At 39.2% G+C, this 144,179-nt stretch overlaps 6 protein-coding genes across 7 annotated transcripts; 4 read left to right on the top strand and 2 right to left on the bottom strand.

The window, feature by feature from the left end:
• The first annotated feature begins 11,124 nt into the window (after positions 1-11,124).
• LOC138881467 (uncharacterized) lies at positions 11,125-11,529 on the top strand. The gene has a single exon (XM_070161695.1). It carries the CDS (start codon positions 11,125-11,127, stop codon positions 11,527-11,529), a length of 405 nt encoding a protein of 134 aa, XP_070017796.1.
• A 35,299-nt stretch (positions 11,530-46,828) lies between these two features.
• On the bottom strand, positions 46,829-47,523 carry LOC138881466 (uncharacterized). Its single transcript, XM_070161694.1, has 2 exons — positions 47,512-47,523; positions 46,829-47,338 (listed from the first exon to the last, which is right to left on the bottom strand). Exons 1-2 carry the CDS (start codon positions 47,521-47,523, stop codon positions 46,829-46,831), a joined length of 522 nt encoding a protein of 173 aa, XP_070017795.1.
• Positions 47,524-51,059: 3,536 nt separating this feature from the next.
• On the top strand, positions 51,060-54,493 carry LOC104247737 (protein LONGIFOLIA 1-like). 2 transcript variants are annotated; one of them, XM_070162744.1, is made up of 6 exons: positions 51,060-51,579; positions 51,664-51,779; positions 51,989-52,253; positions 52,351-53,195; positions 53,741-53,846; positions 53,919-54,493. In XM_070162744.1, the coding sequence occupies exons 1-6, from the start codon at positions 51,357-51,359 to the stop codon at positions 54,419-54,421; spliced, it is 2,058 nt and encodes a 685-aa protein (XP_070018845.1). In that variant the 5' UTR covers positions 51,060-51,356; the 3' UTR covers positions 54,422-54,493. The 2 variants fall into 2 exon arrangements, with proteins under 2 accessions (XP_070018845.1, XP_009802125.1); XM_009803823.2 differs by having other exon boundaries at positions 53,741-54,493.
• A 1,828-nt stretch (positions 54,494-56,321) lies between these two features.
• LOC138881465 (uncharacterized) lies at positions 56,322-56,954 on the top strand. The gene has a single exon (XM_070161693.1). It carries the CDS (start codon positions 56,322-56,324, stop codon positions 56,952-56,954), a length of 633 nt encoding a protein of 210 aa, XP_070017794.1.
• Positions 56,955-56,990: 36 nt separating this feature from the next.
• Positions 56,991-61,186, top strand: LOC138881464 (uncharacterized). Its single transcript, XM_070161692.1, has 5 exons — positions 56,991-58,245; positions 58,390-58,601; positions 59,633-59,851; positions 60,218-60,830; positions 60,945-61,186. Exons 1-5 carry the CDS (start codon positions 56,991-56,993, stop codon positions 61,184-61,186), a joined length of 2,541 nt encoding a protein of 846 aa, XP_070017793.1.
• An 8,955-nt stretch (positions 61,187-70,141) lies between these two features.
• On the bottom strand, positions 70,142-79,723 carry LOC104247738 (uncharacterized). Its single transcript, XM_009803824.2, has 7 exons — positions 79,280-79,723; positions 79,148-79,179; positions 77,375-77,472; positions 77,209-77,291; positions 72,732-72,809; positions 72,557-72,655; positions 70,142-70,631 (listed from the first exon to the last, which is right to left on the bottom strand). Exons 1-7 carry the CDS (start codon positions 79,409-79,411, stop codon positions 70,338-70,340), a joined length of 816 nt encoding a protein of 271 aa, XP_009802126.1. The 5' UTR covers positions 79,412-79,723; the 3' UTR covers positions 70,142-70,337.
• Positions 79,724-144,179: the final 64,456 nt, after the last annotated feature.

Genomic DNA, 144,179 nt, shown 5'->3' with positions numbered 1-144,179 from the left:
GAGGTTGAAAAGCTTAGAACAATGGTTGGAAAACATACAAGGGCTAGCAGGCCAAAAGAGTGTTGCCTTCAAAGATCTATGTATGTTCCCCGATGTCCACTTGCCGCCTGGTTTCAAGACCCCCAAATTTGAAAAGTACGATGGACATGGAGATCCCATAGCCCACCTGAAAAGGTATTGCAATCAACTGAGAGGGGCAGGAAGAAATGAAAAATTGTTGATGGCTTATTTTGTGGAAAGCCTTACGGGAGTAGCCTCCGAATGGTTTATGGATCAAGACACGTCTCGCTGGTATGTCTGGGATGACATGGCACAGGCCTTTGTCAGACAGTTCCAATACAACATCGACATTCCCCCAGACCGCATGTCCCTTTCAAACCTGAAGAAGAAACCAAGTGAAAGTTTCAGGGAATATGCCATAAAATGGAGAGAGCAAGCAGCTCGAGTTAAGCCACCCATGGATGACCACGAGCTAATTACTGTCTTCCTTCAAGCGCAAGAGCCAGATTACTTTCAAAACATGGTGTCCGCAGTTGGCAAAACCTTCTCGGAAGCAATCAAAATTGGAGAAATGGTAGAGAATGGTCTTAAGACAGGCAAAATTATAAGTCAAGTTGTTCTTAAAGCCGCAACTCAGGCTGTCCGGGTTGAGTCAGATAATCTTAGCGACACAAATGAGGAGATTGAAGAAATCATGATGACATCAGGGTCTAGAAGAGGTCCCAGGAGAACATCTCGAAGGTATGAGCAGCCTCCTCAGATTTTCTATGGCTCCCCTGAGCAGTATTATCCACCTCAGGACGCTCAATACTCTGTCGCTCCACCTCAGTATGTTGTCCAGCCACCAAAACACCCCAGGAGGCGAGCACGAGCATCACAAAATCTCCAGAAGTCTCCACAAAATTTTCAGGTGCCCTATAACCCACAGCCAAGCCAGTGGTATAAAGGGGAACAAAGGTTGAAAGATAATTTTACACCAATAGGAGAGTCCTATGAAAGCTTATTTGAGAAATTAAAGAATCATGACATGATTGCACCTATTCCTCCAAATCGTGTGGACCCACGTGCAAGAAGCTTTGACCCTTCTAAAAGGTGTGAATACCATTCCAATGCCCAGGGGCACAATGTTGAAAGCTGTCGGGATTTGAAAAGAGAAATAGAAAGAATGATCCAAGAAGGGCGGATTGTGATCAATAACAGTGACATGGAGCACTCGAACCCTATCGAGAACTTGTTGACAGAGGGTGACGATGTTGAAGCGGGTAATGGTCTTGGCAGTATTGATGCAAAGCTCAGTGGCTAAGATGCCATTTTTTTTGATAAAATGGGAGGACGCTTCGTTCCTTGGTCAGCAAGAGAGAAGCTTGTGGTGGCTTATTTTGTGGTCATTTCTGTTGTTCGGATTATTAAGGTTGTAATTGGGATTTTGTCCTGTGTCAAACCTTCTTATCTTTCCATTTTGTCATAGCAGTTTGTTTAAATTTTGTCCAGTTTGTGTTAGGATTTTATGCTGGTTGTTTTGTTTGTTTTATTATTCAAACCATTTCGCCGGTAGTCTAATACAAAGCCGGTCTTTTGTTAGTTCAAGTCGTCTTTTGTTTAGTCCTTTTATCATTTCGTTCAATACCGATTCTAGGGACATGACATGCGCACACACTTTGGGCCTAGTCTTTAAAGTTAATCATAAAACCCTGGAAAGGCGATCGGACCATTTAAAGAAAATAAGGACGGTTTGAGATTATTCAGAGCTCGAGTCATGTGGAACTGGGGCAAGTGAAACACAAAGAAAAACCGTTAAAAGCAAGATTCGCCAAATTGGCATGAAGGCCGTTCCAGATAATGAGGGTGAGAGTGTCACCCAACGGTGCTTTTGAAATGACAAGGAAAAATAAAATGTTTAACATAATTGTCAAGTCCGGCACCATCAGAAGAGACTATAAATCTATGTTCAAATTGTTTTTTTTGCATTTGGCATATTTTGAAGACTGAAATGACGAAGGCATTTTGTTCTGCTACCCAAACACTTTATCCTTCGTTACCCCTTTTGAGCCTTATTTATTTTCTTTCATACCCCTCGTTCGGAATCAGTAGCAACGAAGAAAAAAAAGAGAGAGAAGGAAAGAAAACAAGAAAAAAAAAGAAAAGAAAAGAAAAGAAAAGAAAAGAAAAGAAAATTGATAACAAAGAAAAAAAAGAAAATCAAATGAAAAAGAGGAATTGGGAACTACGTTTGACCTGATTCCTCAAAGAGGATACGTAGGCGCTTCACGGCTCGGTCATAGTTTTGAAAAATGAAAAAAAAATCAATTAAAATATCCCCAAGCAAGAAACTGGGGCAAAAGTTGCGTTTGTTGTAAATAAATCTAATTCCGAAGGCTGTAATTAATAACCCAAAATTAATGCATTTTTGAGCCTTTAATACCTTTTTTCTAGCCCTATCCAAAACCCACGTTACGGTCCAAAGAAAGACCTTCTGATCAGTCTTTAAAAAATGCCAAGTCGGACAAATGAAGAGTCTTACCGGCGAACATAACATTCTGTTCCACAGCAGAAAGGACTCTAATCTCCAACAGAAAGAGTCATACCAGCAACACTCCAAATCCCCAGCTGGAGAGAGATATAAAACGAGAGAGTCTTATTGGTGAAAACCTTCACAGGCACCATAAGGCGATGAAAGCTGAGAGAAGAACCCAAAAATGAGAGAGACTTGATAGTGAAAACCCTTCGGGCACTACAAGTCGAATAAGATTGAGAATCAGAGGGGGAATCGCCAATTGAAGATCTTAAAAGATGATTGACGGCAGAGGATAGGCCACATACGCATGTCATGGCCATTAGAGTCGGTATCTGCGTTTGATAGATTTTTATTTATAGTTTCTTTTGTAAAAGAGTCATTCGTTTCCTTTGTCTTTTATTTTGTTTCTTTTATCTTTCTCCTTTCATAGAAAAATTCCCCAATAGAGTCTGTCGGGCCAGAACAAGTATGAAATGACTTCAAATATGCCATCAGCTTTTCAAGATGAGATCTGACTAGTACATCCAAATGGTATAGTCAGCAAGGAACAAGCGCGAGGCCAGTGTCAATAAAGATATCCCCAGCAAAAGGGAATTGACAAAAGGATTGACGAGCGTCAAGAGGGATATCCTTGCCAAAACCAAGGTTATAAACCTCAAAGACAAGGCCCGTGAACAAAGCAAGGAGAGCAGTGAGCATGATTCGGCGAAATCCATACTAGACTAAAAGGTCGGGGAAATGCCAGTTTCCAAGCTATGCCACAAAAGAAGAGGGATATCCCCAGCAGGAAGGGATTATCCCCAGCACATAATATCATCCCCAACAAGTCGTGGAGCACAGCGCAATGAAGGAGAAAGGGAAAGCCATCCCAGTAGGAGTATCGCAACCAACCACCATGTTTAAAACTAACAAATTTTGTTTGATTTGAAGCAGGTAACGGAAATGGCATTGATGCCAGAACTGCATGCCACAATGGATATTATCGAACTGGGGCAGAAAATTTTCCTTCCATTTAGAAAATTTTCTGGAAGTCAGGTACCCCCAGCTGATAACATTTTACCCCCAACAGGTAAGTAAATAATTTCCCAACAGTGTTATCCCTAGCAGTTGCGAGGAGTCCAACACAAGGTTGGAAAGTCGGTATCCTCAGCGGTTCCTTTCGGGGAAAGGCAAAACGACTCTCAAGGGAGGTAGTATTTGAAGGAAGAAGCTATGCAAAAAAAAAAGGAATAAAAAAAAGAATAAAAAGATAATAATGAAAAAAAGGGTAAAAAGTCATCCCCATCTAAATAATCCCCAACAGTTTCGAGGGAGGACAACACAGGTAAGAAAATAATTCAAAAAAAAAAAGAAAGCGAAGGTTTCATTAATAGGAGACGCACTTCCTAGTTTGAAATCATTAGAGTTCTACCCATAGGAGATGCATTTCCTCCTAAGTTCGTTTTAGTTTCACCCATAGGAGATGCATTTCCTCCTAAGTTTGAGTTTTACCCATAGGAGATGCATTTCCTCCTAAGATTGTTTTAGTTTCACCCCATAGGAGATGCATTTCCTCCTAAGGTTGTTTTAGTTTTACCCATAGGAGACGCATTTCCTCCTCGGTTTGTTTTAGTTTCACCCATAGGAGATGCATTTCCTCCTAAGTTTAAGTTTTACCCATAGGAGACGCATTTCCTCCTAAGTTTAAGTTTTACTTTCACCCGTAGGAGATGCATTTCCTCCTAAGATACCAAAAAACAACAAGACCTAGTCTGACGAACCTTCTCCTAGGATCAAAATCTTAGTCTGACGAATTTTTCTCCTAAGATAGAGACCTAGTCTGACGAACCTTCTCCTAGGATCAAAATCTTAGTCTGATGAATCTTTCTCCTAAGATAACAAAAAGAAAAGACCTAGTCTGATGAACCTTCTCCTAGGATCAAAATCTTAGTCTGATGAATCTTTCTCCTAAGATAACAAAAAGAAAAGACCTAGTCTGATGAACCTTCTCCTAGGATCAAAATCTTAGTCTGACGAATTTTTCTCCTAAGATAGAGACCTAGTCTGACGAACCTTCTCCTAGGATCAAAATCTTAGTCTGATGAATCTTTCTCCTAAGATATCAAAAAAACAAGACCTAGTCTGACGAACCTTCTCCTAGGATCAAAATCTTAGTCTGATGAATCTTTCTCCTAAGATACCAAAAAGAAAAGACCTAGTCTGATGAACCTTCTCCTAGGATCAAAATCTTAGTCTGACAAATTTTTCTCCTAAGATAGAGACCTAGTCTGACGAACCTTCTCCTAGGATCAAAATCTTAGTCTGACGAATCTTTCTCCTAAGATAACAAAAAGAAAAGACCTAGTCTGATGAACCTTCTCCTAGGATCAAAATCTTAGTCTGATGAATCTTTCTCCTAAGATAACAAAAAGAAAAGACCTAGTCTGATGAACCTTCTCCTAGGATCAAAATCTTAGTCTGACGAATTTTTCTCCTAAGATAGAGACCTAGTCTGACGAACCTTCTCCTAGGATCAAAATCTTAGTCCGATGAATCTTTCTCCTAAGATGCTAAAAAAACATTTTGAAAAAAAGAGTCATTTTCCTAAATCCAGGCGCCCACCTGTATAACGAGAGAAATACATTTCAGTCTTTACTTTCAAGTGTTGAAATTGGGAGCCCGCCCATAATAACAGAGGCATACATTCAGTTTTTACTTTCAAGTATTGAAATTGGGAGCCCGCCCATAATAACAGAGGCATACATTCAGTTTTTACTATCAAGTGTTGAAATTGGGAGCCCGCCCATAATAACAGAGGCATACATTTCAGTCTTTACTTTTCAGGTGTTGAAATTGGGAACTCGCCCATAATAACATAGGAATACATTCAGTCTTTACTTTCAAGTGTTGAAATTGGGAGCCCGCCCATAGAACAGAGGCATACATTCCAGTCTTTAAATTTCTTGCCAGGCGCCCACCTGTATAACGAGAGGAATACATTTCAGTCCTTACATTTCAAGCATTGAAGTTAGGCGCCCACTTGTATAACAAGGGAATACATCCTAATCTAGTGTTTAGTTCACTCTCAGCACTGCATCAGTAGCATCAGTGGGCTACGATTTTGCTAACGACTCACAAACCTTCCCAGTGCAAACTGGGTTAGGAAATTTTGTTTGTTTTGTTTGTTTTGATTGTCAGGGACCCGCCTGTAGAACGGAGTTTGTGGTATGTCAAAGATCGAAGAAGTCAGGAGTCCGCCTGTCAAAGATCAAGCAGTGACCCACTGGAAAGCAGAAGGATTACAACAGAAATCCCCAGCATTCAATCCAAGTTAGAAGCTCGCCTCAAGAACGCGAATCAATAGTCTGGGATGATCAACAGAATCTGGTCACAAAAACAAAAAAAACAAGAAAAAAAAAGAAGAAAAAAAAGAAAGAAAAGAGCCCAAAATACGGAAGTGGAGAACAGATGTGATCTGCTCAGGAACTAGCGCCTACAACTAGCAAGTATCAAGGTTCAAATCCAAAGTCTGTATGAAGCACCATTCAAGACTCAAGATCAAGTTTCAGAAGACTTAGAGATAGGAATCCTTGTAACTAGTAGCTGATAGGCTTAGTTAGTCTTTTTCAGTTTTCATTTTTGTTGTAATGACAGGACCGCGGACCGGAACCTCAACGGAACGGCACCTCGATCGGCTCTTCACCTCGGTACACTTCACTATCTCTCTCATATCCGAACTACACGTGGCCTGATTCCTGTAAAACCAAGGATATGTAGGCAGCTCAGATACCAGGGCTCGGTCACATTCCCTCCCTTTCCTTAAGTGTAGTCCGTCCAAGTAATGGTCGGGTCAAAAACACGTCTAGTCGTTCTTTGTCGGAAAACTCTTCGTGTTTCCAGTCAAAGAGGGGCAGCTGTAAGCACGTGATTTTTGACCCTCCCCGGGAATTTTTACATTCTTAGCTTAAATATTTAATTTAGGACTAATATAGCTATTTTGACTATTTTTACTTTATTTTTCTCGCAAAAGAAAAAAATTACAAAAAATATATATATAAATTTTAGTTTATGTATCCCTCATAAACTTGAAAAAATCAAAAATTGCACTTTATTTTTGTACTTTATATAATTTCGAAAATTACAAAAAATATAATTCTATTAAGGTTTTGTAGTCATTTTAATTTGGAAAAAATGCAAAAATATTACTTTATATTTTATCTTTATATAAAAACGAAAATTATAAAAAATAGTTTTATTAATATTTTGTAGCTATTTTAAATCTTGAAAAATATTAAGAAAATAATAATATAGTTTTGTTTTAAATAATTAGTCTTATTTTAGTAGCTATTTTGCTTATATAGGACTAGTTAAGCAACGTCGTGTTCCTATTTCTCAGGTCCGGGCAAAAGAATAATATTCGGGTTCAAAATACCCGGTTTTAGGCCTAATTTTCGGACCTAGCCCATAATAAACCGAGTCCACGACACGTGGGGAACCCCACCACGCGTGGGGGACATATGCCTTGAACCCCACCACGCGTGGGGCTCATTTTTCTGGGCAAACCCATTACAAAACACACGGACAAAACATTTTGAAAGGGGAGATTTTTGAAAAATTTTGAAAAAGGAACAGATTTGGAAAAAAGATGGACTGTTCCTCCGTCTTCTTCCTCAAGAAAAAGGAGCGAAAACCCTACTACTCCAAAGGCATAAACCAGTCCAAAAAACCTCCCTCGACACAGTCCAAACACCACCCCGTCTCCACCCAACTCCGTCACCATCTTGTCCGAAAACCCTCACGTCCCAAAACCACCTACTCCACCAGTCCGTCGCCTTCCCATCTCCTTCCTCCTCCGTGAATCCGCCATTGTCGCCGCTACCAGCTCCCTCCACCTCGTCCAAACCAACCAGTCCTACACCCTAAACCATCGTCAAACCTACCCAACACCACCACGACCTTCCACCTCCAGTTACCAGCCTCACCATCGACCACCGTCCAAACTACTTGCCCAACTCCGTCAACCACCAGTCTTCTCCCTCGTCGTCACTGTCACCCCAGCACCACGACCAACAGCAACAACCCATCAGCTCGTCGTCCACCACTAGCTCCCTCCGTCGACCTCGCCCAGACCACCACCAAACAGACCACCAAACAGACCATCAAACAGGCCCGTCGACCCTACTGTCGACCCACTGCTGCTGCCCAGCTCGCAGTCCCGCCACCAGCTCCCTCCATCGTCACTGCCTATACGACTACTCCATCTCCTCCAAGCTCCATCACAACCGGAGGAACGAACGCAAAACCCTAACCAAACCCTACCCCAAACCACCTGCTTCACCCGTTACAACCAACATCTCGAAAAAACCCAGCAACAGCAATAGTTCTTGGTCTGAGCTCTCTGCTTCCATCGAGGTCGTCGTTGTTCGTCGAGGTCCGTCTTGAGTTCCGTCGGGGCACTGTTTGTCATTCTAGGATTGTCAAGGTTCGAAGGTTAGTGTTCTTCGTCCTTGGTTTCATTTCATTCGTTTTGCATATTATGGTTCAAGGCAAAAAATGAGAATATTCGATATTGATGAATGTCAACAATCCAATTTTTTGTTGTTGTGTTAAAAATGTTCATTCTATGTTTAGTTACTGCATGCTTAAAGTAAATGTGAGCATATGAACGGTTTGTGTATCGTCTTTGTTAAATTGCTTTGTTTTTTTTTTTCATTATTACCATGGATATTATTACCTGTTAGAATCGTTGGTTTTTTTTGTTTAATCTCGGATGGCTTCACTAGTAGGAAATCGCAATTGTTTTAAGTTTGCCCTTAAATAGTAAAAATGTAGTAACTTTAAGCTTACCCTTTCTTTTTAAAAAAAGAATAATAAATAAATAAATAAAAATGAGACAAGCGTCGAAAAATGCACAAGCTGCGGGGCCCTCTAAATGTGTGTATTAAAATAATTAGACTTCGGGACATGCCGTTTAGCGAATTTTTACGGCCTTCCACAAAAATAACAACACGCTAGCTGCTTTAGACGCGCATTTAATAATTTATTCTCCCTAACTCGGGTGCACATTTATGTGACCCAAATCCAAATCTCAGCGGAGTTGAAATGTGTCTCTAAATCGCGGGTACATTGATTGTAACGTGGTTCGAGATGCATGTCCACGACGTTGCAAATTCTTTTAAAAAATAAAAATGAGATGAGCCTCGCCGAATAAAAATACAAATTGCGGGGCCCTCATTAAATACTTGTTTAAAATTACTTAGAATTCAGGAGGGTTGTTTAGCGAATTTCACGGCCTTCCCAAAATAATAACACGATAGTCTCTTTAGGCGCGTGTTTAATAATCTACTTTCTTAAAACTTGGGTGTGCATTTCATGCGACCCAGATCCAAATCCCAAAACATCAAGTAAAATATGTTCCGGATTGTGGGTGCATTTCATGTGACGCAGTCCAAAGACATGTTTTAAGCGATGTTCACATTCTTTTGAAATAATAATAATAAAGCGGTTAAAATTTAAAATTTGCACATTGGTTCATAATTGTATAAAATTAGATAATCAAGCCGAATATAACAGTTGAGCGACCGTTCTAGAACCACGGAACTCGGGAATGCCTAACACCTTCTCTCGGGTTAACAGAATTCCTTATCCGGATTTCTGGTACGCAGACTGTAATATGGAGTCATTCTTTTCCTCGATTCGGGATTAAAATTGGTGACTTGGGACACCCTAAATCTCCCAAGTGGCGACTCTGAAATAAATAAACCAATCCCGTTTCGATTGTCCTTTAATTGGAAAAAACTCCCTTGCGCCCTCGCGGGTGCGGAAAAAGGAGGTGTGACAGTAGTTTGCTTTGATTTTTTTTCAATTTATTTGGATTACTCCGGGGTTGTAATTCAAATTCTATGTTCCGTCCATTTGGATGTATAAACCTTGTTTAAATTTCAATAAATGCAATTTCCCTTTTTCTTCCTTCCTGATAGTTTTATTTTTGTTTTTCTTTTCTTCCTTGTACAATTCTTTTTATGCTGGCTTCAATGATATGACATGCATGAGGAATCTCCGGCCCAGTCTTAAAAGCCAATCTAATTCTGAAATAGTAATTCAAGAAATAGAGTGTGATGGTGAATCGGAATATGACGAGGATGAAGCCTTTGTAGAGATTAGTAAAGAATTAAGCCATTTTGAAGAAAAACCCAAGCCTAACTTGAGTGATACAGAAGCAATCAATTTAGGAGACCAAGATAATGTCCGGGAAACTAAAATAAGTATCCATCTTGAACCTCAACTCAGAGAGGAGATAATTAAAGCATTGTTCGAGTATAAAGATGTTTTTGCATGGTCCTATGACGACATGCCGGGTCTAAGCTCTGACTTTGTGGTTCACAAATTGCCCACTGACCCGGCATTCCCCCTATCAAGCAGAAGCTGAGGAAATTTAAAACTGATATGAGTGTGAAGATTAAGGAAGAGGTCACCAAACAGTTTGAGGCCAAGGTCATTCGGGTCACCCGGTATCCCACCTGGTTAGCCAATGTTGTGCCTGTGCCGAAAAAGGATGGCAAGACTAGGGTGTGTGTTGACTATCGAGATCTCAACAAGGCAAGTCCCAAGGATAACTTCTCATTGCCGAACATCCATATATTGATCGATAATTGTGCCAAACACGAGATTGGTTCTTTTGTGGCTTGTTATGCGGGCTACCACCAAATTTTAATGGATGAGGAGGACGCAGAAAAGACAACATTCATCACGCCATGGGGAACGTACTGCTATCGGGTCATGCCATTTGGTTTGAAAATACTGGGGTAACCTATATGAGGGCAATAACGACCATATTCCACGACATGATACACGGGGAGATCGAGGTTTATGTGGATGATGTGATTGTAAAGTCTAGAAAGCAGTCGGACCATGTCATAGATCTGAGAAAGTTTTTCCAAAGGCTTTGCAGGTACAATCTCAAGCTCAATCCTGCAAAATGCGCGTTCGGTATTTCGTTTGGAAAGTTGTTGGGATTCATAGTCAGCCACCGAGGTATTGAATTAGACCCGTCAAAGATCAAAGCTATCCAGGAATTGCCAACCCCAAAGAACAAGACTGAGGTGATGAGTCTGTTGGGAAGATTGAATTACATCAACAGGTTTATTGCTCAACTCATGACAACTTGTAAGCCTATCTTCAAATTGTTAAAGAAAGATGTTGCGGTCAAATGGACAGATGAATGTCAGGAAGCATTTGATAAGATAAAGGGGTACTTGTCAAACCCACCTGTGTTGGTCCCGCCAGAACTAGGGAGACCTTTGATTCTGTATTTGATGGTCTTGGACAATTCATTTGGTTGTGCGTTGGGTCAGCATGACATTACCGGCAAGAAGGAGCAGGCCATCTATTATCTCAGCAAGAAGTTCACATCTTACGAGGTTAAGTACACTCATCTTGAGAGGACGTGTTGCGCCCTCACTTGGGTGGCACAGAAGTTGAAGCACTATTTGTCATCTTACACTACTTACCTCATCTCTCATTTGGATCCGTTAAAGTATATCTTTCAGAAGCCTATGCCTACAGGGAGGCTCGCAAAGTGGCAGATTTTGCTCATAGAATTTGACATTGTCTACGTGACTCGGACTGTGATGAAAGCACAAGCATTGGCCGACCATTTGGCTGAGAATCCTGTGGATGAAGAATACAAACCTTTGAAGACCTATTTCCCTGATGAAGAGGTAATACACATTGATAAATTGGAACAGATTGCAAAGCCAGGATGGAAACTTTTCTTTGATGGGGCTGCTAACATGAAAGCCGTTGGGATAGGAGCGGTACTTGTTTCTGAAACAAGGCATCACTACCCTGTTACGGCTCAGATTCAGTTTTATTATACTAACAACATGGCTGAGTACGAGGCATGTATTTTAGGTTTGAGGATGGCTGTGGATATAGGTGTCCAGGAAGTCTTGGTCTTGGGCGACTCGGACATTCTGGTGCACCAGATTCAGGGAGAATGGGAAACACGAGATTTAAAACTCATACCGTACTGACAGTGCTTGTAGGATCTTTGTCAATGGTTCCAATCAATAGAGTTCAGGCATATTCCAAGGATTCACAATGAAGTCGTCGATGCTTTGGCTACTCTAGCGTCAATGTTGCACCATCCCGATAAGGCTTATATGGATCCTTTGCAGATTTAGATCCACGATCAGCATGTTTATTGTAATGTGGTGGAAGAAGAGCTTGATGGGGAGCCTTGGTTTCACGATATCAAAGAATAGATCAGGATGGGGGTGTATCCAGTACAAGCCACAGGTGATCAAAAGAGAACAATTAGGCGGTTGATAAGCGGTTTTTCTTCAGCGGAGGGGTTTTGTACAAAAGGACTCCAGACCTTGGGCTATTGAGATGCATAGATGCTAGGCAGGCTACAACTATTATGACCGAAGTACATTCTGGATTCTGTTGACCACACATGAGTGGGTACGTGTTGGCAAAGAAGATTCTCCGAGCAGGTTATTATTGGCTCACTATGGAGCGAGATTGTATCAGTTTCGTGCATAAATGTCATCAGTGCCAAGTGCATGGAGATTTGATTCATTCTCCACCATCTGAATTGCACACGATGTCTGTACCATGGCCTTTTGTTGCATGGGGCATGGATGTCATTGGGCCAATTGAGCCATCAGCATCAAATGGGCACAGGTTCATTTTGGTGGCCATAGACTACTTCACCAAGTGGGTAGAGGCTAAAACATTCAAGTTTGTAACCAAGAAGGCGGCGGTTGATTTTGTGCACTCAAATATCATTTGCCGGTTTGGGATACCAAAGGTGATCATTACAGACAATGGGGCTAATCTCAATAATCATCTGATGAAAGAGGTGTGTCAATAGTTTAAGATCACACATCGCAATTCCACCCCATATCGCCCCAAGGCGGATGGAGCAGTCGAGGCAGCCAATAATAATATAAAGAAGATACTTCGAAAAATGGTGGAGGGTTCTAGGAAGTGGCATGAAAATCTGTCGTTTGCATTGCTGGGTTATCGCACTATTGTTCGTACTTCAGTAGGGGCGACTCCTTATTTATTGGTGTATGGCACCAAAGCAGTGATACCCACAGAAGTGGAAATTCCATCCCTTCGAATTGTCGCGGAGGCTGAGATCGATGATGATGAGTGGGTCAAAACCCGCTTGGAACAATTGAGTTTGATCGACGAGAAAAGATTGACAGCAGTGTGTCATGGCCAATTGTATCAACAAAGAATGGCAAGAGCATATAATAAGAAGGTCCGTCCATGGAAGTTTGAAGTAGGTCAGCAAGTGTTAAGACATATCCTTCCACATCAGGTTGAGTCCAAAGGCAAGTTCGCTCCAAACTGGCAGAGGCCATTCATCGTAACTAGAGTGTTGTCAAATGGCGCTTTGTATTTAACAGATATAGAAGGCAAGTGTGTAGAAATGGCCATCAATTCCGATGCAGTCAAGAGATACTATGTATGATTTTCCTTGGTTAATTTATATTTGTTTGTAATTGGCATATTTTTGAAGATTTGGAATGATGAAGGCATTTTATTCTGCTATCTAAACACTTTATCCTTTGTTACCCCCTTTGAGCCTTATTTATTTTCTTTTATACCCCTCTTTCGGAATCTGTAGCAAATATCAGAAACACAAGCGTGAAAGATAAGTAAAGGAAGAAGATAAAAGGAGAAAGAAAAAGAAAAGATAAAGAAAAGAATGAAAAAAGAAAGAAAAAAATGGAAAGAGAAAGAAAAAGAAGAAGAAGAAGAAGAAGAAGAAGAAGAAGAAAAACAACAAAAAGAGAAAAGAAAGCCAAAAAAAGAAAGAAAAGAAAGAGAAAAGAGAAAATCACAACAACAAAGTAATTTCTATGACATGAACTACGTTCAACCTGATTCCTTTTAAGGATACGTAGGCAGCCTCACGGTTCGGTCCCATCGAAATAAAATTCAAAAGTCCCCAAGCAAGAAATTGGGGCAGAAGTTATGGTTGTTGCAAGAAATTTGATTCCGAAAGTTGTAAGTTTAACCCATTTGAATTGTCTTTGAGCCTTTTATACCCTTTCTTTCTAACCCTATCCAAAAGCCCGCGTTACGGTCCAAAGAAAGACCTTCCGATCAGTCTTCGAGAGATGCCAAGTCAAGCAAGTGGAGGTGATTCATATCAAGGGCAACACTCTGACCCAAAGCAGAAAATATTGAAAATGAGAGAGTCTTATTGGTAAAAACCCTCACGGGCACCATAAGGTGACGGGAGCTGAGAGAAATCAAAATGAGAGAGTCTTATTGGTGAAAACCCTCACGGGCACCGTAAGGCGAAAGTGAGTTGAGAGATGAACAAATGAGAGAGGCTTGTTGGTGAAAACCCTTCAGGGCATCGCAGGCCAAACAAGGTCAAGGTTTTGGTGAAGAAATCAGGTTATGGAAACTCCGGGGCAGCAAAGTATGGCAACTAAAAGTTGATTGGTTGGACGGATTGGGCCAATTAATCCGAAATGCATGTCATGATCATTGGTGTCAGCTGCTCCACTCAGATAGGTTTCTTTTCTTTTTCCCCTTCAGATAGTCTTCCAGTCTTGGATTTTCCTATCCTTAACTCTGAAAGTCATTCCATTTCATTTCTTTTGGGTTTATTTCTCTAAGATGTTCCTAGTGTCGGTTCTGTTTAAGCAAATAAGAAGGAATTTCAAAGCTCACTACCAGCTTCAAAATTGCAAAGCACAGTCCGGCCAGAGCATACCAAACATAGCATGATGTAAAGTGGGATAAAGTGCCAGCAAAAGTTCCATTGGCAGAATGATTTAGTAATTTTACTGGAGATGCAGAGGTTCAGTTAAAGGGGTCAGAGGTGTGAAACAACGGTTCGAGTATAGAACACTCGGGTCATCCAAAGTCATGGAGGTTTGAAAGTCAGCCGGGAAGTCAAGCGGTTCTTAGCCAGTTCAGATGGAGCCAATCAAAATAAAGCACGGCAGCGAAGGGACCTTCAGAAAAGAATGCCATCAACTAACCACCGCATTTAAACTGACAAGATTTCTCTTTGATTAAAACAGGGGCAGAAAATTTTGGTTGTTTCGGAGAAATCCTTCGCAGGGGAAAGCCAAGCACCAGACAGGTTTGACTTTTGATTTGCAGGACCCGCTTGGATAATGGGATTTAGTTTTAAGTTTTCAGGACCCTCCTAGATAATGAGATTTAATTTTTGTTATCAGGACCCTCCTGGATAATGGGATTTAATTTCAAAAATCTCATGACCCTCTGGATAATGGGATTTAATTTTAAATTTTAAGACCCTCCTGGATAATGGGATTTAGTTTTAAATTTTCAGGACCCTCCTGGATAATGGGATTTAGTTTTAAATTTTCAGGACCCGCCTGGATAATGGGATTTAGTTTTAAGTTTTTAGGGGCCTTCTGGATAATGGGATTTAATTTTAAAATTTCAGGACCCTCCTGGATAATGGAGTTTAATCTTAAAAAATTTCAGGACCCTCATGGATAATGAGACTTAGTTAAAATTCAAAATGTTCACGAGTAACAAGATCTAGCTAGGCTCTACCTTGAGGAAATATAAGTTTGGCTTTGAAGTTTTCATGCTTAGGATAAGATTCAATTTGAAATTTTAAAGACCCTCCTGAATAATGGGACTTAGTTTAAATACCTCCCTTAGATGCTAAGATTTAGCATAAGTTTCACCATTAGGAAGTTGAATTTAGCTCTGAAATTTTCACCCTTAAGATGAGATTTGATTTTAATATCAGGACCCTCCTGGATAATGGGATTTAGTTTTAGGTGTTCAGGACCCGCCTGGATAATGGAATTTAGTTTTAGGTGGTCAGGATCCGCCTGGATAATGGGATTTAGTTTTAATGTTTTAGGACCCTCCCGGATAATGGGATTTAATTTTTTGTTGTCAGGATCCTCCTGGATAATGGGATGTAGTTTAAGACTTTCTTAGATAACAAGATGTAGCAGGAGTAACACCTTTAGAAGATATGATTTAGATTTTTAAAGTCGTCATTTTACTAGGAATTTTCATGACCCTCCTGGATAATGGGATTCAACTTCAAATTCATAGAGAATATTTGGTAACATGATTCAATGCGCCCAGCATCAAACCGGGGCAGACGTTTTCTTTGTTTTTATTTATTTTGTGGTAATCAGACACCCACCTGGAGAACAAGGGAATACATTTCAAGTTCAGCAATCAGGAGCCCACCTGGAGAACAAGGGAATACATTTTTCAAGTTTAGTAATCAGGCGCCCACCTGGAGAACAAGGGAATACATTTCAAGTTCAACAATCAGGCGCCCACCTAGAGAACAAGGGAATACATTTTTTGGTAATCAGGCGCCCACCTGGAGAACAAGGGAATACATTTTTCAAGTTCAGTAATCAGGCGCCCACCTGGAGAACAAGGAAATACATTTTTCAAGTTCAGTAATCAGGCGCCCACCTGGAGAACAGGGGAATACATTTCAAGTTCAGCAATCAGGCGCCCACCTGGAGAACAAGGGAATACATTTTTTGGTAATCAGGCGCCCACCTGGAGAACAAGGGAATATATTTTTCAAGTTCAGCAATCAGGCACCCACCTGGAGAACAAGGGAATACATTTTTCATGTTCAGTAATCAGGTGCCCACCTGGAGAACAAGGGAATACATTTCAAGTTCAGCAATCAGGCGTCCACCTGGAGAACAAGGGAATACATTTTTTTTGGTAATTAGGCATCTCACCAGGAGAACAAGGGAATACATTTTTCAAGGTCAGCAATCAGGCACCCACCTGGAGAACAAGGGAATACATTTTTCAAGTTCAGCAAGTAGAAACCCGCTCGGAGAGCAAGGAATGCAGGTCAAATTTAGCAGTCAGGTGTCCACCTGGAGAAAGGGAAAACCTCTCAAAGTGTAGTTGGCAGTCAGGCGTCCACCTGGAGAAAGGAAAAGCATCTCAGATTACAATTCAAGGCGACAACAAAGGGATTCCACCGGGAGAATACAAGTCAACAAGGCAACAAGAACCGCAAGAGCAAGTTTTGAAGATATAGATAGGATTTTTGTAATGCATAGATCATAGTCTAGTCTAGCTTCTTTTTATTTTGACATGGTATAATAAGGGGGTTCAGTAAGCAGTAGCAGCAACAACAGTGAAATCACAGCTTCATGGTAGTCCCAGCTACCAAAACTTTCCGAACTACACTTACCTGATTCCTTTATAGCCAAGGATATGTAGGCAACCTCGGAAGCAGGGTGCGGTCAAATCCTTCAAAAATGCTTCCCACGGAGTATTCAAACGCCCAAAAATCGCTCGTATCCGCTCACTTTATCTTTGCACGAAAACTCTTTGTGTTTTCGGGTAAAGAGGGGCAGCTGTGAGCACGTGATTTTTGTCCTATATGAATTACTCCCATAAATTCAAAACAAAATATTTTTTCCATTTGTTTGCAATTTCATAGATTTTTGTATGTTATTGTTTGCATTTGTATGTGCATGTTTATTTTATTTAATTAATGAAAAATACAAAAACATGTTGCATTTGCATTTAGGATTTAATTTTACATTTTAGGATTAATTGACAAATTAGTTGTTTTATAAAAATGGGGAAAATCACAAAAAATAGTTTATTTTGCACTTTTAATTTTAATTTTGAATTTTGGTAATTTTTCCTTTAATTTGGTTTTTTAATTATTTGTGGTAAGTATTATTTAGAGTCAACTAATTTAATGTGGTAGGGTTAATTTGATTTGGGAATTAGTTTAGGTTTTATTTTAGTTCTAAATTTGAAAAGAAATCAAAAGGTGTTTGAAAATAAAAAGGAAATTTCAAGAGAAGTTGAATAAATAGAATTTTTGGGCCAAAATTAATGGATTTTGCTCCCAGCCCAATTGTTAATACCCAAAATCCATTCAAGCAACCCGCCCCAACCCAGCTGACCCGGTCTAGGCTCCCCCTTAAATCAAAACGATGTCGTTTCGTTAAGCTTTAATCTGAGCCTTTGATCGTTCCTAATCCAACGGACGGTAACTGGCTTCTCGTTAGTATATTAGTGTCCAAACGCACCCCCTACCCTCTCTCATCATCCCCATACACACTCAGAGAACCACTCACCGCCTTCGTCGTGAGCCGCCTACCGGAAATCGCCTCCGTCGGCGGTGCTGCCCCAATCGACCCCATTTTTACGCCATAAATTCCTCTCCTTCTCCTCTTTCCAAATCTCCAAACCCCCTCTCTCGAATCCCAGCCCAACCTCTCGAATCTTGAATAAAAAAGAACGGCTGAAACCCTAACTCATCCAATTAGCCCCAAATTTACACCCCAAACTCCCTATCCCCTTCTCTTTCAGATTATCTAAATCACTTCCTTCAAATATCACCAGAACATCTCAAATCTTAAATCTGAGTTTGACCTCCAAAGGTTCAAAGTCAATTTTTCGCCAGACCTGGCAGCATGCGCGAACATGGAGTGTAATTGTTTCCAGTTTTGAACGTTGGACTCGACAAAATTAATGTCGTTTAGTTGTTCTTGGCAAAGAACAAACGTTCGACATTAATTTGGTTAAGTCACTGGTCTCCGATAGTTTTCAAGCTCTGATTTGGTAAATTTTCCCCTCTTGTATTCTTCTTTCTTTCACTATTTTATTATCCTCCTCCGTCCCTTTTCTTTAGTCTGTTTGAAATTCATTTAGACCGTCGGAGTCCAAGTCATGTTCCGTCCTTTGTCTTGTTTTCCTTTTCTTCTTTCTCTTTGTCTTCTTTGTGAACGCCTGCTTCTCTAATTTTTTTTAGTATGTCCCTTGATCCTGTTTTGTTTGCTTAGTCCCTTTGTGTTAATAGCATGATTACTGTCTCATTTTTATCATCTATTTAATCACCTAGTTAATTAGGCCTATAACTTAGTCAATTTCTTGCTATGTGATTAAACTAATTAATTCATTCACCCTCGTCTTTGTCTGATTGCATTTTTAAAAGGTTTTTGGATTTCTTCTTTTGGGAATTTTGGTTTGTTTTTAAATTTGGGAATCTGTGCTTAAATTGAATTAGGTTCTGAAAATCAAGAGCCCAAATGGGGTTTAATTTGGATTCACAGACCCATACCAAATCTAGTTGGGTCAATTTGACCCACATTTTGAAGGGTAATTAACAGGGCTCAGAGGGTTATTTTGGGTAATTGCTAAGGGAATCTTTTGATAACTGTCTAGGAAGCTTCCTAGAAGCTGAAAAAGGCCTTACTTGGCCAGCAAGTCAGAAGTTTAGGGATTAAGCAGCAAAAATGAGAATTGGAAAGGGACTAAGGGGGTGAATATTAAAATCTGAAAGCTGCCCTACTTCCTGGCCTATAAAGGCATGCTTTCTTGCATTGAAAGGCAGGGGCTTAATAGATAAAATTCTGAAAAAATACAAACGGCTGTAAAATTACTGTTTCATTGAGTTTCCTTGGTGATATCTTAGATTTCCCACTCCTGAATTGAGTTCTAACTTATCTGAGGGCTGAATTGACTTGATTTTGAGAGTTTTAAGAACAAAAATACAGAAATACAAAACGGCTGATTTTTACTGTTTCATTGGGTCTCTTCAGTGATTTGTTTTGAATTTTATTCAATTTCTGAAACAATCCGGACTCGTCTGAGTATAAAAATGGTTTGAATCTGGTCGTCAAAGTTGGTTTAAAGCTTGCTGGGCTACTGTTTGATTGGAACTATTGTTGTTGCACCTCATTCTTGGTTGGAGTTGACTTTAATGGTTGTTTTGCTGCCTAACTGCTGTTGATCTCACCATTCCCTTGCTAAAATTCTGTATTTCTTTTGGCTATATCCAGGTATCTACTTCGAGCCTCAATATTGTGAAGTGAACTTGAAGATTGAAATGTAAAGCTGAATTCGAAGCATGGCATTTTATACTTTGTTGATTTAATGACCTTGCTCTGATTTTACATCTGAAATCTGTTTGTTGTCTTAATAGATTGAATTCTGTTCTAAGTAAATGAGTGTTATTAGTATGTTTGGCATAAGGCTATTATGAAATTTGGATCACACTTTGGCCATTTGAGTTAGTAGTTAGACTTTGGTATTGTATAATCGAACTTTAGCATGATTCTGAATTATTATGGATGCCTGGATAGCATTAGGTTTAGTTAAATTTGGTTATATGTTGTGTTCTCATTATTTTGAGTTCTAATTGAAACTTCTGTCTACGTTTAAGTTTAGTCATCAGATCTTTTTGCTAGGAAATTTATTGAGGTTGTTGTCAGTTTATTTCAAATGCTAAAGTCGAGCTTTGTTTGAGTATAAAAGGCTACAGAGTGAGTTAGAATTGGTGTTTGCATGTCAACTCCATCTTTGATTATGGTACTCACTGCTTGAAGAATGAGTTTAAGTTAGATTTCTTTTAGAAATTCAAATAACTAGCATGTTTTCTTGTGTGGATTGAATGGTGCTAAAACTAAAAGGTCTTGGTTTGAATTTCCATGAGAAATAGGCAAGTCCAGTTGTATTCGAATCCAAAATAGGCATATGATAAATCTGCAATCAAACAGTTATACTTGATAGTGTTAAAAAGTAGCTTGATATATTGATTACTAATTGATAGGGAAATCTGTTAGTTCGTAGCTAAATGTGAAAGCATCACTTGCTTTGGCCAGGGACTCGATCTGGATCTTACTCTCCGTTGATGCCTAGTTTTCCGCAAGGATTTGGGCCCACGATTGGGCTTGAGTTGGAAATCAGTTGCTTCTCTTATGTTCATGCATCCGTTCTTTCCCGCTACTGACCCACCTTTTAAGTAGTTCAATTTTTGGTCCAAAGCTTTGATAAATTTTGCCCTTTTAATTAATGAGACTTTCCAAATAGTTCGAGGTGTGCCACAATAGCCAAACACAAGGTTTATGGCCCTCAAAAGTTTAGTTTTGCACTCCCTTTAAAAAAATTGGAATCGAGGTGTGCCGTGCCAAACAAAATCTTCAATTGCACGGCCCTCATTTAAATTGGTATGCTTGCTCTTTAGAAATCGAGGCGCGCCATTTAGCAAATTTTCATGGCCCCCGCAAATTTAAAATGCGCTAGTTGCTTTAGGTGCGTATTTTAATAATATTACCTTCTTAAACTCGGGTGTGCATTTATGTGACCGAAATCCAAATCTCAACGATGTTAAAATATGTCAAAAACCACGGGTGCATTTATGTGACGTGGTTCGAGACGCGTTTTAATAACATTGCAATTTTCCTTAAAAATGAATAAAAGCGGTTAAAACTAAAATCTGCACATAGGTTCATAATTGTTTAAAATCAGATAATTAAGCCGAGTATAACAGTTAAGCGACCGTGCTAGAACCACAGAACTCGGGAATGCTTAACACCTTCTCCCGGGTTAACAGAATTCCTTACTTGGATTTCTAGTTCGAGAACTGTTAAACAGAGTCAATCTTTCCTCGATTCGGGATTTGAAACCGGTGACTTGGGACACCATAAATTATCCCAAGTGGCGACTCTGAATCTTTAAATAAAATAATCCCATTTCGATTGTCACTTTAAATTGAAAAAAACTCCCTTATACCCTCTCGAAGGTGTAGGTAAAAAAGGAAGTGTGACAGCCAGTTGGATGGTTTGACCTGGGAGAGGCTCGGTTGTTGGGTACAGATCTAGTATAGGATGCCTTGGACAAGGTCAGGATCATTCAGGATAGGCTTCGTACAGCTTAGTCCAGGCAAAAGAGTTATGTCGACCGTAAGGTTCGAGATTTGGCATTCATGGTCGGTGAGAGGGTATTGCTTCGAGTGTCACCTATGAAGGGAGTGATGAGATTTGGGAAGCAGGGTAAGCTTAGCCCTAAGTTCATTGGCCCGTTTGAGATTCTTGATCGAGTGGGAGAGGTGTCTTACAGACTTGCATTGCCACTGAGCTTATCAGCCGTGCATCCAGTGTTTCATGTGTCCATGCTTCGAAAGTATCACGGTGATCCATCCCACGTGTTAGATTTTAGCACTGTCCAGTTGGACAAGGACTTGTCCTACGATGAGGAGCCGGTAGCTATTCTAGACCGGCAGGTTCGTCAGTTGAGATCAAAGAGTTTTCCTTCTGTTCGTGTTCAGTGGAGAGGTCAGCCTGCTGAGGCATCGACCTGGGAGTCCGAGTCCGATATGCGGAGCCGCTATCCCCATTTTTTCCCCGACTCAGGTACTTCCTTCTTCTGTCCGTTCGAGGACGAACGGTTATTTTAGAGGTGGAGAATGTCCCAAAAGGTCATCACTTGCTTTAAAATTAAATTCTGAGTTTTGAGGCCTTAAAAACCTCTTTCTGTCTCACCTCAATTTACGTACGTAGTCCGGACGTATAGCCGAAAAGACATTATGTGAAAATCTATGAATAATGATGAATTTTAACTTTAAAATAAATTAAGTTGACTTCGATCAACATTTTGGGTAAACGGACTCGGATCCAAACCCGTGATTTGACGGTCCTGGAGGGTCCGTAGGAAAATATGAGACTTGGGCGTATGACCGGAATCGAATTCCGAGGTCCCAAGCCCGAGAAATGAATTTTTAAAGAAAATTATTTTCTGGAATATTTATGAGTTTTTGAAAGAGAAATGTGTTTAAAGTTTGATGGTAACGGGCTCGTATTTTGGTTCTGGAGTCCGGTACATGTCTTATATGTGATTTAAGATAAGTCTGTAAAATTTGGTAAGAAACGGACTTGAAATGACGTGAATCGGACCTTATTTGAGAAATTTGGCAAATTTGAAGTTCTTAAGTAATTTCATGATTTTGATGCTAAATTCATAATTGTTGATGTTATTTTGGTGATTTGAATGCACGAGCAAGTCCGTATGAAGTTTTTAGGTTGGTGTAAATGTTTGGTTTGGAGCCTCGAGGGCTCGGGTGAGTTTTGGATAGGCCACAGGTGGAATTTGGACTTAGGAAAATTGCAGGTTTTCAGCTGGTATGATCAGGTCTGCAGGCCTACAAATGCGAAGCCTGGCTCGCAAATGCGAGAATTCCATCGCAAATGCGAACAAAGGCCTAGGCAGGCCTGATCGCAAATGCGACCATTTGGCTCGCAAATGCGGAAGGCCCCAGTCGCAAATGCGACGCCTGCTTTGCAAATGTGAATCCCTCCGAAATAAGGGGAGGTCGCAAATGCGATATATTTCTTCGAAAATGCGAAAGTCTCAGAATTCTGAAGGGTTCGCAAGCAATTGCGACATCAGAGACCTGTAACTTCACACTTAGACGCATTTTCAACCATTTCTCATATCTTCTCAAAACATAAACTCTCTAGGGCAATTTTTCAAAGGCAAGTTCTTCTCCAAATCGATTGTAAGTGATTTCTAACTAGTTTTCTTCAATCTTTAACATCTTTTCACATGATTTCAACTCAAAATCAATGATTTTCATGGGGAAAATTGGGTGTTTTGGGTAGAACCTAGGTTTTTAAAAAATTAGGGATTTGGACCTCGATTTGAGGCCCGATTTCAAAACAAATTATATATTTGGGTTCGTGGGGGAGTGGGTAATCGGGTTTTGACCATGTAGGCCCGAGGGCAATTTTTGACTTTTTGGGTAAAACTTTGAAAAACTTATTTTCATGCATTAGCATCGATTCATTTAGCGTTTATTGATGTAATTAAGTAACTTGTGGCTAGATACGAGCGAATTAGTGGTTGAATCAATAGGTAAAGCGATAATTGAGACTTGAATTGTGTTCGTGGCATCAAGGTAAATGTTTGGTCTAACCTTAGCTTGAGGGATTAGGAGTCGTGTCTTATTTGCTACGTGTTAATTGTGGAGTACGACGTATAGGTAAGGTGACGAGTATCTATACGTCGGTGTCAAGCATGCTCGTGAGTTTTGTATTGTAATTGTTATGACTCCGTTGTGGTTTATTGCGCTTCACATGTTATTATCATTATTGTTCCCTTGCCGGGATGCTATTGTCATATTATTGTTCCCTTGCCGAGATGTTTGTTTTGATATTATTGTTCCTGATGTTGTTGAAATATTATTGTTCCCTTACCGGGATGTTGTTATATTGCTCTTATTCTCTTACCGGGATTCTTTTGTGATTGTTGTTGATTTGTAACTGGGATCGGGTGGCACGCCGTCACGGAAATATATGAAATGGGAGCGGGTTACACGCTTACAATAAGATATATGAAATGGGAGCGGGTTGCACGCCTGCAATGAGATATATGAAATGAGAGCGGGTTGCACGTTTGCAACGAGATATATGAAATGGGAGTGGGTTGCATGCCTGCAACAAGATATATGAAATGGGTGCGGGTTGCACGCCTACAACGAGATATATAAAATGGGATCGGGTTGCAAGCCTGCAACGAGATATATGAAATGGGATCGGGTTGCACGCCTGCAACAAGTTGTGAAATGAAAGTGAATTCTGCATTTGTTTTCCTTATCCTTGTTAGTAATTGGATTTTGGTTTCTTTATATTCCTCTTGATATTCTATTATTCCTCGAAGCATGTTTCCCCTCCCGTCTTTAACTGTAATTATCTATTAATTTATTTTCGATGTATATGATTTAACTGCACAGGTTTAGTTGGTAGTCTGGTCCTAGCCTCGTCACTACTTCGCCGAGGTTAGGCTAGTTACTTACCAGCACATGAGGTCGATTGTGCTACTACACTCTGCACTGTGTGCAGATACTGATACCGGAGCACTTGGACCGCAGTGAGGGTGCTGTCTTCAGTCCACACAGGCGACCCGAGGTAGTCCTGCAGACGTCCGCGGGCCTTGGCGTTACCTCCTATCTTTCCTTTATTCTGTTTCCTTTACTTATTTCAGAAACAGTGTATTCTTTTATCTTTCAGACTTTGTATGTAGTATTCTTAGAACGTTTGTGAAACTGTGACACCAGTTTTGGGTAGTCGGTGTTCAATTAGTTATATTGGATACATATTAAGATAATTCATTGCTTTTCTTTCGCTTATTGTAAATTCCGTTGTCTACACGTTATTGCTTTAAAATTGTTAAAGAATATAAAAAAGGGTAAAAAGGTAATTGGTTCAAACAGTCGGCTTGCCGAGCTCACCTTAATAGGCACCATCGCGGCTCCCGAGGGTGAAAAATCCGTGTCGTGATAAAATAATACAAAATAGGTTATAAATTTCAACAAATCTTGGCCTTTAAATATTGAAAATACTCGTGGCAACATCCTACAAGTCTATTAACCTGTAGCCGTCTAAGGTCAACCCTATCAAAGCAGCCTCACCCCTGGTACTGTTTGGATTTAAAATAATACAAAATAGGTTATAAATTTCAAGAGGATTTTGGTCTTTAAATATTAGAAACGCACGTGGCAACATCCTACAAATCTATTGAGGAAAACTGGACTGAATCCCGACCCCTCCATTCAGCTTTTCAAATGCACCTTTATTTTATTACATCTGTTCGCTTTTAAATCTAATGGTCAATATTTGCTTAACTACAACAAAACCTTTAGGCCACGGTTAAAACCCCTTAATTGTCTGCTTTATCCTTACTAGCAGCATCAATTTAGGCGAAAATCTTGCTGATCCTGCTGAGACCTATCAGCAAAAAGCAAAGATTAAATTCATGTTTATGATGTATTACTATCATTATTTTTCATGCTTATTAACTTTCGTGTCATTGAAAAGTGACATGTACCTTTGTACCATTTTAATTAAAGCATGTTGTGATCAGTTTTCATTAAGCTACATACTTTTTAAACTTCCAGTATGCACTCTTCAGTCTATCAAAGTGGTTGTGAAATTCATTATCTATACTTTATTCCCTCCGACATTTTATATAAATATTGATGGATTATAATAAGCTCCCAATATCAAAATCACATATAATCTAGACTACTAGTATAAATGGAATTTTACGGGTTATCTTCTGAAGCGTGGACAAAGCTTCTCTATTACATGAGCCTCCAATTCCATAGCAACTCAATGAAATCTCCACCACCCGCACGATCACAATATCCGAACGTTCCACGATCTTCTGCTGTGTTAGCCAAATAATATCCGAAAATAATAATTTCGTATGGATAAAATTTTCTAGGAAAAAGGCTGAAAAATTCGGTCACCTTCTCTCTCTTCTCTGGATGGAAAACCTTACGTATTTATAACACAAGTTTAAGGGTCAAAACCCATTCCCAAACAGGTTTTACTATCCACCAGAAAAATAATTCTTTTATTTCCTATTATTTAGGCACAACAGAGACCACATACTTTAATTAACAAGGCTTCCAATTATGGAATTAATTTATAATTTTCGAAGTTAATATCCACCATAATTAATTACGAATTATTTTACTAAGAATTCGTAATTACACTCCTTATTCAATTTTGAAATCCATCCATTAAATCTTATTTAATTTTCCATGTTAAGATTCAGATACTAATCAATTAAATTAAATTACTAACGATTTAATTTATTGATTATTTCTTTTAGACTTTCGCTTAACTTATTTCATGTGTCGGATACAAAATTCACCGGTCGGGTTTACTCATGAAAACTTATAAGCTTTCATAAAGGTATATCATCAATCTCTAAACCGAGACATGGATTCTATCAATTAACTATTACTTCGCCAATGTACATTATTATTATTATCCAATTTATCAGGCATATTGACCCACGAAAGAATCGCCTTTTAATAAATCAAAACAATAATAATATATACAGCTAATAATAAATATTTCAAGATGAAGAGTATAAGTACACTTAATGGCTAGAGAACTTATTTTATTAAGTCAGTATAAAATACTTATCTCTACTTGGTATGTTCAATACATACAAAATGTACTAGCACAAGAAGTTGGAATTAAACCATTCTCATATCAAGATAAATTATATTGAATCTTGTGCTACAATCATTCCTGATGGTTTGTCCAATTCCATCGTTAGATTGTGAACTCAAAGTTTATACTTATAAGAACTGATGATTTAATCTTCCGTGTATAAGCTAAACTCTATACACTAAATCATCTACTATATAAGCAAAGGACACAGACTAATATATGATCTATTTAAAACTTTAGCAAAACTGAATAAACAATTATTTCATAATAAATATTATATCTAAACCAAACTCATGGTTAATAGTATATATCCCAACAAATATGCCCTTGTTGATAGTTGGACACGTGAGTCTGGGATTATGCATAAATTGGTAAATATCGAAGTACCATATCGAAATCGAAAATTTTGGTATTTGATATTTGATATTTTGGTATTTGGTATGATATTTGATTTAACTTTTTTAAAATATTGGTATTATGTATGATATTTGTTATTAAAAAAAACTATCGAAATACCGATATTGTACCGTAATGTATACTAAGTTACACAGTATATTATTGATTATAACATAAATATTAAAGTTTACAATTTTACTTTCAGTTGTTTTTATAGTTCTCTTTAACCTTTACCATCTTTTTTCCCACTATGCGTGTCTTTCCCCATTTTTTTTAGTTGCCTACTTACGTTTTAACCTTTCTCATGTCTATATTTAGCATTTTTGGTTTTTATCTTTTTTTAATACTATATTATAATATTTTTATTTTGTATTTGTGAATATTACAATCTATAGTTTTATGCATTAGTTAATATTCGAGCCAAACAAACTAAAATTACCAAATCGAATAAACCGAAACCAATAGGAGAAAAGTCGAATCATACTGAATTTAATTAGGTGGTATTGATATAACATTTTAAGAAATCGAAAATCGAAAAAGTCAAACCAAAATATCTAAATACCACACCGTACTAACTGACGAATACCCTACATGTGACAGCTTCAGGTGCAAATCAAAGTGTTTAGATACTAATTACTATTAGATCCAACGAAGCCACTTTTATAACGATAAGGACACACCTGACTCCGACTATTAATGGACGGTACATCTAAACTATTTCGCATAGTTCACAATTAAATTTGAATATCCCTGATATACAGATATAGATATATCTGTGCACATACGTATATGTATACAATAGTAAAATTCAAAATTATTAGACGTACGAATTATGAATCGAGTAACGACAATGAGCCACCCTTCCCCATGAGACAGACATTTGTAGGGGACGCTCCCCCAACTTCCCTTCTCTATTCCCAAGTCAGATGTCTCTTTTTTTTTCTTCTGTTTTTATATTTTCACCTCTCCTTATCTTCTCATATTTCTCAAGGTTTGCTTCAATTATTCTGACTTTTGGAGAACACCTCTCAAATTTCAAATCCTACGGCTATTTTTTATTTTAATAAAATTGCTTTTTAATCAAAATAAAATACCATATTCTATTTGGCATGGTTCAATAATTCCTCTCTTTCTATGTTTAAATGGTTTTAAAATGTTCAAAAGGGTAGACCACTGAGCACATGCCCAATTCTGATCATCCATAAATCAGAGAGCTAGAGAATGCGGCCAAATTTCAAAACTAGAGAATGCAGCCAAAGATTAATAGCGGGATTAAGAAAATTTCCTAGTACCTACAACTAAATTATACTTGATTACTTTTATGGATAGTCACTTATTTTTTACTTAATTACACCAAAAGTACTAAACTATTGTAAAAAAAACACTCACTTTATCCGAATATTATAATCAGTCACCAAATATATATATATATATATAAATAAAAAAGGCCACTCAACTTTTCCCAACTATCATAGATTTTACTATTGAAGTACCACCAAAGGATGTGGTGCAGTGGATGTAACTGCTCTTCCCTTAACCAGAGGTCTCGAGTTCGAGCCTTGGGTATGGAAAAATCCTTGGTAGGGAGCGCTTCCCCCCGAATGGAGCCCTACGCGGCGCGAATCCGGATATAATCGGGTTCCAATGCGAGTACCGAACACCGAATGAGAAACCAAAAAAAACTATTGAAGTGATGTTTCTTTAACAGGATATCATATTAATCTATAATGGCTTTAGAAATAGCTTATATATGCCTGTTTGGACATTAACCAAATCGAAATCCATGTCTTAAGCTAGTGAGGAAAAGAAATAATATGTAGTCATATGTATAATGAAAAAAAAAAAGTTAAATGTTTTGTTCATAATTTTTTGATGGATTGTCGAAAGGTCTGATTGATGGGCATCACTTGCCTTGCACAAATTTTGATGATTGTTTAGACTTAAGTATAAACAGTGTCATAACTTTGGTATAAATTGTTCACATATCCTGATGGCCTATGTAGAAAACACACCAACACATTTTTGCTTCAAAATTGATCCAAATAAACTACAAATGACTCCAAATTTAATATCCAAACTTCCAGTACTAACCCCAACTACTCACATTGGTCAAATTCAACCTAAACCTTCAAAAATCAATATACTCACTTTGTCTTCTTTAACAAATATTTTTCAAGCTCAATACAACTCAATAATAACATTCTTCAATAATAACAAATATCTTGCAAGTAACAGAACTAAATTATCAAAGGATAGAAACGACTCAAGCAAAAGGTAACAATGGAATACCACAGCCTTTATTAGAATTTTGGTCAAGAAAAGTAACAGAAACAGTTCGAAGAGCGCGGGTGTGGTCCCAGCTCCCAAGCCTAAATGTATGGGCTTTTTGTTGGGAACTCACGGCCCAGTACGGCCCAGCATGTACCCACAACGAGTTGTCATAATCATCCTATAAAGGAAATTTTACCTCATATAGCAAATGTATACACTCGATTTATTATAAATCAAAATTATTATTATAAATAGAATTTAATTTATGGTGAATGTCTATATTTAGAGAGATTCTAGGGTTTATTACTTGGTGGCTAAGTCACCCTCTCCCTATAAATAGATGGTTCTATTTCATTGTAATTCATCCCAAAATCAATAAGAGTTCTCTCTCCCTACTTTTTTTTTGCAATACTCTTCTTCTTCTTTTATTGTTTCATAACACGTTATCAGCACGAGACTCAAACCAATTGAGTAGAAGATTTGGGATTGAGCATAATGATTGTCAATTATTCTATGAACTTCCTTCATGATTAAATTCTGAATTTAAGATAAGTATTTTACTTGTCTCTTTCAAATTTTTGACATTCTATAATTTGATTTTAAATACAAGCAAAGACGATAAATTTTGATTGCAACTCTAATGGGGTTTGAAAGATATTATAACCACCCAAAGTGGTAAAATTTCTATGTCTTGCCATGATCAAATTCATGTATGATTGTGGGCAAAGAATTAAAAACTCGTCCCATTGAATGCTCCATTCTCATTCTCTTTAGAGAATGTGATAGCAGTATGTGATAAGTCTGAAAGAAGACAAAATTACTGTTATGAATGTATCAATGAATGTGGACGTGGTAATAGACGAAATTATAATCGTCATCATTGAGTAATGAGAATAATAAGGATTCTCAAAATAATCCTTCACTCTGTGAAAGTAATGTTTGTCATCGATTTGACATGAGATTTTATAAAGCACATATAGATGATTATGGTCCATTCATGATGTGAATGTGACAACATCTGATTTATGAATACATATTCATTCTTGGAAGAATATGAACGTGCTAGTTGTAGTGAATATACCACACTCACCTCTAGAAGGGAGTTTGAGATAATATAAGAAAATAATGTCATTATTATGGCATAAATGATCATTGGTCACGTACCTATTGCACACACCAAAATATTTTGGTAATGCGATTATTAAAGAATAACATTAATCCAAGAAACATATCTTGCATATAATTTTGACCATAACCATAATGGTATAACTTTCTCCTTAAAAGAGGTATTCACCATATGGATGTTGATGAATATGTGCTAGTATAAAATTAATTGAGACCTCTAAAAGAGCCAATTATCACTATTTTGGAGAAACACAATTGATTACTAGTAAAGTATTGTGTTGTAGTAAGTCTCAAAGAAACTTATTCAGTTTCCAAAGTACAAACGAAAGCGGTTGATTATATTGAGACTATAAATAAAGAAAAGATTTAATATCTTCTATTACTACAACTTGTAGCGGGGTAATATGTATGTGAAAAGTTACCCACTTTATTCTCCAGTTTGTACTACACAAATAAACGAATACCACAATAAAGTGGATGTTTATTGATATAAAAACCCATATCATAATAAACTTGGAGTTTATTGATAATTGCACATGTCATGGTGTAAATCTGAACTTTATCAATATTGATAATTTATCCAGTTGGCATTTGGGTTAGCCATATCAATTTAAGTATGATGTGCAAAAATAATAGAGAATTCGCATGGGTAAATATTAAAGAACTAGAAAGTTCTTTATGAATTCTCTTACATTGCTTGTTCTTATTAATTAATAGACCAACTAAAATTGGGATTGAATCCCATAAATGCTGGAAATATCAAAGGTGAATATGGGCTCATTCACCTGCCATGTATACCACATAAGATGCATCTATGAGATAGTTACATGTGCGATTATTATTAACCCGCAACCTGGCCAGTGTTAGCGAGGTAACTTGCTCAGTAATTTAATTTCGAGCATAATTTTCAGATTTTCTATTCAAGAAAGTTCATCTTGATAAGTTGGTTTACATCACAGTTGGTTTACCAAAATAATTTATTGAGTGCCTCCACTTAATAGCTAAACTATTGCTTATGAGATCAAAGTTACCTATATCAGTTTGTATATTACATTCTCCCCTCACAAGTGGTTCGGGGTCAGGAACCAAATAATTCCATCTTATTATTGATGTGCGGTGTATATCTTGATTAACACCATGACACATAAAGATGGGCTTTCAAAGTTGAGGAATCAAGTTAGTTTTTCTAACATGAGGGGGAGACATGATAAACAGTTGAGAAAAAGTTACGTGGAATGAATTATCATTTGTATATCTAGATCCTCAAATACAATAATATGAACTTGAAGTTCATAAAACGATAATTCATCTGCAATATATTGCAAAGTATGCTAGACGTATTTGTTGACCCAAAGAAAGTAACTATATTTTCATTGCAAATGCTCATATTAAGTCTTAGAAGGACAAAGTCTATGGTACGCTTAAAGCGTATAGACAAATCGATTTCAAATAGAACTTCTTGATAAAGAAGATGAGCAAATGATCAAAGTGATCATAATAAGGAGGCAAGTGATCTAGAAGATCACATGACATAACACTTCATAAAATCTCATGAGAGATTCAGGTACCTGAATATATGAATGAAGAGATCTCTATGTTATGTCTTTATGAAAAATTATTAGAACCGATATAAAATGTTCGTCGATGACATCTATCATAGTGCTAAGTATAGATGAGGATCTTAAGTCTATCGAATATAGACACAAAATTTTTGGCCAAATAGAAGAGATGTAATTCGAATAGAATTGGTTTCATATGAAAGACAAGTATTTGGACCTGCAGTTCAAACACTTGAAAGTATAAAGTCAATAGTATGTGCAATCAGTTTTCGATATCTTATATGTCTAGCATGACATGAAAACTTGATATGCATCTAAAGTCTCTTTAAATGGCTTATTTGACTATACTTATATGACAATCCCCAAAGGATTTAAACTGCTTAAAGCATATACAATTCTTGATCTTGAAGTACTATTTCCTCAGTGCAATTTATGCACAAATGTATCTTGTTATAACTATAAGCATGATAATGTGATAGCGAGGATACCTCTATGGAGATATTGAAGAGTCATTCCACGATATTTGTGAAGACACTATATATCTATCACGACTGATGATTTCAAGGTGCAAAATATTCATTCAAGTTAATGTGGCTGATTTATTTATCAAATCTCTACCAACGATCTTTTGAAGATGGTGCACAAGATTGGAATGCAAATGCTTAAAGATGTAAATTGATGCTCTCATCAGGGGGAGTTAATGCGCATTGCACACTTTTTCCCTTACAAGGTTTTGTCCCACTGGGTTTTCCTTGTAAAGTTTTTAATGAGGCAACCAAAAGGCGTATTGTTAGATATGTGTACTCTTTTTCCTTCACTAAAAATTTTTTCCCACTGGGTTTTATTTTAGTTAGGTTTTAACGAGGCACATTATCTGTTGAATAGATATTCAGGGGGAGTGTTATAAATAGAATTTTATTTATGGTGAATGTCTATATTTAGAGAGATTCTAGGGTTTATTACTTGGTGGCTAAGTCACCCTCTCCTTATAAATAAAGGGTTCTATTTCATTATAATTTATCCCAAAGTCAATAAGAGTTCTCTCTCCCTACTTTTTTCTGCAATACTCTTCTTCTTTTATAGTTTCATAACAATTATTTTAAAATATTATTTTCTATAGCTACCTTTTATATTTTATAACAAAATAGGTATTTATGGTATATACTACCCTTGAGGCATGAAATATACTATTTATATTTTCCCTCTCTCTTTCTTTCAATTAACTGAAGATTTTCTCTCAGATTTTTTCTTCTTTCTCTCTCTTCAAGCAACACAAGCCCTAGTATTGATGACCAACGAGAAAGAAGAATCTCTCTCTTCGAGCAATTCAAGATACACGATGTAAGGCCTCATGAAATTTCTACTCAAAAAAATGAGTCATGTAGTGCCAAGTTAGGATCATGTGTTAGAAATTCATAAAGCGGTTCGGACCCTTTGGATTGATCTGTGCATTAAAAAGTTAAGAAATTATGTTTTCCAGAAAGTGTGCGATTATGCGAACCATTATGCGGTCGCATAATAGGTATGCAGACCGCATAGTCGCCGCAGAACCAATCAGTGTGTTGGTTAATTTAAGGTCAACTATGCAGCCAATTATGCGATCACATAATCAGTATGCGGGCCGCATAGTCGTCGCATAATCCCCTTGAAATTTTTGTGAGGGCAGTTCTGTAGTGCATTATGCGGCCGCAGAACAGGTATGCGGACTGCATTTCTGTCGCATACCCAGTTAGTTTGTTCAGGTTTTTGGGAGCATATTTGCGGTCCATTCTGCGGGCCGCATGTCAACTTTGCAATCGCAGATCTGAGCCGGGGCTCCAGATTTTTAAATTTTAAACCCGACCCCCTGTCGTTATATCCTATGCAATAGCTCATTTGGAGCCTATTTCCTGATACTTTTAGAGTGAGAGGGGGGGTCTAAGAGAGGGAAAATGCCTTTCATCAAAATTGCTCCACAAATCCTTGTTAAAACATTGAAGATAATCAAGAGAGGCACCCAAATCTTCATCCCAAGAGGTAAAACTTCATCACATTAGCTCTTAATTTTAAACATAGCTACAAGGGGTCATTAGTGAGGTAATTCATGGGGATAAGGGTGACTACATTGCATGCATGTGTTCTTAGAAGATAGGTGAAAATTATAAATAGAGAGACATGGGGAAAGGGCTAGTGTAATCTTCCATAAAAGGGGCATAAGACCTTAATGAACACTCAATGCTTGATAAAATGCTCAAGTGAGCTTAGATTATGATCTTTTCCTGATTATGGGTTCAATTGTGCTATATTGCTTAAATAGATTGAAGTGCGAACATTCCGGAACGTTATAGGATTAAGGAAAGCTCAGTTGAGGTATGTATGGCTAAAACCCCGCCTTTTAAAAATTGAGCTTCGCTGGTGTTTGTGTAAATACGGTAAGATTAGAGTTGAATTGTTGTATGGATTGTTGTTTCACATGAATTTGGGGTTGCAACTTTATATCGTGAAAGATGTGTCTCAATATGATAAATATATTATTCTTGATAACTTGAAAGGGTGCAAGGAATATGAATCATGTACTGAAATGCTTAGACTTTAAATTGAGATTGAAGTTGTATATGTTGTGTCCTCTAGGTGAAGTCTCATATATGCTTACAATTTCATTTGCTCTTGTGTGCGCATATTATCCTAAATTACAAATCCAACATTGAAATTGAGAATGATGTGAAATGTGGTCTAGTGCCAAATATATGACGTGATAGCCCCAAGTGCCTATGAAATGATATATGTGAAACGAAATGATTAATGCAAAGGGAACAATGCCTTGGAAAGGCGGCCTAGCCGATCGGGCCGAGATCGGACTCCGCTCAAGATAGCTGTGGTATTGCGAATGAATTCCGAAAAAAAAAGAAAAAAAAAGAAAATGAGATTGTGATTGAAGTATATGCCTCAACTGAGGCAACCTAGACGATCGGGTCGAGATCGAACTCCGCTCAATATAGCGGTGGTATTGTGAACAATGATGAATAGTGTGAAATGCCCCAAACTAAAAGCTATGGAAAAATGATGTGGATGTTGTATGATTCTTTTATTTGATAATGTGGTGATCGTTTAAAGTTTTGAGTTATACTTGTGATTTCTTATTCTTGTATGAAAGTTCTTTCTAACTAGATGGTGTTTAGTTATACATACTAGTACTATTTCATGGTACTAACGTCCCTTTTGCCGGGGGCACTACATTTTTAAATGAATGTAGGTGGCTCTTTAGCGGACAGTGCCGATCGCGCGTAGTGGAGTGTCCTCCTCTCGAAGACTTGGTGAGCCCCCTTTTCCTTTAAAGGGGTTATGTTGCACATCTTTTGTGGTAGACTTCCACTTTTGAGGTATAGCCGGGGCCTTGTTGTCAGCGTTGTCATAAGTCGTCTTTTGTATCCATAGAGGCTCCGTAGATGTTTGTGTGGGTTATGTAGGGGTATTGGATAGGTCAATGAACCATGTTGTAACCTTGTACTTGTCACACCTCCTTTTTCCGCACCCGATAGGGTACAAGGGAGTTTTTTCCAATTAAAGGACAATCGAAACGGGATTTGTTTATTTATTTCAGAGTCGCCACTTGGGAGATTTAGGGTGTCCCAAGTCACCAATTTTAATCCCGAATCGAGGAAAAGAATGACTCCATATTACAGTCTGCGTATCAGAAATCCGGATAAGGAATTCTGTTAACCCGGGAGAAGGTGTTAGGCATTCCCGAGTTCCGTGGTTCTAGCACGGTCGCTCAACTGTTATATTTGGCTTGATTATCTGATTTTATACGAATATGAACTTATGTGCAAATTTTAACTTTTAACCGCTTTTATCATTTACTGTTATTTTTGTCAAGAATTGCAACGTTGTGAAAATGTATCTCGAACCACGTTACAATCAATGTACCCGTGGTCGTCGACACACTTTGACTCCGTTGAGATTTGGATTTGGGTCACATCAATGTGCACCCGAGTTTAAGGAAATTAAATTATTAAAGGCGCGCCTAAAGCGACTAGCGTATTTATTTTGGGTAGGACCGTGGAATTTTGCTAAACGGTCCATCCCGAAATCTAAGCAATTTGAAAACAAATATTTACTGAGGGCCCCGCAATTTTGTATTTTTATTTGGCGAGACTCATCTCATTCTTATTTTTTAAAAGGAATTTGCAACGTCATGGACACGTATCTCGAACCACGTCACAATCAATGTACCCGTGATTAGAAACACATTTCGACTCCGTTGAGATTTGGATTTGAGTCACATAAATGCGCACCCGAGTTTAAGAAGGTAAGATTTATTAAGGCGCGTCCTAAAGAGTCTAACGTATTGTTATTTTAGGAAGATGCCGTGAAGGTTCATTAAACGACCAAATCCAAAGTCTAGTCAATGGTTATGTATTTTATTGAGGGCCCCGGCGATTTGTGATTTATTTGGCGAGGCTCGTCTCATTTTTATTTTAAAGGATAAACCTATAGTGACTACATTTTTCTATTAAGTTTGTCTCTAAAAATAAAAGAAAATTTCTTAATTAATTACATGCTGAAAAACGTAACTTATTAGTTATTAGTTTACGGCTAATGCGAATGGAAAATTGCGATCGAGTTTGTACAAAGAAAAACTGCTTTCATTTTTATATTCTGTTATTCGATAATACTAGAACATGAGATTGACCATAATATCAAAACAGATTAATTATTTTCCGATTAATTTAAACTAACATTATTAGATGAAGAAAGTATACATATGCAACCTCATTATTCATTAATCATTCGACTACATCTTTATAAGAAGAAAGACAAATTATATTCAACCACAAATCTAAACAGGAGGAATTCAACAGGAACAAAGCCTGATTAATATTTCATTTTTTGCTTCAAGCCGAGATTGTACAAATGTGTACCTGGAAACAGCAGTACAAGAACAAAAGAAGGAGAAGTCAGCAGCAATAATACCACAGCAACAGCAGATTCAGCAACACCGCAAACCAGTAACAACCAATAGAATAACCCAGTAACAGATTGAAAACTCAGCAATACCAAAGTGCAATCACAGTCAAAGAAGAAGAGAGAACAGATACAAGAGGCAGTAGTTTCGGATTTTTGAATAACACTTGAGAAAAGCAAACGGAAATTATTCGAGTGAAAATTCAAATTGCATTTTCTCTTTTACTCTCAAAATGTTTCAAGTCTGTCCGCTCTCAAGTGTAGAAATCTGTTTTATGTTCAACCTCAAGTATTAAAACTCTCTCCCCAAAAATCCTCTCAATCCTATTCAAGTCAAGAATGACTCTATATATAGCAAGACAAGTCTTCAATTTCCCAACCCGAAATTATTCTCCCAAGGCATGCTTTGTCCCACTTATTAATATTTTCTTTATTTTAAACTTTGTCCCCCATGCCTACATTAAATAAATACTTCCACCACAACCCATTACAATTTGTCCCCCATGCTTACATTAAATAAGTACAATATTCCCTCCCATTATAATTTGTCTTGTCCCCCATTATATTAAACAAGTACATCAAAAACCGTCTCATTATATTTTGTCCCCCATGCTTAATATAAAGAATCAAAATAATGTTCAATTACCAAATTACCCCTCCGACCTTATTGCAATTACCATTTTACCCCTGAACGGATTGCAATTTACCAAATTACCCCCATCAGCTCTAAACATTCAATTAATCATAACTCAACCAAAATATAGCTAAGATGACCAATTTCTCAACAATCTTCAACAACAAATTATATGAACACGATGAACAACACAACTCCAAATTAATGGGAATAAATCAACCATATCGGGAACCAATCCTGGTTAATTTAGACCATCAATGGATGAACAAAGAGACAACAATACAAAAAACAATATGCATGATTCAAATTAAATCAACAAATCACAAAAAAACATAAACTCACATTAAATCACTGGATTAAACATGAACTTCAAACAAAGATGAACACGAACTAAATCTATTTTTTAAACAACAAATATGACGGATTCATATGATTCAAACAACATTAATAATTTCTGGAAAATACATAACACATGAAACAAATTGAAGAAATAATTAATTAAATTTCAATTTGAATCTAACAAATATTTACCTAAACAATAATACAAATATGAAATAAACATGAAAAACAACTAATTAAACTTCCATTTTGAAATCTGAAAATTAATTTAACAAAACATATGAACATGAACAAAACAAAAAATCAAATATCTAACCATAGACATGAACAAAACAAACATTCGCCGATTTTAGATTCGAAAAATATCCAAACGAAATACGGACAAAATAAAACTCAAAAATCTACTAACCGGATCGAAACGACGAACAAACGACTATACCAACAACAAACTTGACGAGCCTCGACCAAAGCTCTAACCAACGATGACGAACACGATTAAGGAGTAACTGAAGCAGATGAAGGCAGAAGCTGGACTCGTCGATACAGCAGCGGCCATAGGGTCATCCATGGACGTCGAGCTCGACTTTGAGCTTGACGTAGAATGACGACGATGAAGCAGGAGAAACTAACGATGATGCTGCCATGGCCAGAAGATTAAACTCCCAGAAACGTGAGCAGCAGCAGTCCGTCGAGGAGGAAGACGGAGTGAAGCAGCAGCAGCTCGGAGCAGACGACGCAGTGGGGCAGCAGCTCGCGAAACAGGTTGTGGTTGTTCGAGCTGTTCGCAGTCGAAGACGAAGCAGTAATGGAGGTAGTTTGGATGGGGAAGATGAAGCAGTAAAGCTGGTCGATGCAGCAAGCAGAAGCAACTGGTGGTGACGGGTTGGTCGATGGTTAGGTGGTCATGGTCGACGAGGCTTGAAGATGCTTGTTTGGCTTTAATGGCGGATGAGGGGGGGTCATTTGAACGCGAAGGTGGTTGCATCGTTTGGTGGTTTGAATGAGGAACGAAGGAGGAGGAGCAGCAGTTGGTCGGAAGGGAGGGCAGCCATGGATGCTTGGAGAAAAAGGAGCCAAGCTTAGGGAGGCGGATGGCTTCTTTAGTTTTTAGGGTTTTTTGTCTTGTTTTTCCTTTTTTGTTTTGTGTTAGGACAAAAATGAAGAGTGGGTGTTGGGTTAATGGGTTAATACGGCGGACCGGGTCGACCCGTTCTGAAGTGAACTGGGTCATGGAGAAGATTGGGCAATTATTTGGGCCTGGGGTTTGAAAATTGAAGAAGTGGCCCAATCCGATTTTTCTTTGTATTTTGCTCTCTTTTATTTTTCTAAAACTAAATTATAAAAGTACTTAAATTATTATTAAGAACTAAATTAAGTTATAAAAGCGCAAATTAACTACCAATAATAATTAACGCACAATTAAGTAATAATTAAGCATAAAATTGTATATTTGGACATTAAATGCTAAAAATGCAAAAGATGCCTATTTTTGTAATTTTTAATTTTTGTAAAACTAATTTAATTACTAACAATTGTAGAATTAAATCCTACATGCAAAATGCGACATATTTTTGTATTTTTTATTAATTTAACAAATAAGCAAACACAGACAAATACAAATAATTATCCAAAAATATCACAAAATCTCACAAAATTGCACACCAAGGAAAATCATTTGATTTTGAATTTTTTGGGAGTAATTCTCATATAGGGCAAAAATCACGTGCTTACAGCTGCCCCTCTTTGTCCGAAGACACGAAGGGTTTTCGTGCAAAGATAAAGCGAGCGATTTTTGCCCATCTGAGTACTCCGTGTGAAGCATTTTTTAAAAAGATTTAACCGAACCTTTGCTTCAAAGGTTTCCTACATATCCCTGGCTAAAGGGGAATCAGGTTAATGTAGTTCGGGAATTTTTGGTAGCTGGGACTACCGTGGGACTGCAATGTTACTGCTGTTGCATGCTGTTATCACTGCTTACCGATCTCCTTATTACACCGTGCTTAAAATAAAACAAGAAGCTAGGCTAGACTGAAATTTGTTCTTGTTGCATGGCTTTCTTGTCGGCTTGTGCTTCCTCCGGTGCTTTTCTTCCGGGAATTTGGGAATGATACTGGCCCTTTGCTTTTCTGAATACCAGTTTTCATCATTTTGCTCGGTCCGCTAGGGACATGACTTTCTTCATCAAGTTTTTCGGCGATTCCTCTGGTGGGTACGACTCTCTTCATCAGACTTGTTATGCTGGGCATGATTTAATGTTCACCAGCTGCTTCTTTCAAGACGCGTCCTTTCTTCCTTTTGACTCATGCGCCTGAATTTGTGCTGGGACCTCTTGTTGCAACCTTCTGTTTCCCGGTGCTGGGGATTTTATTGTTTACTGCTGGGGATTCCTGTTGTAACCCTCTGTTTTATTGTCTTCTGACTTGATCTCGAAATGTATGCCTCTGTTCTATGGGCGGGCTCCCAACTTCAACACTTGAAAATTAAAGACTGAAATGTATGCCTCTGTTATCTGGGCGGGCTCCCAACTTCAACGCTTGTAATGAAAAGACTGAATGTATTCCCGCATTGTACTGGTGGGCGACCTAGAATCATGAAATGAAAAGACAGAAATGTATTCCCGCATTATACTGGTGGGCGACCTAGAACATGAATGTATTCCCGCATTTTACTGGTGGGCCACCTAGAACAGAAAGTATTCCCGCATTTTACTGGTGGGCGACCTAGAACAGAAAGTATTCCCGCATTTTACTGGCATTTTACTGGTGGGCGACCTAGAATAGAAAGTATTCCCGCATTTTACCGGTGGGCGACCTAGAACATGAATGTATTCCCGCATTTTACTGGTGGGCGACCTAGAACATGAAAGTATTCCCGCATTTTACTGGTGGGCGACCTAGAACAGAAAGTATTCCCGCATTTTACTGGTGGGCGACCAAGAACATGAATGTATTCCCGCATTTTACTGGTGGGCGACCTAGAACATGAAAGTATTCCCGCATTTTACTGGTGGGCGACCTAGAACAGAAAGTATTCCCGCATTTTACTGGTGGGCGACCTAGAACATGAATGTATTCCCGCATTTTACTGGTGGGCGACCTAGAACAGAAAGTATTCCCGCATTTTACTGGTGGGCGACCTAGAACATGAATGTATTCCCGCATTTTACTGGTGGGCGACCTAGAACAGAAAGTATTCCCGCATTTTACTGGTGGGCGACCTAGAACATGAATGTATTCCCGCATTTTACTGGTGGGCGACCTAGAACAGAAAGTATTCCCGCATTTTACTGGTGGGCGACCTAGAACATGAATGTATTCCCGCATTTTACTGGTGGGCGACCTAGAACAGAAAGTATTCCCGCATTTTACTGGTGGGCGACCTAGAACATGAATGTATTCCCGCATTTTACTGGTGGGCGACCTAGAACATGAATGTATTCCCGCATTTTACTGGTGGGCGACCTAGAACAGAAAGTATTCCCGCATTTTACTAGTGGGCGACCTAGAACAGAATGTATTCCCGCATTTTACTGGTGGGTGACCTAGAACATGAAAGTATTCCCGTATTTTACTGGTGGGCGACCTAGAACAGAAAGTATTCCCGAATTTTACTGGTGGGCGACCTAGAACATGAATGTATTCCCGCATTTTACTGGTGGGCGACCTAGAACAGAAAGTATTCCCGCATTTTACTGGTGGGCGACCTAGAACATGAAAGTATTCCCGCATTTTACTGGTGGGCGACCTAGAACAGAAAGTATTCCCGCATTTTACTGGTGGGCGACCTAGAACATGAATGTATTCCCGCATTTTACTGGTGGGCGACCTAGAACAGAAAGTATTCCCGCATTTTACTGGTGGGCGACCTAGAACATGAATGTATTCCCGCATTTTACTGGTAGGCGACCTAGAACATGAATGTATTCCCGCATTTTACTGGTGGGCGACCTAGAATAGAAAGTATTCCCGCATTATACTGGTGGGAGACCTAGAACAGAAAGTATTCCCGCGTTTTACTGGTGGGCGACCTAGAACATGAAAGTATTCCCGCATTTTACTGGTGGGCGACCTAGAACATGAATGTATTCCCGCATTATACTGGTGGGCAACCTAGAACATGAAATGAAAAGACAGAAAAGTATTCCTATGGGTAAAAGTAAACTTAGGAGGAAATGCGTCTCCTATGGGTAAAACTAAACTTAGGAGGAAATGCATCTCCTATGGGTAAAACTAAACTTAGGAGGAAATGCATCTCCTATGGGTAAAAGTAAACTTAGGAGGAAATGCATCTCCTATGGGTAAAATGAACTTAGGAAGTGCTTCTCCTATCGGTAAAACTAAACTTAGGAAGTGCGTCTCCTATTAATGAAATCTTTAACTTAGGAAGTGCGTCTCCTATGCGTGAAATCTTAATTCAGGAAGTGCGTCTCCTCTGGGTAAAATAAACTTAGGAAATGCGTCTCCTATGGGTAAAACTTAGGAAGCGTGTCTCCTATTGGCAAAACTTGACCTAGGAAGTGCGTCTCCTATTGGTAAAGGCGTGGAATGTATTCCCTTGTTATACAGGTGGGCGCCTAAAATATGAAATGGACAGACAAAAAAGTATTCCTCTCGTTATTCAGGTGGGCGCCTGGCTTCAACAACAACTTTGAAAATAAAATCCTATTTGAGGGTGGATGAACCCAACGTATCCTATTTGAGGGCGGATGAATCCCGACAAATCCTATTCGAGGGCGGATGAACCCGACATATCCTATTCGAGGGCGGATGAACCCAACGTATCCTATTCGAGGGCGGATGAACCCAACGTATCCTATTGGAGGGCGGATGAACCCGACATATCCTATTTGAGGGCGGATGAACCCGACATATCCTATTTGAGGGCGGATGAACCCAACATATCCTATTCGAGGGCGGATGAACCCAAAATATCCTATTCGAGGGCGGATGAACCCAAAATATCCCATTCGAGGGCGGATGAACCCAAAATATCCCATTCGAGGGCGGATGAACCCAAAATATCCCATTCGAGGGCGGATGAACCCAAAATATCCCATTCGAGGGCGGATGAACCCAAAATATCCCATTCGAGGGCGGATGAACCCAAAATATCCCATTCGAGGGCGGATGAACCCAAAATATCCCATTCGAGGGCGGATGAACCCAAAATATCCCATTCGAGGGCGGATGAACCCAAAATATCCCATTCGAGGGCGGATGAACCCAAAATATCCCATTCGAGGGCGGATGAACCCAAAATATCTCATTCGAGGGCGGATGAACCCAAAATATCCCATTCGAGGGCTGATGAACCCAAAATATCCTATTCGAGGGCGGATGAACCCAAAATATCCTATTCGAGGGCGGATGAACCCAAAATATCCTATTCGAGGGCGGATGAACCCAAAATATCCTACGAACTTTCTTCTCTTCTTGGCCGGAAAATCCAATCTCCAACGAACTTTCTTCTCTTCTTTTCTATTTAGTCACATACAATGATACAAATACATTGTATTCTATATAAATTCACTCAAACGCATTATATTTTTATATCAATATATTTTTTACATGTATTTTATGTATTACGAAGATCTTTGTTTTTTAATACAGCTGAATACACCTGTATTAATGCATACTGCACATTTCAGTATGCATGAATACAAGATATAAATATTGAAATACATTGAATACAAATATTAAAATAGAACAGAATACAAATAGTGAATACATTTAATTTTAAAATATGGTGAAATAAAGTAAAATACACTTAATACAAATAGAAATATAGTGAATACAACCAGTGAAATATACTGAATACAATAGTAATAACATGTATTAGAAGTAACTAAAATAATGTTAATACAAATACACTTGAATATACTGAATATAAAATATCGAATTATAATGGGTTGATAATGAGGTATGTTAGAATTGATTTTGTTGAGTTATATTAGGAGTGTATCACACTAATTGATATTATTTCTGTTATTAGACAACTAGACATACCTATTTTTAAGGTGATTTCTATTACTGTATTCATGAATACACGACGCGAATATATGTAAATACATACGTGTACAACTGGACTGCCCTGATTTTAGGCGCTTTTTGCTACTGTATTCATGAATACAGCAATGCGGATACAGCAAATATACTACAGTAACAACTGAATAATAGTTATAGGAAGTAATTATGTATATGGTAGCTATAGGAAGTTAATAGACACTAAACAATAGTAGATCTGAAAATTCCTCTCCTATAAATGGGACTAAAGTTTCAAGCGCATCGGACCATGGCCCGTGATTGTAATAGACCTAGTTTTGTTTCTGTAGAGGTCAATGTTTGCCGGAAATCTTATGAGCAAAACATACTAGGTATTTATTATAAACAAAAAATAAAATGAGTTTTTATGAGTGTTAATTATATTTCTCACGAAAATTATGTTTTCACCTACAATTGTTAGGTGTTAGTAGGGTGGCAAACGGGCGGGTTGGATTGGATATGGTCGGGTTGAAAACGAATGATGCAAAAATGGATAAATTATTCGAACCGATATATATTTAATACAGATAAAAATTTGGTTAATTGACAGATAATATGGTTATCCATATCATCTATGGCTCCTTGAGTATGATCATTTTTGGTGAAAGATATAGGCACATCTTTAAAGATAAAGAGGGATCTTCATCTCAAGCCCCTCGCCAAGAAGAAAGGAGAAAAGAAGCTTAAATCCTCAGTATTCATTAGTAATTGAATTATATCAAATGTATGGAGGTCAGCCTTGTTCAAGAGCGATGACCCTTTTTATCTATGTATTCATCGCTATCATTTAATATTATTAAAATCATCATCCTTTTCTTACATTATGGGATTTAACCATTAATATAATCGAATTTTATGTTCAACTATGCTTGTGTATTTTTATCTTATATCTCAGATCTAGGATAAATTATTTTGGCTAGGATTTGCCTCAAATATTCCTATTTAATTAGTTTAATAAAAAGGCTTAACGTTTTTTAGACAAACAATTTGGCGCCGTCTGTGGGGAATTTCTAGCCAAAATTTTACTTTCCTCTAGATCTAAAGTCAGCCAGAGTTTCACTTCCCGGTTGTCGTAGCCTCGCCCTCTCATTACAAACACCAACTCGAGAAATTTATAAAAGCTCGTGAAATAGCCGAACCAACCGAGGTCAAATCTTTGCACGAAATCAAAATTATATTTTGATATCTACACGAAAGCCATGTCTTGCTGAAGGGGTGAGTCTGGTATGTGGTGAGTGTGAGTTGTCAAAATAGGATTATGGCCACTATGCTCTAAGTACGTCCACCATCTTATTGCTATATTAACGTCAGATACCAATCTATACTTTATACACACTTCCCTCTCTCTCTTAGCAAAGAATGATAGCCTATTGTATAATTCTTTGAAATAGCAATCTTACCCTGCCTGTGTGGTGGCGGTATGACTTATGTTCCCCTTATTTTTGTGCACCTGGGACTGGATCGGACGGGGACTCAAACTCGAGATCCCAACGGGCAAATTTGTTAGTCCACAAGATTCCTAGATTCGACTAACGATGAAGCTAAACATGAGGTCGGGATCAAATCTGAAGCTAACATTCGAGTACAGGTCAAACGAGTCATACTACAGCACCCCTCTCCACTCGTCAACTAATCAAGTCGAGGTAACAAACAATTTAGTTTGGGTATAACTAGCTATTTTTCTTTGAGTGGGATAGGAACAGGAACATTCTCCCAAATACGCGAACAGAGAACAAACGCCATCAAAACAGCACTCTCCACGCCATATCATCTTGCACGCAACGGACAAGTGAAACCACGTTTCCAACAAATTGGTACTTAATGCCATAAAGGGAAAAGTCTGAATAGACTGGGACTGAGTCACCAGCTCGGAGAACATATGAATCTCTCCAGTATGCAGAAAGAACACAAGTGCGTGAAACTCATCCACGCGCTCGCCAAAGCAACTATGCGACGACATAACTAGCTAAAATCTGATCTCGCCCATACGTGATCCCGGCCTGAGCGAGACATTCATCGCCCAATTAATCAACTACCTCTCTAGGCGGAGCTATGAAGGAACTAGATAGACTGGGACTCCTCAAATGTATGTACGGACTGTACAGTAACATGTAGCCTTCTCCAATAAATGAGTAAGCAAAACAACATACAGAATTAGAATTCTTACGTAACTCCACTAAATCTACACGTCACGCCAACACAGGAAAAATAGTCGACCTAATTCAAATTCATTAAAGAGTCAGAATTGACTTCGCTCAAATTTATAGGTCAAACTCAACTTCGCTCAAATTGGAAAGTCAAAATTCGACCCCGCTCAAATTTACAAGTCAAAATTGACTTCACTCAAATTGGCAAGTCAAAATTCGACCTCGCTCGAATTTACAAGTCAAAACTGACTTCGCTCAAATTGGCAAGTCAAAATTCGACCTCGCTCGAATTAACAAGTCAAAATTGACTTCGCTAAAATTGGCAAGTTAAAATTCGACCTCGCTCGAACTAACAAGGCAAAATTGACTTCGCTCAAGTTGGCAAGTCAAAATTTGACCTCGCTCGAATTAGCAAGTCAAAATTCAACTCCTCTCGGATGGACGAGTCAAAATTCGATTTCGCTCGAATTAACATGCCGAATTCAATATCGCTCGAGTTAACAAGTCAAGTTCGACCTCGCCCGAATTAGCAGGTCAAATTCGACCCGCTCGAATAGACTACCAAAAGTTAGGGACTTATTGTGAAAAAATTCAAGAAATTCGAATAGAAAATGAAGGAAAAGCCAAATACATACAATCAAAAGACGAACCGACTATTTCATTCAAAGGAAAAAAGAAAAGATAGCGTCTTACAAAGGGCCAAAAGGGCCCCCCACCCAACTAACTAAGTACAAAAGGACAAATTAAAAGTACAATGGTTTCACTCAGCATTATCCCCATCCACGCCATCATCTCTCTCTCCGCTTGGTTCAGCGACTTTACCTCCACCATCAACCTCTCCATTAGAATGTTCATCATCAAAGGCAAGCCTGTCCTCAGCCTCATCGTCCCCATCAGCCTCCAGTGTCGCGGGGTCGTAGCCGCAGGCAACCCGGGCCTCACGCGCTTTGGCTTAAACTTATTCAAAAATGGCTTTCAGAACATTCCCCGCTGCCAACAAGCCCTTATATATATATCCCACTGAGCCTCAGCATGGATTCACATCTCGTACAAATGGCAAGGAACGGACGCGGGAGGAGTAGAAGCCAACAATTATGCCCTCTCAGCCTCGAGAGTGACAATTTGATCACCCAGGCTAGAGACATCTCTTTCAAGCCCACCAATCCGCTCATCAAGCCGTGCCTCCTTCAGAGCGGTTGTTTTCCTTTCAGTTGCCCGTTCAGACCTGAGAACGCGGATAGAATCTTCCGATGCCTCGACCCTCGCCAAGGCCGCTGCTTGGGCTTTCTCAATCATGTCCAGCTCAACCGCTTTCCTTTCTAGCTCGGTCACTTTCTTCGCCAATTCAACACTTAAACCAGCGACTCTGGTGGCACTCTGCTCAAGCTCCGCCTGCAAGGCCACCATCTTTGCCTGAAGATCAACGCACTCAGTCGTAACCCCCTTTCCCACCTCAAGCTCCTCTTCTTTAGCCCTAAGCAGCCCCTCGAGTTTGCTGCATCTGCCAATGGACTGCACCAGGTCCTCATCCTTTAACTCCAACTCCTCTCTAAGGGATTGAAGATTGCCGCCCTCCCTAAGTCGTGCATGTATCTCGCGGAACTTGTCACGATATTGACAGTACTTTGAAACTATCTTCTAGAAAATGGCAACTCGTCTCTCCACATGGCGGAGACTTTCAGTCTCCAAAATGAAGGTATGAAGAAAGAAAAGAGGACAAAGAAAAGTCAGCAAGAGTAGAAGACGTGAAACGAAGAAAGCAATAAAAAACTCACCCTCAAAGCCATTCCGGCTACGCCCTGTGATAGGCCAGCATCGCTGATCTCCTAAAGGGCCCTGTTTTCAGTAACGGAACAAAGAATAGCAAATTAGGGGACCAGACTTACTGTGTCCTCCAACAAACCTAAGTCTGGGGAAATTTCGATCACGCGGGAGGAACTATCCGTTCCAGCTTCCACCGAGTGAATCCCTCTTTAAACATTCTTATGTCCTCGGGGTCAATATCCGAACCGGACTCGTAGTCATCTACTACCATGCCCTTAGCCCTCTCACTAGCTGAAGAGGAAACATAGGCATGTTGTGAAGTCAACGGACCACTCGAAGTGATCACAACGGCCTCCGAGCTCTGCCCCCTTCCAAAGAAGCCATCTCCACGATCGGAGGAGGCACGATTTCAATGCCCAAACTAGTACCCCCATCCGGTTCAGACACCGCCAACACGAGTTCACTTTTCGAAGGCCCCTCGGTCTTAGCCACTATCCTCCGCCTCTTTAAAGGGGCATCTTCATTTTCGTCCTCCAGCGACTCGTCTACCAAATGAACTGTAGGAGCCAGAACCCCCGCCAGGGGAGAGGCAGCCGGGTGGCCAAGCCCGCGCGAAGTCGAAGTCTGAGAGACAGCGGAGGCCTGAGCAGGCTCACTTGTAGCCACGACGAGTACGGGTTTGGCTGAGATGCCCAACTGACGAAAGGCAGGTGTAGGAGCCCTCGTCCTTCTTGCTGCCCTCCGACCTATAAACAAAGAAGAGAGATAAGAAGATAGAAATGACGGTATAAAAGCCAACAATTGAAGCCAAAGGTGACTCACCGGCCGCAGGTCTATGCCCGAACCTCTCATTGAAGTGTGACCACTCGCGAATCCCTATAGTATGGGGCAAAACCTAACTCACCCAGTTGCGAATATCAACAACTAGTGAAGGAGGATCCCGTTGGGCTGCAAAGGAAGAAGAAAAACGATCAGATTACCCCAAAATAAACGACGGTCATTTTAGAAGGGAAATACTTACGAGCAAAATTCCACTCCTCGGGGAATCTGCTAGGGTTCGATACCACGTGCTTTGTCTTCACGTAGAAGAAATTTTCCCAAAAATGCCGATTAGTTTTATCGTCCATCTTCACTACTAACCCTTTGGTCCCTCGATGGAGCATATGAATCATCGTGCCCCTGTGATAACTTGGGCGAAGAGGTGAAGTACATGACGTAGAGAAATACCACGGCTGGACAACTTAGCATATTTGATAAGCATGAGGAAAAACTTGTATATGTACGGAGAGAGTTGAGCCGGGCATACATTGTAAAAGCGACAAAAATCCTCTGCCAAGGAAGGAAGAGGAAGCGCATAGCCGACAATAAATAGGTACACATAAAATGCGCAGTACCCCGGACAGTGCGTTTGGACTACATCACTACCAGCGGGAATGATTTCAATATGGGCCGGGATTTTTCACTTAGTTCTAAACGCAGTGATCGCCGCCGCATCCATTTTGGAAATGACAGGTTCAGGTTCATCCTTAGGCAGGATTTTGAAGTCTGACCTAGCCTTCCTGGAGCGTGGGATTATCTCGTCCACGGTGGAAAAAATTTCATCTTCCACCACGGCCACCCCTTCCTCATGGGGAGATGTATCTGCATCCAACGTCACAGGGTTAGAGGAAGCATTGGACATTTTTTTTGATTGTGTGTATAAGAAGTACAAAGATGAAAGTGATGAAAGTAGCAAATGATACTAAGAAGAGGAAGAAAACATAGAAGCTGAGAATTGGAAGAAGAAAAGAACTTGGGCTTCAAAGGCTCTAAAAACACAACAATTCAAATGAGGAGTGACTATCCGTATTTATAAGAACATAGGCACCCCAATCAAGAAAGCCCAAACGCCACCCAATTAATTTCGAAACGGAAGAAGCGAGGGAAACGATGTAACATATAGGGAACGTGCGCCATAATGACGCATGAAGAAAGTGTCATTTCAAACTGACGTAACAGTCATGTGCGGCTTTTGAAGCGTCACCTCGCCAATTCGCCAACAAGGTGGAATCACTCTTCGACCAACATTCTCAGATTTCTCAAAAAATGCAACTGCCTTAGTCCGCCTGCCGAGCTCGCCCAAAGGCAACCTCGACGCGCGGAGGGACTAACTGTATAGATTGAAATGTGAACAAAAGAATCTTAATTAAGGGAGGGCAACCAAGAGCCAACCAAGTCGAGGTCATGTATGGGAAGCAATACACTAACGAGTGATTCAGCTACGGTCGAGGTCGAGCACTCCATTCGGCTTGAACGACTAGTTCAACCTTTAGACATCTTTAAAGGAATATTCCACAGGATATTCCAAGAGCTTAGGTACTCCGATTAAGGACCGTTGGGTAAAGAAAGTGTTTTTGTATAAATATCATAGGAGAGAGTAACTGAAGGGGGAGGGACAAAAAACTCACATAGAGATATAGACACATCTTTAAAGATGAAGAGGGGTCTTCATCTCAAGCCCCTCGCCAAGAAAAAGGAGAAAAGAAGCTTAGATCCTCAGTATTTATCAGTAATTGAATTATATCAAATGTATGGAGGTCAGCTTTGTTCAAGAACGGTGACCCTTTTTATCTATGTATTCATCGCTATCGTTTAATATTATTGAAATCATCATCTTTTTCTTACATTATGGGATTCAACCATTATTATAATCGAATTTTATGTTCAACTATGGTTGTGTATTTTTATCTTCTATGTCAGATCTAGGATAAATTATCTTTGGCTAGGATTTGCCTCAAATATTTATATTTAATTAGTTTAATAAAAAGGCTTAATGTTTTTTAGTCAAACAATAATATTTATCTGTTTAGTCGTGGAGCCAAAAATTCTAATATGGAAATTCAAAAATCACTAAACTAAAAGATTTTTTATATAAAAAAAATTCAATAAGTTATATATATACATAAAAAAATTTAAACTTATATATATAATACAATTTTATAAGGAAAGGGATTCAATTATAACTCTTTCATTTTAATTAGCATATCACCACCATCATTGGTCTCTATCAATTGTAATTGGTAATCAAGTCATCATCACTTTTCAAAAGAGTGTTTGAGCTTCCATTAACTCCATTGAAGGGTTATTACAAATTGGATGATTGCCTTCATTCCATCATATTCTTTGGTGCTCCGAATAGTAAACTAATTATGGTCATACACAATATGCTAATTACCTTAACTATTATCCTCACTGTCAAAATTAAAGAAATTTTTTAAACATAGTAGTCAGGTGAAAATCTAACCATGGTTAGTAGGGAGAAGAATCAAAAAGTGGAGGGAATAAACAGAGTACGTCATCATGATTCAAAACAGGAAGATTCAATTTAGAGACATATATTGCAGATCCCCAATAAACAAACCCCCTCGAATTTTAAACTCTCACTATAACGGGATGAATTAATAGTGGGCACTGCATCGTCAACAGCGCCCACCCCCACCCCCCAAAACTCACCCCTCCTTAATTAGTATAAAAATCACAGTCTCCCATAGAGATAGAGAGACAGAAACGTACTCATATCGTCATATATCTCCCCATTTCACTTCCCGATAAATAAACAAGAACAAGAAAGAGACGTAGATAGAGTTGGTTTTTTTATCTGGTCTCTGCTACTGCTACTGCTCGTTTGGGAGTGAGTGTTAATAAACCAAGCTAAGAGAGGCAGAAAACTAAAGTATTCACTACTCATTTCATTTCTCTATCCTGATCAGTGACTATACTCCTCTTGAGACCGTATATACTTGCTGTCATTTTCAATATTCTGATATTTCCATTTTCCCATCAGAAATACTCAATTTGCTACCAAAAAGTGCTCAGAATGGGGAAAGAGTGGCTGTACTGGGGTACTAGTAGATCTACCAAGAATAAAGGAAGACGGTCAGAGAAAGGAGAAATCAATGAACAAGTTACTACTGCTGGTTGCATGTGTGCTGTTTTTCAAATATTTGATTTACCTCATTTTCATTTAGCAAATTTGAACCAGCAGCACCAATCTCATCCTTCTTTAACTAAAGAAGACCAAGAACCTGTTCTCCTCAAAGGTAATTTTAACGTGAAGAAAAAATCATATTAACCACTTTTTCTAAGGATTTTGAGTAGTAATTTTTAACAACATGATAATGCAGGAATTGAAGCGCCAAGAAACAGCTTGGATTTAGACGAGGAAAGGCCTGTTCTTGTGGAAAATAAATCTGTTTCAACTTCATTAATAATTTCATCAGAAGAAAATTTGAACATTCCGGTGAGTCTAAATTGTAACCGTTACTTCTCATCTCGTGTTACCAATATTTTAATAATTAATCATCTCTTTTCCCAATGTTGAGTAGAGTGAGATATTAATTAGATTGTTGTTGTTGTTTGTAAAAGTGAGTAATGATGATAATAATGATAGTGTTGGAATTAACTTTACTTCTTATTGAAAATTAATTAATTTTTGTGCAATTAATCCAGGTTGGTATTCAAATTAGAACAAGCATTGACTCTAGATCACCTAGAGTATCAACGTCAACTTCAAGAGGAAAAACAGATGATTTTTCCTCTGAATATAGCAGCTGCTCTCCTGGGCCCAAAACACCAACACTTGTTGCTAGACTTATGGGCCTTGAAAATTACTCTCCTCTTTCCAATATTTCCACTATCAATAATACTCCAACTTCAACTTCACATTGTAAGTCACTCTTGGTCCAAAAGCAAGTTCAAGGCCTTAACATTACAGGTACGGGTGTCAAACGGGCGGGTTGTACTGATAAATAGGCGGGTTACGTTGGATATATCATATTTTCATGAGCTAATTTTGTCACCCGTAATTACAGGTACTGTGTCACTGCCTGAGACACCAAGGGTATCTTCAGAGAGCAGGAGGTCAGATGTGGAATATCATCATAGGTTATCTCTTCAAATCAACAAAGAAAATATTGGTGAAGAATCTCAAGGTTCAGCTTATCAATACAATGGCAAGAAAATGGCTAGGAGAAGGAGAGATGATAAACTAAAGCAAGATGATGAGAATACAAGTCCAGGATATTATGCTAGACAAATTGTGAAGCAAGTAAAAGAGAGAGTCAGCAGGAAAGTTGGTCATGACATTACCAACACAGTTACAAGTAAAGACGATAATAATGTCGTCTTGCTTAACAGCAATAACTACGCCTCAGTTCCAAACAGTACTGTTGTGTTGCTTAGACCGACGAAAAAACCCAAGGCTCTAAACCATCTTGGAGATGATAATAGCCTAGTTAGTAAGCAATCAATTACTCCTTCTAGCTCACCAAGGTTAAGATTGTTGGAGACCAAGAACAAATTACCAGTCACAACTACATCAACTGGTAATAAAACCCAAACTTTACAGCACTCTCCTAGACTTTCATCTGCTGCTAAAATTATCACAAATCATAAATCTCAAGATTCTTTATGGGAGGAAATAAAACAGAAGCAGCAGCTGCATCAGAGAAGTAGCAAAAAAGGAAAAGGTGAGAGATATGAGAAGCCACCATTAAAAGATCCCATCTATAGAAAGAAGGAAGAACAATTCGTTCATTCTGCTGCCACAAATAAAGCAAACATCACGGACAACAAGTGCAAGAAAACTGCATTGTCAACCTTTTTTCCTCCGAAGAAAGAGCCTTCTTCTCCCCCCACTAAATTACTCATCAAAAAGGTATGAAAATAACCAGCATTTTAGTTTCTATTTTTTTTCCATATATTATTTTTAAGAGTTTCATATACTATTATTTTTGTATCACATCCCTTGATGTGGTCTTTCCTCAAATCTTGCGTGAACGTGTCGTGCACCGTACTGACCTTTTCTTTTTTAGTTTCATAAGTTCTATGTAAAATGTATTTAGACAATCATTTAAGGTAATTATAGGTAAATGTAACGATAATTTGATAAATAATAACTGATGACTTGCTATCACATATTAAAATACATGTAATAGTACAATTTTTTTACTCTATTAATGTGTATAATTTAAATCTAGCAGCACGTAACTGTTCACAATAAATGCGATTAATCAATAATATGAAAAATAAAGATAAATAAATTGTTACAAATTACAATAGGTCAAAATATATGTAGCGACAAGTGTTAAAATTCTGTAATACCATTAGGTGTATGTAAGTTAAATATCTGCTTTGAATTATGGCTGGATTATTTATCTTATGATATTTTGTGCAATAATATTTGTCTGTTGAATAAAACAGTCACAGGAATCAGATGCTTGTCCATTGAAAAGGAGCACACAATTATCTTGTAGTTCGAGCCATTCGTACAACACCACACTCCAAGAAAGCAACAAATGTACTAACGGTACTACTACTACTACTTCTAGTGTTGGACGAGAGGAATTTCAGTACATTGAAAGAATACTGAAACGTGCAGGAATTGACAAATGTACCCCAGTGTCCTTTGCCAAGTTGTACTCTCAATCTCACCCTCTTGATCCTTGTATTTTTCACCACTTAGAACTTTTTCACCCTTCCAATTTTACCGTACCAAGATCAAGTTTAAGCCAGAGGTGTAACAGAAAGCATATTTTTCAACTTGTTAACGAGCTCCTTGTTGAAATCTTGGAACCATATTACATCAAGTTGAACCCCATATGGCTAAAGAAAAGGCGATTACATCGTCAAATGAACGGGTTGGAGCTGATTAACACACTCTGCATGAGAATACAGAGTTTACCTTCAGCTAATTGCCAAGTTCTTGAAGATATTGATGCATTGATAGATAAGGATTTGCGAAAAAAAGAGCTCGGAATTAGAGGCCGTGTGTTTGAAGAAGAAGAAGAAGAAGGGGAAAGCATAGTATTAGAGATTGAACGTGATATATTTGAATCACTTGTGCATGAATCTGTGGCATGTTCGTATAGAATAATGAGGTAGCAGTTGAGTTAGAACAATTGAGTGATTGAAGTATACAAGTAGAAGTAACAATTTATATATTTTCGTTTTGCATCTCAATTTAAAATTTTTGTGCAAGTCTTTTCCCCCCCAAAGTGCAAGTCCATTTGCTTCAATCTTGCTTTACTTATGATTTATAGAATTGTCTTTCCGGATGGTAGTATCTTTCACTGCATCACATTTGCCAGAGCTAAATTTTGTTAATTCTCGTCAACAAAATACCTTGTAGTTGGAGACTGTAGCATGCTTCTAAACGAATTAGTACGCATAAGATTAACTAATGCATGTTGCTAATGTATAGATAGAATGTTTAAATTATCAAGTCACCTTTTAAAGCTAATTATAAGTAATTTTTTTAATAATAATTATAGTGTAAAGTTTATACTTATAACTTAATTAAAAAAAAAAAAAGGAGGGGAGAGAGCGGGCACTAGTGAACAGAAACAGGGTCTGTCCGTGTTCAGGTGGGTCAATCACGTGATTAGATGCCATTCGTTTGGATACGGGTCCCACTATTGTCAAATGTTTGACGAAACTGGGCTACACGTGGGGCGTAAAGTGACACTAGATTTTGGCCAACTAATTGCGCTTTCGTATAGGCTCCTCACTTGGATTCTTGTCCACCTTTTTCTACATGATTATTTTACTTTCCTTATTTTTATATAATTTTTATATAATCATTACACCTTTCTAACATTGTCATTATCATTCCACTTTTTCTATTTAATTTTCCTATTATTTCATGTAGTATTCTCTACCTTAGCTACGTAGGTGCACCTGTTCTGTAGTTTCCTTTCCACCTTGCACCACGGGGAAGCTAAAACCCAGCTACCGATTCGGTCGAAATTATAATTTTTGGTTAAGCAGTATATTTAAGTTAAGAGTGTTTACCTTAAAAATGATAATTACAATTAAATTTGATTTTGTGGTTCTAAAAATACGTAATTTATTTTAATGCTAATTGTTAAGATAGATGCTAAGTGTGAGTTAGGGGAATGAGATAAGAGCTTAAGGACAGTATGTTATGCAAACCGAATAGTTGTAAATCGGGGTCTCGGACTGGCTTAAGCTGGGCCTCGAGGTTGAGCTAATGAGCTTGATTGGGGATGATCGAGGAAGGACTAACAGTTCCAAGGGCCACAATGATGGTTCTTTGTGATCAATGATGAGTAATAAATGAGGAACAATCAATGAAACACAATAATGTAAGCAATAAATCAAAGGAAAAACAATGGAGAATATTTAAGTTAGAGAGTAGAGAATGTTCTTATTCTTGTATTGAATATCATGTGTCTTTACAAAATGACAAAGATCCTCTTTATATAGGAGGGGGAATCCCAACATAGTACATATGCATGTATTACAAAAATATGCAGCTGGTACAACTATTTAATGTCACGGTATTGTAGAGAAAGATATAACATAAGTAAGAAAGGGCAGTTTAGGAATTTCATATAGGTTAGGTTGTTAGTTACTAACCACCAATCCTAGAGTTAGTTAGCTCACTAATAACAGCTCTATCTAGTTAGTTACAATTAGATTAGTAATTTACAATTAGTAAGTATATATATATATATATATATATATATATATATATATATATATATATATATATATATATACTAGTCTATGTAAATGATCAGATGAATAAAATCATTTTCCCCTTCTCTTGGCTCATCTCATCTTCTCTCTGCTTCTTCCCTTTCTCTTATCTTCTCTACTTCATACTTTAGATTCAATCCAGAAACTATTTCATGGTATCAGAGCGGATCAAGCTAATTCAATGGCTTGAATCTCCATCCAACATCTAATTCCGCAAAATCAAAAGAAGTTCTAACTTCAGTTCCTGCTTAGAACAATTCTTGAAGAAAGCTTGATTGCTATGGCGACTAATGAACAACCAGCTGTTGTTCCCCCTGTAATTACGCCTGCAAATTCAAATCAAGGAGGGTCGCATGCAATTGATTACAATCATCCACTGTTTTTAAGCCCTTCAGATGTTAGTGGTATTCAAATTATATCTTTTCAACTAACTGGGATTGAAAACTATTCCCTATGGTTTCGATCTTTGAGAATGGCGCTATTAGGAAGGAATAAATTGTGTTTGGTGGATGGTACATGCACAAAAGAAATTTTTTCAGAAAATATGTGGAATCATTGGGAAAGAGTAAATGCTATTGTGCTTTATTGGTTGATGAATTCTGTGAGTAATGGGTTACTTGGTGGTATAATGTATGCCTCAAGTGCAAAGGCTGTGTGGGATGATTTGCATGAAAGGTTTGATAAAGTGGATGGTTCAAGATCGTACAATTTACATAAAGAAATTGCTACACTTAGTCAAGGAACATTATCTGTTTCTGCTTATTTTTCAAAACTGAAAGATTTATGGGAGGAGTTTGAAGCACTGGTTCCTGCACCTGGGTGTGACTGTCCAAAATCAAGAGAGTTTGTTGTTCACTTGCAAAAATTGAAGCTGTTTCAATTCTTGATGGGGCTAAATGATTCCTACAGCTAGGCTAGAAGTCAAATCTTGCTCATGAGTCCAATGCCAATGGTTAATCAAGCATATGCCATGGTGATTAGTGATGAAAGCCAGAAATCAGTTGCAGCAAATGCTGGCTTACTAGGAGCAAATCCTACTTCTGGAACTAGTCAATTTGATATGGCAATGTATACTAAAACTGGGGGAAATTATGAGAAAACTAGAAAAAATTTCAATCTAAACTGTGATGTGTGCAAAATGAAAGGGCATTCTAAAAAAAATTGCTATAAGGTTATAGGCTATCCTACAGAATATAGACCAAGAAAGAAGAACACAAATACACACAGTGCATATAATGTGCTATCTGATGTCAGTGTACAAGGTAATCAATTACCTAGAGGAAATTGGAATGAGAATTGTGTACAGAATTCTCAATTAACAAGCAGTACTGTGAGTGCCAATAATTCTCAGAATTTTGGTCAAATGGCAAATACACCTTGGATGGGAAATTGCACCTTCACAAAAGAGCAGTATGACCATATTGTTCAACTACTGAACAAAGACAATTCAAGTGTTGCAACACCATCAGCTAATGATGCTTCTACTACAACAACACCATCAGCTAATGCTGCAGGTATTCCTTGTGCCTTATTAGCCTCTAATAGCCTACAAGAATGGATCATAGACACAAGGACTACAAATCATATGGTAGTTGATATCGAACTATTAAATAAAGTCTCTCTAATGCAAACAAATCAGTCAAAGAAAGTACATCTACCTAATGGAGAAACTACTCAAGTTACTCATATTGGAACTAGTACCTTAACAGATCAAGATATAATAACTAATGTATTTTACATCCCTCAATTCAAATATAACCTCTTGTATGTCTCTAAATTAACTAAGGAACTGAAATACTCAGTTGCTTTCTTCCCTGATTTTTGTATATTTCAGGAACTCTTCAGTGGGAGGGTGAAAGTGATTGGTAAAAAAGACAATGGTCTATACATTCTCAGTAGACAAAAATTACCAAGAAATAATGCAATTAGTTTAAACACTAAGGAGACAAAAATCAGTAAAGCGACTAATTCAAATGATATTGAACTTTGGCATAGAAGACTTGGACATGTATCTGCTACTGTTCTCAAGAAACTATTTTCTACAAATGCACAAGATATATCTGCTAAAATATATCTATGTACTACATGTCCTTGTGCAAAGCAAACAAGGCAACCATTTCCTATCAGTAGTATAAAAACAGCTGCTAGCTTTGAATTAGTTGACATAGATGTATGGGGTCCTTACAAAATTCCTACTATGGATGGTAATATGATCTTTCTAACTGTAGTAGATGATTTCTCTAGAACGACATGGATTTTCTTGCTGAAATTGAAATCTGATGTATGTGTGATTGTACAATAATTCTTTACTTTTGTCAAAACTCAATTTGGAACTATAATTAAAACAGTGAGAACAGATAATGGTACAAAATTTGTTAACTCAGTTTGTGAGAACTTCTTTAAGAATCTAGGAGTGATTCATCAAAAGACATGTCCTTATACTCCTCAACAAAATGGAGTAGCTGAGAGTAAGCATAGACATATACTAGAACTTACTAGAGGTATCAGATTTCAAGCTAATATACCTATCAAATTCTGGGGTTATTGTGTTCTTGCTGCAGTATATATCATTAATAGGCTGCCTAGTTCTGTCATTGAAAATAAAAGTCCATATGAAAGGATGTATAATAAGAAACCTACATTACAACATCTTTATAGGCTTCAAAATTAGTTAATCAAAATGATAAGCTAATGCCTAGAGCAAAACCTGTTATACACATGGGATATGCTACAACCCAAAAGGGATATGTATTATATGATTTAGTTAATAAAAGTTTCTTTATAAGCAGAGATGTCCAGTTTAGAGAAGACATTTTCCCTTTTAGAAACAAATAAGAAAACAATAAATCTTTATTTGTCCATCAAAACATAACAGACTTACTATTACATAACACAGATCCAACAACACAAACTACAACTTCAGAAAATAATATGTATTCAAATGAACAAGAAAATAATGTTTGTCAGAAGTGATACAAGAATACACATAATATTATGAAAATACTCCCAAAGAATTTACTCAAACTAACAATCAACAAACATTAGCTACACAACAAAGAGAACAAATCTCACAACCAATAAATGTCAGAAAATCAAGAAGAGGAAAGAAACCACCTATATGGATGAAAGATTTTGTGTCATTAACTACTCAATAGAATGAACCCTATGCCATATCAAAATTCATAACCTATGATCATATAACTCCTAAGTATCAAGCCTACTTGACAACAACTTCAAATATCAGTGAACCAACTCTATACTCTGAAGAAGGACCCTAAATGGATAGATGCAATGAAAGCAGAGATTGCGGCACTACAAAATAATCATACATGGGACATAGTAACTCTGCCCACTGGTAAAATTCCTATTGGGTGCAAGCGGATTTACAAGATTAAATATAAAGCTTCTGGTTAAATAGAAAGATTTAAAGTTAGATTAGTAGCCAAAGGTTTCAGTCAAAAGGAGGGGATAGATTATCAAGAAACTTTCTGTCCAGTCATAAAAATGAAAACTGTAAGAACTATATTAGCTATAGCTGCTGCAAGACACTGGCATATACATCAAATGGATGTATATAATGCTTTCTTATAGGGAGATTTACTATATGAGATCCATATGCAACTACCCAGAGGATTCACAAGTCATGGGGAGAATAAGGTATGCAGACTTGTGAAATCTCTATATGGCTTGAAACAAGCTCCTAGACAATGGAATGCTAAACTGACAGAAGCATTAATGAAGTCTCAATTTCAGCAAAGTCGACATGATCAATCTTTATTTTTTAAGAAAATTGCAGAAGGTATCACAATGGTATTAATCTATGTAGATGATATGCTTGTGACTGGTGACTCTCTGAAACTAATAGAGGAAACAAAAACACATCTGCAACAAGCTCCTAGACAATGAAATGCTAAACTGACAGAAGCACTAATGAAGTCTCAATTTTAGCAAAGTCAACATGATCAGTCTTTATTTTTTAAGAAAACTTCAGAAGGTATCACAATGATATTAATCTATGTAGATGATATGCTTGTGACTGGTGACTCTCTGAAACTAATAGAGGAAACAAAAGCACATCTGCAACAGTTTCCTAGACAATGAAATGCTAAACTGACAGAAGCACTAATGAAGTCTCAATTTTAGCAAAGTTAACATGATCAGTCTTTATTTTTTAAGAAAACTGCAGAAGGTATCACAGTGGTATTAATCTATGTAGATGATATGCTTGTGACTGGTGACTCTCTGAAACTAATAGAGGAAACAAAAGCACATCTGCAACAGTCTTTCAAAATGAAAGATCTAAGTGAATTGAAGTACCTTCTAGGCATAAAATTTGCAAGATCAGAACAAGGGATTCTTATGCACCAGAGGAAGTATGCACTGGAACTGATTTTTGAAACAGGAGTTACAGCTGCCAAACCATCTATAACACCTCTTGACACAAATATGAAGCTTACAACTACAGAGTATGATGAACATCTAAAGAAGACCAAGTCAACTGCTCAAATGAATGAAGAACTGGCAGATCTAACTTCTTATCAAAGACTGATAGACAAACTCTTATATTTAACAATGACCAGGCTAGATATTTCATTTAGTGTTCAAACACTAAGTCCGTTCCTCCAAAGACCAAAGAAGTCCCACATGGAAGCAACTCTAAGAGTTGTCAAATACATCAAAAACAGCCCAGGACAAGGAATTCTACTTTCAAGCAAATTAAACAATACTATCTCAGCATACTGTGATGCAGATTGGGCAACTTGTCCTTTTTCAAGAAAGTCTATTTCAGGTTACCTAGTTAAGTTTGGAGACTCTCTAATATCATGAAAATTCAAGAAACAAACTACTGTTTCTAGAAGTTCCATAGAAGCTGAGTATAGAAACCTTGCAACAACTGTTGCAGAACTCATTTGGTTGATTGGTCTGTTAAAAGAAGTGGAAGTTGAGGTAAAATTACCAGTTGAAGTGTTTAGTGATAGCAAAGAATTGCAGCAAATCCTGTTTATCACGAAAGAACAAAGCACATCGAGATCGACTGTCATTTCATCAGAGAAAAAAATTGTACAAGGACTTATCAAAACAACATACATATCTACTAAGGAGCAACCAGCGGATATGCTAACCAAAGGTCTCAACAAGGCTTAGCATAAATATCTTTCTTCCAAGATAGGTGTTCTTAATGTGTTCTCAGTACCTAGCTTGAGGGGGAGTGTAGAGAAAGATATAACATAAGTAAGAAAGGGCAATTTAAGAATTTCATATAGGTTAGGTTGTTAGTTACTAACCACCAATCCTAGAGTTAGTTAGCTCATTAATAACGGCTCTATCTAGTTAGTTACAATTAGATTAGTAATTTACAATTAGTCTATATATATATATATATATATATATATATATATATACACACATATCTACACCAGCTATGTAAAAGATCAGATGAATAAAATCATTTTCCCCTTCTCTTAGCTCATCTCATCTTCTTTCTACTTCTTCCATTTCTCTTATCTTCTCTACTTCATACTTTAGATTCAATCCAGAAACTATTTCAGGTACGGACTTGTGCCACGTGCCTTTTGGGGATTTTCTGCTTGTCTAAGATAGTCACCGATTTGCACTGCCCCGAAGTCGAGCATTGGGAACCCTCGGGGTCAAACCTCGAGCTGCGCTTCGAGGCTTCTGAAGACGGGTTGTGAAATGCTATAATGATCACAAAATCAGACTCTCCGATTTTAGCCGTATACAAAGAGATTTATTAAATATATATTAAAATTTAAATTTGGAACTCAATTATTAATATTTGAAGTAATCGTTCTAAAATCAAAAACTTTAAAATTGAAATCCTAATTCTGCCTCTGTCTTGCATTGCATAAATGCAATAAGTAAAGCTACCCATAGTTTTACTTTCACTTTATACTACAATAGTTAAATTTACTTGTACTTTCAATCCTATTTAGGGGTGGCAATGGGTTGGAGCGGTTGCAGGGTGGGGTGGTTTAACCTTATGCGAGTGCGGTGCGGATTTGTCTTTGTTCGGGGCGTAACGGGTGCGATGTGCGTTGAAATAAGTTTTTGAAAATTTAATGTGGGATGGGACGGTTGTGGGTTTTTGGGGTGAAACTGCTGCGAATGTTACTCCATTTGAGGGAATATAATAGTCTGTTTGGCCAAGCTTTTTTTGGGCCAAAAGTGCTTTTTTGGCCAAAAGCACTTTTGGCCAAAAATTGAGGTGTTTGGCCAAGCTTTTTGGAAGAAAAAAAAGTGCTTTTGAGGAGAAACAGAAGCAGTTTTGGAGAAGCAGAAAAAGTAGCTTATCTCCAAAAGTACTTTTCTGAGAAGTACTTTTGAGGAAAATATACTTAGAAGCAGTTTTCAAAAGCTTGACCAAACACTAATTACTGCTCAAAAGTGCTTTTCAAATTAATTAGCCAAACACAAATTGCTTCTCATCAAAAACACTTTTTAAAAAAGTAATTTTGAGAAAAACACTTCTCAAAATAAGCTGATTTTAGAAGTTTGGCCAAAGGGGCTATAAGTCTACTAATTCCACCCTTCAATTCTTTGTGACTTTTTCTTTTGCTTTATATACATACTTCATTCTCTAAATTCTCTTTTTTTAAGAATAATTTTATTCTCTAAATTTTCGTAACCATTCTTATGAACTTCTATTTTGTGATCCATGAATCATTAACTAAGCTTTAGTTTATAAAGGGTACCCATTTACAAATATTGTTTCATTTTACTTTTGAAAAAACATTCAAAAGAAAAGACTTCTATATAATTTTATGTATTTCTAGTTCTATTTTCCCATCCCTCATTTTTTGTAGACAAATAGGAATACACTTGAGTTTTCAAAATATGTCTCGTAATTAACTTAATTAAGAACTAAGGGAAAATGCATAAGTATCCACTTGACCTATACTCGGATTTCCAATTACACACTTTTTCTTTGCGGGAATCCTATTACCCCTCTAAACTTATTTTAAATGTAATTATTTGCACCCTTAACGCCGGAAACCAAACTCTTGGCAGATGGTGACCTACACGCGCCCCCACATGTATTTTTAGTACTTTTTTATTCTTTCTTCTTTTTCTTATTTCTTATTATTCTCATTTTTTGGTTATTTCATTGTCTTTCTTTTTGTTTTGCTCACCGGCGGCATAAAATGATGGTTGTCGGAATTTCACAAACACCATTTTTTCTGGCGAATTTTTTTTTCCGGTGACAGATTTTTATCCCGATCTAAGTGTGTTTTGTTTTATATATATATAAATTTTTCTTGAAGTGTAATTTATGTGTGGGAGGAAGAGCAAAAGAAAATATAAGTTGAGAAAACTTTTTCCAGTTAAAATTTCAATACATCATTTTTTTTCCGGTGTGGGAAGGTTTTTCGATGATGAATCCCCCCCCCCCAAATCAGAGTGTATTTTGCTTTGCTTATGAATAGATCTTTTTGAGAGTTTAATTTGTGTGTGAAAAGAAAAAATGGAAGAAAAAAGGTTAGACAAAGTCGCCGGTGAATGAATATCCGCCGGAATTAGAGAAGAAACAAAAAAAAAGGAAAAGGAAAAAGACAAAGAAAAAGGAAAAGGAAAAGGAAAAGGAAAAAAAGTAAGAAAAAATGGTAAAAAAGAATAAAAAATAATCTGAAAATCATTTTTTCTTGATTCTCACTCTCCTTCCTTTGGGAGAGTGAAATACATACACTTTGCCACGTCAGCGTTAAGGGTGCAAATAATTCCATTTAAAATAAGTTTAGGGGGGGATAATAGGATTCCCGCAAAGAAAAAATGTGTAGTTGAAAATTCGGGTATAGGTCAGGGGTACTTATGTATTTTCCCAAGAAATAACTGTTGGTAAAAATAATAGATTGAATATTATATTAATATTTCTTCACCTAATGCCTTGTCACTCTAAAATATATCACATTTTACAAAAAGAAGAAATACAAAAATAGCAGCAATTCACTAAATGTCCATGACTTCTCTTTTTTTTTTTTCATTGCAATTTATGTTCTGAATCTTTTTATTCACTGCAATAATATTAAATCTTGATTTAGTTTTTTTAGATCTACAAATTCACTACAACAAAAAAGTGGCGCGATTGCGGGGCGGGGCAGTTTGAAAAATCAGAAAAATATTATGCGGTGCAAGGCAATCAGCCGCTGTCACCGACCGGGGCTCAGATCTTTAATTATAGAATAGCGTGATGGCTGTAAGAAGATCATAAATAATGTAAATAGTCTGGAATGGATTCTTTTAATCCATAGCTTAAAAGAACGCAGCAGCGAGGGACAACCCGCTCATACAGTCAGCGGGGAGGATGACACTACCGGCAAAGACCGTCTGGCGAAAACGCCGCAGGCGCGAAGCGTGGTAGGCGTTGCGGGTTGAAATTTGGGTTATGACTCAACCCGCCCCGCCCCCTTGCCACCCCTAAATTCCTATCTTACACCGTATAGGTGCATAAGTAAATTTACCCATAGTTTCACTTCCACCTAACACTGCATGTGCATTAGTTCAAATCTCATCACAAGTCCTCTGTTAAAATTCTGACTCAGAAAATCACATAACTTTCCCTGAAAAATTGGTGATCCATAAATAACTATTTAATATATGCGTTAGAGAGAATCCCTTCATTACACTCGATTTAAAGACACCTAGGAGCTCAAACTCATAAGAAAATTTCACATGACTACTAGGAAAATTGTGAAGTCTCACCCTTTGATGAGTGAAACTTCTTATCTCCTATAATTTGTGTAAACATCGATGAAATAACGTGCAACCAAACGCGTTCGCACAATAGTTTGACTTCTTACGCCGAAAAATTATTAATATCCTTCTAATACTTTTATAGTTACAATTAATAACAATAACACAACATACGATCACGGCCTTAGTTCCTAATATTCAATTATTTTAGTCATAACCTATTTTTTTCCACAAGGGTAGCAGCAACAAAGGGAATGTATATTTAGAACTTTTTTTTTTTAAATTAAGAAGTATTAAGAGGATAGGACCCTAATAACTTTTTCATACCTCATAAAATAGATATAATATAATTAAAAACAATATTAATTAGCTTTTTAATATGATTGACGGTAAATATCGTGCAACACACGTTTATAGAGACTATTTATGACTGACAGAGTGAAGTCGAATGGGTAAGCAAGAATGCTAAAAGCAGAAATGGACAATGTGCAATAATTACCTGTGTATTTGGCATGCCGGTGAATGCTATATGGAGAGAAAGAAATAAGCTAAGATTCCAAGGAGGTAAACTGATAATCAACAACATCTGCAAAGAAATAGCTATCCACATACACCTGAAGGGGGTCTCAATACAAAACTGGAAAGAAGCTCTGCAGAAGATAAACTGCTACCCTTAGTATGCTAGAGTCTTTTACTGGTTTCTTGTGTAATAGCATTAGAGTACTGGATTGTCATGTATAGTCCTAGCTTAAGAAGGAACTTCGGACTAGAGTTTATAACAAATGATGAGTAGATGGTCGACATCTACTGAATGTAATGTATATTCTTTTGATGGAATGAAATAGAAAAGTTGTTTATCAAAAAAAAATAAAAAAATAATGAATACTATCCTAATTTGTTCTATCACTAGTTTTGGGCTTTAAAAATCTTTTCAAATAATATTTTCTAGGATTGTTTAAATTGATCATGGAATATAACTATAATTCATTTAATATTATCTTGGATGTGAACACTCTCTCTCTATATATACTTTTTATTCAAATAATATATTATCAGTTATCATTTTTTTGTATAATAATTTTAAAAATATACTCAATAATTAGAAGAAATAACTAATAAAATTAAGAATATAACGAGAGAAAGAGAAAGAAAAGGTATTGGTGAAAGTTAATAATAATAATAATAATAATAATAATAATAATAATAGTAATGATTCTATAAATTTACTCTTGAAAAATAATATATTATTTTTTTTATCAATTTCTTAATCCTATTTGAGTAACTTTTCAAAAAAAAAAAAAAAATTCAAAAAAATTCTTAAGTTTTCAAGGATTATATGTGATTGCTGAAATTGAAAAAGAAGCACGATAACTTATGAATTTAAAGTGATTGAATCATAAAACTGAAATAAATTTTAAGTTGAATGTATTGACCGATGATTGAGAACTTTTATGGAGATTCATCATTTTTAGGGAATATTAACTTTCATTTTATAACTCAAACATAATATTTAATGTATTATTTATTTAAAAAAATTATTGAGATATTATATACGCGCAAAGCGCTTTGCGCGAGCCGCATATCATAAGACTAGAATTTTAATAAAAGCAAAAGCTTGTGCAAGTAAGAAGTGATATCCTGGGGTCAAGCAAGCAAGTATTTTACGTGTCAAAGAGTGGGATGCATTATCACCTTTGGGTGTTGCGACCATGTCAGTCACCAAACATGATTAAATACCCACATCACTGGCAGGTGTCATTATTCCTCATTAAACTACTGTTTATTCAAAATTTGCATTAAGAGGATCGGAAGATTAGATCTCCCCCAACCCCGCTAAACCAAATGAGTACTAAGTGGACAATTCAAATGCTCCTAATGGCATTAATACTGAGCACATGGCCAAGAGTTAAAAAAAATTATGATGTCTAATAATAACACACTAGTAAAATGTACTGATACAGATTAATAAAAGACTTGTCGGATCATAGCACGAACTGTCATCAGTGAGTTTCCATATCTTCGTCTATAGCTTTAGCATCACTTGAACTGAAGTGGTTTGGATAGTACTTATTGGACAAAGAGTTGAAAAAAATTGTACTGATTTCAATAGATTTACAGAGGAATGGAACTGTCGTAGAGCAAAAAAACATGAGGAATGGCAGCTACCACATTGGGTAACAGAGTCATTCACTGTTGCTGCTGATGGCGATAGCGTCTATTAATGTATGCTTCATGAATTGACTTCTACGCAACAGCATTGCTTTGGTAAATGCTGTTTTAAAGATCGATTGGATGAATTCGAATTTCCACACTAGAATTAGAAATATAGCTAATCTTCCTGTTCGTACCCAAATCAAGTCATCTCTCACCAATACAAAGAAATTCGTAAGGTAATATGGAAACAGGTTTGCGATGGAGTTTAATTTTTATGCGCTAACAGTATTTACTGTGTTCCCACTATCAGTTCAATAAGATCTGCAACAGAGATAACTGTTTATAGTAAGTTTATTTTAAATAGAAATAAAGTAAATAATAGTAAGCAATAACAAGTTACATATCCCGGGTATTTCATGTATTAGTTCGCCAGTTTTTAGATTAAAATAACGTTAGCACCTAAAAGCATCACCTTTCATCTATCAGCAACTCAGAGCCAATCATATTTAGCCCCTTTTTCAATTCCTCCCTCCAACTATATTATACAATTTCAAAACTCTCACTTATCTTTTGGAATAAATAGTCATATCGTTTGCTCCCACAATCTCCAATATTTGTTCTTTGTCTTTTAACTATTTATTCTCTATATCTTATGTACAAAGATATAGTAGTAGTTAACAAACGGAAATTTTAGAACTACACCAACAATTCACAGAGAATGAGACATTCTTGACAACCGCATGAAAAGAGCATACTTTTTGCCATTAATTTAGGGGGAGCTTAATAGCATTTTTGGCCAGCTGCAAAAATCAACTTATTTTGAGAAGTGTTTTTTCTCAAAAGTGCTTTTTTCAAAAGTACTTTTGGTGAGAATCAATTTGTTTTTGGCTATTTAATTTGAAAAGCATTTCTGATTAGCAATTAGTATTTGGCTAAGCTTTTAAAAACTGCTTCTAAGTATATTTTTCTCAAAAGTGTTTTTCAAAAAAATGCTTTTGGAGAGGAGCTACTTTTTTCTGTTTCTCCAAAACTTTTTATGCTTCTCCTCAAAAGCACTTTGTTATCTTCCAAAAACTTGACCAAACACTTCAACTTTGAAAAAAACACTTTTTTGAAAAAAAAAGTGCTCTTCTAGGATTGGAGAAACTTAGCCAAACAGACTATAAGAACCAGATTTAACAGCGAATTGTTCAGGTTCTGTAGAAATATATTAGGAAGCTTAAACCCTTGAACTAATACTCCACTAATTAGTTCAAAACTTCACATAAAATAATTCCACTTGTTGTGTAAAGATTCATTTGACAATCAAAATTGAAAACGAGTAAACTAATGATATGAAATGGTCCCTACCAAGACTCCAAGAACTGCAGTCAAAGGCATGCAACAGTAGACCACTGGCAAATTGCAATTATTTTGTTACTGTTCAGTCTTCATGCCCAACTTTAATGCTAATTGTCACATCAAACTGGAGTCAATAACTTGTTAGACTGCAAAGCTACCTCAGACATAATCATTATGCATCGCAGTAGAGTCATAACTAAAATGCATTTCCTATGGTCCCAAAAGGTAGCAATGGACTTGCTATAATTTAAGATAATCAGACCAGAGTCATCAGTTTACTCGCGTTATAAGTTTCCAAATCAGGCTACACAATGTCAGCAATTTTATACTCAGTAGTAAACGTCTGAGAATGCAACAATTTCCAATGTTCACCTGCTGCAAGATCATTGACTGAGAAAATAATGATTCTCCCACAATCATTTTTAAAGTATGTGCATAGTCGATTGAGAAACATTTACTAGAAATTCAAATATACAGCGACCAAACTGACGAGATAAATAAGACAACACAATTTAAATGACTACACTTGATTACCAGAGCAAACATTTAAGGGAAAAAAAGAGGACAGATGCAGGAAAAATCATAAAAGAGGAGGTATCTACTAACGAGTAATTGAGCCTAATGATGCAATTATCTGCTCCGACGAAAACTCAACAATAATCTTACATAGTAAATACACATCAAAATCAACTCAAAACAAGGCCTAACTACTTTCTTTGTGTTGAGCAAAAGTTCGTCCAATGATGCTTAAGAAGTCCACAATCCATCCAGATATTCTTTTTCCTCTTACATAAAGGAATTGCTTTAATAATTACTAACATCTAAAGGCTCTATCTAACTATCGTCTAATAAAAATCTAGTCTTTCCTGGTGCTAAGATACCTTTACAGCCTTCATTGCCACCACTACAAGCAGTTTCTCTGCCGTTAAATCTGAAATATAGGTAGAGGAAATGTCCAGCAACATAAAACTATATAAATACATATAATAATCATGAACGATGGTAATGCCTAAGAGCTTATCTTATTCATCTTGAAAACCGTCTTCCACAAAAAATGTGTTAATATTTCATGGAGAAACATAACCAAGTATTTGATGAGTCTTCAACCCCTACACAGTTCTATTACATGCATGTCTCATAATCTTTTTGCTGAATATGTGAGTAAAAGTTAATCTAAAGTAAAAACTCTGTTAAATAAAACCAGAAACTAAAACGAAGAGGAAGAAAATAAAAAGGAAGAGGTTAATTGATGATGCTTTGTAATAGAAACACAATCATGAGTTACAAGTTACAACAGAACTATTTTACCACCATCTCTCTATGTTTTAGCAGATCGCATACGTGCATATGCTCTATTGGATTCAAACTCCTATATATTACATACAACAGAGAAATTTACATATTTGACTACAAATGTATTCTTTCTGTGAGAGTATAAAATAGAATTAGTATTGTCGACATGTAAATCCCAGACTCGCCTTGCATTACGTTCACATGATATCCTGCGTCATAAATGTACCTAAAATAACTGCAGGCTACATTATATAATTCTGGGTCTTCTAAAGCACTTCAAATACTAGACTTAGACATATAGCAGTTAATTAAGCGCATTTCAAATCCAAGTGAAAGGACAATTATCACCCTAAGTGTGAGTGATACCTCTTATAACTAAAAGGCAGCATCTCTCTCACACTAACCAAACAAGATTATCCCCAAGCAAGCGCAAGGTGCATAATTCTTCAGAAATAAATTCCTCCTTCCTTCCCCTCCACCTCTTTAAAACAGCAGCAAGTCGTATCATTACAACATACACTCCTTGGGTTCTCTCTCTCTTGAAACAATTTGGAGGACATATAAAGTACACTGCTGAACTAGGTTGACAAAAACTAAAATCAATTTACACGAGAAAGATTCAGGAACTATATATTTCAATGTATTCACAAGTCATTTGAATTTCACAAAATGATATTTCACATACATGGAATAATAGAAGAGAGTAAAGAATTTTAATAGCTTGGAGTGGACTATCTACCTCATTAAAAATCAACAAGTCTCTTATTCCAATGAACTTAAACATTGAGAAAACCTGCTATCAACTTCTACCATCCACATCAAACCCAGCTCCAGTCCAACCAGGTGCTGTTGAACCCCTACCTTTAGGCACTATGCCAATTCCCTTTACTCTTCCTTGGAGGTTGATTTTCTTCTTACCTCTTGCTTCACCAAGAGAAGGCAATTGGTTTTGTCCATTTTCTGCTCCACTGCTTCTATCATTTCCTTCTTTCGATGTATTTCCAGATGATCCGCTTGACGGTTCTTGTGTATCCTTAACTGAGGAAACATCTTGAGTCATACTGCTTTGTACAGGTCCCACAGGATTTTGATCCTGAGACCACATATGGGAAAAGGCCACGGGCATTTTAGTAGAAAGTCATCTTAATTACGAAACAAAAGCAAGCATTATATAACTGCAGTGTGCCATGTTATCCATATCGTTCCAAATAAGATCCAAATGTAGAAAAAAGAGAAATACAAGAAACTCTCCAATTCATATCTGTGATGGCTTTTTTTGGATAAAGTAAGGGTACGTGACAGCTAAAAAATTCAATCAAAGAAAAATCCTTTCAATTTTTAGTTTTGGCACATGTTGTAATATTCTGTCTGGCATATATTTTGCTCACTCATATGGAAATAGCTATCTTTTCACCCAGAGAGATGGTTTGCTTCATCTTTGCAAACACAAGATGTGAGACCAAAATACCCAACATAGAGAAGCAAGGGGAAAAAGGTGATTTCTGAGAAACGGATAAGCGAATCCGCTTATAAAAAAATGGATAAGAGGATTGGCCAAAGTGGGCAATTCGGGACATTCTTTAAGCCCAAGTAGTTCGGCAAGGTGCTCAGCAATCTTAAACATCTGTTAGGGCATAGAATGTTAGAGAATAATATCATTCAGGCTCTAAACTAAAACCAAGAGTAACATTGCTGATGTTCTAAAATAAAACCATCTTACACCGATGCTAGTAGAGAATAGAATAGTTGATGTCAACCTTACAAGTGGGATAGCAAATCTACAAGCAAATGAGTGGTATATGTGGCTGAAAAGGTGGGAAAACATGGTCCTTTCGAGGATAAAATTGGCTGAGGCAATAACGCAGTCTTAGAAACCAAAAGATAGAATTCCATGGCTGCCAGCATTGCAGTGCTGAGGGTCAACATTAATAAATGAATGATGATGTTGTGAACATAACTTACCTATGAGAGGACATGTATGGGAAATTGGCATATTACATTTAGGACCCTGGCTAGAAGGAGCATGTGCACTATGTAAAGATGTGCCTACATATACAAGAAGAACAATCTATTTTCATTCAAAACCAAGTTATCCCAGGATTATAATCATGGAATTGTAACCAGGATAGATAATCTCGCCTTCTATATGGGACAGATAATTCCATGATTTTGATATAAATTCCATCCTGGTTTACCTAATACCCACAACCAAACACTGGACAAATTTAATCCCAAATTTTATACTGGGATAACCCCCCCAATCTTGTAACCATACGGCCCCTTAGTGCTATGCAAGAAATTGGTTTACTGTATTTCCTTAGTTTCTCTAGAGGATGATCTTGAACCTCCCTCCATTCTTCTTTTCCTTTTTCTTCTTTTTAGTTGTTCATTTGGTTGTTGTTCGTTACTTTGAGAGTTTGGTTTAAGATATGCAACTCTATTTTCTGGTCAATACAATTTGGGTTCATTACAGGTGACAACAAAGGACAGGAGGAGAAAGAAGGAAAGAAACGTTGAACTAACTAGAATTCCAAAATATTCCGCAAATTAAAAGGAAACAGGGTTATTTCTGTGCTGCCAGCAGAATCATGTCACGTATTCTATCCATATCCGCCAAAGTTACTGTAACTGTAAAAGTTAAAGCTGAGATAACCAAATAACGTGGTCCATGTCCCAATTGTTTCTCATCATACTATGGTTTTGCACGATAATTCTATAAGGAGTCTTATAATGAATCAGCCAGTTGGTTACTGCATAACACAACTTGTTATGCTAGATATTAGAATTGGTCAAAGACATAAACTACTTTGAAGACAGAAACTTAACAACAATATGTGTACCCCACTCTTCCATGCACAGATAAGGAATTTCTAGCAGCATAAAAAAGAGTTATCACACTGCTAACAAGTGTTGTCCACATCTAGAAAAAGAAATGGATAAAACATGCACAAACATACTGGAAACTAATCGAATTCCAAAATACACATAAAATACACAAAGATATGAAAGAATTCTTACAGGGGTGGAGGCCGTGGATGCTCTACTTGGATTCATAGCTTCCAGCCGTCTTTTCAATTCCTCCAATCTAGCAAGCTGACTGTTACTACTTTCCAGAACCTATAAAGAGAATCTCATTTGAGAAATATTCACACAATCTAAAAATGCAAAGGTAATAGTACAGAAGAAAAAGTACCAGGCTATTCAAATCCTCACAAAGCTTTTGTTTATTCGCCTCCTCGTCTTTAACAGCCTGTGATGCTGCTTCCCAAGCCTAGAAGTCATTATCAGATTTATTATAAGTAAACCACATAAGCAATGGACACTCCATTACAATTTTCTAAGAAGGACAACTAAGTAATTTTATTGTTCGCTGTCTCGCTTTAGAGCGCTTTTTTTTTTTTAAATTTCTTCCATCTTTTCTTCTGATTGTTGAAATCATATTGTAGGAGCAAAACCACATTACAAGACTAGACTGATATAGAAACTAATATAAGGACATGGTGCGATCGGAAGCCACTGCATCCCCGTAAAAAGTGACAGAATGATCCTTGTAAAGTTCATCCATTTGTTTTAATCTGATTTACTTGGGCATGACTCAGTATATACTTCTAAAAGTTACTATCAACTTCTTGTTCACACTGCTAAGAATGAAGTCGATGCTTCCTAATTCAAGGAGGAATGAAACATTGGAGTATGAAAGTCAAAGAGAAGACAAAAGATTCTCTTTACACCATCAAATAGAGATGCCTCCAACCTTTTCACAAGACAATGACTTTCGGCACACAAGAACTGAATAGCAATGGACCTAAACCAGCTAAAACGTGATTTAGTGCTAAGCTAGTATATTGGAGAAATAGTAGCTGACACAAAAAGATTTGAACTGCGGGAACAGGAGAGGTTAGGTGGTCATTGGAAGTGCTGAAAACAGTTTTTGTTTTAACGTGACAGATGGTGTCTGAAGATAGAAGAATGACGGAGATAACACTAGGGTTGTCTAGTTACTCTATTATGTAATCCAGAGATATCATATTCCATGAACATGTGTTTCACCTATCATTACTCTTCCCTGCCTCTACATTTCCTACTCATCCTAAAAATTTGTGGATCATCAGCTTTTTAATTCCTTTCCTTCATTTACTCCTTCATTCCTTTCATATCCTCCTCACTTTTCTCCTTTCCTTAGGAAATACACAAGGACTTCTAATCCCCCTAGCTACCTCCAAGACTATTGGGTGTTCTTCCATCACTCCTCCTGCTCCACAAGCTAAAACCTGCAAGGTTTTCTCTGCTAAGATCCAAGCTTTACCAAAAAGCTGCTTCTTATCCTACTTGGCAAGAAGCAATACTAGAGGAATTCCAAGATCTGAATGCAAATCAGCCCTGGGGCATGTTCTTCTTCCGCCTGGCAAGAGAACTATTCCTTGCAAGTGGTCACCAAAATCAAACAAAGATCTAATGGCTTCACCGAGAGATATAAGGCTAGACTGATTATTAGAGGTGATTCTCAGCAGGAAGGTATAGCAGATACTAAAACTTTCTCCCCAGTTGTCATCACAGCCATTTAGTGCCTGCTCATTCTTGCTGTTAAGAAAAGCTGGAATGTCTATCAGTTGGATGCTAATAATGTTTTCCTTGGGGAGACCTTCATGAGAAGGTTTATATGAAGATCTGCCCTGGTCTCACTGTTTCTCTTCCTTCTGCCACTATATTGGTTTGTATAAAAGGTCTCTCTATGGGTTAAATTGCCAAACTCTCGGAGTTATCCTATTCAGGGGCTATTCTTCTAGCAAAAATGATTCTCATTGCTCACCAAGGTGTCACAATCTTCTACTATGGTATTAGCAGTGTATGTTGTTGACATATTTCTGGTTGGTGATTGATAATGGAATGCTGACATTTAAATCCTTCTTGGATGAACAGTTCAAGATCAATGATCTAGGTGTATTTCATCACTTTCTTGGTCTTGAAGTAACTAAACTTCCTCAAAGCTATGTTGTGGATTAAGACAAATATGGCCAGGATCTTCTTTATAAGTTTAATTGTTCTAGGGTGGCCCATGTTGTGACTTCTTTGGATTCTTCTATTAAAGTGTGAGTTGACGAAGATGAGCCTCATCTTCACCTTTCTTTGTACGGAATACATGTTAGGAGGCTGAATTTTCTACAGCAAACTAGACCTGGTATCTCTCTCAGTCCAGCACCTTAATCATTTTTCAATCTATGGTGGCTCATATTCTGAGGTATCTCTTGAAAGATCCAGCTCAAGGGATTCTGCTGTTTTTACAAATTTTTCTTTAAAAGCATATTTTGATCCTAATCGGGCTGCATGCCCTATCTCCCAGAGGTCTGTTACGGGTACTTCATTACACTATATGTTTTCCCTATCTCTTGAAAGCCTAAGAAGAAATCCACTGTCAATAGCATAAGTGCAAAAGAGCGACAAGATCCACGCATCTTAAAGCGAAAAGCGTGAAGTGAATAGCATGCTTTTTCAAAGTGAAACGTACAATTTACCGAATACTAAAAATAGCAAATATATATGAATTTAGCACCCTAATAATCAATTTGTAATTAAAAAGCTAATTTCAGCATCCAGTTTACAATAATGCTGATATTAGTCCAATTTCTCAAAGTTGAGATTTTAAAGAACTAACAGCATGTTGTTTTAAGTTTACACTTCTCTAAAGCACATCACTTAAGCCATGACCCTCTGCTTCGTGCCGTTTCATCGCTTTCAGCAACGAAACAATGGCTTTTAATAACACTGGGCTGAGACCGAGTATAGAGCCTTGAGGAGTATGGTTACCAAAATTGCTTGGTTGAAGAATTGTGGGTGATCTTGGCTTGCCTATTTCTAAGGCTGTTACTAAATTTTGTGATAGTCAAGCTGCTTTGCATATTCCCAGGAACCCTGTTTTCATGAGCACATTAAACATATCGGTAACTGTCAATTTGTTGGGGACATGCACAATTCTTGGGTCATATCTCTACCTTTTGTTCCTTATGATCCACAACTAGCTGATGTGATCACTAAAGGGTCGTTTGGTTGGGAAACAAGTTATCCCAGGATTAATTATCCCGAAATTAGTTATCCCGAGATTGTTATCTCAACCTCCCATAGGGGCTAAAAATAACACTACAATTCTGGGATAACTAATCCCGAGATTAGTGATACCGCGATTTTACCCCAACCAAACGTGGGATAAACTCATCTCAAATTTAATCCCGGAATTAATCTCATCTCAAATTTAATCCCGGAATTAATTATCCCTTAATCCTCGTACCAAACGAGCCCTAGGGGGTTGTTTGGTTACAAGGATAAGGAATTATAATCCAGGGATGAAATGTGGTAATATTTTATCCCATGTTTGGTGAGATTTTTAATTTCGGGATTAGCAATCCTAGGAATGTTTATACTACAATTGTGGTATTAGTTTTATATCACACTCTATGTGGTATATCAATCTCGGGATTACTAATCCCAAGATAAACAACAAAATGACACATTTGCTCTTCTCCAAAGCTTTTCCTTCAAAGTCTTTTAAGAAACCCAAGGTTAAAGTTGAAAATAAATGTTTATCCAAGTTTATCTAGTTTAAACCAAATACATATCTTGTATTATACCTGTATATCCCATTTTTAAACATCTGCCAATAAGAGTATATCCACTAAATAATCTCGTCATTATTTAATCCCCATACTAAAATCCCTACATTGTAATCTCAGTATCACTTGTTCACAAATCCTCACCACCGATTATTATGCAAGTTGGATGGTTCCACAAGCTTAAAGGAGGGGGTCTTAGAGCTGGTGTCCATGCCCAACATGAAGAAGGCCTGACCTGAGTTTCTTATGGATGTAGCAGACTTGGTCCAATTGTTTATTTTTATCAGGGTGATGTATTTTTTTTCCAGTTATTGTTATTGTCTATTCATTGTTAATATAAGTACCGTTATTGAGGTTTGTATGGAAGGTTTGAGACCTTTTTAATACAACTTTTCACTTTCTCTCTTCTCTCTCTCTCTTTCTGACTTCTCGTCTAGGGTTTCCTTTGATTTGATCTGCGATTCTCGGAATTAAAACAATTTGACATGCCAAAGCACCATTTTTGCCTCATCCCAGACATTTCAGGAAAAGGTAAAAAAAGAACTCAGATTTCGCAAAGATTTCCTAATCCAGAAGGCACTTTTAATTAACAGTTCATGAATATTGAAGGGTGTCAAGGACAAAAAATACAACTTTTACTATTTTTTTTTCCTTTGTGTCAAAATAAAAAATGTAACACTCTTGTATTGCCCTTTTCTTTTTCTTTTTCTTTTTCTTTTTCTTTTTCTTTTTCTTTTTATATGGTGGATGACATCCTCCCTTCCCTCTTCTGTCTTTTCAACCAGACATCATGAACATTCCAATAGTGTAAATATTCCAAACCAAATAAGCTCATCTATCTAAAGCAAGATCCATGAGGTACCAGTATCTTTTAACAATTTCTTAGTGGCACATACGGATATCACATATCCAAGGAAGAGATATATGGAAAAACGAAAAGGAATGTTACTGCAAGACAAGTGCTGCGACAATGAGATGCTTAACTTCTCTTAATGGTAGAAAAGTCAGAATTGGAGTCTGTTCTATCTGTTGAGATAAAAAAACAGAAAGGGAGGTTAGACAAACCTTTCGTGCTTGCTCTTCCCTCAGCTTAGCAACACGGATTCTCTCTGTTGACATTTCTATTTTCTTTCTCATGAGTTCAAGTGCTGAAGGTGCACAGGAAGCACTTAAATCAACAATGTATCAAAAGGTAATGGTGCTCAAAGATGTAGCATTATAAGTCACAAACCTGCTTTTTTTGGCCCAGCAGTAAGCTTCATCTCCATATTCAGGTTCGTGAGTTCCCTTTCAACATCACGGATCTTGGAATAATTTTCATCAATATATCTGGAAAGATATAGCAGAATACCAGAAATTATTATGCATGTAAAACTTGGAAAGACCATCTGATGTGGAAAGCAGTCTGATGCAGGAGTCAGCCTAAATACAAGTCAATATTACACTTTACACCTCCATTTCTTCTGTAGAACTAGGCCTCCATTAAAACATTCAACTCCAAATCAATCATCTCTGACAATGTGTTCACCAGGTAAAAGAATCTACGAACATGTAGGCAAGGTGCGGGCAGGCTAGCCCAAATATCGCCGTTATCGGAAAAAGGAACTAGGACATGAACTCGACATTGGTAATACATCCAAAAATTTACGAAACAAAGATCTACAAGATGAAAAAGAGTACCCTATGCATGGAATAAATTTCCCTTGAGGAAATCTCTCCAATACTGTGTTGCTCGGACTATCCGAAAATTTTGCCGGGTGCGTGTCGGATCCTCCAAAAGTAGTGTATTTTTGGAGGATCCGACACGGGTGCGGAAGCATTTTGGAGAGTCTGTGCAACATAGCTCCAATATAATGTTTTCATATAGAGAAATGAATGACTAAACTTTTTTCCGAACTTCAATTTTATTTGAAAGATCTCTAATTTATATATTTGGTAAATCAACTTTTAGATATTCCAAAATTAAAGCTTTCTGAAAGAAAAAGTCTACTTTTTCCTTGATAATTGGTCTGCATATCACGTTATTTTTTTTGCAGATAAACCTCAATATAGTGATTTGTTTAAATAGTTTCTGTCAAAATAACAACCACCATATACACTATTTGAAACTACACAAAATAGACGTTTTATTTGTGAATTTATCCCAAGACTCTTTTCCCTAACTGTGTATAAAATTGCCCAATCGAACTCTGTGAAGTATGCTGGTCATCAGAATTCATTACTATATCCTTGTAAGCTAAATTACCTTATTTTGTCCCAATTTGAATTTTGGATAACATGGTGTCGGGCCAATTCGCTCGCTATTTTCTCCCAGTTTACTTACCCATACTCCTTTCATCAAATTCAAGTTTTATGTTCCCTGCACAATCTCTTACAGTGTACTCCTCCAAAGTGAGAGCATAGTTTGCTTCATCAACCATCCATTCTTAAAAACTTTTTACATTGTACTAATATCCGAAAATCCAGTATTAGAATGAAATAAGTCCGAAAAGAGCAGAGTATACAAAGAAATCATATCATGAATCCCTACTAGTTCAAGGGTAGTAGATTGATTGATTGACTAGCTTTTCTTTTCTTTTTCTTTTTTAAATAATGGCAGACCAACTTATGCACATCCTCGGCAATTACATCACATGAAGGTATTTTCTGCCCATCAAAGCTGAGACAGATGGGAAGAAATCATCTAACTTTTTGGTCTTCACTGGCATTTGAACTGTGATCTTCATTTTAGCTTCACTGACCGTAAGTCACACCATTTTCTGCTAAAACGCTTTATTTACCAGTATCTAATGAATAGACCAGAACTACTATCATCAGACTCCGATCAATTTGAGATTAAGTAGTATATTGATTGATTGACTAGTATCCAAAGATATAGACCTAGAGGCAGATACTTAAATAAATTTGACACAAATAACCAGTGAAGTGGGGCAGAAGCAAATAACGAGAGTTGAAAGTTTGATAAGATCCAAAAATATTAGAAAAAAGTGACAAGTCAACTTACTTTCTCAATTGAAGTTGTTCTTCTTCAATTATCTGTATCCACCAACGCGAGAATCAAACAATGCATACAGTAAAATTCCCAAAATTAATAACATATTTTGTACAAGTAAAATCAGAGAAATAAGAGAAATACCTTTTCAGTGTAAGCAATGACAGGTGATTCTCTGGCAATGCCATCGGGTCCAATCTCCGGTAATAGCACGGGTTTGACAATGGCATTGTGAGTAGCGGTATTATTAGGACTTGAATTACCGTTGGTCCCCATTGATCTGATAATTTGGTTTTCACTACAGAAAAATTGACAAGCGGCTATTTACGGAGAGTGGAGTTCTAAATAGTCGTGAAAAGGTTTGCTAAACGACGAACGTGTCGGCTACGATCTCGATTGCTTTAAATGGGATCGCGGCCGCACATGCCGTTGGCTGTGGCGGAGGCAATTACCCGGATTTTATGAATTAGTACTGGGATAATTGGCCGGAGAATAAGAAATGATGGAATATCAGTTTACCATCTACCAGCTACAGGGGCGTTCACCTTTAATTTGCGTTTAATTTTCGTTTTCACTTAAAATGAAAGTAAATCTATTATGTCAATTTTTACTAAATATATACACCAAATTATCAAATTTTCCATTTTGATTTTCATTTTTTTTGGTAATTAAACTTTTATATATACCAGAGAAAAAATATTTACAATCAAGACAGAACCCCCTTGTGGGATTATACTGGGTCGTTGTTGTTGTTGTTGTTGTTGTAGTAGTAGTGTATGAGTCAAAACCTAACCAAAGGGAATCTTGCCAATAGATGATTGCTAAGAGCTGATTAGGCTGAGGTCGTGCTCAAGATAGAAAGAACCTATTGGCGAGCTGAGTAACTGGGATCGAGGTCGAATACTCAGATCGGTCCTAACGGCTAGTTTAGTAGTAATATATTTTAGGGGAATATTTCATAGAATATGTCACGACCCCAATCCCGGTCATGATGCGCCCAACACGATGCTAGGCAAGCCCGACCAATTACCACTCACAATCCTTTCTTATTAGAATTCATTACCAATTTTCAGAAATAGATACCAATTTAATATAAGTAGAAGTCTGAAATAAAAGATTGAAATATATGGAAGGCCATAATGAAATCTCTACAAATGCCCAATGATCTGGTGTCACAAGTCTGAGCCTCTAATACAAGGTTTCAACAGCCTAATGCAGAAATATGTCCAAAATGCGGAATAGTAAAGAAAGATAGAGGGAGAAATCGGGTCTGCAGACGCCATGCAGCTACCTCGATAATTCCGATGAAAAACTGAACAGCAGGAAAGCTCGCTCTACACCTCAGGGACACCTGTACCTGCATACACGGTGCAGGGAGTAATGTGAGTACTCCGACCCAGTGAGTAATAACAATAAATAATGGCTGACGGTATAAAATCACGTAAAGGTACTAAGCAATTCTATATCAAAGTAGTAAAACCATTTAAAGAGCAAGTGGTAAAGAAAATTGAATGAAACTCTTTGAACCAGGTGAAAATAGGTAATTTGACAAGCATTAATCCAGTATAAATTCGCTCCTCGAGCATTTCTGTTCATTTACTTATTTCTTACCCTCAATACTCAATTCATATACTTCTCACAATAACCGAAATCGAAACATATATATATATATATATATATATCGCTGCGGCGTATATATACCGGTGCGGCGTACAGCCCGATCCGTATATCGCTGTGGCGCACAGCCCGATCCATAATAATAATAGTCAACTGCGCTCACTGGGAGTGTGCAGACTCCGGAGGGGCTCCTACAGCCCAAGCACTATATTGCTGCGGCGTGCAACCCGATCCATATATATATATATATATATATATATATATATATATATATTTACATATTTGCCGCGGTGCGCAGCCCGGTTCATATAAGTATTTGTTGCGGCGTGCAGCCCGATCCAATATATGTATTTGCATATTTGTTGCGGCGCGCAGCCCGGTCCATATAAGTATTTGTTGCGGCGTGCAACCCGATCCAATATATGTATTTGCTGCGGCGTGCAGCCCGATCCAATATCATATATAATATCCTCACTATTGGGTCCTCAACCCCTCTCAGTCATTATAATCACAACCTCTCGGGCACAATAATATAAGGTAGGGATCTCAGCCCACATATTTCTCTCATTTATGGTTAACATTTCATAACCCGGTTCATATCATTTTTCAACAATTAGAAACAAAGGATATGATTTTTAGCAAATAAGTGAGGAAAACCAGTCAAAAATCCCCTAAGGGTTCTATAGGTCGGCACAAGGCCCCAAACATGGCAACTAGCCCAAGTCAGGATGACAATGCATAAGTCTCAGTCAAAATGTAGTGAAAATATCAATTGGGAGGACCAAGTCACAATCCCCAGTAGTAATGAACCCCACGCTCATCCCCAGTAGTATAGAACTACGTTGTGCAAAATTCGGGGTTTCAAACCCTCAAGACATCATTTAAAATCATTACTCACCTCAAACTGGTCAAAGCTCTAGCTCGTTGTGCCCTTGCCTCTCAAATTGGCCTTCTCGCGCGTTGAATCTGACCAAAATCACAACGAACATGTCACATTATGCTAAAGAAACAATACCCAATCGAAAACAATCGAAAAATATCAAAATTCTCAAAATTGGCAAAACCCGAGCCCCGGGCCCACTTCTAGAAATTCAGAAATTTTTACATCAACGGGTTCCTTATCTCCCCACGAGTTCATACATAACAAAAGTTCTCAAATACGGCACCAAATGGTCCTCTAAATCCCCAATCAAAATTTCAAAATCCCAAGCCCTATTTCTTCCATTTTTAGCAAGAATTCAATGATTTTCTAGGTGTATTTCACAATATACATGAGTTTTAGGTCCGAAATTCTTACCTCCAAATGTTTCTCCTTGAATCCCTCTTCAATCTCCTTCAAAAAACTCTCAAAATGATCAACTACGGCTGAAAAATGGACCCAAATCGCGGACAAGAGGACTTAAAAACATTCTGCCCGGGCTTCATCGAGGTGTACCTTGCGCTGTGCAGGTTGTACATCCTCTTACCATTTTCCATGTTGTACACCTTATGTTAAAACGCCTATAACTCCTTGTGGAAATATCCAAATGACAAACGGTTTGAATATTTAAAAACTAGACTCGAAGATATTTTATTTGATAGGTTGTACACCATATAACTCTTTATATATTCCGAGATATGAGCTTCTAAAGTGCATCAGAAAATTCTGTCAAAACTGATCCACCAGCCATATTCGATTCATCATAACTTTCTGATAGAATATCCAAATCATGAATGGTTTAACTTTATGGAAACGAGAATGCAAGGGATACAACTTTTATGTTTTGCACTTTTTCTGATTCCTTATATATTTCAAGATATGAGCTTTCAAACTGTACTCCTCGCACCAGAAATTTTCTGGTGCACAGCTGAAGCTAAACAAAAATCTGCAACTTTTCCAAAGATGAAATAGTCCGTTTAACCACTCGAAACTCACCCGAGGCCACTGGGACCTCAACCAAAAGCACCAACACATCCTAAAACATCATCCAAACTTGTTCCAATCATCAAAACACTTCAATTAACACCAAAACCATCAAATTACATCGAATTCAAGCCTAAGTTCTTCTAAAACTTCCAAAACACGCATTCGATAAAAAATCCAACCAAACCACGTCCGAATGACCTGAAATTTTGCACACATATCCCAAATCACCTAACAAAGCTACAACAACTCTCGAAATTCCATTCCGACTCCCGGATAAAAATCTCGCCTATCAACCGGAAATCGCCAAAATATTAACTTCGCCAATTCAAGCCAAATTCTACACCGGACCTCCAAAATCACTTTCGATCACACTCCTAAGTCACAAATCACCTCCCGGAGCTAACTGAACCATCAGAATTCACATCCGAGCCCTCTAACTCATAAGTCAACATCCGGTTGACTTTTCAAACTTAAGCCTTCTTAAAAGAGACTAAGTGTCTCATTTCCTACCAAAATCACTCCAAATCAACTCGATCACACAAGATACGGATAACGAAGCATGAAGAAACAGAAAATGGGGAAAACGGGGTGGTAACTCATGAGACGACAGGCCAGATCGTCACATCCTCCCCAACTTAAACAAACGCTCGTCCTCGAGCGAGTCAAGAAACATACCTGAAGCCTAAAACATGTGAGGATATCTACTCCGCATCTCCCGCTCGGTCTCCTAGATAGCTTCCTCCACGGGCCGACCTGTCCACTACACTTTTACCAAAGATATATCCTTTGACCTTAATTTCCGAACCTGACGACCCAAAATAGCCACTGGCTCAACATCATAGGTCAAATCATCATCCAACTGAACCGTGCTGAAATCCAAAACATGGGACGGGTCCCCAACATACTTCCGAAGCATAGAAACATGAAATACCGGATGCACACTCGACAATATGGGTGGCAAAGCAAGCATATAAGCCACCTCCCCAATCCTCCTAAGTACCTCAAAAGGTCCAATGAATCGTGGACTCAACTTTCCGTTCTTTCCAAATCTCATAACACCCTTCATGGGCAAAACCTTCAGCAAGACCTTCTCACCAACCATGTAGGATACATCTCGAACCTTTCGGTTCGCATAAATCTTCTGGCGCGACTGTGCTGTACGAAGCCTTTCCTGAATCACCTTCACCTTCTCTAAGGCATCCTGAACCAAATCTGTCCCCAATAGCCTAGCCTCGCCGGGCTCGAACCAACCAACTGGAGATCTACACCACCTCCCATACAAAGCCTCATACGGAGCCATCTGAATACTCGACTGGTAGCTGTTGTTGTAGGCAAACTCTGCAAGCGGCAAAAACTCATCCCATGAACCTCCAAAATCGATGACACAAGCACCAAACATGTCCTCCAATATCTGAATAGTACGCTCGGACTGTCCATCCGCCTGAGGATGAAACGTTGTGCTCAACTCCACTTGAGTACCCAACTCTCTTTGAACGACTCTCCAAAACTGTGAAGTAAACTGAGTACCTCTATCTGAGATGATGGAAACTGGAACACCATGCAACCGAACAATCTTCCAGATATAAATCCCTGCTTACCGCTCTGAAGAATAGGTAGTACATACAGGAATGAAGTGCGCGGACTTGGTCAGCCGATCCACAATCACCCAAATAACATCAAATTTATTCGAAGTCCGTGGAAGTCCAACAACAAAGTCCATAGTGATCATCTCCCACTTCCACTCGGGAATAACCATCTGCTGAAGTAAGCCACCCGGTCTCTGATGCTCATATTTCACCTGTTGATAATTGAGACACCGAGCTACAAATCTCACAATATCTTTCTTCATTCTTCTCCACCAATAGTGCTGCCCCAAATCTTGATACATCTTCGCGGCACCCGGATGAATATAATACCGCGAGTCGTGGGCCTCCTCCAGAATCAATTCTCTAAGCCCATCCATATTGGGCACACAAATCCGGCCCTACATCCGCAACACACCATCATCACCGATGGTCACATCTCTGGTATCATCATGCTGAACTCTGTCCTTAAGGACAAGCAAGTGCGGATCATCATACTGGCGCTCTCTGATGTGATCATATAAGGAAGACCGAGAAACCACGCAAGCCAACATCCGACGGGGCTCCGAAATATCTAGTCTCACAAATCGATTGGCCAAAGCCTGAACATCAATTGCAAAGGGTCTCTCCCCAACCAGAATGTATGCCAAACTCCCCATACTTACTGTCTTTCGGCTCAAAGCATCGGCCACTACATTGGCCTTTCCCGGATGATACAGAATAGTAATATCATAATCCTTAAGTAACTCTAGGCATCTCCGCTGCCCCAAATTAAGATTCTTCTGCTTGAACAAATGCTGAAGACTACGATGATCCGTGAATACTTCACAAGATACGCCATACAAAAAGTGCCTCCAAATTTTCAATGCATGAACTATGGCAGCCAACTCCAAATCATGAATAGGGTAGTTCTTCTCATGGGGTTTCAACTGAAGAGAAGCATAAGCAATCACTCTACCCTCCTGCATCAATACACAACCAATCCCAACTCTCGAAGCATCACAATATACGGTGTATGAACCTGAAGCTGATGGAAAAACCAACACTGGAGCTGTGGTCAAAGCTGTCTTGAGCTTCTGAAAGCTCTCCTCACACTCGTCCGACCATACAAATGGTGCACCCTTCTGAGTCAACTTGGTCAAGGGCGATGCAATGGATGAAATCCCTGAATAAACCGGCGATAATAGCCTGCTAACCTAAGAAAGCTACGAATCTTTATGGCTGAGGATGGTCTAGGCCAACTCTGAACCGTCTCTATCTTCTTTGGATCAATCTGGATACCCTCGTTAGACACTATATGTCCCAAGAATGCCACTGAACCGAGCCAGAACTCACACTTGGAGAACTTCGCATAAAGCTTCTCCTCCCTCAATCTTTGCAACACTACACGTAAATGCTCTGCGTGCTCTTCCTGACTACGCAAGTACACCAGAATATCATCAATGAATACAATGGCGAATGAATCCAAATAAGGCTAAAATACACTGTTCATCAAATGCATGAACGCTGCTGGGGCATTGGTCAGCCTGAAAGACATGACAAGAAACTCATAGTGACCATATATAGTCCTGAAAACAGTCTTAGGAATATCTGAATCCCTGATCTTCAATTGGTGATAGCCCGAACGGAGATCAATCTTGGAGAACACACTCGCTCCCTAAAACTGATCAAATAAGTCATCAATGCGAGGCAAAGAATATTTGTTCTTCACTGTTACTTTATTCAATTGCCTGTAATCAATGCACATTCTTATTGTGCCATCTTTCTTTTTCACAAATAAAATTGGCGCACCCCAAGGTGACACACTAGGCCAAATGAACCCCTTATCTAGGAGTTCCTAAAGCTGCTCCTTCAACTCTTTCAATTCTGCTGGTGCCATACGATATGGCGGAATGGAAATGGGCTGAGTGCCCGGCACCAGGTCAATACCAAAATCAATATCCCTGTCCGGCGGCATGCCCGACAGGTCTGCAGGAAATACATTGGGAAAATCCCTCACAACTGGGACAAAATCAACACTAGGAGTCTCAGCTCCAACATCTCGCACAAAAGCTAGATATGACAGACAACCCTTCCCAACCATACGCTGTGCTTTCAAGAAAGAAATCACTCTGCTAGGAAGATAATCAGTCACACCACGCCACTCGATCCACGGTACACCCGGCATAGCCAAAGTAACTATCTTAGCATGACAGTCTGGAATAGCATGACACGGAGATAACCAATCCACACTGAAAATAACATCAAAGTCCACCATGCTGAATAGCAATAGATCAACTCGGGTCTCCAGACCCCCAATAGTCACAACACATGACTGATACACACGGTCCACAACAACAATATCGCCCACCGGGGTAGATACGTGAACAGGTAAAGAAAGAAACTCCCGGGGCGTACCCAAATAATGAGCAAAATATGAGGACACATAAGAATAGGTGGAACCAGGATCAAATAATATAGCATCTCTGTGGCAGAATAAGACAATACTTGTGATGACAGCATCTGAAGCAATGGCATCTGTCCGGCCTGGAATAGCATAGAAACAGGCCTAGCCACCACCTGATCAACCTCCCCCTCTAGGGCGACCCCTGACTGCCTGACCTTCACCCCTAGTTGGCTGGGCGGGTGGTGAAATAACTGGAGCAGAAGTCGAGGGCTGACCCATCTGCTGATACTGAACATTATGAAGTCGAGGACACTGTCTCCTCATATTCCCAAACTCTCCGCACTCATAACAACTACCCGATGCTGGAGGTAGGGACTGAAGGGAACCTCTGGCACTAGAAGGACCAGTAGAATGACCTGCCATGGAAGAACCCTGTACTGATAGAGCACGAGATGAACTCTGAGCTGGGAGGGCACTTAGTGAAGGCTGACCCTGCTGAGAACCATGATAACCATGACATGAAAATACCCCGCGATACTTTGGACGGGCCGATTGAGCGGGCCTGAAAGAACGACCTCTACCATGCTGGAACTGGCCCCTAGACGGAGCACCACTGAAACTACCAGAACCTCGAGGCCTCTTGGCCTCCCGCTCCTCTCTATCCTGACGGCGAGCCATCTCAATATCCCGAGCAATATCAACCACCTCCTCAATGAAACACCCAAAACTCTCTCTAGTCATCAAGATACAGAGATGGTAATTAAGGCCATCAACAAATTTCCTGATCCGCTCACGATCGGTCGGAACCATCCAACTAGCATGACGAGCCAACTCAGAAAACCTTGCCTCATACTGAGACATAATCATATCTTCCTGCTTTAGCCACTCAAACTGCCTATGCAGCTCCTCCCTGCGGGACTGCGGTACATACCTCTCCAAGAAAAGAGTGGAGACTCCTGCCAAGTAAGTGGCGCTGCACCAACCGGCCTACGCCTCTCATATGCCTCCCACCAAGTGAAGGCAGCCCCAGTAAATTGAAAAGTAGTAAATGCCACACCACTAGTCTCAAGTATCCCTGCTATACTGAGCATCCGCTAACACTTGTCAAGAAAACCCTGGGCATCCTCGCCCTCAACACCACTGAATGACGGAGGCTAGAGCCTGCCAAACCTCTCAAGACGGTGCTGCTCATCATCTGGCATAACTGGTACTACAAAATCCTGAGCTAGTGCAACCGGCTGAGCTGGAAGTGCCTCCGAGGTCTACAATCCCTATACCACCTGCTCAGGTGTGCGAGCGGCGGGGGTCTGGTTGCCTCCCCCGGCCTGTGAAGTAGCCGCTGCTGTGGTAGCTGAAACTGCCTGAGCTAGGCTAGTGCAAACTGTCAGGATCTGAGCCAAGGTCTCCTGTAGACCCGGAATCATAATAGGCACTACCGGGGCCTGGACTGGAACTGGGGCAGCTGGTGGATCAATAGGTGCTGCCCTCACTACCCTGCCTCTACCACGACCACGACCGCGTCTACGGCCTCTGGTGGCCTCAGTGGATGGCACTGGTGGTCGTCCACCTCGTCCAGTAGCATGAGTCTTCGCCATCTGCGAGAGAATAGGATAACAGAAGTTTAGTTCTCGGATCAACCAAAGTCGCACGACAAGAATTTCAAGAATATGAAGTTTTTCCTAAAGGTTCTGCAGCCTCTCGAGGATAAATACAGACGTCTCCGTACCGATCCACGAGACTATACTAAACCGGCTCATGACTTGCGAGACCTATGTAACCTAGGCTCTGATACCAACTTATCACGACCCCAATCCCGGTCGTGATGGCGCCCAACACAATGCTAGGAAAGCCCGACCAATTACCACTCACAGTCCCTTCTTATTAGAATTCATCACCAATTTTCAGAAATAGATACCAATTTAATATAAGTAGAAGTCTGAAATAAAAGATTGAAATATGTGGAAGGCCATAATGAAATCTCTACAAATGCCCAATGATCTGGTGTCACAAGTATGAGCCTCTAATACAAGGTTTCAACAACCTAATGCAGAAATATGTCTAAAATACGGAATAGTAAAGAAAGATTGAGGGAGAAATTGGGTCTGCGGACGCCATGCAGCTACCTCGATAACTCCGATGAAAAACTAAAAGGCAGGAAAGCTCGCTCTACACCTCAGGGACACCTGTACCTGCACACACGGTGCAGGGAGTAATGTGAGTACTCCGACCCAGTGAGTAATAACAATAAATAATAGCTGACGGTATGAAATCACGTAAAGGCACTAAGCAGTTCTATATCAAAGTAGTAAAACCATTTAAAGAGCAAGTAGTAAAGAAAATTGAATGAAACTCTTTGAACCAGGTGAAAACAGGTAATTTGACAGGTATTAATCCAGTATAAATTCGCTCCTCGAGCATTTCTGTTCATTTAATTATTTCTTACCCTCAATACTCAATTCATATACTTCTCACAATAATCAAAATCGAAACATATATATATATATATATATATATATATATATACCGCTGCGGCGTACAACCCAATCCGTATATCACTGTGGAGCACAGCCCGATCCATAATAATAATAGTCAACTGCGCTCACTGGGGGTGTGTAGACTCCGAAGGAGCTCCTACAGTCCAAGCGCTATATTGCTGCGGCGTGCGACCCGATCCATATATATATATTTACATACTTACCGCGGCGCGCAGCCCGGTCCATATAAGTATTTGCTGCGGCGTGCAGCCCGATCCAATACATGTATTTGCATATTTGCTGCGGCGCGCAGCCCGGTCCATATAAGTATTTGTTGCGGCATGCAGCCCGATCCAATATCATATATAATATTCTCACTATTGGGTCCTCAACCCATCTCAGTCATTATAATCACAGCCTCTCGGGCACAATAATATAAGGTAGGGATCTCAACCCACATATTTCTCTCATTTATGGTTAACATTTCATAACCCGGTTCATATCATTTTTAAACTGTTTGAGGATATGATTTTTAGCAAATAAGTGAGAAAAACCAATCAAAAATCCCATAAGGATACTACAGGTCGGCACAAGGGCCCAAACATGGCAACTAGCCCAAGTCAGGATGACAATGCATAAGTCTCAGTCAAAATGTAGTGAAAATATCAATTGGGATGGACCAAGTCACAATCCCCAGTAGCAATGAACCCCACGCTCATCACGCAGCGTGTGTCTCATCTCAGTATAGCACTACGTTGTGCAAAATTCGGGGTTTCAAACCCTCAGGACATCATTTAAAATCATTACTCACCTCAAACTGGTCAAAGCTCTAGCTCGTTGTGCCCTTGCCTCTCAAATTGGCCTCCTCGTGCGTCGAATCTGACCAAAATCACAACGAACATGTCACATTATGCTAAAGAAACAATACCCAATCAAAAACAATTGCAAAATATCAAAATTCTTGAAATTGGCAAAACCCGAGCCCCGGCCCACTTCTCGAAATTCAGAAATTTTTACATCGACGGGTTCCTTATCTCCCCAAGAGTTCATACATACCAAAAATTCTCAAATCCGACCCCAAATGGTCCTCTAAATCCCCAATCAAAATCTCAAAATTCCAAGCCCTATTTCTTCCATTTTTAGCAAGAATTCAAAGATTTTCTGGGTGGATTTCACAATATAAATGAGTTTTAGGTCCGAAATTCTTACCTCCAAATGTTTCTCCTTGAATCCCTCTTCAATCTCCTTCAAAAAAGTTTTCAAAATGATCAACTATGGCTGAAAAATGGACCCAAATCGCAGACAAGAGGACTTAAAAACATTCTGCCCAGGCTTCATCGAGGTGTACCTTGCGCTGTGCAGGTTGTACATCCTCTTACCATTTTCCATGTTGTACACCTTCTGTTAAAACGCCTATAACTCCTTGTGAAAATATCCAAATGACAAACAGTTTGAATATTTAAAAACTAGACTCGAAGATATTTTATTTGATAGGTTGTACACCATATAACTCTTTATATATTCCGAGATATGAGCTTCTAAAGTGCATCAGAAAATTCTGTCAAAACTGATCCACCAGCCATATTCGATTCATCATAACTTTCTGATAGAATATCCAAATCATGAATGGTTTAACTTTATGGAAACGAGAATGCAAGGGATACAACTTTTATGTTTTGCACTTTTTCTTATTCCTTATATATTTCAAGATATAAGCTTCCAAACTGGACTCCTCGCACCAGAAATTTTCTGGTGCACAACTGAAGCTAAACAAAAATCTGCAACATTTCCAAAGATGATATAGTCCGTTTAACCACCCGAAACTCACCCGAGGCCACTGAGACCTCAACCAAAAGCACCAAGACATCCTAAAACATCATCCAAACTTGTTCCAATCATCAAAACATCTCAATTAACACCAAAACCATCAAATTACATCGAATTCAAGCCTAAGTTCTTCTAAAACTTCCAAAACACGCATTCGATAAAAACCCAACCAAACCACGTCCGAATCACCTAAAATTTTGCATTCATATCCCAAATAACCTAACGAAGCTACAACAACTCTCGGAATTCCATTCCGATTACCGGATCAAAATCTCGCTTATCAACCGGAAATCGCCAAAATACTAACTTCGTCAATTCAAGCCAAATTCTACACCGGGCCTCCAAAACCACTTCCGATCACACTCCCAAGTCACAAATTACCTCCCGGAGCTAACCGAACCATCAGAATTCATATCCGATTCCTCTAACTCATAAGTCAACGTCCGGTTGACTTTTCCAACTTAAGCCTTCTTAAAAGAGACTAAGTGTCTCATTTCCTACCAAAACTACTCCAAATCAACTCGATCACACAAGATACGGATAACGAAGCATGAAGAAATAGAAAATGGGAAAAACGGGGCGATAACTCATGAGACGACGGGCCAGATCGTCACAGAATATTCTCTGCACTTGTACTTTCAGTTAGGTAAGGGATATGTCTCATATAAAGGGGAAGAGAGAGAAGAAGGGGTGGTAATATTCTATATGATAACCTCTCTTATGAAAATTTGACTCTCAAGTAAATTACAAACATTGTCTTTACAAAAAGATTTGATTTGTTGTTGATCCCACACTTTCTCGCATCAGATCCAAGAAAGCTCTCTATATTCCCACGTTTGTTTGTCTTACATTGTTTTCAAAGGGAGAATCATCCACCCCATTCAATATTTGGGTAAATCATGTTCTCTATTTATATTTATTGCCATTTAATATATTTATTGCTCATCATTATTCTCCCATACACTCATAACAGTATTATTAAATACCCCTTTGCATTAAATTGGTTTAAATGCAATTATACATTGTTTATATCAGCCAGTTTCAGATCTAGGATTTATTATGTTTAACTAGAATTTACCTAATATCTTCTTATTTAATTAGTTTAACAAAAAGGCTTAACACTTTTTGGTCAAACAAGCAGTCCAATCTATTCAGTATTTTCTCTATTTTCCTATTGCTTCGACAATGCACTTCTTGTACAATTAGTTTGCTAAGTATCTCACAGTTCCTCGACTAGGATGCGTTGTTTATATCGGTTGGTTTCAGATCTAGGATTTATTATATTTAACTAGAATTTACCCAATATCTTCTTATTTGATTAGTGTAACAAAACGGCTTAACACTTTTTGGTCAAACAAGTAGTCTAATTTATTCAATATTTTCTCTATTTTCCTGTTGCTTCGCCAATGCACTTCTTGTACAATTAGTTTTCTAAATATCTCACAGCTCCTCGACTTGGCTTGAAATAGTCTTGCATTCCTTTCCTGCCACATAAAATATACACAGCCTGCTAGCACAACCTTAAACAGCTCTTCTTTTGCACTTCTGTTTCTCGCCCAGTTCTCTGCCCAAAGTAGTTCCTCAGACCAACCATAAATGTTTTTGTAGATACCTTGCCAGTTGAGTATCCTTTTCCATAACTCAGCAGCATATTGACATCCAAAGAATAGATGTTGTATGGTTTCATTTGCATGTGAACATAAAGGACATATTTGATCATTATTAATTCCCCATTTTAGCAATCTATCCTTTGTGTTTAACCTGCCATTAGCCACCAATGTTAGCATATATACCTGATGTCACCCAAACTCACACAAAAAATATAGGTTATGAGGCGGTCGAAGCAATAATAAAATCTAACACAAGACGGGGTCGAATCCTGGGGCAGTTAGAATTTGGATTAGGTATACACCTAGTGTGAATATACGATGTGCCTCAAAATACGCTTCCACATTTTCAATTGTTGTTTCAATTCTACTTTTAAACTATTGATTGTAATTGTAGATCTAAGAGATAATATTTTTGGTTTTGGTTGTTTTTCAAGTTAAGAAAGATCTAGGGCCGTGACTTCCACCTAGGTGGTTACCTAATGGGTTGTAAACTCTAAGGCAAGTTTGATTGGTTGGGGTTGTAATATAGCAATCACACGCAATTACCCGCTCTATACCTCTCGGTAGTTTGAGTGATTTTGCCCCATTTGGCTTTCACAAGTCCAAATGGGTATTGCACAAAATAAGTGATAAATGCTCAAGTCGCGTCTTACTATCTCTATATTCAACCCTTTAATTGGGGCTATCAATTTTTTGAGTTCACCTCAATTTCTTGATAGCCAAGTTTTCCTACACTTAGTCTCTCTTTCTCAAGTAGAGACTAAGTTAATTAGGCATGAATCAATGTTTGCAACCATTAATTCTTGAATTCAAGCAATAATTAGACTAAATATCGTTAACTCAATCACAAACAAGCCCTAAATTAAATACCCATTAAGTACCCACGCTAGGATTGGGCTATAACCCTAGCTAGAAATTTAGCTACTCATAAAAAATAAAGAAATTAAAGAAGAAACTAAGATAGAATTCATAATAGATGATTAAGGGAAGAAAATCAAATGTTAAAATGTTAAACTAATACAATATTACTCAATACATTAAAGAAAAACAGCTCAGGTGCTCTCCCAAAATAAAACTTAACCTAAATGACAAAAAGTTCTATTTATACTAAGCTGAAAATATCTGATAAAATTGCCCATGCGGAGGTTGTATGGCAACACAATTATGTGTGCGGTTCGCAATGAGACTGGCTTGACAGGTTCCAATTCGGCGGCCGCACAATTCTGGATTGCGGCTGCACTCCTTCAACTTCTGTGGACCGTATATTTATGAGTGCGGCCACATTCTTGCTTCTACAGCTGTACAATTATAGTGCGGTCCACACTCCTTGGTCTTGGGCTTTGGCTGTGTGAGACTTCTACGGACCACATAAAAATAAGTGCGACCGCGCTCTTGATTATGCGGCCGCACAAAAATGGTGTGGTCCACATTTCTTCTTGAACTTAAAATCCCATCTCTTTGATCTTTGTCTTTTACGACCACAACAGATTTGTGCGGTCTGCACTTTGCATGTCATTTCTTGTCAGAGGTCGTCTTCATGATCTATGCCTCACTCAATATTGTGCGGTCCGCATTGTGCCATTTTAGCCTCATTTTGGTCCTTGTTCAAAATTACTCCTTTTTGAATTGATCTTCAGCTCTTTAGCTCATATTCTAATACTCCTGCAAGCAAGCATATTTCATTAGTTTTCGGAAATATCTTTAAGCAATTTTGAGCTTAAACGAAAGTAAAAAGAGTGCAAATAAGTAGTCAAAATCTCTACTTATCAACTCCCCAAACTTAAGCTTTTGCTTGTCCTCAAGCAAATAAGGTAACTCCCACCTCGACACGACAAGAAATATTTCAGCTGGCCTAAAGTGAATCAAACACACATCAATTGGGACCAACAATTACCCACAACACGTATGAATTATCTACAATGCAATGATTTGACTTTTTGAGTACAATAGTTCTAATGTGACACTAGGGCATTAAGAGTTAACTTTATTCATCAAAGAAGCTCGCTCTTTTATGTAGGTCATTATTGATCCCAAACTCCTCCTCTTTTACTCTCCGTTAGCAAATCTCACTTTAGAATGTAACACTCAATTCAAAGATAGTGAAAAGTTCGCTCATCTCTCTCAAAAGAATGTCACAGGTACGACTTTAAGTACCATGTGATTGCCTCTCGTGTAAATCACCATTAATGCAAGCTCACTCAACTTGAAATCATATAGGGCTTTTTCGGGATGTAATGAAGGCCTTTTGGATTAAGGTAGGACTTGATGGAATAGAATGGGTCCATCTTTCCTTACGCACTCCATTTTCTCTTTTTGGCTTATACTTTGTCGACTCTTTGAGTCAATTTCTTTTTCCTCGGGGGAACTAGAGAGGCATAATGTCACTCTATCTTGGTCATGACATTCATTCTTTTTTTTTTTATATTTACTCCATGCCTTTCATCATTGTTTTCTTTGAATCCTTAACTTTCTACTTTATTCACTTTCTTTTTGGCATTTTTTTTGTTCTTTCTTTCTTTTCTTTGCCTTCCCTTTTCTTCATTTCTTTCTCTTCTTTGTACCTTTATATCACTTTCAAACTCCTCCTCTCTATCCCAAAATTATGTTTTTTCCAATTGTTTTCCAAGAGTGCTTAGGAAAGATCGGGTTCCAAGAGAGAGTCATTAAAAAGTGAATAGAGGCTTGTACCGTGGTTATTGAAAGAAAAAAGGGCTTAGGCTCAAATGGGTTGACTAGGGATATCACATTGGTAGGCTGTTGAAGATTTCAAACTTCAAATTAGATCAAGGAGAGCCTACAATCATTTCTCAAGCTAAGCTACACTTAGAATTTCGCCTAGAAAAACATTCGGGGCAAGTTCTAGACTATTAGCACGGGTACTTGGACTTGCAATTCAATACTTCACCTCTTATGCTGCTAGATTGCTAAATAGAATGGAGTCGAGGGCCCACAACAACCCTAGTTAAGATTGATAATCATGAATGGCTCGATTGAACCACTCGCTGACTGTTCAAGTCAACACAGGAGTCAAAAAGTCACAACTAGAGCTATATTCTGCCAACAATTTGTTTTTAACCATAAGGTCATAGGTAAATGTGTTGGTACCAAGTGAAATATGCTTGAGACCTTTTTTATTCATTACTACTATATTTACCTAAACATAAAAGAAAACAAACTCAATTCCTTAAGAAGGTTGCCACGCCATCCATCGTTGGGAAGAGCCACCGAATTCACACAAAATCCACCTTTGAAAAAAACCGTGGCATTAAGAAAACCAAAGGCTTATTGTTCACTCAAACGTAAAAAGAAGCTAACAAATCAAAAAGAAGCTACTATGTAACTAAGAAGTTATACTACTACGAAAAACAAACTAAAGAAGCTATGAAGTAAACTACGAAAAGTAAAACAAATGAATATACAAACCGAGGGGAAAATGAATATATACATAAAGGGAAAGGGAGGAATATATACATAACCAAAGCGAAAATAAAGATAACAGAAAAATAATATAAGAGTTATTACATGGCAAATGTCTGTAGACATGTGATTTTTGACCCTCCCCAAGTTTTATTATATTTTAGCATGTAAATATTTAATTTAGGCATAATATTGCTATTTTAACTAATTTTGACTCTTTTACTTTATTTTATTACAACAAAATAAAAATTACAAAAAAATAGTTTCATTAATGTTTTGTAGTCATTTCTAAGCTTGAAAAATACCAAAAATAATTTTGTTTTAACGGTCAGTCTTATTTTAATACTTATTTTATTTAAGTAGAATTAATTAATAAATAAGGTAATATTTTAGTCTTGTTCGCGGAAAAAGAATAAAATTTGAGCTCAAACAACCCATTTTTAAGCTTAATTTTCGAACCCAACCCATAATTTCTAAACCCATAATTACTAGGCCCATACCCCTTAACCTAAAAATTCCTACAAAACTAAACTTAACCAATACACTCTAGGGGGGACGATCAGCAAAAAGAATACAAAAAAGCTAATTTCCTAAGACCCCTAAGGATTAAATTAGCCGCAACACATAATAAAGACCCCCTCCAACCCAATCAGATTTTCTCTTCTTCATCTTCACAAGATCACTCCACCCTCACCACAAAAAAACAAGAAGCAGCCGCCCCACCTCAGCTTACCACGCCCTTTCCACCATTAACTCGTCGGTGCAACAACTCTGAACTAAAAATATTTTTTGAGAGATATAAAGGAAAAGGAGGGGAATACGGCGAAACAAAAACCAGTGGAGGAAGAACGGGGATCGATCACAAATAGAGAATGACATAAAGTTGAAGGGAAATACAATTGAATCTTGGTCTTACAATAGAAAACGAACGAAAACAAAAAAAGAAAAAAAGAAAAAACGGAAACATGAGAACACGACAAACAGAAGAAGACGAAGGAAAATGAAAAATTGAAAATCTCTTTTGTGTCTCTTCTTTAGGAACCCACTTTATTATTTATTAACTTAAGTATTGGCTTTAGTCTTCTTTTTTAGTCCTGCAAAAATACAAACCAAAAGAAAGTTCATTTTTTATTTTGGATTTTGGTTTAAAAAAATGGATTTCTCTTGGGGTGTTGGAATTGGATTCGAGTTCGACTGAAGTGAGTTTGTTGAGGCGTTCGAGTTCGAGTTCCTGGTGCCGATTCGAGTTTTCGTCCGCGGTTCATTATATTTTGGAGTTCAAAGCAGTGAAACATTCAATTTTCCGGCTATATTGAGGTTCAACTCTTTCATCCTCTATTTGTTTTATTCAAGCTTAATGTTAATTATTTGTTTGGTGATATGATCCCGTTATTTCTGTAATTGTTCTCCATGGTTTTGAATTTGCTCGCTCGATTATATATTCATGTTTACTCGAATTGGTTATAACTGAACATGATGTTGTCATAGTATAGAAATTGGGTTGCTATTCATCAACTTAACTACGCCAAATTAGATTAAAGGGGATCGGGTGCTAAAGTTTATGAAATTGAGGTTTTAAATAATTATCGTGACTATGGGTACGGCTCCCGTGGCATAGTCGTGATACTTAATTTCAAATTATTTTTAACTATGAATATCCGTAGTGCACTTAGTTGAATATCTTTCCTTTAATAAATTTGAGGTGTGCCATCCATTCACCTAGTCTATGGCCCTCACATCGATATCTTAACTAGTGTAGAAAAATACCCTGAACTCTTGTAAGTTTGCTTCAGGCACGTTAATTAAACAAATTGTCATAGCTAGGGGTACGGTTCCCGTGACGTGGTCGCAATGCTTAATTTCTAAATCCGGGGGTACATTTATGTGATCCGGCCACAATTTAATCTTGTTAATAATATAAACACATTGTAGATTGTGGGTACGATTCCTGTAACACGATTCACAATGTGTAATTAAAATAAGTAATTGTTTGACAATTGGATTATTAAAGCGATTTAAAAGGAATAACATGCACATAGGTTTCAAAGATGTTTTAAAATCAAATAAATAGGCCAATAATAACAGTTGAGCGACTGTGCTAAAACCACGGAACCCGGGAATGCCTAACATCTTCTCCCGGGTTAACAGAGTTCCTTACCCGAATTTTTGTGTTCGCGAACTGTAAAATAAGAGAGGCTTGATAATGCAACAGATCGAGGAAGTTGGGTGAATTGATCAAAGGTATTTTCTGTGATAAGATTGACAAAGAAAGTGTTTAACCAGTGACAAACAAGGTCTTCCAAGCGGAAATCAAAGTTATCAGGGAAATTGAAGGAGCAATAGACCTCAAGGCTAAGGCTAGTGGATTAAGTCAGGAAAGAACAACATGCGCACTAAGTGGGTGGCAATTGATGTGCTTTGGGATTCATGTGAAACACAAAGGTTCAGTATATGTCAATGCATGGGCACAATGCAATAGATGAATGGTATTGAGTTTGAATGGATCAAAGGTATTCTCCGTGATAAGGGTGATAGAGAAAGTGGCCAGTCAATAAACAGGCAAGGTCTTTCGAGGTGAAATCGAAGTTATCATGGGAAGTGAAGGAGCAGTCGCTCTCAAAGTCAAGGCCGCAAACCAACCACCATGTTTAAACTCACAAGTTTTCTTTAATTGAAACAGGGGCAGGAAATTTTGTTTGTTCCAGAGAAATCCTCCGTAAGGAAAGCAAGTACCAAACAGGTCCGATCGTAAATTTTTAGGACCCTCCTGGATAATGGGATTTAATTTAAAATTTTTAGGACCCACATGAATAATGAGATCTAATTTAAAGTCCTCAGGACCCTCCTGGATAATGAGACTTAATTTAAAATTTTCAGGGCCCTCCTGGATAATGGGATTTAATTTGAATTTCTCAGGACCCTCCTGAACAATGAGACTTATTTAAAATTCAAAACATTCATGAGTAACAAGATCTAGCATAGGCTCTACCTTGAGGAAATATAAGTTGGCTTTGAAGTTTTCATACTTAGGATGAGATTTAATTTGAAATTTTCAGGACCCTCCTGAATAATGAGACTTAGTTTAAGACCTCCATTAGATGATGAGATTTAGCATAAGTTTCACCGTTAGGAAGTTGAATTTAGCTCTGAATTTTTCATCCTTAAAATGAGATTTGATTTTAATTTTCAGGACCCTCATGGATAATGGGACCTAGTTAAATTTCAAGATCTTCATAGATAACAAGATTTAGCGTAAGTTCCACTTTGGGGAAGTATAATTTAACATTTAAAGTTTTTCACTTTTGAGATGAGGCTTGTTTTGAAATTTTCAGGATAAAGGAATTTAGTTTAGAATTTAATTTGATAACAAGAATGGGTTAACACTCACAGATGTTCCCAATATCAAACTAGGGCAGAAAAAATTCTTTTGTTTTGTCTTTTTTGTTGAAATCAAGCACCCACCTGAACAACAAGGGAAGACAGTTCAAAGAAAAGCAGTTTCAAGGAGAGGACAATTCAGGTTCAGCAATCAGGCACCCACCTAGAGAAATAAGGAAAGATAGTTCAAAGAAAAGCAGTTTCAAGGAGAAGACAATTCAGGTTCAGCAATCAGGCACCCACCTGGAGAAACAAGGAAAGACAGTTCAAAGAAAAGCAGTTTCAGAGGAAGGGAAGACAGTTCAAGTGTTGGAAATCAAGCACCCACTTGGAGAACAAAGGGAAATCGGCAGTTTCAGAGGATTCAGTTCAAGATTGGAAATTAGGAGCCCACTTGGAGAACAAAGGGAAAGCACTTCAAGTGCTGGTAATCAGGAGCCCACCGGAGAACAAGGGAAAGCAATATAAGTGTTGGTAATCAGGAGTCCACCTGGAGAACAAAGGGAAAGCAGTACAAGTGTTGGAAATGAGGAGTCCATACGGAGAACAAAGGGAAAGCAGTTCAAGTGTTGGAAATCAGGAGCCCACCTAGAGAACAAAGGAAAAGCAGTTCAAGTGTTGGAAATCAGGAGCCCACCTGGAGAACAAAGGGAAAACAGTTCAAGTGTTGGTAATGAGGAGCCCACCTGGAGAACAAAAGGAAAGCTATTCAAGTGTTGGCAACAAGGAGCCCATATGGAGAACAAAGTGAAGCAATTCAAGTTTCGAGGAAAATAGTGCAAATATTGGTAATCAGGAGCCCATCTGGAGAATAAAAGGAAAACAATTCAAGTGTTGGTAATCAGGAGCCCACCTGGAGAAAAAAGGGAAACAATTTAAGTCGCAAGGAAAAACAGTGCAAGTGTTGGAAATCAGGCACCCACCTGGAGAACAAGGAGAAACGGTTCAAGTTTCGAGGGAAAACAGGTCAAGTTTCGAGGGAAAAGCAGTGCAAGTGTTGGAAATCAGGCACTCACTTGGAGAACAAGGAGAAGCAGTTCAAGTCTCAAGGAAAAACATTGCAAGTGTTGGAAATCAGGAACCCACCTGGAGAACAAGGAGAAGCAATTTAAGTCTCAAGGAAAAAATGTGCAAGTGTTGGAAATCAGGCACCCACCTGGAGAACAAGAAGAAACAGTTCAAGTCTCAAGGAAAAACAGTTAAAGTGTTGGAAATCAGGCACCCACCTGGAGAGCAAGGGAATACAGTTCAAGTTTTGGCAATCAGGCGCCCACCTAGAGAGCAAGAGAATACAGTTCAAGTTTTGGCAATCAGGCGCCCACCTGGAGAGCAAGGGAATACATTTAAAGTTTTGGCAATCAGGCGCCCACCTGGAAAGCAAGGGAATACAGTTATAGTTTTGGCAATCAGGCTCCCACCTGGAGAGCAAAGGAATACAGTTCAAGTTTTGGCAATCAGGCGCTCACCTGGAGAGCAAGGGAATACAGTTAGAGTTTTGGCAATAAGGCGCCTACCTGGAGAGTAAGGGAATACCGTTAGAGTTTCGGCAATCAGGCGCCCACCTGGAGAGCAAGGGAATACAGTTAAACTTTTAGCAATTAGGCGCCTACCTGGAGAGCAAGGGAATACAGTTAAAGTTTGGCAATTAGGTGCCCACCTGGAGAGCAAGGGAATACAGTTCAAGTTTTGGCAATCAGGCACCCACCTGGGGAATAAGGAATACAGTTCAAGTTTCAAAAGAAGACAACACAGGTTTCAAGGGAAAACAATTTAAGGTAACAAAGGGAATACAATTCAAGTTTTGGTAATCAGGTGCCCGCCTGGAGAACAAGGAAATACAGTTCAAATGTTGGCAATCAGGCGCCACCTGGAAAATAAGGGAATTCACTTCAGAATGCAATTCAAGTCAGCAACAAAAAAAGCTCGCGGCAAGAATGCGAATCAACAGTCCGAGATGATCAACAGAAGTTAGTCACAATCCAGAAAAAGGAAAGGAGTGAATCCAAAATGCAGAAGTAGAGAAAGATGTGAACTGCTCAAGATATGGCTGGAATCACGAGCATCACATGCCTGGTCTTGATCCAAAGAAGAATGAACTAGCACCTGCAACTAGCAAGCGTCAAGGTTCAAATCCAAAGTCTGCATGAAGAACCATTCAAGACTTAAGATCAAGCTTCAGAAAACTTATAGATATGAATCTTGTAACTCATAGTTGACAGGCTTAGGTAGTCTCTTTCATTTTTTGATTTTGATGTAATAAATGGATCGCGGACCAGAACCTCGATGGAATGACACCTCGATCGGCTCTCCACCTCGGTGTACTCCATCATCTCACCCACTTCTGAACTACACGTGGCCTGATTCCTTTATAGCCAAGGATATGTAGGCAGCTCAACTACCAGGGCTCGGTCACATTCTCCTTATATTTAGATTTTGGTCTCTTTAAATAAAGGTCGGGTCAAAAAACATGTTTGGTCGTTCTTTGTCTAAAATCTCTTCGCGTTTCCAGTCAAATAGGGGCAACTGTAAACATGTGATTTTTGACCCTCCCCAAGATTTTTTATATTTTAGCATGTAAATATTTAATTTAGGCCTAATATCGCTATTTTAACTAATTTTGACTCTTTTACTTTATTTTATTATAAGAAAATAAAAATTACAAAAAAATAGTTTCATTAATGTTTTGTAATTATTTTTATTCTTGAAAAATACCAAAAATAGTTTTGTTTTAATGGTCAGTCTTATTTTAATAGTTATTTTATTTAAGTAGAATTAATTAATAAATAAGGTAGTATTTTTGTCTTGTTCGTGGAGAAAGAATAAAATTTGGGCTCAAACAACCTATTTTTAAGCTTAATTTTCGGACCTAACCCATAATTCCCAAGCTAATAATTCTTAGGCCCATACCCCTTAACCTAAAAAAACCCTACAAAACTAAACTTAACCTATACACTCTAGGGGGGACGATCGGCAAAAAGAATACAAAAACTGAGGAGCTAATTTCCTAAGACCCCTAAGTATTAAATCAGCCGCAACACACAATAGAGACCCCCCATCAGATTTTCTCTTCTTCATCTTCACAAGATCACTCCACCCTCACCACAAAAAAACAAGAAGCAGCCACCGCACCTCAGCTTACCATGCCCTTTCCACCATTAACTCGTCGGTGCAGCAGCTCTGAACCAAAAATATTTTTTGAGAGATATAAAGGAAATGAGGGAATACGGCGAAATAAAAACCAGTTGAGGAAGAACAAGGATCGATCATAAACAGAGGACGGCATAAAGTTGAAGGGAAATACAATTGAATCTTGGTCTTACAATAGGAAACGGAGGAAAAAAAAAACGGAAACATGAGAACACGACAAACAGAAGAAGACGAAGGAAAATGGAAAATTGAAAATCTCTTTTGTGTCTCTTCTTTAGGAAACCACTTTATTATTTATTAACTTAAGAATTGGCTTTAGTCTTCCTTTTTAGTCCAGCAAAAATACAAACCAAAAGAAAGTTCATTTTTTATTTAGGATTTTGGTTTTAAAAAATTGATTTCTCTTGAGGTGCTGGAATTGGATTCGAATTCGACTGAAGTGAGTTTGTTGAGGCGTTCGAGTTCGAGTTCCCGATGCCGATTCGAGTTTCCGTCCACGGTTCGTTATATTTTGGAGTTCAAAGCAGTGAAACAATCAATTTTCTGGCTATATTGAGGTTCAACTCTTTCATCCTCTATTTGTTTTATTCAAATTTAATGTTAATTATTTGTTTGATGATATGATCCCATTGTTTCTGTAATTATTCTCCGTGGTTTTGAATTTGATCGCTCGGTTATTTGCTCATGTTTACTCGAATTGGTTATAGTTGAATATGATATTGTCGTAGTATAGAAATTGGGTTGCTATTCATCAACTTAACTACGCCAAATTAGATTAAAGGGGATCAGGTGCTAAAGTTTATGAAATTGAGCTTTTAAATAATCATCGTGACTATGGGTACGACTCTCGTGGTATAGTCGTGATACTTAATTTCAAATTAATTTTAAATATGAATATCCGTAGTGCACTTAGTTGAATGCCTTTCCTTTAATAAATTTATGGTGTGTCATCCAATCACCTAGTCTATGGCCCTCACATCGATATCTTAACTAGTGTGGAAAAATACCCTGAACTCTCATAAGTTTGCTTCAGGCACGTTAATTAAACAAATTGTCATAACTATGGGTACGGTTCTCGTGACGTGGTCGTGACGCTTAATTTCTAAATCTGGGGGGTACATTTATGTGACCCGGTCACAATTTAATCTTGTTAATAACATAAACACGTTGTAGATTGTGGGTACGATTCCCGTGACACGATTCACAATGTGTAATTAAAATAATTAATCATATGATAATTGGATTATTAAAGCGGTTTAAAAGGAATAAAATGCACATAGATTCCAAAGATATTTTATAATTAAATAAATAGGCCAATAATAACAGTTGAGAGACCGTGCTAAAACCACGGAACCCGGGAATGCCTAACACCTTCCCCGGGTTAACAAAATTCCTTACTCGGATTTCTATGTTCGCGGACTGTAAAACAGAGTCAATCTTTCCTCGATTCGGGATTTAAAACCAGTGACTTGGGACATGCTAAATTATCCTAAGTGGCGACTCTGATTTCTTAAATAAATAATTCTGTTCCGATTGTCACTTAAATTAGAAAAAAACTCCCTTATACTCCCTTTTGGGTGTAGGAAAAAGGAGGTGTGATAATGTCAACGTCAAATCAATCAAAATAGACCCCCCCCAAATAAAAATGAGCATTGTCCCGAGTGTTTATCAAAATAAGATCAAGGAAGGGTAGAGAGTTAAGAGAACTCCCTATGTAGTCTCAGTCTGCATGGCATCCCCAGTACCCTCGGTCTCCTCTAACTGTATCTCATCATCACCTGACTGAGGGACAATAGGGTTGGTGAGCATCTGAATCAGCTCCTCAGCGGTGTGGGTAGCAGGGTCCGGCTCCTCAGACTGGCCAGCTGTTGTATGTGATACCTCGGGTACTGTTGGTGCTGCCTATGCTGCTGGGGCTGAATGTGCTCCCTCTATAAGAAGGTTAAGTGGTAAATCACCTGCAGATGCTATCTTGGCAACTTACTTTCTCAACCTATCCACCGACTTCTTCGAAGCCCGAGACTTCCGCATTTTCTTTACCTGTTTTCCCAACTCCTCAATGACTCCCCCATGTGCCACCAGAGTCTCTATAATGGTCTTCTAGTTATCCAGAACTTCTTCAATGTTTCTTCCACTGACAGAGGTACCTGTGGTGCTTCTGGGGCAGAAGACTGTGCTGCAACAACACTGGATATGTCAGACAGCTTTGAAGTAGTTGCCTGCATCTAGTTGTTGAGACTTGCCAATGTTTGGGAGACTCGCAGTGCCGCCTGTGGATATGTGGATGAGGCTGGCACTGATAATGGAGCTGATGGTCTGGAAGAAGAAGGTGGTGGCATGTCTGCTGTCCAGGTGGAAGGACTGGCTGCTGTGGAAGACATAACATCATTGGAAGGCTCAGTAGCTGAATCAATAACTACTATCGTTGGCTCCTTAGACTGGCCAGCGAAGGTAGTTGCCTTACCCTTGAACTTCGTGTTGTCAACACCTTGGAGGTGGTACCATGAGAAAGGCTTCTTTGTCTTTTCTTTAGTGTCACACTGCCTCGACTCCACCTTTTGAAAATTGAAATACTTCGTGAGGAAGTTTGGGTAAGGGTAAGATCTCTCATCCTTCTGGACAGCTAGAGTGATGTTGGTTGACATTATAACACCCATATTGATTGGGTACTCAGCCATAATCAAATCCACTAGGACTGCTCGGGGGAGTGGGAGGTTGTTCTCATTTAAGCACGGGTCAATATGGTTGCACACGAAGGTTTGCCACCCTTTTGCTTCAATGTTTAGGGTGGCCTAGACTATGGGAACCCCTACTATGAGCCACGAGGGTGGTGTTCCTTGAGCAACCAAAATCTCAGCCAGCCACCGGCAAGCTGCATCACCCATAACATGCTTCTCCAAATACTGAACAACTTCCAATTCTTCAAACCCCACATACTTGTTCAAGGAGCAGGCGTCAAATTTGATTTTCAGATTCCGCACTTTGGTTATATTGGTACCCTTCTTGATGTGAGCCACGTTGGCATAAAATTCTTTGGCCAAGTGCTCATTTGCATCTAGGACACTTTGGTTGAACCACCTCTACCCTTTTCGCTCCTGAAACTGTCTGAGGACATTTGGATTGTGAATATCCAAATCCTTAAATAAGAACTGTCGCTCAAATATGAGTGATCTCTGGGGCCACCACTCCCTGAATACGTTGAAGGCAGTTAAGCTGAAAAATCTGTCTTTCCACATCTCTCTTCTTCTCGACCTCTCAAGGACGCACACTCGAGTGTCACCTCCCCTCCCATCATCCGGGACATCATCATCATCAACATTGATTGGTACAACAAGGGCATGTGAGGAAGAGGGCTTAGAAGCTTGGCTACCCTATTCCGAACCTTCAGAAGAACTAGCAGCGGAAGAGGATTCATCTACCAAGTGGAGTCTACCCAGGCTTGTTCGGGTTGAGGTTGGGTATCAGGCAGTGCTTGCACAAAGTCACCCTCATAAGCTTCCCTAGACTAGAGATACTCACTGGACTCGGAGGGTTTAGGAACTCTGTTGGTGGTTGGTTTCTTGCTTATGGCTCTCTATACTGCTAGTGGTAGGTTACTTTTGCCTCGCCTCAGGAGGGTTCTGACCTCCCTTTTGATGTATCACATCTACCGCGTGATCTAACCATTTGTCTGCAACACATAAGTTGTAGGAATCATTTAGAATTGAAGCTCATAGTGTATACAGAAGCAAGCTTGCTAGTTGTAGTAAAGCAGACTCAGAAGAGGCAATGCGGATCGCACAAAAGTGAGTGCGACTACATATTGCCAAGTGCGGACTGCATAATTTAATAGCGCGGCCACACAATTGAAAGTGTGGACTGCATAATTTTGGGTGTAGCCGCACAACCCCAGGTTCAGACTACTGGGTCTTTGATCATTTAACAATGTGAACCGCATAATTTCACTGAGGACCACATATTTTTGAGTGCGGTCCGCATAATTCAAGCACATAGATGCCCTAACTTAGAGAGTTGCGGACCACACGAAAGTGTGTGCGGCTGCACAATTTGAATTTCATGCGGCAATAAACTAGGGTTCATGTAATTTTTCACTAATTATACATGGTTTGCACAAATTGACAAGCTTAGTGGTCTACCCAGTCCCTAGTTAACATATACGAAGCTACCCACATGATTTTGAAGCACATATTAAGCATATTTGACATTTATATGCCTAAAAATAACTAAACTAATCAAAGAAAAAAAGAACAAAAATTAAGAAGAAAGGAAAAAAAATCTAACTTGGATTGAACATACTAGTAGTGAATGATGCAGGTGAGAATCTAACTTGATGAAATGAGGGAAGATTTAGAGCTAATGGAATATGCACTGTGTTTGTTTAAGGTTTGGGAGTTCAGAGATCGAAAAGAGTGAATAGTACATGGAAGTTCTATTTATAGGTTTACCCAGTCGGGCCCAGACTTACCTGAGTGCGGCTGCACAATTTTGAGTGCGGTCCGCACTCTTTACCTGATCCTTTGAAGAATTTCTGATGTCCGCACAAAAGTGAGTGCGTCCACAGAATTTGTGCGGACCACAGAATTTTGTGTGCGGCCGCAAATTGTTAAGCAAATTTGATAGGGCAATCTTCAAAGAGCATGCACTTTTGGTCGTCTAGTTGTGCGACCGCATACAGAATTATGAGTAAGGTATCAAAAGCCTTTTTGCAAAAATGCGAACCCCCATCACTAATAATGGACCTTGGTGTACCAAACCTCGTAAAGATGTTATTATTCAAGAATGACACCACACTCCTCACTTCATTGTTGGTAAAAGCAATGGCCTCGACCCGCTTAGACACATAATCAACCGCGACTAGAATGTAGGTGTTCCCACAAGAGCTAACAAACAGACCCATAAAATCAATACCCCACACATCGAAAATGTCTATCTCCAAAGTGGTGGTGAGAGGCATTTCATTCTTCTTTGAGATCTCATCGGCCCTTTGTCATTCATCACAACGCTTGACAAGCTCACTATCATCCTTGTAGAGCGTATGACAATAGATCCACACCTCAAAACTTTTGCTGCCGTTCTTTCCCCACTATGGTGACCACCATACGGTGAAGAGTGGAAATCCTCTAGAATACCCACTTGTTTCTCATCTGGTACACATCGTCGGATCATACCATCTGCACAAATCTGAAAGAAGTACGGCTCATCCCAATAATAGTCAAGGCAATCCCATTTGAGATTCTTCCATTGGTTTGAAGAGAACTCATTCGGTACAATGCTACTCATAAGATAGTTTTCTAAGTCGGATAACCATGGCATTCCGGTCATTGAAACGACCAAAAGTTGCTTGTCAGGAAATGAATCATTGATCTCAAGGCTGTCATGTGGCCTCCCCTCCTACTCCAATTAGTACAAGTGGTCCGCCACTTGATTTTCACTATCGTTGCGGTCTTGAATCTCTAGATCAAACTCTTGCAATAGAAGCACCCACCGTATCAACCTTGCCTTGGAATCTTTATTGCTCATCAAATACTGAAGCACCGCATGGTCGGTGTGAACAATCACCTTTGTATCCATCAAGTACGGGCGGAACTTCTCCATCGCAAAGACAATAGCAAATAGATCCTTTTTAGTCACTATGTAGTTGACTTGGGCATCATTCATGGTCTTGCTTGCATAGTAGACCAGATGGAAGATTTTGTTGATATGTTGTCCCAACACCGCTCCAACCCCTACATCACTAGCGTCACATAGGTGCTCAAAAGGCAAGCTCCAATCTGGTGCGATGATAATAGGAGTAGTAGTCAACTTGAACTTAAGAAAATTGAATGCCTTCATGCAATCTTCATTGAAATGTAACTTGGAATCCTTCTCCAAAAGTTTACATAAAGGGTTCACCACTTTGGAAAAATTGTTGATGAATCGGCGATAAAACCTCAGATGACCCAAAAAGCTCCTCAGTCCTTTCACGTATGTAGGGGAGGGAGTTTGGAGATCACCTCAATTTTGGCCTTGTCAACCTCAATACCATGCTTTCAAATTTTGTGGCCGAGGATAATGCCTTCCTCGACCATGAAGTGAAATTTCTCCCAATTCAACACCAAATCGGTCTCCTCACATCTAGCCAAGACCCTATCCAAATTGTTCAAGCAATCATCAAAAGAATTTCCAACCACGGAGAAATCATCCATGAAGACCTCAAGAATATCCTCCACCATCTCGGTGAAGATAACCATCATACACCTTTGAAAAGTCACCGGTGCATTACATAAATCAAATAGCATCCGTGAGAATGCAAAAGTACAATAGGGACAAGTGAAGGTAGTCTTTTCTTGATCCTCCAAACCAATGAGAATTTGATTGTAGCCGGAATACGTACCCATCAAGGAAACAATAGAAAGCACGTCCGGCCTACCTATCAAGCATTTGATCAAGGAAGGGAAGTGGGAAATGAACTTTTCTTGTAACTGTTTTGAGCTTGCGATAGTCCATACACACCCTTCAACCGGTCACTGTTCTTGTAGGAATCAACTCGTTTTTTTCATTGGTAACCACAATCATACCCCCTTTCTTTGGGACATATTTCACCGGAGAAGTCCATGAACTATCGGAAATAGGGTAAAAAACCCCGGCATCCAACCACTTTATGATCTCCTTCTTGAACACCTCTTGCATTGCTTCATTTATCCTCCTTTGATGTTCAACAGAGGGTTTGGCACCCTCCTCCAAAATAATCTTGTGCATCCAAAAGGTGGGGCTTATGCCCTGGATAATCGCCAAGGTCCATCTAATTGCTCTTTTCCTCCTTTGTAGCACCTCTAATATGGACTCTACCTGCATGTTAGTCAAACAAGAAGAAAGAATAACCAGTAAAGTAGATGAAGGGCCAAGGAATTCATACCTGAGATGTGGAGGCAATGGCTTTAACTCCAAAGTGGGAGGCTCCTCGATGGAGGGCTTTGTTAGATGAGTCTTCCGATTTTCAAGATCCAAAGATAGCTTGTGGGGCTCATAAGTATACGACCCCATTCCTTGCAATGCATTCACACACTCCACATAGCCTTCTTTCTCCTCATCATCGTCAAGGTTGAGCAAAACAGCTTCCAAATTATCCTCAACATTCATTGTGGCACTAGCATCATCAATAATCACGTTGGTCACCAAATCCACGAACGAACAAACTTCATTGCTATTCGGTTGCCTCATGATTTGCACACATGGAAGACTACCTTTTCATCACCCACCCGAAAAGTAAGCTCACCGGTGTCTACATCAACAAGGGCCTTCCCTATAGCAAGGAAAGGTCTACCCAAAATAATAGGCACCTCATAGTCCACTTCACAATCAAGAATTACAAAGTCTATCGGGAGGATGAACTTATCAACACGAACTAACACATTATCAATAATACCCAAAGGTCTCTTCATTGTACGATCTGCAATTTGCAACCTCATGGATGTGGGTCTTGGTTGCCCATTCCCCAATATTTTGAACACTGAATATGACATCAAGTTGATAGTCGCCCCAAGATCATATAAAGCTTTGGGAAAGTCGGCACTCCTAATAGTGCAAGGGATTGTGAAAACACCCGGATCTTCCAATTTTGGAGTTATTGAGTCACTTGATGTGTCATCTTGATAGTTTCACAATTCATCGACCTCTTCTTGGTGACCAAGTCCTTCATGAACTTTGCATAATCTGGTATTTGATCTAACGCCTCAACCAATGGTACATTGATAGACAAACTCTTCATCATGTCAATAAACTTTTTGAATTGGTTCTCACTATTTTCCTTTGCAAGCCTTTGAGGGTATAGAGGAGGAGGTCATGGCTTTGGTGCCTTAGCCTTTGGCACTACCAGTTCCGGCATGTCAATTACGTGTTCCCTATACATGTTCACTTTTTCTTGCGTCTCCTCCACATTTTCATCAATATCAATTCTCACTTATTCATTAGCTTGAACCACATTTCTTGGAATTTCATCTTCTTGAACCACAACATCCTCATCCACGATTCTTCTTTGATTTGAGGTGGTTGCATCTCCACCCTTTCCACTTCTCGTAGTCATGTCCATAGCATGTCCCGTATTATTCCCACCCTTTGGGTTCACTATCGTATCAATTGGTAGTGTCCCCTTAGGACGAGTTTCCAAAGCTTGCAAGATTTGGCCCAATTAAACTTCCAAATTGCGAATAGAAGTGTTGTGAGAGGCTAGTTGAGCATCGGAGTCGGTATTCTTTTCCATCATCTGTTTAAACATGTTATCTATTCATCTTATGTCATTGTTTGGAGAATTCGGACCTTGAGAATGATAAAGAGGTGGATTGCTCGGTTGTTGGAACATCGGGGGCCTTTGAAAACCCGACCCCCGATTGTTGTTGTTGTTCCACCCTCCTTGGTTGTTGCCTCCCCAATTGATTTGATTGTTGCCACCCCAATTTCTTGATTATCCTCCCCAATTGCCTTAGTTACCTTGATTATTCCAATTGCCTTGATTAGGATTGCCACCACTCCAATTGCCTTGGTGGTTTTGGTTGTTCTAATTTCCTTAGTTTTCTTGTGACCTTCATTGTTGTTGATTTTGTCCTTGAGCATTGTTTCTTTGACATTGATAATTGTTGACATATTGCACTTCTTCTTCTTGCTCATTAAATGAATCACCTTGTTTATACTCACTATCATCTTGCATGAATTGTTCCGGACGGCTTTGCATTTGTTGACCTTTTTGCCGTCTCTTGTTCATCATCATATTCACACCTTCCATTGCATTCACTTGTTTTGGCCCTTGAGCTTGTTGAAGCTGAGCTTTGGCCAATTGGTTCATTGTAGTTGTCAACTCGGCTATAGTTTGCCCATGATCATGTAGTTTCTCGTATAGGTGAATGACATTTGGGTCACCTTGAGGAACATTGGCTCTACTTTTCCATGCCGATGAGGTATCCGCCATCTCATCCAAAATTTTACAAGCTTTGGCATAAGGCATGCTCATAAAGTTCCCACCGGCGAGTTGATTTACCACACATTGATTTGTTGTGTTGACCCCCCTGTAGAAGGTTTGTTGCATCATGGCCTCGGTCATATCATTATTCGGGCACTCTTTAACCATGATACGTTATCTTTCCCAAATCTCGTGCAATGGCTCATTTGGCTCTTGCTGAATGCAAGAATCTCATCCCGTAGTGTCGCCATATGCCACAGAGAGAAGAATTTGGCAATGAATTTTTTCGCCAACTCATCCCATGTATAAATGGAATGATTGTGAAGTCTCTCTAACAAGTCCAATGCCTTTCCCCGTAGAAAAAAAGGAAATAGCCTCAACCTCAGTGCGTCCTCAGAGACATTGGTTTGCTTGATCCCCCAACAAGTATCGACGAACCCTTTGAGAAGCTTGTAAGCATTTTGACTTGGAGCCCCGGTAAAGAATCCCCGTTGCTCAAGTAGTGTAAGCATCACATAGGTTATTTGGAAGTTGCCCGTCCTAATGTAGGGTGGGACTATAGCACTGCATAACCCTCGTTCGGCAGCACCTAGTGCACTGCCGCTCTTGGTGGAGGTGGGGGAGGGATGAGAACATTATCATGAGGCGGTCGGCCTCGCCTATTTGCTTGAAGTTCGGGAAGAACCTCATCTCCTTGGTCATTATCCACTTCCTCCTCCAATGGCACATTCCCGATAGGCTCGTTGTTGAGAGCCATTCTCGTACCTGTAACCAATTCACAAATAAAGTTAGTGACTCAGAAGGAAAAGAAAACAAATCACACAAAAACCTAGATATATAACTAAATCCATTTAACTCCCTGGCAACGGTGCCAAAAATTGATGTCGCCCAAACTTACACCACAAATATAGGTTATGAGGCGGTCGAAGCAATAATAAAAACCCAATTCAAGTCGGGGTCGAATCCTCAGGGAGTTAGAATTTGGAATAGGTATACACCTAGTGTGAATCTATGACGTGCCTCAAAATTGCACTTCCACATTTTCAATTGTTGTTTCACTTTTTCTTTTAAACTATTGATTATAATTGTAGAGCTAAGATACAATATTTTTGGTTTTGGTTGTTTTTCAAATTAAGAAAGATATAGGGTTGTGACTTCTACCTAGGTGGTTACCTAATGGGTTGTAAACTCTAGAGAAAGTTTGATTGGTCGGGGTTGTAATATAGCAATCATACACAATTACCCACTCTATACCTCTCGGTAGTTTGAGTGATTTTGTCCAATTTGGGTTTCTCAAGTCCAAATGGGTATTGCACAAAACAAGTGATAAATGCTCAAGTCGGGTCTTACTATCTCTAGATTCTACCCTTTAATTGGGGCTATCAATTTCTTGAGTTCACCCCAATTTCTTGTTAGCCAAGTTTTCCTAGACTTAGTCTGTCTTTCTTAAGTAGAGACTAAGTCAATTAGGCATGAATCAGTGTTTGCAATCATTAATTCTTGAATTCAAGCAAGAACTAGTCTAACTATCATTAACCCAATCATTAACAAGCCCTAAATCAAACACCCATTAAGTACCCACACTAGGGTTGAGCCACAACCCTAGTTAGAAATTTAGCTACTCATGAAAATGAAGAAATTAAAGAAGAAATTAAGATAGAATTCATAATAGATGATTAAGGGAAGAAAATCTAATGTTAAAATATTAAACTAATACAATATTACTCAATACAGTAAAGAAAAACGGCTCAGGTGGTCTCCAAAAACAAAACTTAACCTAAAAATGACAAAACGTTCTATTCATACTAAGCTGAAAATATCTAACAAAATTGCCCCTGCGAAGGTTGGGCGCCTGCACAATTATGTGTGCGATCCGCATAATAAGACTTGTCTTGACAAGTTCCAGTTCTGTGGCCGCACAATTCTAGATTGCGGCCGCTCTCCTTCAACTTCTGTGGACCGCATATTTATGAGTGCGGCCACACTCTTGCTTCTGCGATCAGCACTCCTTGGTCTTGGGTTTTGGCTGTGTGAGACTTCTACGGACCACATAAAAATGAGTGCGGCCATACTCTTGACTATGCGACCGCACAAAAATGGTGTGGTCCGCATTTCTTCTTGAACTTAAAATCCCATATCTCTAATCTTTGTCTTCTGCGGCTGCACCAGATTTATGCTGTCCGCACTTTGCATGTCATTTCTTGTCAGAGGTCTTCTTCATAATCTGCGGGCGCACTCAATATTGTGTTGCCCGCATTGTGCCATTTTAGCCTCATTTTGGTCCTTGTTCAAAATTATTCCTTCTTGAGTTGATCTTCAGCTCTTTAGCTTATATTCCAATACTCCTGCAAGCAAGCATATTTCATTAATTTTCGGGAATACCTATAAGCAATTTTGAGCTAAAACGAAAGTATAAGAGTGTAAATACGTATTCAAAATCTCTACTTATCAATACCTACCTAGGACATCCTGCATTGTTGCATACCAATTTCCTCCAGCTCACTTGTTGAATTCTCCTTGCAGTTTATGGTACATATATTTTATAGAGCAAGTCTGCATCTGCATTAGGCCTTCGTAGGTGTAACCTACTTTCTCAAAGTTCTCTTTGACTTTCAGAATCTCAAAGTTCTCATTGGCTCCCAAAGTTTTCATTTTTTGTTTATGTTTTTTTTGGGTTATATTTGAAATGTAAATTCTATTCAATCTATTAGAAGTACCGATAAAGATCAAAGTTATTATTGTCTTGTTGAAGCAATGTCTTACATAACGATAACTATTTAAAATGTTGGCATTGACATAATAAATATGTATCTTGACCCAGCAGAACTGAATCCGTTAACAATTATGATGACAATAGAACTATTTAAATTTGTTGTTTTAGCATTTTATATTGGATTACAAATATTATCTAAAATAATTTGATTAAGAAATTGAAATCGATTTGCATTTCCTTATAAATAGTACTCCCTCCGTCTCATATTAACAGTCGTGGTTACTAAAAATATTCTCTAAAATTATTTGTCATTTTAGAAGTTCAAGACAAAATTGATTATTTTTTCCCTTTTTACTCTTAGTAATAATTATTCCTGATGATGGAGATAACACATAGATAGAATAAATATTCAATAAAGAGAGATTATATTTTAAGACATAAATAAGGGTAGAATAGTCCAATCCCTTTCCTAATTAATATTTTTTAAGGAGCGTGTAAAAGAGAAGCACAACACATATTATGAGACAGAGGGAGTATGGCAAATCTTAACATAAGTGTAATCATACAAAGGATACATATCACACATCACAAAAAGAAAGACCAAAGAAATAATTATGGTGTTATAAAATAATAAAAGAAGAGTATTGCACAGAATAGTACAGAGAATTCTTATTGATTTGGGATGAATTATAATAGAAAAGAATCCCTCTATTTATAGGAAAAAGTGACTTAACCATAATGTAACAAATTCTAACATCTCTCTAAAAGATAGGCATTCACCATAAATAAAATACTAGTTATCTAATACTAGTGGGAAAAATTCCAATGAAGGAAAAAGAGTACACATATCTAATACTACGCCTTTTGATTGCCTCGTTAAAACTCTTGCAAGAAAAACCTAGTGGGAAAAAACCTTGTAAGGTAAAAGAGTACCACACATATTAACTCCCTCAGATGAGACAATCAATTCACATCTTTGAGCCTTCGCATTCCATACTTGTGCACAATCTTCAAAATATCGTTGGTAGAGATTTGATAAACAAATTAGTCATATTAACTTGAATGAATATATTGCACCTTGAAATGATCATTCTTGATATATATAATATCTTCATATAATGTCGTGGAATGACCTTTTCAATATCTCCATAGATGTAAAAATTTTCGCTATCACATTATCATGCTTATAGTTATAGTAAGATTCATATGTGCACAAATCACACTTAAGATGTGGTATTTCAGGACCGAGAATTGTAGATGTTTTAAGCGATTTAAATCCTTCCGAGATTGTCATATAAGACATATAAATAGACTTTAGACGCACATCAAGTTTTCATGTCATATTAAACATATAAGATAGATAAAAGTGATTGCACACACCATTGACTTTATACTTTCAAGTGTTTGAACTGCAGGTCCAAAACTACATGTCTTTCATATGAAACCAATTCTACTTGAAATCCAGACTTAAGATCCTCATATATATATATATATATATATTATCATAGATGTAATCGACGAATATTTTATATCAGTTCTAACCTCCTTTTTTCATAAAGATATAACATAGAGGTCTCTGTATTCATATTTTCAGGTACCTGAACCTCTCCTGAGATTTTATTAAGTGTTATGTCATGTACTTCTAGATCATTTGCCTCCTTATTATGATCATTTTCTCATCTTTTTTATCAAAATTTTTATTTGAAATCGATTTGTCTTTACGCTTTACACATACCATAGACTTTGTCCTTCTAGGATTTATTCTAATAGAAGTATTTGCAGTACTTTTTTTGGGTCGGCAAATGCGCCTGGATACTTTGCAATATATTGCAGATGAATTATCTTTTTATGAACTTCAAGTTCATATTATCTTATTCGAGGATCTAGATATACAAATGAAAATTCATTCCAAGTAATTTTTTCTCAACTGGATTATTTTTCTCCCCCTTATGTTAGAAAAAAAATTAAATTGCTTCCTCAATTTTGGAAATGCACCTTTGTGCGTTATGGTGTTAATCAAAATATACATCGCACATCAATAATATTAAGATGAATTATTTGGTTCCTGACCCTGAACCACTTGTGTGAGGAGAATATAATATACTTTCGTATATAACATATATCAAAATGATATAGATAACTTCGTTCTCATAAGCAATAATTTAGCTATTAAGTGAAGGCACTCAATAAAGTATTTTGCTAAATTAACTATGATGTAAACCAACTTATCAAGATGAGCTGTCTTGAATAGAAAATCTTAAAATTATGCTCTAAATTAAATTATTGAGCAAGTTACCTCGCAGACACCATGTTACGGGTTAATAATAATCGCACATGTTCATCTCATAGATGCATCTTATGTGGCATACATGGCAGGTAAATGAGCCCATATTCACTTTTGATATTTTCAGCATTCATGGGATTCAATCCCAATTTTAGTTGGTTATAAGAGAATTCGTAAAGAACTTTCTTGTTCTTTAATATTTACCCATGTGAATTCTATTTTATTTTTGAATTTCATACTTAAATTAACATGGCTAAACCAATTATGCCAACTGGATAAATTATCAATATTGATAAACTTCAGATTTACATTATGACTTGTGCAATTATCAACAAACTCCCAATTTCTTATGTTATGAATTTTTATATCAATAAACTTCTACTTTGCTATGGCATTATTTGTGTAGTACAAACTGAGAATATAGCGGGTAGCTTTTTACATACATATTACCCCGCTATAAATTGTAATAATAGAAGATATTAAATCTTTCCTTTATTTATAGTTTCACTATAACCAATCGCTTTCGTGAATACTTTAGAAACTCAATAATTTTTTTTGATACTTAACACGACACAATGCCTTATTGATAAAAAAAATCTCTTCAAAATAGTATAATTAGCTCTTCCGAAGCTCTCAATTAATTTTGTACTACCACATATTCATCAACATCCATACGGTGAATATATCTTTCAAGGAGATATGTTGCTTCTATGACCTTTGCCCTCTAATAATCACATTGTCATTAATATTTCGGCATAAACACAATAGGTATGTGATCAATAACTATTCATGCCATAATAATGAAACTATTTTCTTATTTCATCTCAAACCTCCTTCTAGATGTGAGTTAGAAGGAGAGAGTGGTATATTCACTACCACTAGCACGTCCATATTCTTCCAAGAATAAATATGTACGCATAAATTACATGTTGTCACATTTACATCATAAATGGACCATAATCATCTATATGTGCTTTACAAAATTTCATGTCAAATTGATGATAAACATTACTTTCACAGAGTGAAGCATTATTTTGAGAATCCTTATTGTTCTCATTACCATAACGATGACGATTATAATTTCGTCTATTGCCACGTCCATATCCATTGATATCTTTCGGTAATTATTGTCACGTCCCCAAACCGCCCCGGTCGTGATGGTGCCTATCGTGAAACTAGGCCAGTCGACACATCCACAATTCAATCCACATTTCATTTAAAACCTTAAGAAAAACCATTTTTCAACTGAAATCCGATAAAGATATAAAGTTAAAATCAAACAAAGTGGAAAAATACAAGCCCGACGTCGGGTGTCACTAAGTCAGGAGCAATGCTACAATAGTTCCGAAATGAGACAAGACAAAAAATAGTCTTGAAATAACAACAATGTACTAATAGGAAGATAGAAAAGAAGAAAAAGTGGAATTGCGATCGCCAGGCAGCTACCTCGCTATCTACGTGAAGTCCGCGACTGGAATAGTCAACAGCCGCTACCGTGCCCTAAGATACCTAGATCTACACACAAGGTACAGGGGGTAACGTGAGTACACTAACTCAGTAAGTAACAAGTCCAAACTATGGACTGATAGGTAGTGACGAACCAAACCACAACAGGTAATAAAATTAAACTTTACAGAAAAGTAGACATGCTTGCATTTCAAGTAAAAACTCAGCAGTAAATAAATAGAGTCTGAACATTACGGAGTATAAAGCTCAGGAATCTCTATGTACCAATGCACAGATGGTATGATCAATGTTCCGTGTACCTCCACTTACAAGTTCTCAACCACTCGGTATTGTATGTGGCCATCCGGCCCAGGGAAGATCCATCTCGGAATATATACACATCGCTGACCGCAGTCATCCAGTACCGAGGAAGGCTATTCCAGCCCTATGGAGAAGATCCATCTCCAGGTATAAATACTTCGGACAAGATCCATATCCAGGGAAGATCAATCCCTCAATATCACCAACTGCGCTCACTGAGGGTGTAAAGACTAGGGAGGGACTCCTTTCAGCCCAAGCGCTATAACAAGCCAACGAAGGCATAATCAATATCTCGCTACTGCGTGAGCCCGATCCCATACTGTCACTCAATATTAGGCTCTGGGCCTCACTCAGTCATCACTCTCTAGTCTCACACACACGGTCTCAAAATGTCATGATACTAGCCCAAACAATGATATGATATTCCAAATAACAATAATCGAGACTGAGGCATGCTATAATATGCATGAACATGACTGAGTAAAGAATATCAATGAAGATAATGATATGACAACAAGAAACGACCTCTCGGATCTCAATAATATTGGCGTAAAGCCTTAATATGATAATTAGCATGATTTACAGCTCATTAACTTAATCACATAATAACAACACAGATATCATCAAGAAAGAGTCACTAAGGGGTGTCATGGAATGATCCAGGTCGCGATTCTCACGGTGCACGCCCACACGCCCATCAATTGGCATTTGTGTCACCTCAATAATAACCATAGAACACATAGCTCGAGGTTTTAAATCCTCAGAACCAAGTTTAGAAGCGTTACTTACCTCAAATCAAGCCAAACTCTAGCCCGTGATGCCCTTGCCTCTCGATTCGGCCTCCAAATGCCCCAAATCTAACCAAAATCAGTATATATCATTAATACATGCTAAAAGAACAAAGTCCAAGCAAAAATAATCAAATTAACTCAAAAATCCTGAAATTGGCCAAACCCGACCCCCTGGCCCACGTCTCGGAATTAGATAAAAATCACATCACTAAAATCCTTATCCTTCCATGAGTTTATAAATACCAAAAACATCAAAATCAGACCTCAAATGACCCCTCAAATCCCTAACTTTAACTCTCCAATTTCAAGCCCTAATTTCCCAATTTTCACCCTTAATCTCTTAAATTTCCATGTTTAATCAACTGAAATTCACCATAAATACAAGTATTAAGTTCAAAAATCTTAACTCAACAAGAATCCCTTTGATTTCCTCTTTAAAACCCTCCAAAAGCTCCAATGCCCTCTCAAAAATGGTGGAAATGGGGAAAAATTCGTGAAGGGGAACTTACATACTTTTTGCCCAGCAAATTTTGTACCCGCGGACAAATTATCGCACCTGCGGACCGTACCTATGGTCAACTTAACCGCATCTGCGGTTTTTCATTAAAATCCTCAAATGCCGCACCTGTAGGCTTGCAGATGCGGTCCAGACCTCGCTCCTACAATCCTTGCTGCTTTTGCTGTCTACTTTCCACTTCTGAGGCTCGCACCTACGGTCTCCAATCCGCAGGTGCGGTTATAACAGGAACAGCAGCTGAAGCTGCTCAACTTCAATTCCAAACTTTCCGAATTCATCCCGAGGCCCCCAAGACCTCAACTAAAAATATGAACAAGTCATATACTACTATTCAAACTTATTCCATCCTTCAGAACACTCAAAACAACTTTGAAACACCAAATCACTCTCGGATTCAAGCCTAAGGATTTCAAAACTTCCGAAATTCCGCCACCGATCAAAACCTATCAAACCTCACCCAAATGACCTAATATTTTGCGCACAAGTCACAAATGACACAACGGACCTACTACAATTTCTAGAATTCCATTCCGATCCCGATTTCAAGATTTCCACTGCTGACCAGGAAATGTCAAATTTCCAATTTCGCCAATTCAAGCCTAAGTCTACCACAGACGTCCAAATTACATTCTGAACACTCTCCTAAGTCCAAAATCACCTAACGAAGCTATCTGAACCATCATAATTCACATCCGAGAACTTCTACACATAAGTCAACATTCGATTGACTTTTCCAACTTAAACTTCCAAATAAGAGACTAAGTGTCTCATTTCACTCCATGACCACTCCGAACACAGAACAATGAATATGATATGATGAAATATTGCTGAATAACACACGAGGAAGCAAAAATGGGGGAACTGAGTAGTAACTCATGAAACGATCGGCCAAGTCGTTACATCCTCCCCCTCTTAAATAAACGTTCGTCCTCGAACGAGTCAAGAAAAATACATGAAACCTCAAATAGGTGAGGATATCTGCTCCACATCTCCCGCTCGGTCTGCCAAGTAGCCTCCTCTACGGGCCGAACTCTCCACTGAACTTTCACTAAAGCTATATCCTTTGATATCAACTTTCGAACCTGATGCTCCAAAATAGCCGCTGGCTCCACATCATAAGTCAAATCGTCATCTAACTGACCCGTGCTGAACTCAAAAACATGAGACGGATTGCCAATATACTTTCGAAGCATAGAAACATGAAATACTGGATGCACACTCGACAAGTTGGGTGGCAAGGCAAGCTCATAATCCACCTCCCCAATCCTCCGAAGCACCTCAAAAGGCCCAATGAATCGATGACTCAATTTACCTTTCTTCCCAAATCTCATAACACCCTTCATAGGTGAAACCTTCAGTAGAACCTTCTCCCCAACCATATAAGATACATCACGAACCTTCCTATCAACATAACTCTTCTGTCTCGATTGTGCTGTACGAAGCCGCTCCTGAATCATTATCACCTTGTCCAAAGCATCCTGTACTAAGTCTGTCCCCAAAAGCCTAGTCTCGCCTGGCTTAAACCAACCAACTGGAGATCTACACCGTCTCCCATATAAAGCCTCATATGGAGCCATCTGAATACTCGACTGATAATTGTTGTTATATGCAAACTCCGCGAGTGGTAGAAACTGATCCTATGAACCCCCAAAATTAATGACACAAGTGCGCAACATGTCCTCCAATATCTGAATAGTGCGCTTGGACTGCCTGTCCGTTTGAGGGTGAAAAGTTGTGCTCAACTCAACGTGAGTACCCAACTCTCGCTGCACGGCCCTCCAAAACTGTGAAGTAAACTGAGTACCTCTATTTGAAATGATGGAAACTGGGACACCATGCAAGCAAACAATCTCCCGGATATATATCTCTGCTAACCACTCTAAAGAATAGGTAGTACACAAAGGAATAAAGTGCGCGAACTTGGTCAGCCGATCCACAATCACCCAAACAACATCAAACTTCTTCAAAGTCCATGGGAGTCCAACTACAAAATCCATGGTGACCCGCTCCCACTTCCACTCTGGAATATCTAACCGCTGAAGCAAACCACTCGATCTCTGATACTCATATTTCACCTGCTGATAATTGAGACACCGAGCTACAAATCCCACAATATCCTTCTTCATTCTTCTCCACCAATATTGCTGTCTCAAATCCTGAAACATCTTCATGGCACCCGGATGGATGGAATATCGCGAGCTATGGGCCTCCTCTAGAATCAACTCCTAAATCCCATTTACATTGGGCACGCATATCCGACCCTGCATCTTCAACACTCCATCATCACCAATAGTCACATCTCTGGCATCGTCGTGCTGAACTCTGTCCTTGAGGACAAGCAAATGATGATCATCATACTGGCGCTATCAGATGCGATCAAACAAGGAAGACCGAGAAACCATACAAGCTAAGACCCAACTGGGCTCTGAAATATCCAACCTCACAATCCGATTGGCCAAGGCCTGAACATAAACTGTAAGAGGTCTCTCCCCAAACAGGAATAAATGCAAGACTGCCCATACTCACCACCTTCCTACTCAAAGCATCGACCACTATATTGGCCTTCCCCAGTTGGTACAAGATAGTAATATCATAGTCCTTTAGAAACTCTAACCACCTCCGCTGCCTCAAATTGAGATCCTTCTACTTGAACAAGTGTTGGAGCTACGATGATCAGTAAACACCTCACAAGACACGCCATAGAGATAATACCTCCAAATCTTTAACGCGTGAATAATTGAAGCCAACTCTAAATCATGAACATGGTAGTTCTTCTCATGGGGCTTCAACTGACGAGAAGCATAAGTAATCACTCTACCCTCTTGCATCAACACACACCCAATACCAACTCTCGAAGCATCACAATATACTATATATGAACCTGAAGCTAATGGCAAAACTAACACTAGAGATGTGGTCAAGGCAGTTTTGAGCTTCTGAAAGCTCGACTCACACTCATCCGACCACATGAAAGGAACACCCTTTTGAGTCAATTTGGTTAAGGGTGATGCTATCCCTGAACGAACCGACGGTAATATCCCGCCAAACCAAGAAAGCTGCGAATCTCTATGGCTGAGGATGGTCTGGACCAATTGTGAACCGCCTCTATCTTCTTCGGATCAACCTGAACACCCTCACTGGACACCACGTTCTCCAATAAAGCCACTGAACTGAGCCAAAACTCATACTTGGAGAACTTTGCATAAAGCTTCTCCTCCCTCAACCGCTGCAATACTACTCTCAAATGCTCAGCGTGCTCCTCTAGACTACGCTAGTATACCAGAATATCATTAATGAATACAATAACGGACGAGTCAAGATAAGGCCTAAACACGCTATTCATCAAATGCATGAACGCTGCTGGGGCATTGGTCAACCCAAAAGACATCACAAGGAACTCATAATGACCATATCTGGTCCTGAAGGTTGTCTTAAAAATATCCGAGTCCGTGATCTTCAACTGGTGATACCCTGAACAGAGATCAATCTTGGAGAATACTCTCGCTCCCTGAAGCTGGTCAAATAAATCATCAATACGAGGCAAAGGATACTTGTTCTTGATTGTAACTTTGTTCAACTACCTATAATCAATGCACATCCTCATCGTGCCATCCTTATTCTTCACAAATAGAACATGCGTACCCCAAGGTAACACACTAGGCCGAATAAACCCCTTATCAAGGAGTTCCTGAAGCTGCTCCTTCAACTTCTTCAGCTCCGTCGGTGCCATATGATACTGTGGAATAGAAATGGGCTGAGTGCCCAGCACCAAATCAATATCCCTGTCCGGGGGCATGCCCGATAGGTTTGTAAGAAACACATCCGGAAAGTCCCTCACTACCGGGACTGAATCAATGGTAGGAGCCTCTGCACTGATATCCCTCACGAAGGCAAAGTAAGAAAGACAACCCTTCCCAACCATCCGCTGGGCCTTCAAGAATGAAATTACCCTACTGGGAACATAATCAGATGAACCTCGCTGCTCAATCCGTGGCACACCCAGCATAGCCAACGTCACTATCTTAGCTGACAATCTAAAATAGCACGGCACGAAGATAACCAATCCATGCCCAATATCACATCAAAGTCCACCATACAAAGTAAAAGAAGGTCCACTCGGGTATTCAAACCCCCAATAGTCACCACACAAGATCGGTATACGCGGTCCACAACTATCGTATCGCCCACTAGAGTAGATACACATACAAATAAAACAAGAGACTCACGTGGCATATCCAAATAACGAGCAAAATATGATAACACATATGAAAAAGTGGAACCAAGATGCAAATCAAAAAAAAAAGTGGAACCAAGATCAAATAATACAGAGGCTTCTCTATGGCAGACGGAGACAATACTTGTAATCACAACATCTGAAACAATAGCATCCAGCCTGACTGGGAGTGCATAAAAATAGGCCTGACCACCACCTGATTGACCTCCCCCTCTAGGGTGACCCCTAGCTAACTGACCTCTACCCCGAGCTGACTATGCAGGTGGGAAAGTAACTAGTACTGAAGCCGAAGGCTGGCTCCTCTGCTGGGATGAACCTCCCGTAAGATGGGGATAAAACCTCTTGATATGACCTAAATATCCACACTCGAAGCAACATCTCCCGACAAACGGTGGTGGGTACTGAAGGGAGTCCCGAGCACCGGTATAACCACTAGAAGGACCAGGTATAAATGAGCCCTGAATTGATGGTGCTTGAGTCAAACTCTAAGCTATAAGGGCACTGAGAGATGAGTGACCCTGATGTGAACTGTAAGAACCATGGCCAGATGATCCACCACGGTGACCCGAACAGGATGGCTGAGCATGTCTGAATGGACAGCCTCTGCCGTGTTGAAACTGACCCCCCGAAGGAACACCACCAAAACTACCAGATCCTCGAGGCCTTTTGGCCTCCCTCTCATCTCGCTCCTGGTGACAGATTGACTCTATCTCTCTGCTAATGTCAATCACCTCCTCAAAGGAAGTGCCAGATACTCTCTCTGGTTAAACAAATCCGTAGATGATAAGTGAAGCCATCAACGAACCTCCTGATCCTCTCCTTATCTGTGGGAACTAGCCAAATAGTGTGATAGGCCAACTCGAAGAATCTCATCTAATACTGCGTCACAGTCATATCCCTCTGATGCAGCTACTCGAACTGCCTGCGTAGCTCCTCTCTGCGGGGATGCGGTACATACTTCTCTAAGAAGAGAATGGAGAACTGATGCCAGGTAAGGGGCATTGCACTAACAGAACTACGCCTCTCATAAGCCTCCCACCAAGTAAAGGAAGCTAAAGAAAATTGAAAAGTAGTAAATAAGACCCAACTGGTCTCCAAAATACCCCCTATACATAGCATCCTCTGACACTTGTCTAAGAAACTATGGGCATCTTCACCCTCTGCACCACCGAAAGTCAGAGGCTGAAGTCTACCAAACCTCTCCAATCGACGCTGCTCATCATCAGGCATAACTAGTACCACAAAGTCCTGAGCAGGTGCAACAGGCTGGGCTGGTGATGCATCCGTTGTCTGCAGTCGCTACCGTGCTCTGAGAGACCTAGATCTGCACACAAGGTGTAGGGGGTAACGTGAGTACACCAACTCAGTAAGTAACAAGTCCAAACTATGGACTGATAGGTAGTGACGAACCAAACATCAACAGGTAATACAATTAAACTGTACAGAAAAGTAGCCATGCTTGTAGTTCAAGTAAAAACTCAGCAGTAAATAAATAGAGTCTGAACAGTACAGAGTATAAAGCTCAGGAATCTCTATGTACCAATGCATAAATGGCATGATCAATGTTCCGTGTACCTCCACTCACAAATGCTCAACCACTCGGTACTATATATGGCCATCCGGCCCAGGGAAGATCCATCCCAGAATATATACACATCACTGACCGCAGTCATCCAGTACCAAGGAAGGCTATTCTAGCATATGGAGAAGATCCATCTCCAGGTATTGTATGCAGCAAAATCAGAGGGCCTAATTTCTTGCTATCAAGTCACTTCAGAAGAATGTCTCGAGACCCCGAGGACGTGGAGTTGCGACCTAGTTCCCTCCCTCAGGGCTCATCGAGGCCCGACTCAAAGAAGACGAAGATCGAGGCTAGAGCAAAATAGGGAATTCCCAAGGCACGCAACTAAGTCTGACAGAGGCGGCCAACACAGAGCCTGTATCGAGGTGTCGCGTCCAGCCGTCCCATATCCATACTTTTACAATTAATATACGTTGTACTATAACAGGATTCCCTTCCTATATAAAGGGAATCCTCACAACTTTGTAAAGGGCTTTAGAATCTCTCTAACTTACTCGCTCGAGACGACTCTTTCCATTTATTGCTTTCATACTTGTTCTTCTTTTATTGCTTGATATTGGCCATAAAGAGACTTCTTTAATTATATCCTAATTGTTATTCCCTTCCCGGCTATCCCCGATAGCTCGAGCTTGAGCCCAGGCATCGACCTTGAGGCCTTTCATCGATCAGTCCGAAGCCCAGATATCAAGCCCCTCGGTTTGATTACTGCCCCGTTTTAGCTTGAACTTCGTTGTTAAACATCATACACCTAGCAACAACTACTCTAACAACTAGCATAAAAATAGATCACGTACTTTAGAGTCCCATTCATAAATTTAATTGTTATTACCATTTTCACGGTAAATAGTTTGGCGCCCACCGTAGGGATAAAAATAATAGTGATTATTTTCTTGCTGGTTTCATTATACAAATGCAAGTTATCTTTCACACTTTTTCTTGTCCAAGATCTTTTGATTTTAGGATAAAATATCTTGCTCAATAAACAGGGTCGAGAACGACAACCTCGAAAACTACAGGGAAAGCGGTGTGGTTGTTCCAGTCATTGGCGCACCACCGCAGAATCCCGATAACGCCCCCAAACCGATTTCAGCGGACGCGGATTCGATGGATGCACAACGGGTCGATGAAACCTCACATACCAACAGGAGCATACGACATGACGACCAATAGGAAGCCCAAAATATCCCAGCCTGGGAAGAACAGGAAGTTAGTCTTCATGTTATTTTTGAAATGTTGCAGGCACAACAGTTGGCTATCACTCAGTTGCAAAGCCACCCGAAGACTCACAGAATAGTAGCGCCGGAAACTACTCCCTCGGCCGAACAGGTACCGGAGAGGTCAAGCAACAGTGGATCAGTAGCCGATCCTGCCATCGTGAAAATGCTAGAGGACCTTACCAAAAGGATCAAGTTAGGCGAGAAAATGATAGCAGCCAACGATAAAAGGGTCGAAACTTATAACTTCAGAGTCGACCAAATCCCGGGCACACCCCCGGTCCTAAAGGGTGTAGATTCGTGGAAGTTCGTACAACGGCTGTTCCCAGAGGAAGTGGCTCCGAAACCCATTCCAAAGAAGTTCAAAATGCCGGAACTCCCTAAGTACAATGGGACCTCAGGTCCCGATGAACACGTTAGTGCCTATACATGCACGGTGAAAGGCAATGACACAAAAGACGATGAGATTGAGTCCGTCTTATTGAAGAGGTTCGAAGAAACGCTCTCGAAGGGGGCCATGATATGGCATCATAAGACTAGCTCCCAACCCCATAAACTCACTTACCATACTAGCGGATTCCTTCATAAAGGCACATGTCGGTGCCATCGAAGCAATGACGAGAAAGCCCGATGCATCCGAGATTAAGCAAAGGGAGAATGAAATGCTGCGAGAATTCGCATCTCGTTCCCAGATAGAACAAATAGAACTAACCCCGGTCTCAGACGACTGGGTGGTGTAGGCCTTCACTCAAACCCTAAACGAACAAAGCCGGGTGATTTCAGGGCAGTTGAAATAGAACTTGATCGAGTATCCAGCCAAGACTTGGTCGGATGCCCACATCCAGCACCAGTCGCAAATCAGGGTCGTGGATGACCACCCGGGAGATTTTAGGGCAGTTGAAATAGAACTTGATCGAGTATCCAGCCAAGACTTGGTCGGATGCCCACATCCGGCACCAGTCGCAAATCAGGGTCGTGGATGACCACCCGGGAGCCCCCTCGGGCTCAGTATACCCAAGAAGGCTCCTGGCAAAGAAATTGATGCCTAACAAAGAAAGATATCGCCCGTACGCTGAAGTAGGAGGAATGCCCCGATAAATGTCCTCGAGGAATGCCCCGAGGAATATCTTCGAAGAATCGTCAACAGAGCCAGATTCGGCGGGGACACGAGGAAAGCGAGGGCACCTCGCCTATCAGAATACAATTTCAACATTGTTGTATTAGACATCATGTTCACCGTCAGCAAAACCAGGGACGCCAAATGGCCCAACCCTATTCAGTCGAATCCCTCTCAGAGGAATTATAGCTTGGTGTGTGAACTATATAATATATACGGCCACGGGGCCAAAGATGGCCACCAGCTCCGAAGGAAAATAGCCAAGCTACTCAATAAAAATCACCGCCGAGAACTGTCGAGCAATCGGGCTCGAGTTTAGTTCCGAGTAAGGAAGGCGGCCAATAAGAACGAAGCAAATGGGCCGCGACATATTACCATGATAGTGGAGAAGCGACAACACTCTCCAGAAACTTATAAATAGGAGGGTAAAAATGCCCATCACCAGAAAAAAGCGGACCCGGGGATATATTCCTGAGGATGCCCTTACATTCAGCGAAGAGGACACCGAGACCTTGTCTCAACCTCACACTGATGCACTGGTAACCTTCTTCCTTATTCGTTCCATTTCAAATAAAACATATGCTCATGAATTTAGGTGGCTCGATCAACATTTTCAGGCCGAGGATGATAGGGCGGCTCAAACCGCCGGATCAAATCACGCTCGCCTCTCGAATCTTTGGCGGATTCCACACGGCGATCGATATGACAAGAAAAAAGACCATTCTCTCAGTCAGCATGGCTGGCGTAGACCGGAACACCAAGATCTGTATCATCAAAGGAGGCGCAAAGGCATGAACACCTTATTTAGGCGGCCGTGAATGCACTACGTGAAGGCAGTGTCGTCCCCTCTTCGCCAAAAGGATGAAATCCCCCGCAAGGGACATAATTAAAACCGTCGGCAGTGAGCAACATGCGGCAAGGGGAGTGTTCACGTCACATAATGTAGCGCCGACACCAATATCTCCACTCTCAAAAGAGTCAAAGGGTAATTAAACCATGTATTCATCCAAGCCCGATTAAACATAGCGAAGGGTTGTACAGAGTCCTTGCTCTAAAACAGTAGGGACATATCGGGCCTCAGAGCATCGCCTGCGCACCCCGCAATAAGGTAAGACCACCTCCCTCCTTTGTTATTTTACACTAACCCATATGCAGACACCTGGCTAGGCATTTAGAAGTGTTAACCCTACCCGAAGATCCCAAGGCCTTAATAGCACCCGTCGCACTCTTCCCCCTCGGCCGAGCTTTCGTCCCAAAGAGGGTCTCGCCGGCAAGGCTCTTAGCGGCGTGATGCACCGCCTAAGGAGGATCCGACAAGCTTGTAGGGCTTCTTTTGCAATCAACCCCGAACGCTGGAAGTCATCCCCCTTTAAGACTCCGTCCGCTTGGAAGGACCGGGATACGACAGACTAAGTTCCAATAGGAAACAATTTACCAGGCCAAACGGTCAAAAGAGCCGTGCCCGCGTAGGCCGAGCTCATGGCAACGAAACACCATGTACTTACGCCAAGAAATCGAAGAATATCTTTCGCCAAAAGTATCTCGTACTCGAAAGAAAATTCAGCATGCTCACGACAAGGATCCCTCCATCGAGTACGTTCCGAAATACTCAGAGACTTAATATCAACAATTTGGCACCTACATGACCTCAGGGTCGGAACTCCATGTTCATAAGGCCCCAACGAGGCAATTCCAAGCTCACAAGTAACGACCTTCAAGCCTAAGCAAACTCGATGACTCAGAGATTGTCATCAATCGCCATTCACTGAAAAACCCGAGGCCCAAGACCCCGAGCGGGCAAACTCGGTCTAGCCAGATCTATTTTACATAACAACAAAAAACTGTAAGACCTCAATAGGCATAAAAAACCTATAAGACCTCAACAGGCATGAAAAAACTATAAGACCTCAATAGGCATGAAAAAACTGTAAGACGTCAACAGGCATGAAAAAACTATAAAACCTCAACATGCATAAAAAACCATAAGACCTCAACAGGCATGAAAATTTTGTAAGACCTTACTACAGGCATAAAACTCAATCCCGAAGTTTAGGCTATGTGTCGCATTTGTAAGACTCCCGAAAGGGCATACCCTCGATGTAGACACCTAAACTATCACACTCGGGATCAAAAATGGCTCCGGCCAAACAAATATGATTACGGTCAAAACGGCTGCACCGGCCAAATTAACGCGACTCGGGGACGCCCGACCGTTGCTAACAAAATCACAGGCCATTACTTCGAATCTACATCGAAAATAATTGGTTAAAATAGGCTACCCTCAATAGGCAAATGAGCTTCGACCATGTCAGCTCCAAATCACAAGGCTTCGAGCTACTCAGCCTACGAGCTAAACCTTCCGAGGTGCTCGAACATTGCCGCTAACTACTTGAAATCGAGGTTCTTCCTGAACCGACGATGGTTCAGGCAAAATCATTTCAAAAAGTCCTTAACAAGAGGAAAATAGTGCTTACATATGCCCACGGGCAAAAGCGTAAGAGCCATTGTTGCCAGCCAAACGAGCCTCAGGGCCATACACTAAAAGGTCGCAATGACCAAAAGTGTAAGAGCCACTGTCACCAGCTTAAAATTTGAAAACTTGAGTATTAAAATGAGCTTGAGTCGTAACCCGATTTGGAGACCGGATCCAAAACAGTTAACTATACATGCCTAAGGGCACATCGTAAGAGCCATCGTCGCTAGCTTCACAAGCCTCAGGGCCACATACATAAGAGGTCGCTTCGACCCAAGGTGTAAGAGCCATTGTCACCAGCCCCTAAAATAACTTGAGGTCCAATTAAGCTCGAGTCGCAACCCGACTCAGAAACTGACCCAAAATAGTTAAAATACAAATGCTCAAGGGCAAGGCGTAAGAGCCATTGTCGCCAGCCCATGCAGATACAAAAGCTTGAGGGTCGAATAGGCTCGAGTGGAAACCCGACTCGGAGACTAAACCCAAAATAGTTGAACAATGAATAAGAGCTCTAACGCCAGCTTGCGCTAAAGGCCGCATCAACCAAGAGTGTAAAAGCCTCCGGGCCTGCCTGATGAGCTCCGGAACCGTATTACGAATCTAAGGATTCTTGCCAACTCCAAAACCAGCCTGCCTGGTCAAAAGCAAAGTAGAAAAGGATACACAAGAGATAAAGCTTCAGGTTTTCTTTTATTTACATACACAAAAAGGTGCATTCTCCATCTATATATGCACTCTACTAAATCACATACAAAATAGCAAAGTCTACGCTCTGCTTCAGAAGGCTACGACTTACCAGCCTCATCTTCACTTTCTGCGGCATCTGCAAGAAGTGATTGAGCATCGTGCTCGTCTGCCCTCGCTCGAGCCAGCTCTTTCGGGAGAACAAAACCCCTGGCGCTGACTGCTTCAAGTTCCTCTCTTCGGGATCTACAACGAACATATTCCTCGATCCTCTTTTCACGATCGAGGGCCCTCTTCAACTCGTCTTGGGCATCATTAGCATCCTTAAAATGAATAGCCATCTCCTGATAAGCCCTAGTCCGACTCAATGCTGCTTCAGCCCGAGCGTCAACGATTTCAGCCCTGACCTTCGAAAGTTCGGACTCGAGCTTCGCAATCATATCTGCTTGAACTAAAGCATTGTCACGATCCAAGCGGAGTTGGGCCTCAAAGGCGGGAACTTTAGCCAAGGCACCCTTCTCCTCTGAAGCTTGATCTTGCACCTGAGCTCTTAGTTCGCCACAGTCATTCCTAACTCGGTTGGCTTCACCCCTAAGGTTCTCCATAGCCTCTGCCTTTCTCTGCAATTGAGATAGGCAAAAAGATTAACCTTAAAGGTTAAAAAGCGAAATGTGTACTACGAGAGGTTACCTGCTCCATCAAATAGCTCTCGTAATTTGAGCTCCGGTACGCCTCACATCGCCAAGCATCAACTCAACCTTCTTCTCCTCACAGAGGAGCCTGAGGGACCTACCCTTATCTAGAGCTTTTAGAAGCCTAACCCCATGATGGAGCAGCTCAGACCTAAGCCTATCAAAGGCCTGTAGAAGAAAAACTTGATAAGGAAGGGAAGACACGAGATGCAGAAGGACTATACCGGAACTCACCACAAAGTGAAGCCGGAGGACTTTGCCGAAGGCCGAGCACACTCCTGTTGGTCCAGCCCCCTCAGCCCTAGAATAACCAACCTCGGTTGAAGCATGATCACTCGGAGGAACTACCATTCCAGAATCGAAGACTTCAGGAACAACAAACAACCGAAAAAAGCTCCATTGCACTGCGAGCGAACATCCCATTTATCACCATCGTCCCTTGGCTCGAAAGCCGACAACTCCTCCCCCTCTCCGGAGGAGCACAGGCTCACCCCCCAGGGACCTTCTAATACCTACGACGGGAAGACCAGTACAAAAGAAAGAGGAAAATATCATCTCAAATATACGAATACCAAGGTAAAAGCAGCGTATGCACATACCTTGGTGTTTCGCTACATATCTACCCTAGGACACAGCTCGCCACCTACGCTCGTCGCAAGTCGAATGGGTCGCCAACCTCCGAACCCAGTCTGGCAAATCAGGAACTTCGCTCGGCGCCCACGAATTTGCTGTAGAAAAGGAGGAAACACAATTACTAAGCTAGTTTTTGCTACAAGCGAATCATAGAAAGCATGAGACACTCTACTCACGCACATAATTCCATTCCTCTGGAAATGGCATGAGTTCTACGGGGATAATGTCAGTCATCCGGACCCGGATGAATCGACTGACCCACTCTCGATCCCCATTTTCCTCATCCTCAACAACAAAGGGCGTGGACGAATGGCACCACAAGGTTAGCATGCCTCGATGATGAAAGGGCCGGTACAACCTGACGAGTTGACTAAGCATGAATTCAAGCCCAGCCTTCTCCGCAGAGAATCTTATCATCAGCACTACTCGCCAAAACGATAGATGTATCTATGCTAAAGTAACCTAATACTTCAGGCAGAAATCAAGCACGTACCTATCAAGGGGGCCTAGTGCGAAAGGGTATAAGTATACGTTCATGAATCCATCAGCGGGGTCCGCAATACCTTCATCCGGGGAAAGCGCCTGCAACGCTACCCCCTCGCCCCATCCACAGTCTCTCCTCACTATCTCCATATATTCCTCTCTTATCGAAGACATAGTCTTCAGAGTAAACTCCATGGATCCTGAGCACTGAAAGTGGAACTCTCCCTCCCTGTCGGGTAGGATCTAAAGTAGCAGTCATGACTATGGTAGAATTGGCAAATTGAAACAGGGACCTACACTAACACTTTTGTACTTAAGGTAATGAAGGACTTGATGCCAAGGCGGAAGGATAGCTATCTAAAATAATGGGATCTTCCAAAGAAGCAATAGCCACCCCATGTATATGTGGGAAACATCAACGATTCGCCTACCAGGATAAGTCCCGGGAGGCCAACGGCCTCAGTACGGATCCCGATGTGGTACCCGACCTCAAAGTTTCCCCTCAAGAAGAAAAATAACCACTTTAAGCTTTGTCCACGAGGGCTCGACCTTAGGAAGTTGCCTAAGTACCAATAGCCCCTCCTTAGAAGCCTGCCTACAACACCTTAAAAGTTTATCTACGTCAAGCTCAAAGTAAAAGCTCCAAGTGCCCGAAGTTAACTTTCACTTTGGTGCTCTATCTCCACGAGGCTCGAGGGACCCGATGATCCAAGTTTACCGGACCGCTTCAGGCTTGAGCCCAGGAACAATGATGAGCTCGAAAGGGGCCATTTTTGTCGACCAAAGGCCGGAAAAAATATTGACAATCATCAACAGAGGCATACATTCAAAATCTCCGCAAACACACAAGAGTATACAAGAACATGGAAAAAATCAAAAGCAGAAGTATAGAAGATATCTTCAAATTTCATAAATATTGGATTACAACGACCCTCGTGGGTTCCTTATATACAATCACAAAAGCCCTCAAAGGGTCCTTATACGAAAACAAAAAAGCAAAGGGATGCACACACGTGGTAAAAGCCTAGAGATTAGTCTACTCTCGAAGGTCCACCTCCTACAACAAATGCCTCCGGGCACGCATCCTCAAAAGCCTCATCCCGGCCTTCTACACTGATATCCCCAAAGGATAGGTCGAGAAGCAGAGAGGGATGAAAAAATGCCATAACCCGCAAAAGGTCGAGGACCCTCACTGGCCAAGAAAACCTTGGAGAGACAACAGACTTGGCGGGCATTGGCCTCGCTTGCATGGCTACTTAGAATCCACTTCTTGGAACATTGAGCCGTGCAAGCTACCAGCTAGGGTCAAAGCGCCACGTCAAGTCGGGGTATGAAGGTGAGCAGCGATATATAATCCGAGCCCCCTTGTGAGCAACGATATATAACCCAAAGAACTTTTTACGAGCGAGGAAAGTCGACCCACGTATGTCATTGTATCGAGCCAATAGGGACAACGACAACAGATGTAACAACAACCACAGTAGCGATAGAACGACATAATCATGCTCAGCAAAGAGGAGCTCAGGCAAAGGGCCACGATACGACCTATCGGAACGATGCCAAACAACCTTGAGGCCGTAGAATCCAAACATAGTGATCAACAATAGAGAAAGATGATAAGGAGAAAAGGGTGAATGTGCAAATGATGACACTTGGATAGAAAAACAACGCCAGAATGCCCCCATTTATAGGAGATGAGGATGTGGTAATTGAGGCCTTTGGAAGATTGACCGGTGGACACAATTACTGCATTCTTGAAGAACCGAATAGACGGTGGTACTTTCACCTTGGAGAACGGGAATCGACAGTGCATTGAATGATGTTAAAAACACAAGTCCATGGGATGTCCCGGTTATCGCAAAAACTCGCGCCATTGGTTGCATCATCGGTATGACGTCATCACGAGAAGCTCGAGGAGTCGGGTGTCAGAGTTGTTACCAATGCACAAATGGCATGATCAATGTTTCGTGTACCTCCACTCACAAGTGCTCAACCACTCGGTACTGTATATGGCGATCCGGACCAGGGAAGATCTATCCTGGAATATATACACATCACTGACCGCAGTCATCTAGTGCCAAGGAAGGCCGCCTATGGAGAAGATCCATCTCTAGGTATTGTATGCGGCAAGAGCCTAATTTCTTTCTATCAAATCACTTTAGAAGAATGTCTCGAGACCCCGAGGATGTGGAGTTGCGACTGAGTTCCCTCCCTCAAGGCTCGTCTAGGACCGACTCAAATAAGACGAAGATCGAGGCTAAAGCAAAATAGGGAATTCCCAAGGCACACGACTAAGTCTGACAGGGCCGGCCTACCCAGAGCCTATATCGAGGTGTCGCGTCTAGCCGTCCCATCTCCATGTTTTTACAATTAATACGTTGTACTATAACATGATTCCCCTCATATATAAAAGGAATTCTCACCACTTTGTAAATGGATGTTGTTGCTCCAACCATTCTACACAAGATTAATAATAACTCCCTCTCTCTTTTTTCTCTCTAACTTACTCGCTCGAGGCGACTCTTTCCATTTATTGCTTTCATACTTTTTCTTCTTTTATTGCTTGATATTGGCCATAAAGAGCCTTCTTTAATTGTATCCTAACTGTTATTCCCTTCCTGGCTACCACCTACGGACCGCACCTGCGGTCAACTTAACCGCATCTGCATTTTTTTATTAAAATCCTGAGACGCCGCACCTACGACCCAGGTCTCGCACCTGCGGGCTCGCAGATGCGGTCCAGACCTTGCTCCTGCAATCCTTGCCGCTTCTGCAGTCTACTTTCCGCTTCTGTGGCTCGCACCTGCGACCCCCAATCTATAGGTGCAGTTATGACAGGAACAGCAGCTGAAGTTGCTCAACTTCAATTCCAAACTTTCTGACAACCTTCCGAATTCATACCGAGGCTCCCGGGACCTCAACCAAAAATACGAACAAGTCATATACTACTATTCAAACTTATTTGAACCTTTGGAACACTCAAAACACCATCGAAACACCAAATCACCCTCAGATTCAAGCCTAAGGATTTCAAAACTTCCGAATTCTACCACTGATAAAAAACTTAACAAACCTTACCCGAATGACCTGAAATTTTGCGCATATATCACAAATGATACAACTGACCTACTCCAATTTCTGGAAATCCATTCTGACCCCGTTATCAAGATTTCAACTGCCGAATGGAAAATGCCAAATTTTCAATTTCGCCAATTCAAGCCTAAATCTACCACGGACCTCCAAATTACATTCTGAACACGCTCCTAAGTCCAAAATCACCTAACGAAGCTATCCAAACCATCAGAATTCACATCCGAGAACCTCAACACATAAGTCAACATCTAGTTGACTTTTCGAACTTAAACTTCTAAATAAGAGATTAAGTGTCTCATTTCACTCCATGACCACTCCGAACACAGAACAACCAATACGATATGATGAAATATATCTGAACAACACACGAGGAAGCATAAATGGGGAAAACAGAGCGGTAACTCATGAAATGACAGCCGGGTTGTTACATATATTTTATCTTCTTTCGGTCTTATCACATACTGCTACCACATTCTCTTAAGGGAATGAGAATGAAGCAAAATTCGTTGGGACGGGTTCTATTTTTGTGCTCACAATCACACATGAATTTGATTGTGGTAAGACATAGAATGTAACGACCCGACTGGTCATTTTGAGCTCTAGCACGTCGGCCAATGGTTTGAGGACATGATCAGCTTCACTTAAGGTATTATGACTTGTACGCATAGTCGGAATTAAAATTTGGGGAGTTTGAAGTTGATTTAGAAAGAGAATTTTCATTTCGGAAGCTTAAAGTGGGAAAAATCTAACTAAGGGTTGATTTTGAGTAAACAACCTCAGAATCGGGATTTGAAGGTTCTAACAGGTTCGTATGATGATTTCATACTTGGGCGTATATCCGGATTGGGTTTTGGATGACTAGGGAGCATTTCGGTGCCTATTGTGGAAGTTAGCATTTTGGGAAGATTTCATAAATTTGGGTTGTAGTGCATTTCAGTGTTATCGATGTCCGTTTGGGATTTTGAGTCTAGGAATAGCTCTATATGGTGATTCTGATATTAGGAGCATGTTCGGAAGTGGATTCGGATGTCCGTAGGTCATTTTGGAGTCATTTGGCTAAAGTTAGGAATTTGAAGGTTTTGAGAAGTTTGAGCGGAGGTGAACTATTTGATATTAGGGTCGGATTCCAATTCTGGAAGTTGGAGTATGTCTGTAATGTCGAATATGACTTTTGTGCAAAATTTGAGGTCAATCGAACGTGATTTGATAGGTTTTGGCATTGAATGTAGAAGTTTGAAGTTCTAAAGTTCATAAAGCTTGAATTGGAGAGAGATTCATGGTTTTGGTATTGTTTGATGTGATTTGAGACCTCAAGAAGGTCAGCATGATGTTTTGGAATTGGTTGGTGTGATTGGGCGGGGTCACGAGGGGCCTCGTGTGTGTTTTGGGGTGGTTTCGGATCAATTCAGGTTGTTTTGGAACAAATGTTATCTGGTTCTGGTGTTGTTCTTCGCGAATGCAAAGGGGTTCACGCGTTCGCGAAGAAGAATTTGTTGGCAGTGGATTTTTGTGCTTCGCATTCGTAGTTTGTTAATCGCGTTTGCAAAAGGGAAACTGGGCCTATGGATTTTTAGACTTCGCGTTCGCGAAGGGTAAACCGCATTCGCAAAAGGGTCACCTGGGGAAGCTACACGTTCGCGAGCTGGGACTCGCGTTCGCGAAAGGTGATTTTTGGAGCTGGAGCTGGTATCGCTTCGCGAACGTGAGAGTCGTGCCGCGTTCGGGAAGGAGGATTTTGGAGGCAGTGCAAGTTGGCCTCCGCGAATGCGAGGGTATTGACGCATTCGCGAAGGAGGGTCTCCTGGGCAGTGAGTTGTTCTAAACAGGATCTTGGCCATTTTCACTTCATTTTCCTCCAGGGGAGCCGGTCTTGGAGTGATTTTGTATCTTCATATTCATCATCTATGTCAAGGTAAGTGATTCCCACCTATTTCAAGTTAAATACTTGGATTATATATGGATTTTGGCATGAAAACTAGTAAAAATTTGGGATTTTGGAGAAAAACCTAAAACTTGGTATTTTAGAATTTTTACCACGAATTTGAGTATAGAATTGGACATAAATTATATATTTGAGTTTGTGAGGTTATGGATAAACTTTATCTTCGAAAATTTTCAGAATTTGTGTAGGTGTGCCGGAGGGTGATTTTTATCAACTTTTCGATCGGGATTAAAAATTATTATAAATAGGATTGTGATGAGTATTTGAGTGTATATTAATGGGTTTGCATAATTATTGGCTAGTTTTGGAGTGTTGGGCATCGATTCGAGTTGTTTGAAGGGTTCAAAAGCTGGTTATGGAACTTCGGAGCGAGGTAAGTCTCCTTTCTAACCTTGTAAAAGGGAATATATCCCATAGGTGAAATAAATCAATATGTGCTCCTATTTGTGGGGGCTAAGTATGCACGAGGTGACAAGAGTCCGTGCGTAGCTACTATTGTGCTTAAGTCCAGGTAGTCTAGGACCCAAAAGCATGCTTTACTTGCAATATTTGCAACCTTATTGTCAATGTAAAGTTCTTAAATCATATTGAACTTGGTAAATAAATTTCTAAAAGGCTAAACATCATTTTTTTGACTTTTAAAAGAGAAATTGCCTTTTTCTTGGATAATTGCCACTTGATGAATTCTTGATTGACTGTTTGAATGTGTTTATTTTTGTGAAACGGGCCGACCGCCCCGATAGATTAAATATATGCATCTATGATTTGCGCCATTCGACTCTCTGGAAGTGCACAATTTAAATATTATATTGGATCGGGCCATACAACCTCGACATGATTTGCGTATGCTTGTATTACTTTCCTTGCAATTTATAAATAATGATATTGCCTCCCTGGCCTGAGATAAATTTATAAGTGATAAAAAAATAAATTTGTAGAATTTCCTATTAACAAGAGGATTGTTTATTTGCTTCATGATTTCCTTGAGTATACTGTTGTTTTAATAAATCCAAGACTAATTATATTATTGATGGCCATAATAAGTGTCAGAGTCGATCTCTCGTCACTACTTCTTCGAGATTAGACCGGATACTTACTGGGTACGCATTGTTTTCGTACTTATACTACACTTGTTGTATATTTTGTTGTACATGCACATGTATGTTCACTGGGCTTGTGGGCGCAACGGCGTGATTGATACGGGGACTTATGGTGGGTTGCATCTTATGAGATGATTCGCAACCACCAGAGTCTCCTTTAGAGTACTTGCATTTTCTTTTCTGTCCAATTTGTATTTCGGACAGTTATTGTATGTTATATTTTTTTTACTTCCTAGTAAATGCTCATGCACTTGTGACACCGGGTTCTGGGATGATTATGGGATTATTCAGTATTGAAATTTGCTAAGAAAATTATTATTTACTTTGTGAAGTTCATCATTTTTTTTACTTAAGGAAATTATGATTTCAAAAGTACTAAAATGAGAATTAAATTAATTATTTATTGTTGGCTTGCCCAGCACCGGTGTCCGGGGCAATCACGACCTTTAATGATTTTTGGGTCGTGACATAAAAATTTTACCACCTTGGGTGATTATAATTTCTTACAGACTCTATTAGATTTATAATCAAAATTTATTATCTTTACTTGTATTTAAAAATAAATTATAGAATTTCATGAATTTAAAAGAGAAAAATAATGTAAAATATTTACCTTAAATCCAAAATTTATTCCCCAAGGACGTTCATGGAACAATTGATAATCATTATGTTCAATATTATGTACAAGTTGAGCACCATGTACTTATCCCAAAGCATGGTGACCAAAGCAGATGCCCAGTATTGGAATATCAATGCATTCAGGCAAGAGCCTCATGCAAATTCCTATATATTCTCTCCACGGGTAGTTTAATTTCTCAAACATTAGACAACATTTTAATAGTATATCCACAAATTAAAACAACCAGCCTCTACTCAATTGATTAGAGTCTCGTGCTGATAACGTGTCATAAAACAATAAAAGAAGAAGAAGAAGAGTATTGAATAGAAAAGTGTGTGTGTGTGTGTATATATATATATATATATATGTGTGTGTGTGTGTGTGATGACCCAAAAAGTCATCTTATATTTTAGAACTCGATCCATTTTTCGAGGCCTTCAAAGCCTCATTTTATTCCTTCTTGATTTGCGTGCACAGTCCAGACACGTTTTCGAAAAGGTTTTATGTGAAAAATTGATAAAAATAATAATTTTTGCCTTTAAAAGTTAATTTAGTTGACTTTGGTTAATATTTTGAGTAAACTCACCCGGACTCGTGTTATGAAAGTCCTGGTTGGTTAGAGACTGCTTGTATTGGATGTTCAGGCTTTGGCCAATCAGTTCGTGAGGTTGGATGTTTATGAGCCCAGCCGTGTTTTAGCTTGCACAGTCGCTCGATTTTCCTTTTTTGAGCGTATCAGGGAGCGACAGTATGACGATCCTCATTTGCTTGTCCTTAGAGACATAGTGCGGCACAGTGATGCCAAGCAGGTTATGGTTGGAGATGATGGAGTTTTGAGGATGCAGGGTCGTGTTTGTGTGCCTAATGTGGATGGACTTTGTGAGTTGATTCTAGAGGAGGCCTATAGTTACCGGTATTCTATTTATCCGGGCACCGATAAGATGTATCACGACTTGCGGCAACATTATTGGTAGAGGAGAATGAAGAGGGACATTGTTGTGTATGTAGCTCAGTGTTTGAATTGTCAGTAGGTAAAGTACGAGCATCAGAGACCTAGCAGTTTGTTTTAGAAGATTGAGATTCCTGAGTGGAAGTGGGAGCATATACTATGGACTTTGTTGCTGAACTCCCACGGGCTCAGAGGAAGTTCGATGCAGTGTGGGTTATTGTGGATAGGCTGACCAAGTCAGCGCATTTCATTCCTGTGGCGGTTTCCTATTCTTCTGAGCGGTTGGTAGAGATTTATATCCGGGAGATCGTTTGTCTTCATGGTCTGCCCGTGTCTATCATTTCTGATCGGGGTACGCAGTTTACCTCGCATTTCTGGAGGGCAGTATAGCATGAGTTGGGTACGCGGGTCGAGTTGAGCACATCATTTCATCCTCAGATGGATGGACAGTCCGAGCATACTATTTAGATTTTGGAGGATATGCTCTGAGCATGTGTTATTGACTTTGGAGGTTCTTGGGATCAGTTCTTGCCATTAGCAGAGTTTTCCTACAATAACATCTATCAGTCGAGCATTCAGATGGCTCCCTATGAGGCAATATATGGTAGGTGGTGTAGGTTGCTGTTTGGGTGGTTTGAGTCGGGAGAGGCTCGGTTGTTGGGTACAGACTTAGTCTAGGATGCCTTGGATAAGGTTAAGATCATTTAGGATAGACTTCGTACAACTCAGTCTAGGCAGAAGAGTTATGCCGACCACAAGGTTTGTGATGTGGCATTTATGGTCAGAGAGCGAGTATTGCTTCGGGTGTCTCCCATGAAGGGTGTGATAAGATTTAGGAAGAAGGGCAAGCTAAGCCCTAGATTCATTGGCCCTTTTGAGATTCTTCAGAGAGTGGAAGAGGTGGCTTATGAGCTTGCGTTGCCACTAGGATTATCAGTTGTGCACCCAGTTTTTCATGTGTCCATGCTTTGGAAGAATCACGACGATCCATCCCACGTATTAGACTTCAACACTGTCCAGTTGGACAAGGATTTGACCTATGTGGAGGAGCCGGTGGCCATTCTGGACCGGCAGGATCGTCAGTTGAAATCAAAGAGATTTATCCTTCTGTTCGTGTTCAGTGGAGAGGTCAGCCTGCCGAGGCAGCTACCTGGAGTTCGAGTTCGATATGCAAAGCCGATATCCCCATCTTTTCCCCGACTCAGGTACTTCTTTTCTATGTCCATTCGAGGACGAACATTTATTTTAGAGGTAGAGGATGTGATGACCCAAAAGGTCATCACTAGATTTAAAAGTCAATTCTGTGTTCCAAGGCCTTAAAAACCTCCTTTATCTCACCTCGATTTGCATGCACAGTCCGGCCAATCCGGAAAGCTTTTATGTGAAAATTTGATAAAAATGCTAATTTTGCTTTTAAAATTAAATTTCAGTTGACTTCGGTCAATATTTTGGGTAAACGAACTCGGACCCGTGATTTGACGGTCCCGAAGGATCCGTAGAAAATTTTTGGACTTGGGCGTATGCCGCAATTGAATTCTGAGGTCCCAATTCTGAGAAATAAATTTTTGAAGAAAATTATTTAACTGAAATTATAAGAGTTTATGAAAATTTAAAGATGTTTGAATTTGATGGTATCGGGCCCGTATTTTGGTTCCGGAGCCCTGTGCAGGTCTTATATGGTATTTAAGTCGAGCCTGTAAAACTTGGTAAGAAACGGAATTCATATGGTGTGAATCAGATCCTCAGTTGTGGAAATTTGAACTTAAGGGTTCTTGAGATTTTTCTTTGATTTTGATGCTAAACTTGTAGTTCTAGGTGTTATTTTAGCGATTTGATCGCATAAGTAAGTCCGTATGATGTTTTTAGGTTAGTATGCATGTTTGGTTTGGAGCCCCGAGTGCTCGGGTGAGTTTCAGATAGGCTTCGAGGTGATTTACACTCAGGAAAATCTGGTATGATTGCTGCTTCTGATGTGTGATGCACCATTCATCGCGATCGCGTAGTAACTCTCGCGATCGCGGAAGGGAATTGGGCTGGGGATGGATTTGTTCTATGCGAATGCAAAGACAGGGTCGCGAACGCGAGCTATGTCCAGTGAACGCGTATAGTAAATAAGGGTGGGATGGGGATTCATCATTTCTTCTACGCGAACGGTACCTTGGTCAGAGAACGCGAAGGTCAGGGGGGCTTACCCTTCGCGAACGCGTGGAAGAACTCACGATCGCGTAAGCCTGAGGAAGGTGGCCCTTCACGAACGCGGCAGGCCCTTCGCGAACACGAAGAAGGCCTGCCCAGTCTTCTAAAAACAGTAGCAAAATAGGGAATTAGCCCACATTTTCATATTTTCAAAACTAGAGAGCATTGAGGCGATTTTCAAGAAGCAAGTTCTTCCCCAAAGTATTGGTATATGATTCTAAACCTTTTTCTTTCGATTTCCCTTTGCATTTCATCAACCTTCATCCAAAAATCTAGGGTTTTAATGGTAGAAATTGGGAATTTGGGTAGAGTTAAGGCTTTTTGAATAATTGGAATTTAGACCTCGTTTTGGGGTCAGATTTCGAAAATAATTGCATATTCGAGCTCGTAGGTGAATGGATGATCGGGTTTTGGTCCGAACCTCGAGTTTTGACCAAGCGAGCCCTAGGTCGATTTTTGACTTTTCCGGGAAAATGACAGAAAATCTATAATTAAGCTTTGGAATCGAATCTTTACCATTTATTGATGTTGTTAAATTAATTCGGGTTAGATACAAGTAAATTGGAGGCGAATTCTAAAAGGAAAGCGGTGTTTGAGGCTTGGGTTTGGCCGTGGAAGTTCGAGGTAAGTATTTGGTCTAACCTTAGCTTAAGGGAATAGGTGTTGTACCTTATTTTCTATGTGCTAGTGTAGTGTACAACGTATAGGTGTGGTGACGAATATCTATACGTTGGTGTCAAGCATGCCCGTTGATCTTAAATTGTGATCGTTGTGTTTATTAATAAGTACTACGAATGCCTAATTTTTTGATTATCCATGTTGAGCAAGACTTATGATTATCTTCTTGGTATTTGTTTATTGTTGAGTGTTGGCTCCAGTTGAGGTTCATTTGTGAAGTTAAGTATTGGTACAAGTTTGGTTATAGCTGATTCCCTTGTCGGGACGTATTTAGTTATTATTGTTGATTTCCTTGCCGAAATGTATTTTTTTTAATTCTTATTGTTGATTCCCTTACCGGGATGTTGTTGTAGCTATTGTTTGGGAGAGGAAAGAGAGATAAAGCACGAAGGGTGATGCTGTGCACATTCATACTTATGCATTAGGTGAGGAAAGAGTGATAAAGCACAAATGGTGATGCCATGTACATTTACATTGATATTAATGCATATGGTGAGGAAGAGAGATAAAGTACGAAGGGTGATGCCGTACACATTTCTAATATTTATATGGTGAGGAAGAGAGATAAAGCACGAAGGGTGATGCCGTGCACATATTCATTATTGATTGCATTGGTGAGGATTGAGAGTAAAAGCACGAAGGATGATGTCGTGCACTTATTGCCGTTTGTTATAATTTCTTGTTGTTATCGGCTCAAGTGCCTTAATTGTTTCATTTCGTTATTACTGTGATTCTTTATGTTGGTATTCCCCCATATCATGTTACCCATCCCCGTTACTTTGAACTGCTTTTATTACTGTTATTCTGCTACATACTATTTAACTGCATGTTATGTTCATTGTTGTGTCCTAGCCTTGTCACTACTTCGCCGAGGTTAGGCTCGACATTTACTCAGTACATGGGGTCGGTTGTACTGATACTACACTCTGCACTATTTTGTGCAGATCCCGATACTAGAGCATACGGACCTTAGCTAGAGGTTGCTGCCTTTAGTCCATAGGAGACG

Source organism: Nicotiana sylvestris, chromosome 11, assembly GCF_000393655.2.
Source record: "Nicotiana sylvestris chromosome 11, ASM39365v2, whole genome shotgun sequence".
Classification (NCBI taxonomy): Eukaryota; Viridiplantae; Streptophyta; class Magnoliopsida; order Solanales; family Solanaceae; genus Nicotiana; species Nicotiana sylvestris.
The sequence above is the reverse complement of the archived record's forward strand: the minus strand, read 5'-3'. Positions and strand labels throughout refer to the sequence as shown.

What these genes read in the sequence shown, in the direction of transcription:
- LOC104247737 (XM_009803823.2), top strand. Translation starts at nt 51,357, where the DNA reads ATGGGGAAAGAGTGGCTGTACTGGGGTACTAGTAGATCTACCAAGAAT. An exon ending in AGAACCTGTTCTCCTCAAAG is followed by an intron (nt 51,580 to 51,663) that starts GTAATTTTAACG and finishes ATGATAATGCAG; the next exon opens with GAATTGAAGCGCCAAGAAAC. An exon ending in AAGAAAATTTGAACATTCCG is followed by an intron (nt 51,780 to 51,988) that starts GTGAGTCTAAAT and finishes CAATTAATCCAG; the next exon opens with GTTGGTATTCAAATTAGAAC.
- LOC138881464 (XM_070161692.1), top strand. Translation starts at nt 56,991, where the DNA reads ATGGTTAATCAAGCATATGCCATGGTGATTAGTGATGAAAGCCAGAAA. An exon ending in CAAAATTCCTACTATGGATG is followed by an intron (nt 58,246 to 58,389) that starts GTAATATGATCT and finishes TAATTAAAACAG; the next exon opens with TGAGAACAGATAATGGTACA. An exon ending in TTCAAGAAAGTCTATTTCAG is followed by an intron (nt 60,831 to 60,944) that starts GTTACCTAGTTA and finishes CAACTGTTGCAG; the next exon opens with AACTCATTTGGTTGATTGGT.
- LOC138881465 (XM_070161693.1), top strand. Translation starts at nt 56,322, where the DNA reads ATGGCGACTAATGAACAACCAGCTGTTGTTCCCCCTGTAATTACGCCT.
- LOC104247738 (XM_009803824.2), bottom strand. Translation starts at nt 79,411, where the DNA reads ATGGGGACCAACGGTAATTCAAGTCCTAATAATACCGCTACTCACAAT. An exon ending in GAACAACTTCAATTGAGAAA is followed by an intron (nt 77,473 to 79,147) that starts GTAAGTTGACTT and finishes ATATCTTTCCAG; the next exon opens with ATATATTGATGAAAATTATT. An exon ending in CATCCACGGCCTCCACCCCT is followed by an intron (nt 70,632 to 72,556) that starts GTAAGAATTCTT and finishes ATGTGGTCTCAG; the next exon opens with GATCAAAATCCTGTGGGACC.
- LOC138881467 (XM_070161695.1), top strand. Translation starts at nt 11,125, where the DNA reads ATGAAAGCACAAGCATTGGCCGACCATTTGGCTGAGAATCCTGTGGAT.